Source organism: Stomoxys calcitrans, chromosome 5 (genome assembly GCF_963082655.1).
Source record: "Stomoxys calcitrans chromosome 5, idStoCalc2.1, whole genome shotgun sequence".
Taxonomy (NCBI): domain Eukaryota; kingdom Metazoa; phylum Arthropoda; class Insecta; order Diptera; family Muscidae; genus Stomoxys; species Stomoxys calcitrans.
The window spans coordinates 86,555,848-86,700,026 of NC_081556.1; the positions used below are offsets into that span (position 1 = coordinate 86,555,848).

At 38.1% G+C, this 144,179-nt stretch overlaps 6 protein-coding genes and 1 long non-coding RNA gene across 16 annotated transcripts; 2 read left to right on the forward strand and 5 right to left on the reverse strand.

The window, feature by feature from the left end:
- Positions 1-5,629: 5,629 nt before the first annotated feature.
- On the reverse strand, positions 5,630-11,166 carry LOC106085275 (vang-like protein 2-B). The gene is made up of 2 exons (XM_013249450.2): positions 9,999-11,166; positions 5,630-7,009 (listed from the first exon to the last, which is right to left on the reverse strand). Exons 1-2 carry the CDS (start codon positions 10,731-10,733, stop codon positions 6,029-6,031), a joined length of 1,716 nt encoding a protein of 571 aa, XP_013104904.1. The 5' UTR covers positions 10,734-11,166; the 3' UTR covers positions 5,630-6,028.
- Positions 11,167-28,224: 17,058 nt separating this feature from the next.
- Positions 28,225-66,568, reverse strand: LOC106085267 (E3 SUMO-protein ligase PIAS2). Of its 9 annotated transcripts, none has more exons than XR_009398270.1 (10): positions 66,044-66,566; positions 55,352-55,527; positions 54,759-55,284; positions 54,456-54,696; positions 54,143-54,377; positions 53,915-54,081; positions 51,090-51,190; positions 50,871-51,024; positions 34,270-34,665; positions 28,544-28,562 (listed from the first exon to the last, which is right to left on the reverse strand). XR_009398270.1 is itself a non-coding variant. In XM_013249434.2 (10 exons), the coding sequence occupies exons 2-10, from the start codon at positions 66,266-66,268 to the stop codon at positions 40,332-40,334; spliced, it is 2,115 nt and encodes a 704-aa protein (XP_013104888.2). In that variant the 5' UTR covers positions 66,269-66,356; positions 66,484-66,499; the 3' UTR covers positions 40,253-40,331. The 9 variants fall into 9 exon arrangements, 8 of the variants coding, with proteins under 8 accessions (XP_013104891.2, XP_013104894.2, XP_013104895.2 ...); XM_013249434.2 differs by lacking the exons at positions 28,544-28,562; positions 34,270-34,665 and adding an exon at positions 40,253-40,621 and having other exon boundaries at positions 66,044-66,356; positions 66,484-66,499; XM_013249437.2 differs by lacking the exon at positions 34,270-34,665 and having other exon boundaries at positions 28,225-28,562; positions 66,044-66,567.
- Positions 66,569-71,029: 4,461 nt separating this feature from the next.
- Positions 71,030-93,868, reverse strand: LOC106085273 (phosphorylated adapter RNA export protein). The gene is made up of 6 exons (XM_013249449.2): positions 93,746-93,868; positions 87,815-87,889; positions 86,945-87,734; positions 86,794-86,885; positions 71,496-71,772; positions 71,030-71,425 (listed from the first exon to the last, which is right to left on the reverse strand). Exons 2-6 carry the CDS (start codon positions 87,866-87,868, stop codon positions 71,229-71,231), a joined length of 1,410 nt encoding a protein of 469 aa, XP_013104903.2. The 5' UTR covers positions 87,869-87,889; positions 93,746-93,868; the 3' UTR covers positions 71,030-71,228.
- LOC106085274 (uncharacterized) lies at positions 79,445-80,162 on the forward strand. Its single transcript, XR_001220916.2, has 2 exons — positions 79,445-79,594; positions 79,653-80,162. It is a non-coding gene; the product is annotated as an uncharacterized LOC106085274 (long non-coding RNA).
- LOC131997689 (uncharacterized) lies at positions 88,045-93,513 on the reverse strand. Its single transcript, XM_059368968.1, has 2 exons — positions 93,173-93,513; positions 88,045-88,133 (listed from the first exon to the last, which is right to left on the reverse strand). Exons 1-2 carry the CDS (start codon positions 93,471-93,473, stop codon positions 88,129-88,131), a joined length of 306 nt encoding a protein of 101 aa, XP_059224951.1. The 5' UTR covers positions 93,474-93,513; the 3' UTR covers positions 88,045-88,128.
- A 1,823-nt stretch (positions 93,869-95,691) lies between the features above and the next one.
- LOC106085268 (uncharacterized) lies at positions 95,692-105,739 on the forward strand. The gene is made up of 3 exons (XM_013249442.2): positions 95,692-97,151; positions 104,844-104,980; positions 105,038-105,739. Exons 1-3 carry the CDS (start codon positions 96,048-96,050, stop codon positions 105,072-105,074), a joined length of 1,278 nt encoding a protein of 425 aa, XP_013104896.2. The 5' UTR covers positions 95,692-96,047; the 3' UTR covers positions 105,075-105,739.
- A 117-nt stretch (positions 105,740-105,856) lies between these two features.
- Positions 105,857-109,624, reverse strand: LOC106085269 (SH3 domain-containing protein Dlish). Of its 2 annotated transcripts, none has more exons than XM_059370105.1 (3): positions 109,434-109,624; positions 108,031-108,980; positions 105,857-106,218 (listed from the first exon to the last, which is right to left on the reverse strand). In XM_059370105.1, exons 2-3 carry the CDS (start codon positions 108,835-108,837, stop codon positions 106,054-106,056), a joined length of 972 nt encoding a protein of 323 aa, XP_059226088.1. In that variant the 5' UTR covers positions 108,838-108,980; positions 109,434-109,624; the 3' UTR covers positions 105,857-106,053. The 2 variants fall into 2 exon arrangements, with proteins under 2 accessions (XP_059226088.1, XP_013104897.2); XM_013249443.2 differs by lacking the exon at positions 109,434-109,624 and adding an exon at positions 109,258-109,414.
- Between the last annotated feature and the right edge of the window lie 34,555 nt (positions 109,625-144,179).

The window sequence follows — 144,179 nt, forward strand, 5'->3', positions numbered from 1 at the left end:
AATCCCAACCGATCTACACTAATAAAAAGTATTTGTGCAAAATTTCAAGCGTCTAGCTTTACTCCTTCGAAAGTTAGCGTGCTTTCGACAGACAGACGGACGGACGGATATGGCTTGATGACATGACGATCAAGAAAATATATACTTTATGTGGTCTCAGACGCATATTTCGAGGTGTTACAAACAGAATGACGAAATTAGTATACCCCCATCCTATGGTGGAGGGTATAAAAACTATGCCAGTATGAATGCGCTGAAGAGAGCCATAGTATCGGCAGTTTACATTCGCGCAGTTTGCAACTCGTTTTATGAAAGACTCAGAGCAATGGTAACGTTAAAATGTGGCCATATCGAGCAAAAGTGAATGGATTCTGAAATTTAGATTTCTTCCACACATTTTTGTCATTTGAACCATAAACAAAATATTTACACACAAAAAATGTGATGGTTTGAATTGGGAACACTTGGTGTCAGCCCTGTATATTCGCAGAGATTTTATGAGGAATTTGACTCAATGTTTTGCATACAAAATGGGAACAAAACAATTTACATCCTTTTTTACTTTAAAACTTAAGTACATTGGTGTTATCGCTATTTATTTTTCTTATGAGCTAAATAATGTACATAATAAACTTATGTATTTTTTTAATATTTTTTCTTCATATAAAATTTATTTATACAGTCTCCAGTGTTGTTATTTGTCTTGTTATTTAACAAAGATTTGAGTATTATTTTGTAATTTGTTATATTAAATTGTTAATTCGACTTGTGTTTGTAAGGTAATTTGCAATTTCAAAAAGTTATTAGGAGGGTCAGTTAAATATTTATATATATATATTATTTAATTTAAAAGATAAATAAAATAGTTTCGACTTAAAATAGATGTTATGTTTGTGATGATACATGGTATAAATTAGTTTTGTATCTTTAATAATGATAGGATGATTTTTCTAGTTATTTGTGATTATTATTGTGTCATTTAAGGAATCTTATGTTTATATCAAGCTTTTGTATAAATTGAGATTTTTTACCAGACTATAGTTTTGATATATATGTATTTTCAAGTGAGTATGGAAAGGTTTCATAAGTCATTTATTGGCAAGGTAAGTAAAGTCGTGCTAGTTATATGATCAATCGCAGTAAAGGAAGGAGTGGGGGATCAAACAATGTAACTACATAAGAATCAAATGATGTAAATAAATTCGTTTATAATTTTGAAGTCCTAGGAGAAGCACAAGAAATTGTCATGAAAATTAAATATGTTTGTTCATTTACTGTTAAGGTCGCTGTTGATGAAGAAATATTTTATTGCTGTTGCTTTTTTACATATCTTACGTGCCGCAAATATAAATTAACAAAGAAATTAATTCTTTTTTTGCTTTATAAGCATTTGTTGTTAAACTTCAAATACGATTTCTTCAAACTTCTATAAGCCTAAAACTGTGAATATGTTAATTTGTATGTCTTAACAAAGAGAAGCGAATGGCTAAAAAATTCATGAACCGGACCCAGTATAACTATGAGCACCACAAGGTTTTGAATGCGAGCTCCGATTTGTGTGGAGTTCATCGTTATCATGTAAAGCTCAGGAATTCAATTAAAAAAACAAGTAAAAAAGTTCGGCCGGGCCTAACTTTGGATACCCACCACCTCCGGTATATATGTAAACCAACTTCCATCAAAATTGCATACCTTATGTCCCATAGCAGTCATATCGAAATATGTTCCAATTTGGCCTAAATACTAATAAGTACAAGTCATTGTTTAATTGTGTGTAACAAAGTATTAGTCTTTTATAAGCTATATCTAAAAATAAACCGATCTGAACCATATACGACACGGATGTCAAAAAGCCTAACATAAATCACTGTGTAAAATTTCATTGAAATCGGATTATAAATGCGCCAAGACTTTATATCGAGATATCGGTCTACATGGCAGCTTTATCCAAATCTGGGCCGATCTGGGTCAAATTGAAGAAGTACGACGAAGAGCCTAACACAACTCACTGTCTAACACAACTCACTGTCAGCGACATCGGACAATAAATGTGCTTTTTATGATTCCAAAACCTAAAACCGAGAGATCGGTCTATATGGCAGCTGTATGCAAATCTGGACCGTTCTTTGCCTTATTGGAGAAGTATGTTAAGGGGCTTATTTTAACTCACTGTCTTAAATTTCGCCGACATCGGACAATAAATGCGCTTTTTATAGGCCCAAAACCTTTAATCGAGAGATCGGTCTATATTGCAGCAATATCCAAATCTGGACCGATCTAGGCCAAATTGGCCTAATTTCCAACAAAACCGGATAATAAATGAGGCTTTTATGGGCCTAAAACCCAAAATCGGAGGATCGGTCTATATGGCAGCTATATCCAAATCTCGATCGATCTGAACCAAATTGACGAAGGATGTCAAAGGGCCTAACACAACTCACTGTCCACAATTTCAGCAAAATGGGACAATAAATGTGGCTTTTATGGGCCTTAGACCGGTAATCGGAGGATCGGTCTATATGGCAGCTATATCCAAATCTGGACCGATCTAGGCCAAATTGACGAAAGATGTCGAAGGGCCTAACACAACTCACTGTCCCAAATTTCAGCAAAATTGGATAATAAATGTGGCTTTTATAAGCCTAAGACCCTAAATCGGCCAATCGGTCTATATGGGGGCTATATCAAGATATAGTCCGATATAGCCCATCTTCGAACTTAACCTACTTATAAACAAAAAAAGAATCTGTGCAACTTAATATCTCTATTTTTAAAGACTGTAGCGTGATTTCAACAGCCAGGCGGACGGACATGTCTAGATCGTCTTAGATTTTTGCGCTGATCAAGAATATATATATTTTATAGGGTCGGAAATGGATATTTCGATGTATTGCAAACGGAATGACAAAATGAATATACCCCCATCCTTCGGTCGTGGGTATAATAATCTGTATGAGATGAGCGAAAACTTAGTACTTGAAAATTTAAGGTCACTTTAATCCTGGTCCAGATGGAATTCCATCGAACTTTTTAAAGCATTGCGCTCTCGAAATTTCATATCCCCTTTGTACACTTTTCAACAGTTCATTAAAGCATGGACATCTGCCGGAATTGTGGAAGCAATCTTATATAAGACCGTTATTTAAAGCCGAAAATCGCAGTGAGGTTTCCAATTACAGGGGCATTTCAATTTTGAATGCTATTCCGAAGCTATTAGAGAAAAAATTTTGACTGACACTGTTTCACATCAAGTCTCTTCTATATTGTCTCTCTACCAACATGGGTTCCGGAAATCGAAATCGACTATAAAAAATATTTTAGAATTTACTTGTTTGGTTTAGAGCGCACAAAAAGCCGATTACTGGCTTAGGTGTATGTCCATAGTGGCATGGGGCGGATTATTATCTGCACCCTCTTTTCCACCTTACCTAAGCTAACCTACTTGTTTGGTCAACGATGGTTTTAAGGAACGCTACCAAACGGATACTATCTATACCGTATATATAAACCATTTGATAAAGTCAACCACAATCTTCTGTTAAAAAAAATAGACCTTATTGGTTTCAGTCCCTCATTACTAAAGTGGGTCAGATCATATCTGACTGGATGTACTCAAAGAATTAAATTTGGTACTGCAATTTCCAAATCAATTGTTGTCTCTTCAGGTGTTTCACAGGGTAGTCATCTTGGCCCTGTGCTCTTTTGTTTGTTCATAAACGATCTCCCTTTTACTTTAAAGCACTCGAATATTTTGATGTATACATCAAAGATCTTCAGATCGACGAGAGACTCTGAGGAACAGTGTTAGCCGGTGGTTTCTGTTGCCGAGAAATTTGAAAATTTAACTGTCGTTTCGTGAGGAGGATACAAAGAAAGTTCCCAGATTAAGCGTGTGGACAAAACGACGGAACAGCAAAGCAGACACGAAAAACAACCACTTTTGTTAGACGAATATAGCACTGATGAGAATGTGGACGGCGAGCGTGTCTCAATATGTCTTGACCCCGAGCCGCTTGAGTATTCTCGTTACCAAGCCGAATACAATTTGTGTGCCGACAACGACATATACATCGACAGAAATACATTATTATGGACCACAGGCTGTCACCAATGCACAGCAGCATGCAACCACCAGTGTGGGTGTACAAAGACGCGCCACTTTTTTCCAATAATAACGCTGGCGGAGGAGAGGTGGTCCTTGACCAGAAATGATCTTAAATCGATCCCGGTATGTAAACCAAAAAGCTGTGGGGATCTTCTGTTTTACCTCTCCTTATTTTTTTTTCGCAAAAAGACTATTGATATGAAAGATAAACAAACTTTGAAGAAATGTTTGTTTCAAAAGAAATTTGTTACAGCAAGTCAGGCACTGATCCGACTATATTTGAGAAGAATCTATTTGACCATTAATTAATTTAGTGAAAAACGTAATGTTTATCATGGTTCTGCGACTTTTTAATGTAGGATGCTTTATAAGATTTAATCGGTACTCATGATAAGGTAATGAACTTCTGTCCCACCCATTTCGACGGAGACAAAATAATAGAAATTGTTTTTGAACCGATTCTATCAAATCAGAATGAATATTGTAGTACGGTTCCCATACCACTGAACCGTACTCGAGTAAAAAATAATTAGTACAGAGTGTGTCCGAGAAACTTACTTATTTGAAAAAACTGCCGAGCAGTGAATTGGGCGAAAGTGGGGGAGTACCCATGTATGTTTCTCCCTCCAGTCCGTTGCCATCATGCTCTGGTCTAGGGAACAGCGGACCTTCGCCATCGAGAGCTTCTTTTCTAGCGGTCGCTCACTTGTTGCTATGCAAGGTGCCTTCCGCGAATGCGCAGTTACCGTGATCACGATCGAGGAATTTTTTCTTCCAAGCGTCGAAGAAATGAACGTTAAAATCGTTTGGTTTCAGCAAGATGGAGCCACACCACGAGATTCAATGAATTTGTTGCGACATTTCCCCGACCGTCTCATCTCTCTCAGAGGCGATATCCAATGGCCGATACGCTCTCCAGATTTGAGTCCGTGCGATTTCTTTTCATGCGGTTATTTGCAATCCCTGATTTAAGTCGATTGACCACGGACTATAGCACACCTCAAGAACAAAATTCGCGACGCCGTTGCCAATATCCCAACTGATATGTTGCAAAGAGTGGACACGAATTTCAAAAATCGACCTATTCTGTCTATGCGCTATGGAGGTCGCCATTTACCCGATGTCATTTTCAAGACTGCATGGAAAAAAAATGTGGTAGTCTATTCTCAAATAAAAAAAAAGAAAAATTAAAACAACAACAGAAGTTTCTCTGGCGCACTCTGTATTATTAAAAATCTATAAGTTGCAGACTGATTTGTTTTCCATTATTTTTCATAAGCGAACAACTTTTTCATGACAACCAATTGTGTACTCCAAAGTGCTAACTCTAAAAAGACCTTGCAAACTATTTTAATGTTTGCATGTTTAAGTACAATTGTGTACACTATACACATGTATATAAAATAATTCGAAGCTAGTTTTTATAAAATAGGTAGATTTTTTTTTGTAAAAAATGAGATACATTAAATATTAGAATACTATGTGTAATAAAAGGAGGGCAAGGACCAGCCGCAAAAATAAAAATAAAAATAAAGTAATACTATTGGAGGGAAATGCAAAAAGCATGATTGTGGCTTAAATGTTTTCCTTAGAGAAAATGAGTATTTTTCTACAGTTTTGATATGTGATTGAAAAGGAATTGAGTGAGTATTGGTTTTGTAAATGAAATGATTATGTTTTAGGAGATTACAACATGTCCACATGTTCATACACTGGGATTTTTTTTCTAGCTTTTGTTTTGAGCATATTAACGTTTTTGTTAAGTCTAAAAATGCCATCTAAAATAACTGACCTTAGCTTATGATTTCCAATAACATATTCAGCGTGTTCCTTTTTGATGTTCTATACGAACACATGCAAATAGGATGACTGAGTAACGTTACTGTGCGTTGGCGTTAAGGTAGGTGTCTGGGATTGCTGTTGTCATACCGATGTTTCTGAATTGAGTTTCAGTACAAACTTATTGCTCTTTGGATCGACTACCTCTTCGGCTATATTGAAATGAGGCAACTTGTGTATGGACACCATGAGAGATACATCAGTTTGTATCAGTTGAAATGTTACATCCCCTGCAACGGGGCGTGAAACTAGTTCATCACATATTAGCGACCACGACTGCACCCATCGTCGTTCTTTTTCACTTTGTAAAACCGGAGCTTCAGTAAGATATGGCTCCAGAAAGGCCCTTGGTGATAGGTCATGCTTCAAGCAGTGCGCTAAGTGTTTTAAAATACTTTCGAAAGTATGTCGCGGTTGTTGGCGTGTAACTCTTAAATACTTCTGCAAAGCTCTAGCCATTGAAGGGAAAACGGCCTGGGCTGCCTCATGTGGATCTAAGGGGACGGCTGGTGCGGGTTCATTGTGTATGCGTTTCACGTGCGTGAATGCCTCCTCGGCTGCTGTTATTAGGCGAGCCCTCCGCTTCTTTACTCTTCTTTCGTACTCATGTTCCTCATAGAAACGTTCATTATGAGATGAATCTCTTCGCCGTGCATTTGCAGCTAGTACTGCGCGGCTTTGGCTTTGCTGCTGAGAATTGTTAACACCGTCCACTTCATAGTATTTAAAACTGGTTGTTATTTTATTCCTCTGCGACTTCGATATGGGAATGCGTTCCAAATAAGGATTGTATATTGGGAAGTCAACGTAGTAACGTTGAAGGACCCAAACCGCTGCTCGCTGTATACTCAGTTGTCCCAGCGTATACGATCTTGAAACGCCATCGGGTGAGCGTATTATTTTAATATAATACATTGGCTGATTGTGACGTAGTTCCAAAAGAATCACAGCGATATAGTGAATAAAAAGCAATGTGTCAACCAAATTTGTGGCATAAGCAACTAGTGATTTGTAATCAACGGCATCTCCCCCGGTCTCCACAACAATTTTGGCGCCATTTGTAACCTAAAAAATAGGATTTAATCAAATTAAGTTGATTAAAAAATTATTTGAATAAAAGGGTACATTTATATTCAAAATAAAACTAATTAAACATAAGTTATTCTTTTAACACCTCATAGATATAAAGGAAGAAGTTTACAGCATGTAGCATTAAAATGGTTAAATATTCCTAGACTATCTATAAAGAAAATTAACTAAACGTATTCGATATGCATGATCGATCGTAATAAAGAAGCACCAATAATAATAAAACCTGGAAGAGCATTAGTAACATTAACCTTTTGTTTTATGTGTTTTTAAGAATGCTATTGCCACTAAAGTCCTTGCAGAACAAAACAAGGTATCGAAAATCCACATAAATGTGGAGAGAACGATTCAAAAATCGATTATAATAGTAATGTATGAACATTACAGTTTGGCGAATTTGTAGGACAATCCCATGTCAGCCGGTTGTACGCACCGGTTTGACCCGATGGAGTCCTACATCGACAAGGACTGCCACCTCAGTATACAACACACTGCAACAACAAATATGTGCAAATATATAGGGGGCAGAAATGGAGTGCTACCGATTCAAAGGACAACATTTCTGTTTACAATAAACTTTTTTTTTGTCCTGTACGGGATAACAATGGGCGCCGTTATCATGAGAAGCTCATCTAAGAGCTACTGGCGCGTCCACAGGTTTGCTGATGGGTGATTGATCCGTAGGAAGACGGAGAGCTGCAACTGCAGTGGCGAACAATCGGCGATATCGAGTGGAGAATCACATTCGGAGGTCGGGTGCACCAGTTATTTTTTGAATACTGAGTGCTTTTTATACTAGGTAAATAATCAATGCCCATCACGTTCCACTGGCGATTAGTCCTATGGATCGGATCAACGTTGCTTTTCTATTGGAGCTTGTAAATATGTGGTTACATAAATAACAATATAAATATGTTAGGTTAGGTTGAAGCGAGGGTGTAGATATTAACCCGCCCCATGATACTATGGAGATACACCGACGAATAAGAACATTTTTAGTTCAATCCCATGGCAGCCGGTTGTACGTACCGGATTGACCCGATGGAATCCTCCATCGGCAAGGGCTGCCGTCTCGGTGTAAAACACACTGCTACAACAACAACAACAACAACAACATTTTAAGTTGGGAATTCCGTGATACTTACAAAATCCTTAATTGTTTTCCATACCACTCCCCTAAGTTTGTTCATGTCTGGTATTGCGTCCCCACCTAAACACCGGTGTCTTTTAGCCACGAAAGCCGGGCAAGGACATACGAAATGCTCCAACGTCTCATCATCTTCTCCACATGTTCTTCATGCATCTTCTCCACATATGCCATCACTTGCCGCACCGATTTTGCATTAGTTGCCCTATGTGTCCCAATAGCTTTACTGACCTCCTTTTTACTTCCTTTCAGTAAAATAGCCTCGTCCTCTCACGATCTGGGTCGCTTCATAGGACTTTCGCCGTTCTACCGACTGTTTCGCTATTGTTGTAGCCACATATTTGTGGAGGTGGCGATCCTTGTCAAGCTCCTGTAGTTGAGCAAGCTTCCGGCTCAAAGGACCCATCGCCACGGGAACAGGGTGGCCATTGGCTATTTAAAGGCGCAAATAACTCGCCTTGTCATATCGAGCATCATAGGCAATACGTATTTGTGCAAGAATCGGTGCCACCCAGCCTCTCACTCTCCGCTCGATACCGCTGATTGTCCACGACTGCCGTTGCAGCTACTCCGTATGGAGCACTCCACTATCTGAAACCTGTGGACGCACCCGGAAGGACGCAGCTAAGCTTATTTTTTCACTCTTTCGCTGTTGCACAGTGTTACATGCGCGTTCGTCACCCACGCCCTTAAATCTGATTGCATTGACCCGAAAGTCTTCGGATTAACCAAGTTTATTGACAGTAGTTCTCTGTCCTTCACTGCCAAATCGTCTGCCCTCTCATTTCCCCTTACTCCGATATGACCCGGCACCCAAACGATGCGGATTGTGCCATCCTCAGAGAAGGCGTTAGTCTCCTTCTTACACTCCAAGACTGTTCGTGACCTTACCTTCTTATTGCTTTTATGACCATTTTACTGTCCGTAAAGATGTTCACACTCGACGTCTTCGCGTTAGTACCACACCACGCACTCCGTGATCGCCCGGAGCTCCACCTGCAGGACCTTATTATGGTCAGGTAGTAGAAAAAAAAAACAGATCTCAGTCCCTGGGTTCTCAATGTATAATCCCAGGCCCACTTTGTCCTCTAGCTTTGATCCATCCATGTATTGGGTTGCCCAAAAAGTAATTGCGGATTTTTCATATAGTCGGCGTTGACAAATTTTTTCACAGCTTGTGACTCTGTAATTGCATTCTTTCTCCTGTCAGTTATCAGCTGTTACTTTAGAAAATAAGTGTAAAAAAAGTATATTTGATTAAAGTTCTTTCTAAGTTTTATAAAAAATGCATTTACTTTCTTTTAAAAAATCCGCAATTACTTTTTGGGCAACCCAATATTATGATCTTCCATGGCAATACTAGGGTTTCGTCAATTCAAAACTGTGGCGAGGGTAGCAACAATATTAATATAAAGTGCCTATTTTTACCCTATTTTCTTGAAATGTATACGATCTTAAAACTTAACTTAGGCGCCAAGGTAGCCGAGTTGCTAGCGTGCTCAGATTGCCATTATGAGGTTCGTGGGTTCGATACCCCCAAGAGGTCTAGGTCTGTTGCTACTGTGGTTGTTGTTGTAGCAGTGTGTTGTACATTGAGGCGGCAGCTCTTGCCGATGAAAACTTTATCGGGTCAATCCGGTACGTACAACCGGGTGGCATGGGTACGTATCCCCTCACTAATACTGGCGATATTTGCCAAAAGGATTCATAAAATTTAATTAGGAGTACAAGGTACATATTTGTTGTATATATAATGAATGAATGAAAGGGATATTTAAACTTTTGACATTGAAAAGGTTTGCGTAGAAATTTACTTACCTGTACAATATAGAAAAGCCAGTAGGCAAACGTGCTCAACGTCACCAGCAGTAGTACTACAGCCCGGTACAAGAAAATGCGAGGCATGGTTGCAGCCGATCTACGCATAAAAAGAGCCCACAAACCAATAGCAAGCAGGAGCAAACGAACAGAAATCGAAATTAAGAGTCCCTTGCACTCGCTCCCACACGCTAGCAATTGAGTACGCACGGTTTGAGCTAATTCTGGATGATCAAAAGCCGAAGGAAAAAATCCCATATGCGGCATTACCACCATGGCTACTGGTGAGAAAAAGGCACCAAATCCCAGCAAAAAGGAAAATATCGACTCCAAATACCGACGGCACTTAAAACCAAATCCAGTTTCGTTCATCTCACGATGCCAAGCATTGTTTATATCCTCCATTGATATGCTCTGTTCGGATGTGTTGCCAGTTACGGCTGTTGTGTTTTCGCCCCAATTATCATCCTGAGGCAATATTTGGACTTCAATGATTTCCTGGCCATCCCGACCCTCCTCTCCAGTCATATTCACTGTCGTCTGATATGGGTTTAAATCACTGCTTCGATTACTTTTGGATTTAGAGTGCGAATTACTGCGATGGGAATGTCTTGTACGGTCTCGATGATAACCATTATTCACAGATCCCCCACCATTTCCACCACCGTTGTTGTTATGATTTCTGGAGCGTCTGGAACGCCCACTTTGTTCGGACTTGACGGATTCGTTTTCCATGGCCAGTTTAAGAAATAAATATCTCTTTCCACAAGCCAACACCAAACACACCCAATTTGACACCTGTAACAATTCCCGTAACAAGCTTGTAGCACTTTTTTCGTTGGGAAGGGTAAACGACGTATCTAAATGGAAATTCTTTCACACACACAAAAGCATTCACATAGCTAGCCACTCAACACTGCAGGTAATAAAATGGAACCACAGCAGTTTGTTGTCTGCTCGATTTTTCTTGTTTTCTTGTATTTGTGGAAAACAAGGGAGGACTTTTTATGAAAGGGGGGTGCGGTCGTTTATGTAGTTTCCATTTTTCTTTTTTTCATTGAATACACTCTTTTTTGCCATTTTTGTTTCAATTCACTCGATTACAAGTTGCTCATATTTGCATAATTTAAACAATTCATAAATTTTTATAAACAAAAAATTGGCAAACTAATATATATTTATCTTGTATGTGGATGTCTATGGTATAGAGTAGGGATCTAAAAGTCGATTTTACATTCATTCGATTGTTTATTAATATTGTCGAAGTCGATTTTCAGTGATACAAAAATCAATTTTTTCTCAAATTAAGTGCGGTATGCAACTCTGGCGAAATTTTCGTTGCCATAAGAAATGCATTGGCATATCCGGTTTAAAGAGCATTGTAAACGGGGTTCTAGACAAAATTGTAGCTACCCGAAATTTTGCTTACAGGTACGCAACTCAAATGAAATTTTCTTTGCATAACAGAGTGATATAATATACATTGGTGAATTTTTTGTTGCAATAATGAATGAATATGTTTGTTTAAATAGCTCCATGCAACAAGAAATAAAGTTATTTGCAAGTAAAAACGATTAATTACAGCACATATGTACTTTACTAAGTACGTTTATATAGTCCACTAAATCCGGATTTATGACCTTTTCCAGATGTAAGTTCTAAATTCTGTGTTTTTTTGCAGGTTTTACCATACAAAAATAAATAAATAAAAAATAAAAATTTTCCTGGATTCATTTTTAATCCAAAATAAATTCGAATTCATGGCTGATCAATCGATAAAAGTACCAAAATATGCAACAGTTTTCAAGACTTGTGTATGAATGTGTTGCCATTTACATGTAAAAATTCATATGGCACCAACCAATTTATCAGCTGTTTACGTACATGTTAACATACAAATGTGAGTGTGTGGACCACACTCAAATTCATATACAGCGGTCAAAAAAAGTATTCATCATTAGCAAAATTGATAATAAATTCACTTATTTTGGGTAATTGAAGAAAATTTAAAGTAAACAAATAATGCAGTTTTATGCAATAGTTTATTTTTCGTAATATGTTTTAAAATAAATTCAAAAAATAAATTTAATTAGCGCAAAAAATGCAATTTTTATATAATAACACCAAAAACAGAACAAAAAAAGTATTCATCATTGATGTGCTATCATCAAAGTCAAATTCAAATATTATTTGGGAATCCCCCTTTTCTGTTTTATTTAGTAAAGGAGGCTTTGCCCTTGACAGCAAATATTTAATTTCATTGAAAATATAGTTTTTGTCAAAATGGGTCGTAAGCAAAACGAGGTTTCTGATGAGGTAAAAGTTTTGATAATAAAACACCACAGGAATGGTTTAACTCAAAAAACTATCAGTGAAATATTAAATAGACCACGATCTACTATACAATCCATCATCAGAAAGTGGACAGAAACGAAAACTGTTGACAATAAACCAAGATCTGGTCGACCAAAAGCACTTTCAGTTGGAGATGTGCGTTGGCTAGTGCGGCAAGTTCAGAAAACTCCGAGGACAAATGCGACCATTCTTCGTAAAAACACTATGGAATATTTAGGGAAGGAAGTTACTACACAAACAATTCGAAATACACTCAAAAGGCATAGTTACAGAGGAAGAACTGCACGTAAGAAGCCCTTTATAAATAAAATAAACCGAGTGAAAAGGCTAAACTTCGCAAAAATGTATGTAAAACAGCCCGAATCATTTTGGAAAACAGTAATTTTTGCAGACGAGAGCAAGTTTAATCTTTTTGGGTGCGATGGAAAGGTCATAGTGTACAGAAAACCAAATACAGAGCTTGAAGAACGAAACACAGTTGCTACTGTAAAACATGGTGGAGGTGGTTTAATGGTTTGGGGGTGTATGGCGGCTTCAGGAGCGGGAAATCTTGAAATTATTAATGGAGGAATGGATCATAAGTATTACATTGACATTTTAAAGAGGAATTTAAAAGATAGTGCTGTAAAACTTGGGCTTGGTAAGAACTTTCAATATTATCAAGATAATGACCCCAAACATTCTGCTTTAAATACCAAGATGTGGATGCTGTATAACTGCCCCAAAGTCATTAAAACTCCTCCTCAAAGTCCCGACTTGAACCCAATTGAACATCTTTGGGAACATCTCGAACGCAAATTGAGAACGCGCAATTTTTCGAGCAAGAGTCAAATGCAACAGGTGATAATGGAGGAATGGACTAATATAGACCAAAATATAACCGCTAAATTAGTCCAATCGATGTCAAACCGTTTAAAAGAAGTTATAAGACGCGGTGGTCGAATAACAAAGTATTAATTTTTTTAAATTATGTTATTTATTTTTTTGTTTTTTTGCAATGATGAATACTTTTTTTGTTTAATTTTTTGTGTTCAGCTGTAAAATGGCCCTTTTTGTTCCAATAAATACTATTTTTTCTTTAAAAACAATGAAATTGTGTACATATATATCACACAAGCACTACTGCATCATTAGTTTAATATGTTTTTATTCCAATTGTCTTTTGTAGACTTATTAAAAAAAAAAACATTGAATGATGAATACTTTTTTTGACCGCTGTATGTTGTTGCAATTTCAACCAAAATCCACTCCTCCGAAATTAATAAATAATGAAACACAAAACTATTTAAAAGAAACGAATTCTGTTTTCATTTGTAAAAATAATAGTATTTTTGTTAGTATAAGTTAAATAAACAAAACTTTCCAAATGCCTTTGCCAGTATCTTCCACATGTATAAAAATAATGTTGTTGTAATAACAAGACCATAGTGCACTCAATATTTTGTTGTTGGGCAACTGCCACTACCTGTAAATGTAAATGAAAGAAATAGAATACCAACCCTTAAATATGAAAAAGAGGAAAAAAAACGCAGTTTTATGCGAATAAATTGGTATTGATAACACTTTTCCTGCATAATTGTGCACATTTTAATTACATTTTTGATGCTTTTCAATTAAAATAATTTCATGCGATGAGAACAACTGCTTTTTCGAAACATCTGAGGTTTTTAATTGTAATTATTAAATTTTGAAATTGAATTAAATAAAATTGTTACAATAAAAAACCCGCTTACCACATTATATCCTGCACACAATAAAAATGCTGTAAAAAACAATAATGCTGTCAATTATAAAGGGTGATTTTTTTGAGGTTAGGATTTTCATGCATTAGTATTTGACAGATCACGTGGGATTTCAGACATGGTGTCAAAGAGAAAGATGCTCAGTATGCTTTGACATTTCATCATGAATAGACTTACTAACGAGCAACGCTTGCAAATCATTGAATTTTATTACCAAAATCAGTGTTCGGTTCGAAATGTGTTCATTCACCGTAACGTTGCGTCCAACAGCATCTTTGAAAAAATACGGTCCAATGATTCCACCAGCGTACAAACCACACCAAACAGTGCATTTTTCGGGATGCATGGGCAGTTCTTGAACGCCTTCTGGTTGCTCTTCACTCCAAATGCGGCAATTTTGCTTATTTACGTAGCCATTCAACCAGAAATGAGCCTCATCGCTGAACAAAATTTATCAAAATTTGAACACATTTCGAACCGAACACTGATTTTGGTAATAAAATTCAATGATTTGCAAGCGTTGCTCGTTAGTAAGTCTATTCATGATGAAATGTCAAAGCATACTGAGCATCTTTCTCTTTGACACCATGTCTGAAATCCCACGTGATCTGTCAAATACTAATGCATGAAAATCCTAACCTCAATAAAATCACCCTTTAGTTCAAAAATGCGAACTCTCCAAATCAATTCAAACTGTGCAAACGGGCTCCTGTTACTTTGTGGAATGTATATGGGCAAAATTTGTAATTTGCAAACGGGTTTGGGATATTTGCTCAAATCAAGTGAATTTGGTACTCTATTCGGCTTTAAGCCTATAACTGACTTCGACTTTTCACACGAACAAATGTCAAAACGCATTATAAAAAAATCGTGACGATGAAAATGCGAACACATTTCGTAGATGTGGTACTGAGTTCTATAAGCAAAATAGAAGCCACATCCAGCATTAATTACGCTTTAAATTAATTGCAAATGTAATTATGTGCTCAAAAGTGGGCACCAATCAACTCGGCTTCAATTCTGTTCTCTTTGATGTGTGTTGTTGTTTGACTTTTGTTTTGTTTTTCGTTTGATATAGACCGTAACAACAACCACATATCCGGGATTACAATATAGCAGCACGCAGCAGCATCAATACGCCTATGCATAATTACACGCTCTTTAGTATTTTTGCTTAACATTCCAAATGCCTGCATGTGCAACGATCAAACCGTTGCTTGGCAATCCAATAAATATATATTCAATGACTCCCAACATCAAACATGCTGGAACTAAGTTTGATTGGACATGCATGCATTCGTCACATAAGTTGGTTTATTTCATGTACCATATAATAAGTAAATATGTACGATATATACATTTGCTATTAGATTTAAAATTTTTGAATTTTTGTTTTATTTAAAATCTCTATCTTCTTTTTGGACCTCCAAGCGATCAACAACGATAAGTACATTGGCTTATAAATTGTGTAACCTTTTTTCCAAATTTTGCTGTCTGAATTCTGTTCTATCCATTTTGTTTGGAAAGAAGAAGTCACTTTGTCTTTTTTTTGTACTGTGCATAGGCAAAAGGGAAAATTATCTCAACACCTCTATTTTATAACATCAAAAATTGTTGATTTGTGACGATTTTTCACCTTAGTTAAGTTTACATCACTAACAAATTTGTAATATATTGGGTTGCCCAAAAAGTAATTGCGGATTTTTCATATAGTTGGCGTTGACAAATTTTTTCACAGCTTGTGACTCTGTAATTGCATTCTTTCTTCTGGCAGTTATCAGCTGTTACTTTTAGCTTGCTTTAGAAAAAAAGTGTAAAAAAAGTATATTTGATTAAAGTTCATTCTAAGTTTTATTAAAAATGCATTTACTTTCTTTTAAAAAATCCGTAATTACTTTTTGGGCAACCCAATAGAAACAATTGAACATTTTCAACCCAAATAATTTCATTTCCTTTTGATTTTACTCATTTCATTTATTTACTAATAAAAACAATAAAAGTGCAAATTTTGCCCATGAACATTCCACTAAGAAACAGGGGCAAACTTTTCACATATCGATGACTGCAGTCCGATTCAAGTTTAAGCTCAATGATAAGGGGCCTCCATTTTATAGCCGAGTCGGAAGAGAGAGAAGTTGTACATGGCATAGTACCTCACAAATGTTGCCAGCATTAGGAGGGGAAAACCATCGTTGAAAATTTTTATTGATAGTCTCGCCAGGATTCGAACCCAGGCGTTCAGTGTGGCCTCCGAAGAACAGCAACTAAAAAAAATTAAATTTTTTAGCAGCTGGCATTGGCAACTTCAGTACAAAGTTGCCATCCGGAATGTAAATTTGTCCACTGACAACACAATTGCACTAAGGTTGCCATCCATTATCGACCCATTAGTTGTTTCTATTCTGGGTTAGATCTTCTTCCATTTCTTCTAGGGCGAACACAAAGAATCTAAGTGAATCCGAATGAAGAGGCAACCGATTTAGTTACTCTAGCCAGCTTCAATACATATTTCCAGTTTGATTTTAGGGTTTTTTGGTATACACGAGTAAAAAATTTTATATCGTAAGATCCAAATACATCGGACATCATATAAAATTGGATCCGAAAAATGGTTACATATAATTGGATCTAATTATATCAAATTAGATATAATTTGATACAATCTGATACAATTTTATCTCAAATTTGTCCCAGATACAATCTGGTCCATTTTGATATAATTATATCAAGTTAGACGTCTATTATATAAAAATGAATTTGTACTGCTTTGTTTGTTTGTTAATTTGTTTGTGTGTTCCGTATATACTCAAAAACGGCTGAACCGATTTTCATGAAATTCTCACAGATGGTAGAGTTTGAGCCCCCGGTGAAAATAGGGTACTACATTTTTTGATATCCGATATACGCGAAATTTTGTATGCCACCTTATGGTACCCCAAAAACACGAAATTGGTAAACAATTTTGGGGTCAAATAACCTGGGGGGATGCCCCATCCCAGAATCCACCCGAACGGACATGTTTAACTATTGGAACGATATGGGAATCAAATGAAAGGTATTTTAGAGTAGAGTACGAATTTGGTATATAAAATTCACTCTTAATTTTCGGGGGTCCCCCACCTCCCAAAAAAGTCCCAAGAGGGACTCACCGCTTTAGGAAATATGGGCATCAAATGACAGGTATTTAAGAGTAGAGTACGAATTTGGTATACAAATTTCACCCTAAGTGTCGGGGGCCCCCAACCCCCAAAAACACCACCCAACAGGACACTTGAACCGCTTTGAACAGTATGGTTATCAAATAAACGGTATTTTAAAGTAGAATACAAATCTGACACAAAATTTATTTCTTGGTATCTGAGAGCCTTCCCCAAGTCCCAAAACCTCCCAGCAGGACAAATTTACCGATTGGGACAATATGGATATCAAATGAAAGCTATTTAAAGGTAGAGTCCAATGTTGGTTAAAAAAATTTATTCCGTGGTGTCTGAGGCGCCTTCCCACCCCCCAAAGCCCCTCAACAGGACATATTTACCGATTGGGACAATATGCGTATCAAAAGAAAGATATTTGGATCGCGACAACAAAAGACTCAAATAAATTGTATTTTGTTTTTTAGCGTCGGGACACCGAACCTCACCTCCCAATAAATGCAACGCCAAACTGTCATGTAGGATGACCGAGAATATATTGAACTCAAATGAAAGGACGTGTCAGAGGGCAATCCCCACATCCTATCCTGCCGAAAAAAGGAATTAAAAACAATATATGAATAATATGAAATAATATATGAAGACCGATCAGGATAGAATAGGACAGAAATAAAAGGTCTTTGGTAGTAGAGTTCACTTTTTACCCTCAAATTGGATTGGACATAGGAGGACAGGGATCTTCAAAATGATTGACTTTATAGGGATCAAACAAAAAAGGTGCTCTAGCACTATACTGATAATTCTAAAGGGCCGCCTCTAAACTCCCTTCAAACCTCCCTTGCCTACTGCGACTATATATAAGAGGTATTTGATAGTAGAAAAGAATTTGATATCCAATTTTGAGGCCAAACGTTTGGGGGTCGCGTCACCCCATAAACTCCCCCTGAACCAATGGCAATTGAGGCTCAAATTAAAGAAATTTGAGCACGATGCTGATATTTTTCCAACGATAAGTAAATGGGTGGCTGCCCTAAACTGCATACCCCTCAAACTGGACATATTTGAGGATTATGGCAAAAAGGGGCTCGAATCTGTATCTGTTTCATGGCCAAGGGACGCCTCACCTCATAAACTCCCCCTAGACCAATTATAGCAATATGTGGCTCCAATGTGGTTTTTGGGAGTGGAGTATGAATCTGATATCCACTTTCGGGACAAAAAGTATGGCTGCTCCAATCCACCCTCAAATCCAAAAGAATGAAGCCGATCTAACATCCAAACTCTAATGGGTGAACTCTCCTCTTATCCTATTTTCAAAAATTCCAGATCTCGGAGATGATAGGGGCGATTTAAGCGAAATTTAGTTTGTTTATAATAACTTAAATACAGAAATTTGTACCCTTATTAAGGGTGGGATATCTAGGGGGCCACCCCACCTCCAAAGCCAAATGGTATTTAAACCAATAATGACAATATGGAACTCAACTGAAAGGTATTTGAGACCATAGCATTAATCTGATATATGGGGATCCACATCACCCCAAAAAACACACCCATACCGGACTATCTACCGACCATAGCAATATAAGGCTATAATGAAAGGTTTGGGAGAAGAGCCCCAATATAATATCCACATTGGCGCGAAATATCTGAAAGACCGTGCCAGCACCCTCAAACAAGACTTATTTCCTGACGTGACCGTATAGGGCTCAGATAAAATAAGAGAGTGAAAGAAGGCGCAGCGGAGCGGGCCCTGTCCAGCCAGTAATTTTATATAAATGGATCTTAAATTATGGAATCGGCTTTTTATACATCAAAACTGTGTACAAAGTATAACAAACAGAACCATAATTTTAAGGGAAAAGTGTATATTCGGACGAATGAATGCAAAAATAAGCCTACAAAAAAAGAAGAAAATATGCTAAAACAAGCGGGAACTTAAGCAAATAACGACGTTTCTATATTAGAAACTAAAATAAACTGATTAAAACATTACTTTACTTTACTTTAATTGGCTATGACAGAATATTTGTTCCACTTGCCAAACGTAGAATAGCGTTCCAAACGCCTCGATCTTCTGCGCTCCCTTTTTATGATCCTCTTTTTTAACACTTGCCAAAATTTTTCAACAATTGTATGCAAAAGTTGAAAAACTAAGGTTTAGACCAAATAAGAAGATACGACACGAGTAATTAGAATTGTTATACATTTTTACTACATATAATTATATGAAAAAATAACATATATTTGGAATCGAACAAAGGGTATAAATTCATTTTATGTAACATATATTAAACACTTTGGCATACATATTAGAATAAAATTTTCAGTTGTATACTTATTTAGAAAATATTGGCTACATACTAAAACATAAATGTTAGTAATTAAATATAAATTCCATTGATAAAAAAAAGAAAGGACATGGACGTATTAAAAAATTTAATTATTTTTATAACTATTTTAGACACAAACAAGTAAAAGCGTGTTAAGTTCTTTTCCAGGCATCTCTTCTTAGACAAAAAAGGATAAAAGAAAAGATTTGCTCTGCTATTAGAGCGATATCAAGATATGGTCCGGTTTGGACCACAATTAAATTATATGTTGGAGACCTTTGTAAAATGTCAGCCAATTCGAATAAGAATTGCGCTCTTTGGGTGTTCAAGAAGTAAAATAGAGAGATCGATTTATATGGGAGCTGTATCAGGCTATAGACCTATTCAGATCATAATAAACACGTATGTTGATGGTCATTAGAGGACCCGTTGTACAAAATTTCAGGCAAATCAGATAAGAATTGCGTCCTCTAGTGACTCAAGAAGTCAAGATTCAAGATAAGTTTATATGGCAACTATATCAGGTTATTGACCGATTTGAACCATATTTGGCACAGCTGTTGAAAGTCATAATAAAATACGTCATGCAAAATTGCATTCCAATCGGATAAGAATTGCGCCCTCTAGAGGCTCAAGAAGTCAAGACCCAAGATCGGTTTATATGACAGCTATATCAGGATATGGACCGATTTGAACCATATTTGGCATATTTGGCTGTTGAAAGTCATAATAAAATACGTCATGCAAAATTTCATTCCAATCGGATAAGAATTGCGCCCTCTAGAGGCTTAAGAAGTGAAGACCTAAGATCGTTTATGTGGCAGCTATATCAAAATATGGACCGATATGGCCCATTTACAGTCCCAACCGTCCTACACTAATAAGAAGTATTTGTGCAAAATTTCAAGCGGCTAGCTTTACTCCTGCGAAAGTTAGCGTGCTTTCGACAAAAAGATGGACGGACGGACAGACAGACGGACATAGCTAGATCGACATAAAATGTCACAACGACCAAGAATATATATACTTTGTGGGGTCTCAGACAAATATTTCGAGTAGTTACAAACATAATGACAAATTTAGTATACCCCCCTCTTATGGTGGAGGGTATAAAAATGGAGGTTTAATAACTACCTAATAATTTTGGTAGACACTATCCAGGAAAAATTACTATTTACTATGATGATAGTTTTTGTAAAAAAGCTTGTTGGCATTTTGCATCAAATATTCAAAATTGAATTATTCGACAAAAATACATCTTGTTGTACTTCTATGTAAGATACATACATACAGCAGACCCACATGAATGAACTTCAAATAGAGTAGAACCAAGCATTTAATTTCAAGAATGCCTACGCATTAAGTATTTAAAAATGAAATAAAAACTTTGCTTAAAACATTAAACTTTAAACAAAATTGTTGTAGCTATGAAATAGTACCTATAAATGCATCTCTTTAATATTTAAAAATATACCGTTCGATATGTAAAATAGAAATTTCTTTGGTAATGCGATTTTAGTGAAATAAATCCGAGTTATTTTTTTAAATTTTTAGTGAAATTTTCCTTTGCAGTTGTTGATGTAAAATATAGATTTTTGTGTGGATTTGATTCTTGTAATGTTGTCTTCGTAATTTTTGTTATTACTTCATTATTAATAGCGCCTGTGACATATAAATTCTTGAACGGTGCTTGAAAATGATTTGCTGTGATTTTTGATGCTGATGACCCTTGAAATATAGAATATTGTAGGCATATATGTATGTGAAGTTTTTATATCGACAATTTTAATTGGCATTTGGTATTTAAAATTCGAAATTTTGTTTTGTTTTAGATGTAATTATAAAAAATTTATTTTATTAAATTCTAAAAATGTAAAATTTTATGAGAAAAGTGCTTTTTCACCAGTAGTGGTCATTGTATTCCAATACTCGACATGACAGTTCCCTATAGTCGGCATATACCGCCCAATTCTGAAAACTCCCTGGGAATAAACTTCCAGGGAATTAATTTCTCCCTCGAATAAAATCCTCCTATTCTGATTGAATAGGGAGAGGAAATTTTTGGGAGAGGGAATTTCGAATTCTCGAAAACAGTTGTTTTGCTTCAGCTGTTTTATTTTGGCTAAATATTTTACTATTATTTTTGGAAAAAGAACATAAAATGGAAAAATAAGCAAAAAGAAGTTATAAAGGTTGATAAAAAAGTTTACAAACATGTTTACTGTTGCTTTTGTAATTTTTGTTTTAATTTTTGTATTTTAATAGTGCACAATTATGGCCTACAGCTTGTCACCATATTTATGTGTTGTGATAACAACTTTCCGTCTTCATCCAACAATCATTGGCTAAATTAGATGCTTCCAGAGTGATCTGGTAGACAGATTAATTGTGGCGCGTTGTCCCTGGTTGCATGCGGGGCACACATCCTGCATGTTGGTGTTTTTCCTTGCCAAAAGGAGTTAAGGTGGCTGAATCGTATGAATGCTGTGGTGGTCTGCCTGATACGTCGTTTTATCTAAAGGCCTACTTTTATGGAACTAGAACTTGAAGATCTAATCGACATTTCCGGGCGGCGGCCGCTTTTATTGGTGGTTGGGACGGCTGCTGGACATAGTGCTGCCGGAAAGCGACTTATGGATTTATTCTTACTCCTGTGGAGTAAATGCTGCCAAATGTTGCGCCAAGTATCTTTGAATTATTGCCCACTAACATTCCATTAAGGAACAGGCACATCATTGAGTGCCGTCCGATTCTACTTTAAGCTCAATGATAAGGGACCTCCTTTAAGTATCCGACTCGGAAACTTGGTGCCAATGCAAATGAAAAACTTAAGAAAATCTTCTATGGTGTGTACATGACATATTTAAACCGAGAGAACCTAACAAAATTTGTACTTGTTTTTGATGAAAAAGTGAAAAATAATTTCCATATATTTTAAATAGTTCGTAAGTAATAAGAAGTAGTACCTTTTATTTATAAAAACATAAAATTCCCAATTTTTTTCCTAACTCCTTTTTATTTGTTTGGGGGAACTTTCCCAAGTTTTATCGCCTCATTCTCCCTTTTATATCGATTCAGAATAGCTACTTTTTTCCTTGGGAGAGATTTCCCTTTTTCGAAGTTTATTTAAAATAAGGGAAAGGGGATTAGGGAAAAAACTCCCAGTAAATTGTTATTCAGAATAGGAGAAAAGGGAGTATGGAATAAACTCCCAGGGAATTGTTATTCAGAATAGGGCTGATAATAGTATTTTAGGAAAGAAAATAATAATTATTAAAGAAAATTATTGAAGTACTTATTTTAAAACACAAGTTTTACATTATTAACTTACGTACTTAACCCAAAAAAAAAAACAAGTAAAAAGGCATTAAGTTCGGCCGGGCCGAACTTTGGATACCCACCACCTCGGGTATATATATATATACCCCCTTTCGTCACAATCCAGTGAAAATTGGATAACTTATGCACAGAAATTTATGGGCTTCAGACCCTTTATCGGCAGATCCGACTATATGGCAGCTTTATTTAAATATAGTCCGATCTGAACCATATTTGGGTCCGATATTGGGAGGCCTAAAGCTACTCACTGTTTCAAATTTCAGCGAAATCGGTTAAAAAATAAAGCTTTTATGGACTTTAGACCCTTTATCGGCAGATCCGTCTATATGGCAGCTATATCTAAATATGGTCCGATCTGAACCATATTTGAGTCCGATATTGGGAGGCCTAAAGCTACTCACTGTTTCAAATTTCAGTGAAATCGGTTAAAAAATAAAGCTTTAATGAGCTTCAGACCCTTTATCGGCAAATCGGTTTATATGGCAGCTATATCTAAATATGGTCCGATTTGGCTAGTTGAAGAACTTAACCGGCGTGCATCAAAAAGACGTATCTGTGCCAAATTTCAGCTCAATATCTCCATTTGAAGGCTGTGGAGTGATTACAACAGACGGACGGACAGACACACGGGCATCGTTAAAACGTCTTAGAATTTTACGACGATCCGAAATATATATACTTTGTAGATTCGGAAATTGATATTTCGATGTGTTGCAAACGGAATCAATAATGAATATACCCCCTATCCTACGGTGGCGGGTATAAAAAAAACGAAAAACAAGTCATAAGCTCTAGCGGGACAAAGATTGAATATCCACAACCATAGGTATATTTCTTGTCCGAAGATCTGTCTATATAGCAGCTATATTAAACTGAGATCCGATATGGACCTAACCATTAATCGGTTATACAGAGGCTAGATATAGATGTAGTCCGAAAATGGAACTCTTTTATCGAACTAAACCTGACTATAGATGAGAAAGTAAGCTACACTTATTTTCAGCTTCTTGTCCGAAGATATGTCTATATAGCAGCTATATTAAACTGAGATCCGATATGGACCTATTTGAAAAGAATGGAAAAAGGTCAATACTATCCAATTTTTCAAATATCAAAAAAATCGTTTGAAAAATATATCATATGGGGTCAAGAAGTTCAGTCGAGAGATCGATCTATATAAAAGTTATATGTAAATATTATCCTTGTCCGAAGATATGTCTATATAGCAGCTATATTAAACTGAGATCCGATATGGACCTATTTGAAAAGAATGGAAAAAGGTCAATACTATCCAATTTTTCAAATATCAAAAAAATCGTTTGAAAAATATATCATATGGGGTCAAGAAGTTCAGTCGAGAGATCGATCTATATAAAAGTTATATGTAAATATTATCCGATCTGGATAATATACGGTGCAGATGTAGAGAGTATTATACCCACATTAGCCTTTTATAAGCTCAAAACATTAAATCGGGAGATTGGTGTATATGGAAGCTTTATCAGATAATAATCAAATCTAGACCATTTTCGAATGAAGGGAGATCTAATATGTATAACACATTGTTGCAAATTTCGAACAAATTGGTTTAAAATATTCGTTTTAAGAGATGAAAACGCTAAATCGGGTGATCAGTTATACAGAGGCTAGATATAGATGTATTCCGAAAATGGGACTCTTTTATCGAACTAAACATGACTATAGATGAGAAAGTAAGCTATAATAATTTTCAGCTAAATTTCTTAATTTAAAAGTATTATAATAAAAGCGAAATTCTGACGTAATCTATAAACTCAGCTCAAATATTTTTGATTACCAGGAGAGCCGAGAATATTATTGACCATTTCTTTAAATTAAGTTTTACATATTCTTAATGATTTGAGTTAAAAAAAAAAAACAAAAGTGCCGACTACTAGTACATGCCAAACTTAGGAGAACTTACCCTATAAACGATTTGAAAAAAAAAAAAAAATAAAAGCTATTCAGACAGATCATATCAATGGTTGGTCCAAATGAACGATCTTTTTATAAAACCATACTTAGGATCAGGGCAGTGGAGTTTAGCTCTCGATTCCGACACCGGGTCGAAATATTAAGCCGGAATCGGGGCAAGAGTGCTAACTCCGAACAAAACTTCGACTCCGGCTCTATAGTCCGATTTCGACTCCGGCATCAAAAACCCGACTCCGTAGTCCTGATTAGGATGCTGTTACAGGACATGTGCTTTACGTTTCCTTATGTACGTTAAATATAGACATGTATCTACATGTACATATGTTCAATGAAATAAGAGCTCGCTTTTATTGCATAATTATTACAAAATCCATTTTACATATTAATTTTTTCGGATGTATCACACAATCCCCCTTATTCCGGTTGGCGATGGCGTAATCGAAGGTCGAAATTTTAACGAAATGGTATTATGGTTGTAGAAGACGAAAATTCGTTTACATTTTTGGTATAACGTAAGTCGAATTCGACTGTCAAATTTGACGAAAACGATCACAATATGTTAGGTTAGGTAAGAGTGGCAGTTCTTTACAGACTCACTTAAGACAATTTTAGGTCCATTGTGATACCACAGTAGCGACTGACCAAGGCTTCTGGCGGGAATCGAAACCACGACCCCTGCACTGGTAATCCAATGACGCTACCAACTCAGCTACTGGGGCGCCCATCACAATATGTTAATTTCATTTTAAACTACATCGCGTCTGTTTTTTTTACCATAGTATTTTTCTGTTGTTAAACTATCAAAGGTGAATAAGTTACAGTATACCACGAAATGTGAAATTAGCCTTTGACTACGACTGCTGTCGATTAGCCTTCGACAGAGTTGCCACACTTGAAAAGTTCAACTGAGAGCTACTTGGAACGTCCAGTTTGCGGATAGTGGATTGCTCCGTAGGTAAAGGGAGTAACTGCAACTACTGTCGCGGACAATCAGCTATATTAGGTGGAGTCTCAATGAGAGGCCGGGGGCTCCGGCTCTAGCATAATAACTAAGTTCCTGTTCATCCTTGTGAGGGTAAGCTTCTTACATATCAACGAGTGCTGTCTGATTTAAGCTAAAGCTCAACGCAAGGGACCTCCATTATATCGCCGATTTCGAAAGGCGTGCCGCAAGACTACACATCTTTAAGGAGCAGTTTTACATGGCATAGTACCTCACACCGTAGCCCAGAGGTTAGCATGTCCGCCTACGACGCTGAACGCCTGGGTTCGAATTCTGGCAGGAACATTAAACAATTTTTCAGCGGTGGTTATCCCCTCCTAATGCTGGCGACATTTATGAGGTACTTTGCCATGTAAAAACTTCTCCCCAAAGAGGTGTCGCTCTGCGGCACGCCGTTCGGACTCCGCTATAAAAAGGAGGCCCCTTATAATTGAACTTAAAATTTAATCGGACAGCACTCAATAATTTGTGGGAAGTTTGTCCCAGTTCCTTAATGGAATGTTCATGGGCAAGTTTGCAGTACCTCACAGATGTCGCCAGCATTAGGAAGGAAGGGACAGCTGAACATTATTTTCTGATGTTCTCGCCAGGATTAGAGCCCAGGCTTGCCTCTGCGCTACGATGGTGTGTTATTAGGGCTTTTAAATCAGTGCGAAGTGGGAGAGCCGGCGTCAGAGTACGTAATGTATCTTAAAGGTTACATTCAGTGTCAGCTCGTTTATTCTTGATCAATTTTGTAAAAAAATTAACATTGCCGATGGTATCGATAGGAAAAATATCTATCTATATTCAGACAAAAAATAAAATATCGATAATGCCATCGATATTTTACCATCTCTACTTAATACCCGACTCCGACCCGGTGTCAAACTCCGCAGCCCTGCTTTAAATAACCAATGGTCGTCACGTTCTAGCGGCGATCAGTTTTATGGACCGGAACGACCTTTGCTCACCTATAGGTGCTGGACGGGGATAGCTACCTTCACATGCGAATATGTGATAACAACAACTGTGGAAGAAGTTCCGAATGTCACATTAGCAATCGGCAAACATTATCGGTATACCAAGTCCTAGTTCCTCAGACTAGGTTAACATTAGGTGTATTTTTTGAGGTCAGACAACTGCTGTATAGAGAAAGACACGCGGTTAAAGCCCTTAACCTTTTCCAATAACTCTCGTGCAGGTGTATAAACAAAATTTGTCTCTTTCGTCCTACCAAAAATTGTGGATGTAAAGTTCAAATGCAAACATTTGCGCATTCAGTAAATGGAACACTCCATTTTCTCGAGGAGACAGGTGCTATCATGGGTAACCTGAATCTGCTAAAAAGCAGAACTTCCGTTTTAGAACCCTTTTGCTCGACTACTTCATCGTCGTACGTAGAGATTCCTAATGTATGTCTCTCGACATTAGTTAGTATATGCGTCTAATATATAAGAGATATAAGAGACAATAATAATCTTGTAGTGGCAAGGCGGATTTAAAAAGGTGGTCTCACGCGAACAGCTGTTAACAGCCGGCCAGGTTTGACGGTATTAAGATGTCAGGTTTTTGTTTGCATTCTATTTGTTTTCATCTTCTTTCTCTCATATTCTCTGCTCATGTACACACACGATTGTGTGTGTTGGCAAAACGTCGACCAGCTTAATGGCAAGATGGCGGATTGCACCATATGATTTGTGGCTGTTGTACCCTTAACTGTTTCGCCAAGTTCTAGTGAGGAGTTTCTTTTTTAAAATCGGATAAAATTTGAGTCATATATGAAAAATGTTATCTTTATGTAAATGTTCTCCGAATGTCCGCATTACGGCCTGTATTCCATAAACCAACCAAACCGTTGTTACTGGTGGATGCATCGGTAAGTCTTGTATGGCATGTGGATGGCTTCACCCCAAATGTGTCAGCAGTAGTATTGCTTGATGCTTAGAGGTTACGAAAGGGCCACTTAGGTCATGAAGATCTGCTTCTAAGATATATATGTATATACACATTTGTTTTCCCATGTTTAAACCTTGTTCTTGTTGTAGCAGTGTGCTGTACACTGAGGCGGCAGCCCTTGACGATGAAGGACTCCATCGGGTCGTCAATCCGGTACGTACAACCGGCTGCCATGGGGATTAAACCTTGAAATGTTCTTCCTTATTAAGTAGGCGAGATCACATAAAGACATTCCAAACAATAAGGAGTTTTCAATATCGTAACATTTTTTTTAATATATACAAACTTTGGCACAGGTATTTTCATACCACTATTGATAGTCAGGTTGGGGATTTACTTAGGATTAAATTTAAATAAAAAAATATAAACAATATATATTTTTGTATGCATATGTCAAATTCATGCCACACATAACATATCTATCCATTAACTTGTAAAAATAAATTCTAAAACTAGAAACGAGTTAACTATGGAACAACTGGAAAGTTATAGAATTATATGGCCCAGAGGCATTGAACTAGTGGCAACGAGAAGTGTATGGTGTGTCAATTTTGAAACTTTTCTCTTTCGATGTTTTATGGTGGGTGCCGTTGTTTAATGTTTGTACTACATAAGCTCCAAGCACTTACCACTCCTTGTCAGTGCTTATACAACCCCGCAACGTTTTCAATTTCTTTTTAAATTACCTATTGTGACTTGTACAGGACTTGAGGGAGGCGATGGAGAGTCTAATGAAATTATTTCGTTTTCTGCAAATATATTAGATAAAGATTAGAATGGAATTAATACATCTCGTTGAAAATAATAATAAATATCATACACATTTTCGGATGTGTGTGTTTCGGACTATGCGAAAGAAACCATTTCGTTACCTTAATCAATCTCATTGTTTTATACTTGGGCCGATTTAATCTCAAAACTTTTGCTAGTTTTATGCAGCAAATGTAAATAAAACAACACTTTTTTGCATTTTTAATATTTTCTTTAAAATATGTGATTATATTAACGGTTATGTTTTCAATTTTTGTCGTTATGCACTCGCTGCTATAAAAAACATGAAGCCATAAACTGCTTTTTTTTATTTTAAGTTGTGTGTTGGAAAATTGTAGCTTGGGTGATAGTCATATCTTATAACTCACATTTGTTTTGTGAGTTTACAATAAAGTACATTATCTTTACTTTTACTTTTTATTTCTATGTACATATTATTAGGTTATTTTGTGTTTAACTACTACATTGTTGTATAGTTACAGTAATTTTAATAACCTAGTCTTATATCGTAACTATTTAGCCTTCTTTCATATTTTTTTTTTGATAACTTTTTAATAAATTTTTGCAGACATTTGTTTTTTACAGTAGATGTTGCCTTATTTTATTTTTTTTCCTTAATATTCAGGATTTTTATTCCTATCCATAAAAAAGGTGCCAAAGTGATTTGCTTACCTTTTCTTAAAAATTAGAAGAAAAAAATGAAAAGTATTACAAAAGAAAAAACAAATACACATTAAATTAAATCAATATGACCAAGTCTAGAAAAATTAAAAATTAAGATAATGAAATGATTTCTTTACCAAGAAAACTTTACTACATTACTAAATTTGTTTCTATTTACACACTAATTAAGAAAAAAACTAAATTACTTAATATGTAGGTAATGTTGCCAAAAGGAAAAACAAAAATACATTTAAAAACCAAATTTAGACATAAAAATGTTTTGTAAGTGATTTTCAATATAGAATAATGACAATAAAATTTTGACTGTAAGCCTCCCCATCATAAATGGCTGATCAGCCCACACACACACATATAGTCCTTTGTGGGAGCTAAGATGCAAGCTTCTCTCATAGAGATTAGTTGCAAATATCGTCTACGCACTCTCGGAAGAATAGTCTTCAAAAGCAGCCAAAAATTGCAAATTTTGCCCATGAACATTCCACTAAGGAATAGGGGCAAACTTCTCACATATCAATGAGTGCAGTCCGATTCAAGTTTAAGCTCAATGATAAGAGGCCGCAGTGCGACACCTCTTTGGAGATAAGTTTTACATGGCATAGTTGCCAGCATTAGGAGGGGAAAAACACCGCTGAAAAATTGTTTTGATGGTCTCCTAAGGATTCGAACCCAGGCGTTCAGTGTCATAGGCGGACGTGTTAACCTCTGCGCTACGGTGGCCTCCAAAAACCGGCAACACAGAAGTTTTTGTTTAGCCCATCACGATTTGCCGTGAACGAAGTTACAAATATCATCCGCAGCGCCAAATCGCCCAAGGCGTTGGGCCCATACCGGAAGTCGAGTACATGACACCGATTCTCAAACTGTCTCTGAGCACTCTCATAGTTCGACATGGGTAGAGTAATCTCGCTACTAAAGCCTGGAAAGGCTCCGAGTAAAGGAGAGAGTCTTACAGACCGATCTTCCTTCTCTTACCAGTAGCCAAGAAGCTTAAGGGACTTCTTCTTCTGAACCTAGTTGGAGAATTGCCTTTTAGCCCTTTAGCTCCAGCACGGATTTCGTAGATGCATAGCACTACGACTGCTTCGAATGCCATCATTACACATATTAAGCTTGGTTTAAACCAGGTCAGGCTATAAGATAGGCATGTCCTTGTGGCTCTGGACCTCTCCAAAGCCCTCGGTCATTAATACCACGCTTTTTGAGGACATCGCTAAAACTTTGGATTACGAATTACCTGTGCTGTCGCCTGTCATTTGTGGAATTTAGAGATAACAATCGAAACCCATAGTGTGAAACAGGGGGTAAGTCAAGGCGGGGTGATATCTTAGGCACTGTTAAACCCCTACCTCTCCTCTATTCCACACCCTCCACACAGCATCGAGATCGTATCCTATGTAGAGCTGGCAAAATATCTATGGCACTATTGATATTTTATTTTTTGACAGAATATCGATTGATATTTTTCCGATGGATACTATCGCAAAAGTTATTTTTTTTTTTGCAAAATTTAACAAAAATAAGCAATACGACACTGAATGTATCCTTTACGATACATTGCGCCTATAAAGGGCACAATTTTCATCCAATTGGGCTAACATTTTAAACAATGATTTCCCTCTTGACTTCTAACTGACTTTATTAGCCTTGGTTTTATTTGGTCTGTGCATTGATATTTTAGTCCTATGTAAATCGATCGCCTGATTTTTACTTCTCATATTCGTTTGAAATATAGGTGAAGGGAAATTATCGATAGTATCGATACTATCGAAATTTATTATTAAAAGTATCGAAAATATCGAATGTTGCGATTATCGATAGTTTGTCAGCTCTAATACTATACCCACGATTGTATGATCATGGCTTCGGGTAACCTCGGTGATGATATCTGCGGTAGGTGGAACTTCTACCTTGCATCCCTTCAATCCTATAGGAGCCGGTTGTACGTACCGGATTGATACGATGGAGTCCTTCATTGGCAAGGGCTGTAGCTTCAATGTATAACACAATGCTACAACAAACACAACTACATTGCTGATATTGCCTTTTATTTTGCTGAAGACATACTCCACCAAATCTTCAGCCATACTGTTCACTCCATCTAATTTTAATGTGACAGTCGACGCTGTAAGAATTTCGACCAGCTATAAAAGGGAGGTCCCTTTCATTCAGCTTAAAATAAAATCGGACTCCATTCATTGATATGTGAGAAGTTTGCCCCAGTTCCTTAATGCAATTTTCATGGGCAAATTTGCAACTATCCCAAAATATTTGGTGTCACATTTGACAGCCTTTATAGTCTTCCTCACATGTCACTGCAATTTTTGACAAGGTCAGGAGTAAAATCAAGGTCCTCAAGTTGCTTGCCGGCAGCTTTTGGCATGCTGACAAATAAATCTTGTTGACTACCCGATTGCTATCCTCTCAGTAAAGATATGTACCTGATTCAGAGTTTGGTCAACGCTAGAAACCTTATGATACATCTTGTGCAACTGTGGTAACTGTTGTTTTCTTGGTCACCACTATTGGCTTGTTGGAGTAGGTACCCAAAAATGTGATTGGAAATTTTGTTCAATTCCTCTGCCATTTCGAAGCAATTCATGATAAGACAAAATTGTAAAGACCTTTAAATGACATTTTGGGATCCGAAGCCTTAAAAGTAGTAACATATAACTCAATTAAAGTTAAGGCAAAAAATTCTTTAAGAGTATAAAAAGTTTAATACAGGTTTACCATATCAGACAATGACTAAATTTGGATGCATAATAAACATATAAATTCATATGCAAAGTTTTGAATAAATTTTTCTAAACGAAAAATGTTTGAAAGTTTGCAGTAACTAAACAATAAGCTACATCCACAACATACATTGTTCTACATCATCGGCTTATATTTTGTTTCAATATAAGCTCATCGGCAGATTTGTATTATCTCCGTCAGCCGATTTCATTTAATCAAGAAATATTTGATCTATTTTTATTAAGTTAACTAGCTGGACAGGGACCGCTCCGCTGCGCCTTCTTTTACTTTATATGGAACAAAATTATCCTTTGAATATTTATTTTCGACAATTAAGGAGCTTTTAGTGAAATACCATGCTACGAAAATAGTATATGTACATATATCGCTTGACTAATAGTATAACAATATAAATGCCTTATCTGAATCCCATATGATCTTTATTGGTCTATGAATTCGCTTGGAGGGTTAAGCGTCATTTACGTTTGGGTGTTAGTTATACTCCATTCGTAAGTCTTTATTTCAGCCCGATATTGTTATGATGTCTGATTTAGGGGTGTTTTCGGGATTAAGGTGGTACATTAGACACTTGATCTTGAAAAAAATATCAGCATCTTGCTATTCTCTCAAATACGATTTATTTAAGACCCATATTGCCATTGGTTTAAGGGGAGTTTATGGGATGAAGCGTTCTCGAACAATGTGTACTCTTTGGAGGTGTTTTGGGAAAAGGGCGCTGCCCCAAATACATGGTCCCACATTCGGATATAAGATTCGCATTCTGCTCCCAAATACCTTTATTTGAGCCACATATTGCGATGGTCAGTAAATAATTGCTGTTTGTGAGGAGTTGTGGTGGAGTGGTAGACCCCCTGAAAATTGGTCCCGAAAGTGGGTATCAATTTCATACTCTGGTTGTTTTGGGTAGTGGGGTGGTCCTCCAAACACTTATCCCTGAAAACATATCAGCATCGTGCTCTACTCTCAAATATCATTTATTTGAACCCCATATTCCCATTGGCCTCAAAATTGGCTATCAATTTCGTTTTCGCGAAATGCTAAATACCTATCATTTAACCCCTTTTTGCAAAATTCAGCAAATATTTTCGGTTTGGGGTATGGGCCCTATAAACTATCAATATCGAGATCCACTCCCTTTAAGACCCAAATTGTCATGGTGAGCAAATACGTCCTATTTTTGGGGTTGTTATGGGGGTGGGAGTCCCTTAGGCAGTTGGTATGTTGGCATGTTGATATCAGATTCTTGGTCTTCTCCCAAATACCTTTCATTTGAGCTCAATTTTTCCATAATCGGCAAACATGATCGGTTTTGGGAGATGGGACGGTCGTTTAGTGACTTGGACCTCAAAATATCAGATTCGTGTTCTACTGTAAAATACCTCTTATAACAGCCCCTTTATTGGAATGGTTAGCAAATACGTCCTATATGGGTGTTGTTATGGGGGTGGGGTGGTCCCATAGACGCTTTTTCCCGAGTATTAAATCAAACTCGTGCTTTACTTCCAAAGACCTTTAATTTGAGCCCCATATTGTTATGGTCGTAAATTTGTTCTCTTTGGGGGGTGTTTTTGGTCAAAATATATATTTGGTGGATTTTGGGGTGGGGCGGCCCCCTTGATTACAGCATCCGAAAATTGGATACATTTTTGGGGTACTATAAGAGGGCACGCAAAATTTCGCTTAAATCGCATCTCCCATGACCGAGATCTGCCGTTTCTGAAAATTAGGGTAAAGGGGAGGGTCCACACACACACACATTACATTCGTCCAGAATAGGGCTAAGTGTTTGGAGGGAATCTAGGCTCGGAAAGAGGTGATCACATGCTTCTCCTCGCAGCATTGACATGTAAGGTTTACCCGGTGTCCAGCGAGACGTCACAGACCAGATCATGCAATGACCAGTCAGGACTGGGGCTCAAATTAAAGGGGTTTGGAAGTGAAGCACGAATTTGATATCTATATTTGAGTAGAAATGTCTGAGGTGCCATCCCTCCCCTAATGGGAACATTACCCTAAGGAAGAACATTACCACCAGGAACCAAGAAGGGGCAAATTCTCACACATCAATAAGTGCTTTCCGATTCAAGTCTAAACTCAATGATAAGGGACCTTTTTTTAAATGACCATGCCTCGCAAATATCGCATTCAGGGCGAAGTGTCCCCACCCTTAACAGATATTAGAGAGTTAAAGAAGCAGAGCGGGACACGGCTATCCCTTTATAAAATAAATTCCAAGTTCTTTACCTCATATTTATATAAAACGCTTCCTTCAGCCAATGGTTCTATCCTCGTGAACTGGAGTGTAAAATTTCATTACTTTTTTATAAGAGTTACGAGATAAAAGAAAATAAATTAACTTATTTATTTTGGCACTTTGTTTTATAATCTCAAGGAAATTTTTTGAAATAAAAGGAAAAGTAGAACCAATTTTAAAAATTATTGATATGCTGCTAAGACAATGTACAGACAATTTGGAATTGAATTTTTGTTTTCCTCGGCTTCTGCAAAAATTTAGCTTTTTATGACTGTGTATGTGTGTGTCTATATACACAACATAAAACTAAGTAAAATTATTTCGTAAAAACTAATATTATGTCCGCTTTTATGTGTATGTATGTATACCTTAAGTTTAAAGTTTCTCTGTAAAAAAAAGAAGAATAAATAAGAAATCTTATGTAATCCTAAAACTAGTTATGTCTTAAAAATTGAAGATTTCCATAGATTTTGGTGGTTGTTATGTATGTGTAGTCTCTATTCGAATTTAATATATTGTAGGAAAATAAGAGTAACCATGCTAACTTCAATAAACTGAAACAAAATAAAAATATTTTCGATTAATAAACGATCATAAAAAAGTTGTCTAGCGAATGTATAATTAAATAATTGAAACGAATATAGGTGGAGGAGTGTTATCTACATATAAAAGAGTGAAAATTGAAATCAAACATATACTCATGTACTTTAAATTAAAAAAAATCTTTTTAATATTTAACTTTGGAACTGATTATATACATTTTATTTAATTTTAAGAAATGCGCATAAATTTCAAGGAATCGTGTTCCAAGAATATTTGGTCAGGCTGAGCTATGTTTATCAAACCCCACACCACTGAGTGCAACTAACACACTTTTAATCAAATAGCTGAACTACAGAGTAGCTGACACAAAGTGTTACCGACTCAAACGAACGACCGCTTTGTATGCGGGAAAATATTTTTTATAGATTCAAATGAATCTAAATTTCAGAATCCAGTAACCGTCTCATAGCAATAGTGAAGGCGATCATGAGATGGGCAGAAATCAAAATTTGCAAGCTGCACGTATGTAATCCGACGTCCGATTTTTGTACTTTGACGCCAGTCTCGATGATGACGGTTGTAGAGTGGCCGTTGGTAGGCTCAAATTCTCGTACGTGTGCTCGGCTAAGTAAAAAGATCATTTTGGGAGTTTACGTATTGCTCAAATGGGAAATTTTTATACCCTCCACCATAGGATGGGGGCATACTAATTTTTTCATTCTGTTTGTAACACCTCGAAATATGCGCCTAAGACCCCATAAAGCATATATATTCTTGATCGTCATGTCATTTTAAGTGGATCTAGCCATGTCCGTCCGTCTGTCTGTCGAAAGCACGATAACTTCCGAAGGAGTAACGCTTGAAATTTTGCACAAATTCTTTTTATTAGTGTAGGTCGGTTGGGATTGTAAATGGCCAAATCGGTCCATGTTCTAATATAGCTGCAATATAAACCGATCTTGGGTCTTGCCTTCTTAACCCTCTAGAGCCCACAATTCTCGTCCGATTTGACTGAAATTTTGAACGTGGTGTTTAGGCATCACTTCCAAAAACTATAGTTTAAATAAACCGATCTGGGGTCTTGACTTCTTGAGCCCCTAGAGGGCGCAATTCTCGTCCGACTTGACTGAAATTTTGCATAAAGTGTTTTGGTATCCAACAGCTGTGCTTAACTTCTTCAACTTTTAGGGGGCGCAATTTTTATCCGATTTGGCTGTAATTTTGCACATGATGTCTTGGTATCACTTCCAACAACTGTGCTAAGTATGTTTCAAATCGGGTTATAAACTGGTATAGCTGCCACATAAACCGATCTGGGATCTTAACTTCTTGAGCCTCTAGAGGGCGCAATTCTTATCCGATTTTGATGCAATTTTGCACGAGGTGTTTTGTTAAGGCTTCAAATAACTGTGCTAAGTATGACATTAAAACCGATCTGGGATCTTGACTTCTTGAGCCTCTAGGGGGCGCAATTATTATCCGATTTGGCTGAAATTTTGTACAACGGCTTCTCCCATGACCTTCAACATACGTGCCCAATATGGCTTGATACGGCTTCCATATAAACCAACCTCCCGATTTTGCTTCTTGAGCCCCTACAAGGCACAATTTTTATCCGAATGAACTGAAATATTATACAATGAATTCTTCAATGTTCAGCATTCATTCATTTATGGTCCGAATCGGACTATAACTTTATTTAGCTCTAATAGCATAACAGTTCTTGTTCATTATTCATTGTTTGCCTATAAACCGAGATACCCGCAAAGAACTCGACATATGCGATCCATGGTGGAGGTTATATAAGATTCGGCCCGGATGAACTTAGCACGCTCTAACTTATTTTTTCCTCACGTCTAACTTGTTTTTGCTTTAGTTTAAGATCGTGTGCCTTTTGGAACTTGTAAGGTTTAGTTTTTAAGATCGTGTGCCTTTTGGAACTTGTAAGGTTTTACCTTGAGCTCGTTTTTCAAGATATATCCTTAAACGGCATATTTTCAGATCTTTCGCCATTTGATCGTTACAACGGCATGGATTTCGTTGAATTCGAGCCTTCACTCGCCGACCAATTCTGGGTCACCATCATGGCGTTTAGCTACGCTACCAGTATCATTATAACGATTGATGGTGCGATATGCAACCATTTTGTTCACTTTGAGGTGCTTGAGTTCGGCTTTAATAGGCGGTCGTGATTTTCCTGCCAATTATAACTCAATCACACTACTACGCTTGAACTCTATGAAATAAATATCATGTATTGGGTTGCCCAAAAAGTAATTGCGGATTTTTCATATAGTCGGCGTTGACAAATTTTTTCACAGCTTGTGACTCTGTAATTGCATTCTTTCTTCTGTCAGTTATCAGCTCTTACTTTTAGCTTGCTTTAAAAAAAGTGTAAAAAAAGTATATTTGATTAAAGTTCATTCTAAGTTTTATTAAAAATGGATTTACTTTCTTTTAAAAAATCCGCAATTACTTTTTGGCCAACCCAATAACTGTCATTTCTAGTTTGCAAGATATACCAGTGCGAACTTGGTAGCGCTACGTGTCAGCTGCCCATACAACTACATACTACTGTTTATCTAATAAATTGCATTATCATTTGACAATTTTGCATTACGGATGGCAACTTCTAACTTAAGTTGACAATGGTAGTTGTCATGCAGGACATTTTTTTTGACAGCCGAATTTTTTTTGGTTGTTATAAGGCTTTTATAAGTAAAATGAAGAGGAAGTAATGTTTTGTTCATTTGTTTCCACATTCCGCTTGGGGTTGTGTCATCATCATTAAAAAATGCAAATTCGGCCATGAACGTTCCATTAAGGAACAGCGGAGATACTTCTCTCATAGCAATATTCAATACAAGTTGTAGCTCAATGATAAGGGACCTCCTTTTTATTGCCGAGTCCATATGGCTTCTCGGACTCTTAGAAGACCATTAAGTAGAGAAGTTTACATGGCTGATTACCTAAGGTAAACACAAGTGTCGCCACAACTTGGAGGGGATATCCACCGCTGAAAAAATTTTCTTATGTTCTTGCCGAGATTTGAACCGAGGCGTTCAACGTTAATGGTGGACTTGCTTAACTATAAGCTACAGTGGGCCCTCATTATCGTTAAAGTTACTACAAATTCATTACATTTCGTAATGCTAATTGAAAAAATCGAGGCAAACCTAGTGGGGAAAGGCATCAAAGAGAAAAGCTGATTATTTAAAAGCAAAGATAGAAAGAAACTGGTGCAAAGCAAAAGTAACATTAACATCACAGGTTGTGGGCCAATGAGTATAGATGGCAGCACACTTATTACAAAATAACTTGGCGGTAAACTCAGTCGATATTACAAATGGCAAAACAAACTGAACATTATTCCATAAAGAAATATAAAAAAACATAATCTAGACTTATTAGAGGTCTACTGCTTTGCTGTCATTGGTTAGAACAAACGTCTCAGTCATTGTGTCCGTCATGACAGGTCACTGTCTAATCGGAAAACATGCTGACAGACTGAAGGTTGCCCGTAACGGCTTTGGCAGAAGTTATGAGGACGTCGAAGAAGAAGAGACTATAGAACACCTGTGTGGAGTTCCACTTTATGTTATCATTTCTTTGAGAACCTGTCTGATTAGGCAGATGTGAACATTCGCAAGTTGTTGGGGTTTTTAAAGCGATCTGGATATTTCAACGCAGGAACTAGAAGGCATTTCCTTCCTTCTTCTCTTCCTGTGGTATTACAATGGACGAAAACGTCTAAGTGAGTCTGATGGCAGACTGCCACTTAAACCTAAAACGATTCGTATTTACCGGCCATGGCAATATGGGGCTCAAATTAAAGGAATTTGGAAGTGCAGCACGAATTTGATATCCATATTTGAGTCGAAATGTCTGAGGTGCCGTCCCTCCCCTAATGAGAACATTACCCTAAGGAAGAACATTACCACCAGGAACCGAAAAGTGGCAAATTCTCACACATCAATGAGTGCTTTCCGATTCAAGTTTAAACTCAATGATAAGGGACCTTTTATTATAGCCGATTTCGAACGGCGTCCGCAGTGCGACCTTTTTGGGGAAAATAAATGACCATGCATGGCATTGTACATCGCAAATGTCGCCAACATTAGGATGGGATAAACACCACTTGCCCGATGTTCTCGCCAGGATTCGAACGCGTTCAGCGTCATTGGCTATAATGACACGAATGCGATATTCGTGTTCAGGGCGAAGTGTCCTCACCCTAAAAAGATATTAGAGAGTTAAAGAAGGTGCAGCGGAGCGGGCCCGTTTCGGCTAGTAAGATATATAAAAGAGCTACATTTTGAACCAAACCTTCCTTGTTCAGGGCTCAAACCCCAAATGCGATTTTTAAATGAATAAAAAATAGACAGGAGGCAACATCAAATCAGGATGTGATTCTTAGTTGATTCTTTAGGAACAGTTATTTTACCATCATAAGTGGACCTCTACGGAAATTGTGTATGGAAAGCACTACGCTAGTATGTTAGATCAATATACTCTAATTATGCTACTTGTTACAATTCCATGTTACACTAACAAGTACTATTTTACCAAAAGCTAAAAACTCATAAATTTAACACAAATATGATACAACAACAACAAACGCATAGATCGACATGTTAAGACTTTTTAAAGACATCATGAATTGCAAATACATATATCTAGGAATAATTACAATTTCGGTCCTATCGAGAAAGAAAAACAAAAAGTTATTACATTAAAATTGTCTGGAGCAATTTTAATGTAATAACTTAATAACTGAACATACACTTCATGTATGCAATATATAAGAGAATATATCAAACCGTTAGACCCCACTTGAATGTCAGAAAAAAGAAAAACATTTTTATAAAAACTTTTTGGCCTGTATTTATACATATACACATATGTATGTATGTTTGTAAGTTTGCAAATGGTTTATTTTACATATCTGAAATGTCCGCGCAAGAGGTATTATTATTAGCAATTTGAGTCGATGATGTGACAATGCCACCACCGTGTGCCAAACGTTGAACCGCTGAACCCAAGGACGGCGATGAGGCAGCAGAAGAAGTTGTTGCTTTCATTGAGGAGTTATTGTTTTGACGTAAATCCATGAGAATTTGGTCCTGTGTCAAATCGCCACCTTCTTATAAAATTAAAAACGATATTGTTACGGCAGCAATATTTATAATACAAGGAAAAGGAAACAATCCGTAGGCACAAAAGGGCAGCAAAAAATTTTACAAAGAGATGAAAAACGGAGAAAGAGAATATTGGAGCAAATATAAAATATTGGTAATGTTTTAAGAACAATTTTTCTTTAATTTTTTTTTTTATTACATAAACATCAACATTTTTAGTTACAGTTACAAAATCCTAGAAAAAATATTAAAAAATAATCACATCAAACAATGATTTAAACAAAATATAGAGAAAAAAATTGAATGTTTAAATGAAAGGTACAACAATAAAATAGGAGGGGGCGAGAACAACGCAATACAATTCATTTGATCTATGATTTTTTTGGAACACGACTAATGGTTATTTCGTTAACTTGTATGTTGCCATTAAGATTTTTCGAATTCGAACAGTTGTTGTTGAGATTATTGGTCTTATTATTGATCATAACCTCAATACGATTCAATATTGTACCATAACGAATAAGGGGATCATCGTCATTATCTTTACGTCCTCGTTTCTCAACAGTAATACGTAAAGCATGCAATTGGTCAGTGGTATTTGCTGAAGTGGTAGCAGCAGTATTGGCGGAAATTGACATAAATTCTTTGCGTGATGTTGCAACTAAATGAAGGAAAGAAAAAGTTACTGTACAAATATTCGTATAATTTATAAACATAAAAATATTTACTACGTTATGAATGCATGTCTTTTCTTTCTTCAATTTTGAAACCATTGAATGTTGACATTTACGGGTCGATTATGGATGGCAACTTTCGTTATTGAAGTTGCCAATGCCAGTTGCTAAAAATTGGAGTTTTGGGCAACCATATTTTTGTAGTTGCTCTATGAGCGTGAAAAGTTTATGAAGCAAAGTTAAAAATTAAACTTGTGCCAAATAAAATAAACCTTTACATCATAGGTTGTGGGCCATTAAACTAGACGGCATTGTAAATTGCATATTGGAACTTAACTTGCATACAAAATCCAGTTGGCGAGCTTTTTGGTTTTTATGAAGAAATGTTGGATTTGGAGCAGTTATAGAAAATCATTGAAAAGGAAGCAAACTGTAGAACTATTTTTTTTATTTCTTAATGTTCGAAGTATCATTTTTGTTGTTGTTCAACAGTATTTTAAATTAAAAATTGAATGCTCATATTTCACAACTTTTAGCCGTTTTTTCTCGCTGATGGACTGCTAAAACACTTATCGGCATGCATCAATTGGCAAAAGTTGCCCTACATAACATACATTTTTATTTTGGTTGCGTTGTCAGAAGACTCAGCACAACTGAACGGTAGTTGCTATCCTTAATCGACCAATAAGACACAAATAATTAGTACATTTTCTATCAGGTGTGTTCTGGGTTTCACTTTTACTTTTTTTAGTTACGAAATCTTATGATAGACATTTATTATTTTTGGACACTTCATTCGTGTAATAATTTTTCAAGAGGCGAAAGGGAAAGTGAATTCAAGAACACAACCGAATATGATATGTTGATTTCCCCTAAGGCAAATACCAGGTTTTGTCAGTACAAACTTAGTGACTTCTTTAAAGATAACTCAATTTGACGCATATTAAATGTTTAAACATTTTCCATGAAGAAACTCAACTCAACTTTCTCAGGTTGATGCAAATATTATTAACATTTCGAACATTCGTATATGAACTTGACTTCTCTTGTCTGCTTACCCTTATAGACAATTTACTAACACCACGCGAATAAAGTGAAAAAAAATCATACCTTATGGTGAAAAACAATTCGGATAAATTTCCCAACTCGTAAAGAAATGAGAGTTCTTCCACGGGAAGGAGATAAACGAAACAACTCTTTTTGTGGACCACGTCTCCATGACAAGTTTGGCTACACTAAAGACATGGCGTTCTACGTGATTAAGGCTCTCTTTTTCGAGATTGAAAAGACAAGGTTCGACACTACAGTCTAACAACGGGAGAGCTGAAAACGACACAAGAAGCCCGTTGACTGGGGGACTAATGATTGAGGTCATCTAGATACCCCTCCACTGGAGTGGGATGGCAACACACGTTCCGATGAATATAGTCAGCAATGGCAAGATCCATATTGCTTTAATATAGGAGCCATGGACGATTTGAAACAAAGTTACTGGACTGAACCATGGCAACTATCAATTATAATAAAACGGGAGGCCACCGTAGTGCCGAGGTTAGCAAGTCCGATTATGGACGCCGTGGTTCGAATCCTGGCGAAAACATATGAAGAATTTTTTCAGCGGTGGTTATCCTCTCTCAGGAAATTGAACTTCAAATCCAACATTTTGGAAAAGACAACTCTTGCCCTATACAACTGCAAGAGAGCCATTGGCAAAAGTTGGGGATTTAGAACGCGTGTTATGCATTGGGTATATACTGCAGTTGTCAGACCTTTTATGCTATATGGTGTTGTGGTCTAGTGGACGGCGCTTTAAAAATCCACCTACTGCTAAATACTTAACCGGATCCAAAGAATGGCTTGTTTGTGCATCACAGCCGCACTAAGGACGATACCATCTGATGCACTGAATTTTATGCTAGATCTTTTGCCTCTGGATATTGTGGCTGCCGTGAGGTTAAGGGAGCTTTCTCATTGGTCATGTGGCGGCTACGGACACTGTGTTATCCTTGATACAATATCCGATGTTCCAAGCAGTGTGGATTACACCCTGAGCCGCTTTTTGATAAAAATTACTGTACCACTATTGCTGATAGAACCGATTGGAACTACGATATCCCTGGTAACAGAAGTTATATAGACTTCTATACGGATGGTTCCAAAGTAAACGACCAGGTGGGCTCTGGCGTGTACTCTAAAGATCTAGAGCTGGTCATATCGAAGAGGTTACCCAACCACTACAGTGTGTATCAAGCAGAGATCCTTGCAATTAAGGAAGTGGTGGAATGGCTAACATATAGTTTCATCACGACGATTGGCATAAATATCTTTTCATACAACTAAGATAACTAAAGCGGACGAGCTTATGAGACTAGGAACTACCTTACATACTCCAGGGGCACGGGAATCTGTGGGTATTCCTCTAGCTAGGTTTTCAGGACCAGGCCCGAAGGGCAACGAATGATATATGGTCACAAAGAAGGGGCAGTGAGCATCCCAAAACTATGTGGCCTCATCTAGACTTGAAGAGAAGAGATAACAGATCACTGTCTAATCGGAAAACATGCTGATAGACTGAAGGTTGCCAGCAACGACTTTTGCAGAAGCTGTAGGGACATCGAGAAAGAGGAGACTATAGAACACCTTCTGTGTGTGTCCCGCAATAGCAGTAAAAAAAGAGTTCCACTTTAGGTTCTCATTTCTTTGAGAACCTGTCTGATCAGCTCTAACCAGAACATTCGCAAGGGCTTTTTAAAGCGATGTGGATGGTTCAACGGTAGGAACAAGGACGAATTTTCCTTCTTCTGTTCCTGTGGTATCACAATGGACGAAAACGTCTAAGTGAGTCTGATGGCAGACTGCCACTTAAACCTAACCCATCCTCTCCAAATGCTGGCGACATTTGTGAGCTACTATGCCACTTGAAAAAATGGTATGGCCCCATGTAAAAACTTCTCCCCAAAAAGGTGTCGCACTGCGGCACGCCGTTTGGACTCGGCTATAAAAAGAAGACCCCTTATCATTGAACTTAAACTGTTGGCGTATCCCCCGATGGTAGATGTTATAAAAACGAAAGGTGCAAAAATGCGAAGAAAAATGGTGAACGAAGGATATTTCTGGGTTTGTTTGTAAAAAAAAGCAAGTAACATTAAAAGAAACGAGCGCACAACGAAGCGATTACAGGCTTAAGGCGGAGTAACATACTATAAGCATGCATTAAAAATGGAACTCTGCAAACAAATCCCACAAAAGCGACGTGCAAAAGTTAAAGAATTTTCAACTTTGACGATTGAACTCGAGACATTGTGTGTTAATTTTTTTTTAAATTTTGCACTTCGCTTTTGTTGGATTTGTTTGCAGAGTTGCATTGGTAATGCCTTATTAATGCGCGCACATAGTAAGTAACTTCATCTTTAGGTGTATGTTAATAGTGGCATGCGGCGGATTAGAATTGGCACCCTCTTTTCAAGCTAAAGCCTGGTACTGACTTCGACATTTCGATCGGACAACTGTCAAAACGCATTAAAAAATGGTGACAAGAAAAATGTGAACACATTCCGTAGAAGTGGTACTGCAAAATAGAAGTGATACTTCGCACAGTGGGACAGAATCGAAAAAAAAATATATAAATAGAGATATCTTAATGAATCTATCAGAATTTTGCAAATAAAAGTGTATTTAAAAACTCAAAAATATATATTGCCCGAATTTTTGACAAAATCCCCAAAATACACATTTCGGACAAAGATGATTTCAAAATTGGCTGTGAAGGCTAAAAATATTATTTGGTGCAAATCATTTTTTGTGTGTGTTTTGGGGAGATATGAATTGAAAAAGAAAGCATAACCCAAAGGGGAGATTTGGGCTTTGCATTTTTCCCCCAATTTTTTAATAGAAAATATCCTATTTAAAGTATATATTGCACCCGTTAAGTTGGCATATCTCGTTTAAACTTCTCTAAAAACACAACCTCTTCACAAAACACAAAGAAAACGTTAATGTATAATACCAATAAACACTACTCTCTCTTTCCCTCCCTCCAACCCTTAACTTTCCTAATTGCCAACGCAATGCACTGCATATATAGGGGACATCCCATGTGTGTTGGTTACGTGAAAAAAAAAAATAAAGACTAATCAATAAAAATACTTTTTTGGACCAAAAATGCAAATCGTTCCGCTTTTTCACATTTTTTACTTCCAAACTGTATAACTTATGGGATGTTGACGCATACTGTAGCAATGTCATTGTAAATTAGGGGACCAATCCAAATCATGCATCAAAATGAAGATCGAACCACAAATGTCTTCGTAGATCGAAAAATAAGAAGCCAATCCCAGCCAATATTTAAAAAAAAAATTAATATCCCCGAAATTAGTGGGTAATTGTATACCTCATGCGGACTTTTCTGTAGGTATTTTTGAGCATTATCCAGCAAAACAATAATTTTGGAAATCGGACCACAAATGAAGATTTGGCAGCCCGAAGAATTTTTCGATATCCCGAGGTGACCAAATTTAGGGCCAAATAATGGCGCCCGGACCATCTAAGGCCACATGATCTCAAAAGCACCTTAGCTCTAACCAGAAATGGTCTGTAGGTCGGTTTTTAAGGTTTTCGACTGTCAAAAAGTTGTAAACGTCATATACTTGTATAAAACGTATAAAAGGTAGTAAACGTCATAAATCTCGAAATTGCTCCACTTCTTGTTTAGATTCGATCATTGCTATAGCATTCGATGTTGCTATAGCATCTATACAAATTTGTCAAAATAATAAATTAGATAAAGTTTTTATTTTGAATCTACTTATAATCAGCGCTCTACCTTCCGGAGCAGTTTACCAACTTAAGATATTCACAAATGCCGCAAGTATGTATTTAACCCTTAACAGAATGAGCGCTCTGAGGAGCATCGCGTTGAAAAATGTAACTCTGCAAACAAATGTTAAAAAAGCAACTCGTAAAAATTATATGATTTTTAACTTTGACGACCAAAAACCACTACTTCAAGTGTGGCAACATCGAATAATGCTCGGTTTCAAGCGTCAAAGTTGAAAATTTTTAACTTTTCCGCGTTGCTTTTATAGAATTTGAGTGCAGAGTCGCATTTTTGCATAGCAACGCTCAAAACCAAAGCTCAACGCGCTCATTCTGTTTCGGCCTTTTGTGAGGGAGAATAACAGCAAAGAAAAGGGTGTTGATGTTCTCGTCGGGATAGGAAGTCAGACGTTATAGTAGCATGTTCTAACCTATGCACCAGTGTTGCCATCTTCATAAATTCACAAAAGTTTAAACTAATTGTACGATTTCTTGTTATTTGAAGTTTTTTTTTGGCTAGGTTTATGAAGATTTTTGACGTATGTATTATACGTCGGAAATGTATGTCATATACGTCGGAGTTTCCGACAGACCACCCTGGCTCTAACCATTTGAAATTTCAAAGACATATGTCTATCCGTTCTCAAATGGCATATTTTTTTAGATTTTTTTTTTTCGTTTCTATCCCCTGTGCGTCGCTGCGTAATTGCGCGTGAACTGGTTCACAAAAACTCTGTTTCAATGTAGTTGCTATTTTTGTGTCGTTGTATAATTTTTTTTGTGTTATGTCGTCCAATACAATGCGGCATATTTCGCAATCAATTAATAGACAATTTTCTTGAATAAAGTGAATAAAGTCAGTACTAGGCTTAAACGAGCAAAAAAGGTTGGACTACACGAATACTTGAAGCTTTAAAGTGAAGTTAAACAAATAGATATGGAATGGTGAGCTGAAATCTAAACTACTGTCTTCTTTTTTGTTTCGTTTACAGACTCAAACTTAATTGACGCTATTAAAAAAGTAATTAATGTAATGAAACTTGAATTAAATTCATAATATATGTATTTAGTATTAACTGAAACATAAATTGATACAAAACAATGTCCATTTACAGAAAAGTGAACGGAGGAATATACACTACACCTTAAAAATGTTGAAAAAGGCTAATTGCTTTTATTTATTTAGTCAATTAAGTATGCGGTTTTGGCTTCATTGGGGCTAAAAATGCTATCCCTCCATAAATTTGTTTAGAAAAATAAAACAACAGTATAATTTTTTGTTAGTTTCCAATTTTTTAAATACATATATTTTTAATTCATAAAGTTTTCATTACAAAAATTAACTTCAGTCGCTATCAAATATATCCATTTTTTTAAACTGGAAATGTAAATAATTTTTATTCATTTGGTTGGGCTTTTTCATATCATTGTTAATAACATCAAAAATAAAATTAACAGCTATATTCACTGTGGTCATGGTCTATGTAAACTGTATTTTCGTTATGTTCCAACTTTCTATTAAGCTTCTCATTTCTAATTGCCTGCGGTCTTGTCATTGGATCATCTAGCGGAACATTGGCCAACTGATTTACATCACTCGGCATGATGTCTGGCGATGTATGAACTACAAATTCAAATACGGAACGCAGAATGTTTTTGATTAGTCCGGCAACACCAGTGACGAACCACATGCTAATAAATGGTAATGCAGCCAATAAAAAGCGAGCCAAAAAGAAACCATCATAACGAATCCATTTCGAGAGTTTCGAAGCGTGAATATCCAAAAAATTTTGATTTGCCACAAGAATGTATTGAGACGAAAAATGACAGAAGAAGTTAAGCAACTTTAATCCGGGTAACCATATGTGACGTACGCCAACATCAGTGGCATACAAAATTAGGGCCAGTTCAGCAATAAAAACCAAAAGCCGTTGAGGTCTTTGCAACTTTCGTGGCCACAGCGGTCGCATTTTTGAGAGTACACATAATATGGAGAAAACAAAAAGGCTTGAAGCGGAATTAGGGACAAGCATAGGCGATTTCGAATAAGCCAATGCAATAAAACTAATACGATACAGATGAATTATCAATCCAAGGCTAAGAATGACGAATGATTCAATTGCTCGTTCAAAAGTAAGGTCGCGAAATGTTGCAAACATTTTGGAGATTTTGTACAAAGGCGTTAGTTTTTGGAAAAAACAAGAAATTTTTATAAAGAAATCTGATATTTACAGTTCTTGCGAGAATACGCCCTGAATAAAATTAAAGTCAGAAAAAAAAACAAAATTTTGTTTTTTCAAAAAAAAAAAAAAAAAAAAACGGCCCCCTATGCTTTAATATCTTTTTTAGTATAGCATATAGAGAAATATTTTTTTTTTTGATGTCCTCTATAAACGTATTGTATTTTTGTTGTTGTTGTAGCAGTGTGTTGTACGCTAAGACCGCAGCCCTTGCCGATGAAGGACTGTCATGACATTTGGATTTGTTTGAAACTTGTTGACAAATTTCTAATTTAACTATTTTTCATTATTAATTTATCGAACATAATCAATTCGGACCACCTGTTTGAAAGACGGACTTCTCACCTTTCAACCGTTGCAGTTTTATAGCCAAAAAACTGTAAAAACTCATCAAAATTTTGCGTTGCCATATGGCAACACCAGGGCGATACGAGTTAAATTAAGGCCGGTACTCAGTTCTAGCGAAATTATCGTTTCAATCGGAAGTACATTGCTTGGGTTGTTTTATTTACCATTTAACGGATTTGCTATGGATTATGGATAAATTAAACGCTCTTCCCACCAAACGCTTTGTACTTTAATGTTGGCAGCACTGCCACACATCCGAAAAAATCAAATATCAACAAAACAAACAAAAATAAGTAATTTTAATTTTTAATGTTTTCCGGAGTTTAAAACTAATATTTTATTAAAGTCCTAAGCAAATTGCCATTCCAGAACGTTTAATCGTTGAATAAATATGTTGCGTTCTTCCTCTTTTAGTTTTGTCATTCAAATTGGAATGATGAAACCTTATGTTTTAATAAACGGCGATAAAATTAGCCGTTTAACTAATCGGGGATAGCATTTCTCCCCATACAAACTAAGCGCGAAAATCAGCTTATTGGCTAAATAAAACACCCCTGGTATATGCAAATTTGCCCATGAACACTCCATTAAGAAACGGTTTGCCCCTACATTGAAGCGAAGTTTTCGGTTTGCTTTGTAATACAGCTTCATTGGAGAAAAACTAATGCCTTGATAACTTTTTTTGCACTATGTAATGTATTTTTTTGCACATAACGCTTTATATATAATAAATACAACAAATAGATTAATCAAACGAATGTATAGTATTTGTCACCATATGTTTGCTAGTGAAAATTTCGCTAGAGCTGCGTACCGTCCTTAACAAATTCTTTGGTTTGGGATTTACAAAACTAGGTAATGTTAGCTAAAGGTAATATATAATATACTTTGCTTCCAACTATTTGACATAACGAACCGAACAGTCAAAAAGTAGCTCAGCAAATTTTAAAACGAGTAGAATGTAGTAAATTCCCTTCCTAATTTTGTTTGCGTGCAATTACACCAACCATGTTCAAGCCACGTATGACTTTCGGTATCATAACGGGTCACATAGGACTACAGGCGGCGCACTTATGCAGAGTAGGTGCGTCAAAAGATATCACGGCAAGGACTAACTATGAGTAAACACAGGTTGGAACTTTGACTTACGATCGATGTGGAATTACACCAACGTAAGCCACGTATGGCTTTCGGTATCATAATGGGTCACATAGGACTACGGGCGCACTTATGCAGAATAGGTGCGTCAAAAGATATTACGGCAAGGACTAACACACAGATTGGAACTTTGATCTACGATCAGTGTAGTATTTTCGTTCTCATGAGAAGCTCAGCTGAGAGCTACCGGACACGTCCACAGGTTGTGCGTAGTTCCATACTACGCTCATTTATACAGCGAAGCTGCAACTACAGTCGCGAATAATCAGCGGTATCAAATGGAAGTCCCAGTCAGGGGACCTGCTATTGCTTAAATGATACTCGAAGTGGCCTATGATACTCGAAGTGGCCTATGATACTCGAAGTGGCGCTATAAAATAACCAACGACCATCATGTTTCCGCGACTATCGGTCCCATGGACCGACACACAATTGCCCACCTATGGAAACTCGACAAGGATCGAATGCAAAACTGGCATGCAGGAAAAATGATGAGACGTTGGAACATTTCCTATGTCAATGGCTTGCTTTCGAAGCTAACAAACTGTGGCAGTTGGTTGCGGATACAGACTTGAAGCAACTTATGGTCATAGAATGGAAAATGATTAAGGATTTGGCGAACATTACTCGATTCCTGATATAGAACTCTTCGGGGAAACTGGCCTCTGTGTATATTCATAATGACATGGGCGGATTATAATCCGCACCGTCTTTTCAATTTAACCTAACCTGCCCAATCCATAAGTTTATGGAAGTAACTTAATTCAATTTACATAATGCCATAGTGACTTAGGCAAATTTATTGTGAGGAAAGTTCAGAATCCCACAAACGTTATGTTGACTTGCAGAAATGATTTGGAAAAATCAATTAGCAAAAACAAAGCGATTTATAAGTGGAAATCCTTAATACCTTATATTTACAGTGGGATAACGCAATTCATGATGTACATAGTTAACGGGGTGATTCTGCATTATTTAACGTGTCTTTTGAATGGGTTAGGGGCTTCTAACAAATAAAAGCCTGTTGTTGTGGTAGCAGTTTGCACCTCAAAACCTATAAAAGTTGCACCAACAGATTACTGATTTATCCAAGGGATTAAAAATCTATATAGGCATTAGAAAAACTTTCCAAGTTACAATTTGTATTAACCAAATTGAGGCCCGCCAGGCCCAAAAACAACCAGAAGTCAAGAAAAAAAATCGTTTGTCGCTTGCGTTGTGCGGCGCAAATGCATACCCAAAACATTTGGAAAAAGAAAAACAAAAAGAATTCAAAACATTTGTACAATTGATCAGAAAATAAGCCTATGAAACAGTAAAAGTAAATTAAAACTACATAGAGGATATAAAACTAGATTTGTTCAAGAGCTAAATTAGGAAAACAGCAAATCAAAGTATGTGTAAAAATACATTCCTAGACCGAGAATGAAGGATAAGACTAAATTATGTTTTTAATAAAAGTGTCGTTTTTAGATATAAGTTTGTTGTGTGTGTATATGTGTAACATAGTCCATCGTATGTTGTTTTTCTTTTTTTTTTGTCAATACGAGACATAGAATGTGTGTTGTATATCTTTTGTTCCTTAACTTTTCTCTCTTACAAGATAATTTGTTTACTGTTTTAGGTAGTTTTTTATGTTGTGAATTTATTTAGTACGAAAATGAGTCCAACGTACCATTTTTTGGTGGCATATATATGCCTCTTTGATTACCACCGCCATTACCATTCATCGTCGACGTTGCACCTGGTTGTTGTGCATTTTGCTTGGCAATCGGGCGACGCTTGGCCAATGGTAAATCATCGTCTGAGTCACTAAGGGTTAGATCAACCTAAAACGTGTATATAGACGGTGTCGTTAAGAATTTCCCACAAATGTTGGTAACTATAAACTTACGGTCTCACTATTTGTAGTTGAAGAAGGTTGCTCAGTTGCAGTTATTGTGACAGAAGCAGGAGCCGCCTTCACTGGTTTAACATCCTCTGTGGTGATTAATTCTACAAAAGAATTCATTGAATTAATAAAATTATTAATTAATTGTTATTGTATATTAGAAGTAATTATATTGAATTTATAACTTGCTATATCGTACAACGTCAATTATTTGCGGCTTATTAAAGTCAACTCAGTAAAATACGGTAGACATTAAGTGTGTTGGCGTTGTCGCCGCGTATGATGATGAGAACGTGGAATTTCGCAGTTAGGGAAATTCCCCTGCACTCATAGAGTAATAATTAAGAAAGCTCTACGTCTACCTTTAAAGCTATATGGTGCTGTGGTCTGAAAGACGGCGGTCCAAAAGCCAGCTACCGTTCAATACACAATACACCGGATCCAAATGATAGCTTAATTGTGCATCAAAGTCGCATCGAGGACCATTATAGAATGCATTGCATTTAATGCTGCAGATAATGCCTCAGGACATTGTTGCTGGACAAATCGTTATGAGAATAAGGGAGCTTTATTTTTGCTCACGCAGCAGTTACGGGCAATAAATTATTCTTGATACAATACAAGATATTGCAGGTAGTATGGATTGTCTGAGCAGCTATTTGATAAAAAGTACTATACCGTTATAGCTAGTAGAGTCGATTGGAGCTCTAGTATCTCTGGCAATAAAAGGTTGTTGTTGTTGTTGTGGCCACATTTTCACGGGGAGGTGGCGACCCTCGTAAAGCTCCTGTGTGTGAGCAAGATCGTTCCGGTCTAAAGGATCGATCGCCATTAGAACAAGGTGGCCATTGTTTATTTAAATGCGCCAATAACTCGCCCTGTCATATCAACCCAGTAGCTTGCAGCTAAGATTCTCGTGCTAACAATGAACACCACACAGAGCTTCAATCAGCAGTATCGAGAGGAGATTCTCAGTGAAAGATCGGGTGGCACCGGCTTTTGCTCAGTGCCTATGATGTTCGATATAATGCAGCCTTCAAATAACCCATGACCACCCAGTTCTCGCGTCGATCGGTTGTTTGGACCGGAACAATCTTGCTCACCTAAAGGAGGATCGCCACCTCCACATGAAAATGTGGCTACAACAACAACAATAACAGATATCCACCGCCCAGAAGCCTCAAGGTGGTTCTTCATGATATAGAGCGAGAGTTTCCGCTGTGCAAGGGAGAACCTCTAGATCAAGCGTGACTGGACGATAGATGTGTGTCGTGAGTTGTTGTCACGCATGAATTGTCACGTGATTCGTGAATGATGTGGCTACAACAACATAGTTTGTACCAAGCAATAAAATAAGTGGTGCTCTTGACTAGCATAGATCTCTCAATAAGATGTCGCACATCTCTCAATGAAATTCATAAGTTTTGCATTTCGTGTCATAGGAGATATGCCGGGGAATTGTAGAGGAGCTACCTTACGAATTCGAAGACACGTAAGCTAATTATTTCAAATAAGCTCAAGGGACGACAAATGCCCAAGATTTGGGCGCTGTGAACGCTTTAAGATTATCTATATGCTAAAAAGTAACCTCGAAGAAGTTCAAGTCAGGAATTTTGTGCTTCTTACAAAATCCTTAATTGTTCTACGTCCTGTGTAGCCGCGATATCCAGGCAATAACATGTTTCAACGTCTCAGCATCTTCCCTACATGCTATCATTTTCCGCACCGCAGAATATGTCGTATTGCTTTTGTCCCGTAATTCCATTAAGGACAAAGGAAAACTTCTGACCGATTCAAATCTAAGCTCAATTATAAGGGAACTCGTTTTTATGCCCGAGTCCGGACGGCGTGACGCAGTGGTATGGTACCTCACAAATGTCGCCAGCATTAAAAGGGGATCAGAACCATTGAATTTTTTCTGTAATAATACCGAAAATTATACTGCTCTACTTCTTACTCTCGTTCAGTAATAGACTCTTCTTCACCTTTTTTGGATAACGCAATAGGATTTTCGCCGTCCTACCGACCTTTTCATATATCCACAATGCCGCAAGGCATATGCGATCGTCGCCCTCGCCCTTAACTCAGATACTACCAAGTACAGCTAAATTCTCAATTTTAAACGATTTTTAATCGATATTAAAAGAGGCAAAGCACATACTGTATCAATGCCCGATATTATTGAATATCGATACTATTATACACGATATGACAAGGCGAACTATTGGCGGCGATCGGTTCTATGGACCACAAGAAGCTTGCTCACCTAGAGTTTGACGATGATCGTTACCTTCGCATAATATTCGGTATCAAGTGGAGAGTCTCAGAGACACGCCGGCGACACTGGTTCTTGTCTAATTACTGAGTGCCTATGGCACTCCATATGATAAGTTGGATTATTGGCGACTTTAAATAACCAAATGCCATCACGTTTCCGCTCACTTATAGGAGCTTGACAAGCATTGCTATCTCTATATAAAAATATGTTGCTGAAAAACGGAATAATATTTTTCTCGGAATAGTTCTATCGAACTCTTACTGACTTAACTAGTACTTGTGAATCAACAAACTTTCGTCTAACTGATGGAAGATCGACCACAACAGAGCAAGCATTACGGACCTTATTGCCTCCGAATAAAGTGATACTCGCCCAATGTAATGAAAGTATCCCCAACCTCATCTAATTGTAAATTGGTAGTATCTTCAAGGGAGAGAGAGAGATACATCAAGACCTTAAGGTACAACAACAGCCAAAACAACGTTGAAAATCGCAAAACCGTTAACATGGAACTGTATTTTCAATTTACATTTTTTTTTTGAATAGTTACCTATATCATCCGAAATAACTTCAACTTTTTCCACGGGTTTAGTCGGGGTGTCCAAGACTTGTCCTTCATTTCGTAGACTATGAGTACTCCACGAACCATCTTTGTGTAGTTGTATTTCAGTATCGTCTGGTTTAAGGAGATTTGACGCCAACACTTCTTGGAAGTAGCTGAAACATTAATGAACATAAGTGCAAATTACGTACAAGAGGCAGGCAGGCATCTAATTACCCATCAATAACAAGATTATCATAAACAGCAGGTTTATCGCACACTGGACAATTCCATGTGGGTTTGCGTTCATTCATTTGCAGGTAGAGACTTGCATCGAAACATTGCAAATGTGAGCATGTTGAAGCACGACATGGTATGGACATCTTCATTTTACCCAAAGGACAATTCAAAGAGACCTTCAGCATTGTGGTGGCAATTTCACAATCAGCATCTTCAGTCAGTTTCTCTTTGACTGAATGAATCGATCAAAAAGGTCATAAATTAATTAAAATGGTAAAATTTACAGAATCGTCTTCGTTGTGAAACTTACTTAAACCTCTGGTATAATCCGCAGGTTTAACGCCTTTCTGTTTCATTCTTTGCAACAACTGGGCCGAAGTCAACTTTTTAACTAAATATACAGCAATGCAGTAGCCTCGTGTGTAGTCGGGACACCACTGTACCGTTATCGTATTGGTGACTGTGGGTGAAAGTTTAACATTTGATGTAACATTAACTGGCCTGGGTGGTCGCTTAGGTTCCACATTTGGACGATTAGTTGGAATGACATTCTGCAATAACATCACCATTTTCATATTAGGGATCCATTTTGAAGTCTACTCTCCCTACTTACCGGCAGTTGACACAGTTTGTTATTGACCTTAACACTAACACTCGGTGGAAAACAGTCCTCTTGATCACAGGATGTTTCTAGCAAACAAAATCTCAATTGCACTTGTATGGCGTGTTCGATTTTCGAGCTGTTGCGTATGTCACGATTCGATGCGATATCTGTAGCTTGTGTTGGCGTCAGTGTGAAATAAAATGGAACTTCTTGTATGCGTTGGGCATTGCGTGGTACCAGCGAGGATGGTTTAATCAAAGTGCCCAGAACATCATAAAATGCAAGCTTTTTTAAACGTACATCCGGGTGTATAGGCATCTGTGTGGGTATGGCGTGCATAAATGGCACCACATTGTTGCCCTGTGGGACACCAGGTTGCATACCAGCTACGTTTGCTGGATTTAATATTTGTTGTGCACCGCCCACAGGAGCGCCGGAAGCTGCAGCAATCATACCTGCATGTGTTTGCATGTGCATTGGTGTATGCATTCTTTTAGGGTCTGGAGGGCCAAACTGATTGGACTGCTGTTCAACTCTGGAAATTCAAATAAAAATAAAGTAAGTCTTTCTTAGAAAAATATACATATAAAAATTATACTTACATAGATTGTGTATAGACTTCGCGAATTTTTGGAGCTACTAAATCGAACTTGGTGCGCAGCAAAGCTATTATACTTCTTTGGTAATCTACTTTTCGTCCCGCAAAGGAAATATTCAAATATGATAGTATCTTTTGTAGTTCAACCACACGAAGAAGACTTAGCATCTCCTCACATTCCTGAAAATAAACAAAATACGAAAAATATTTAATATATATATACAAACATACGTAATTGTATTGTTGCCTCGGTGTATAGTACGAGTTGTCAACGTTAAAGAATTAAAGAATTTTTTTAAGTATGGTTGCAAAAATGCGCTTTTTACAGCACATCTCAGATTTTGCTGAAACAAATCTGAAATCCGTTTTTTTGGGATAGAGGCCGATGGTAGAGTTTAGACCCCTGGTAAAAATAGTGTACTTCATTTTGTGATATCCGAGAGGGGGGCGGAGCCACTCCCACAATTTTCAAAAAACGAGAAATTTTTTATGCGCCCTTATGGTAAAAAACTTTGGGTTCAATTAACCGTGGGGAACGCCCTACCCCATAACCCACCTAATGAACATGTTTACCGATTGGGTCAATATGGGTATCAAATGAAAGGTATTAAAGCGTAGAGTACGAACTAGATATAACAAATTGACCCTAAAAAACGAAACTAATTGGAAGTATATAACGAAACTTATATAAAAATTTGGAGTCTATTCCCATGTGGTTCGCCCCAACCCAAAAACACCCCTAAACGGACATGTAGGCCGGTCGGGACAGTATTGGATTCAAACGAAATGTACTTGAGAGCAAAACACGAAACTATATATATTCCCAGGTGGTACGCCCACTACAAAATTATGCCCTTTTTAAAGAAATTGGAAATATGTTGACATTTTTAATATAGAAGTAATAAAGTACAATTACAACATACTAATACCCATATGCCCATGGCAGCCAGTTGTACGTACCGGATTGACCCGATGGAGGTCTTCATCGGCAAGGGCTGCTGCCCGTATTCACAAAACTTTATGCAGCTTTAATGCATTAAGTTTTGTGAATATGGAGATAAATAAATAGGTTGGGTTGAAAATAGGATGCAGATATTAATCCGCCCCACGCCACTATGGACATACACCTAAGCCAGTAATCGGCCCTATAAAGAACCTCTAAAAAGAAAATATTAAGTTAGGAATTCCATGCTACTTACAAAATCCTTAATTGTTTTCAATACCACTCCCCTAAGTTGGTTCATGTCTGATATTGTGTCTCCACCTAAGTACCGGTATCTGTTGTACGCGAAAGCCGGGCAATGACAAAGGAAATGCTCCAACGTCTCATCATCATCCCCGCATGCCCTACACATGCTATCACTTGCCGCACGGACTTTACATAAGTGAGCACGTAGTCCTATGTGTCCCGTTATGATACCTGACCTCCTTTTTGCTTCCTTTCAGTAATAGCCTCATCTTCTCACGATCTGCATCCCCCATAGGATTTTCGCCGTCCTACCGACCGTTTCGCTTTTCCACAATGTTGCATGCGCATTCGTCGCCCACTCCCTTAACTCGGACTGCGTCGACCCGAAAGACTTCGGTTTAACCAAGTTTATTGACGGCAGTCCTCTGGCCTTCACCGCCAAATCGTCTGCCCTTTCATTTCCCCTTACTCCGTTATGGCCCGGCACCCAAACGATGCGGATTTTTCCATCCTCGGAGAAGGCGTTAATCTCCTTCTTACACTGCAAGACTGTTCGTGACCTAACCGTTCTGGTTGTAATTGCCCTTATGACAATTTTACTCTCGGTAAAGATGTTCACACTCGACGTCCTCGCGTTAGCACCACACTACCTCACGCATTCCGTGATCGCCCGGATCTCCGCCTGCAGGACCGTATTATGGTCAGGCAGTCAGTTCTCAATGTAGACCCCCTCTAGCTTTGATCCATCAGTGTAACATGATCTTCCAGATGGCAATACTAGGGTTCCGTCAATCCAAGACTGTGCCGATGGCAGCAGTACCTCGCACTCGACTTCAATGTTCATCTCAGGTAACCGATCGGAAACCTCTTCCCTTCCTTCCAGGTTAAATCGTCGCCTCGATTATATCGCGATGGTATGAGCTGCTCCTATCCTCAACCCATTGTCCCATCGCCTTAAGTCCCATAGCCTCAGTGGCTGCCTCACACTTAATCTGTATGTCAATGGGTCGGATAGATGAATAAATAACAATGAATCAAAAAAAAAATGGACATCACACCGAACAGAACAATATTGGACTCAAACGAAAGATATTTGAGAGTATAATACATAACTTATACAAAAATTTGGGACCAGAGTGTTTGCTTAAACCAAAAATTATGCCCCAAAAGGTCCAATATGGGAATTTAATGAAAGGTATTTGGAAATTAAATACGAAAATAAATTATTTTCAAATTTGAACCATGCCAAAAGGGTGCTGCGAGCACTTATGGGTGTAGCGAAGTACATCGGGATCCCATAAAATAAACAATTTTAATTTTATTTTCATTTCAAACCCATATTGCCTAGGTTAGGGGGTTCATTATTTCATGAACCTTTGGGACCTTCTCCGTTAAAATTTTTAGACATTTTCGGCATATTTGTAATCTACTCGGACTCTAAGGGGTCTCAAACGCTCTTCAGATTCGTTCTTTTGGAGTCATCCCACATCTACATACCAAATTTCAGCGTAATCGGTGTTGTTCCCTAAAGTGATTTTGACAACAACATTAACAACAATTATAATATTTTTTCCTCGTATTGTTTTAACAAGTTGACAAATGGTGTTACCACCTCACGGCAAACCAATTGACTTGCACTGGAAACTTTTTTTGCGTTTTATTCTTGTCCTCCACGGCTTGTCTATCCAGTACTAAAACAAAACACAGCAAATATGAAAAGCAAACGAAAGGTTTTAACGAGTAGATTACAAATATGCAAAAAAAAATGTCTAAAATTTGGATCTGTGAAGGACCTATGGGGCCTTGGAAATGTTGAACGCCCTAACCAAGGCAAATTGGGTATGGAATAAAAATAAAATAACATAACAAATTTTGATTTTACCCTAAAATATCTTTTGTGCGAGTCCCATATTGTCCTGTTCGGTGTAGATGTCCAATTGGGGCACAATTTTTGGTGGGGCGAACCACCCGGGAATAGAATTACAACCACCAACAACCAAAAACTTCAAGTCACATTTGACGACCTTTTCAAGGTATTCGATTATGCCATTGTATCCATTCCCTGTCAATGTAACCACAGCCCCATATTACTGGTATCCCTTGGCAGCCGGTTATACGTACCGGATTGACCCGATGGATTCCTTCATTGGGCAAGGTCTGCCGCCTCAGCGTACAACACACTGAATGCAACAAATGTCAAAATTTTAAAAAGGCCTTACATTAGCGGTTGAATGATTTCTGAACGGCATTCCTGCGTATGCAGGAAATGCATTTTTAACAGATGTTTGCCCGTGTGTACACAATCCACCCAGTCCCAAAAATTATGACAACTTTTAAAGTAGTTGCAAGAGCAGTACCTATTGATAGTTCGTAATGCCAATTGGTCTAAACAGCGTTCATTAATAAAAAGAATTACCCGCCGGACTTTTATCAACAAAAGAAAGCCAATTGGATAGGCTTCAGAGAAGACACTCTTCCCAGAACGGGATGACTGTGAGCATCACACAGGTTAGAACTCTGAGCTCCGATCTGTGTCGTGTTCATCATGATTACGAGGCCAGTTATTGGCGCCTTTAAATAACCAAATGCCATAGGGTTCCTACGGCGATCGGTCCTATGAACCCCAACAAGATTGCTGCGTGAGCTTGACCAGAATCTCTACCTCCACCGACGAGGCTACAACAACAATAATCATGTACTACAGCTGGGAAAGGATTGGCATAAGGGAACATCGAACAGACCGATTTTTTTCTCTAGCCAGGAACTAAGACGAATAAGACCGCCCCAGCGAACGACCTTCCTCCTTAATAGAAGCTTCCCAAAGCTCTCTACTCCCACTTGCAAGCATGTGGCTAAAAAAAACAACAAAGCATTACTCCTCTCGATCTTTGTTGGAAATTTTCAAGTGCTGAGTAAAGAACGTATTTCGCATGGATACGTCGTGCCAGTCCTCGGGGATAAGGTACAAAAAGGCATGAGTAGTAGGCTATCGCCCGCCAAGATGGCTCACTCTAGACAGGCCTGAAACGTTGAATAGTCAATTATTTTTGTGGTTGAGTGGAGATCCGACCGGATCAGTGAGAAACCGACCGGCAAGGCTCTTGCTTAAATACTGAGTGCCTATGATGCTCGATAAGACAAAGCGAAATATTGGCGCATTTAACTAACAAATGGCTAGAACGGTTCTATGGACCGGAAAGAGCTTACCACCTCCACATACAAATTCGGTTACAACAACAACAACAACAACATTTGGCAGTATTTGCAAATTCTCCGCTCATGCTGCTAAAAAGTCGAGTTAAAACAAAGTCATCGAAACGCTTACCGATAGCACTTGTGGAATATACTACACACACATTAGCGACTCCTATGTATACTCGCCAGTTGAGCGACGCGCAGTGGACTAAGTTCCATACCTCCCAGAATGCTGCAGACGAACTGCGACAGACTGTAACGCCAGTTCTCATGTGAGAGAGCTCCCAAGGATCGCTAACTATACATGCAAGCATGTGACTACAACGACCATGTTAACAGGCAACCACCACCTGGAAACTTCTGGTTGGATTTTCATGTCCGAAACAAGAGATCCAGATAATATTGGACATGTTTAATTACAACTAAAATTCTAACGAGAGAATGCTGGTCTTTGGCACTATTTTTCGCCTATAGCATCAGATTAAGTTATCCCTCACACGGTTCGACTAGGTTATAAGCTCCTTGGGGCAAGATTTTCCAATTCCTATTTACTAAGACCTTTTAAAGAAAATCATTGATCAAAATTCAAAGACACAAGTCAGCTGTAAAGGAGTATTTCATGGTCTTCATAACTTAGCTATGACCAGAGAATTACGGTTAGCAGGATAACTACCGACAATGTTGGAGACATTTGTATATTCATTTAGGATATATTTTTAAAAGAATGCTTTACAAGAGTGATGACACCACACTTTGATTTTAAAGAAATTTTCTTTTACCCCTTTCGAATTTTTATAGAACATGCAATGTCCAGCAATATATCAATAAATCATATAGGCATATACACAAACAAACATACGTATTAATGTATGTCGCATAGAAGTTTACAACTATGGGCATAAGTTTGGTGTAGATTTTTAAGACAAATATCATATTTGAACCCAGCAAATGAGTAAAAGTATCCTCAGCAGCATGTTGAATCAATTCGAACAATGTTGATAAGTTTCTCGGTCTCTGGATACACTGCAAAAGTAGAGTTTTGAAGGCAAATATGAAGTGGAAAATGCTGCTGAGTAAAAAAAAAACATATGCACTCACGCATACGAACGTAAGGAAATGTGTATATAGACAAACACACATCCATAACTTATCACGCATACACTCACAACAAACAAACACAGACACGCAATCAAATTTAAGCACATATACACAACAACAACAACAATACACCATAGTGCACCAACACAATGAAGCCCTAACACTAACACCAACTTGCAATAACTAATACAGATGTAAGTCACATATACATATACTCGCCAGTACACAGGCACACACCGTCGAGCCTTTAAGCACACACACAAACACACTGGGTCAAAACAAAAGAAAAAAAAAAACGAAAAAATTTGACGACTGATGATACAAAATATAAGTTGGCAACCTAACTGGGAAAATTGAAATAAAAATTGTCAAGTTTTCACTCATATTTTTACTATGGCCACTTGATTGAAGAAGGAGTACCTTAACAATTATTTAACATTTTCGCAAATGTTGTATTTCATTATGTTGCTTTTGCTGATTTTCTATGAAACCCTTTTCACTTTTCGCCTAGATTTGCAAAATACTTTTAGCTTCCATCGATCAGAACATTTTTAATTGATATGTTTTTCTTTGGCAAACACAATATGAACTTTTCTAAATACTTGTAATAACTATTTTTCTTTCTTTTGAATTTTTTCTTCACTTGAAATGTGTTTCTTCTACAGAGAAAATAAAATAATTCTGTCCACAAGAATATGATGGCGGCGAGTGGTAATTTCTTTGATGTGTAAATTTCCCACTATTTACGGTGAGGAAACATTTGTGTATGAGTAGTGAACACAACCACACAGTTACCGGCGACAGGGGTGTATATATGAAAGTCGGTTGGCAATTACTGCAAAGCGTATCGTTGGCGCCAAAACAGCTGATACCTTATGGGCAGTTATCTTTTAAATACTATTGGTAAAGATCCAAAGACCCATGCTATAAGATACGGCATTTGCAAAAGTCGATTAGGGATAATTTTGAACGCATAGATGGAATTGTATTTGTTGGGATTGGGCCATTATCACGTTCTATAAAAAATACATGTATACTATATACTATATATTTATTTAAGGGTTCACTTGTTCAAAACTACACATTAAAAATCCAATTTCAAGAAAATCGGTTAAAAGAGTGGGCCAGTTTTGACCAACGTCTTGCAACTAAAATATACCTGAAAGATAGGGCCTTTTTACTAACGACATCTGGCATCCAAAAAGTCGCATACTTGATGGAACAGCAGTTTTATGAAAGGCAACTGTTTAATTCAATTTAATAGCAAATGATCGCAAAGGCTGTTCTTACTGTTCCACAAATTTTTACTGGAAAAGTATGCGAGCAAACATATTGTATATCTTTGCTATTGGCGCAAACTAAAATCTGACATCCACACGCAATTAATCGAAGCAAAGGGAATTATTGAATTTTCGATCAATGGTAGTATACAGCCAGGTCAAGTCACTACCCCAGCTGAAAAAATTTTCCACCTTCATTGTTGTAGTCAATTTCCACTAGAACTCAATATGAGCTGTCACTTTCTGTATTAATAAGACTTGTCTTATGCACGTTAAATACCAACAGATAGCGCTCTAATCGGCATGTATTCTCATATGTGTCTACATTGTAAGTTCGATGAAGCAAAAGCTCTTTTTTAAAAAAAAAATTCGAACGTACGACACGATGTTTGCAACTTTCAGAGTTGCTATTTTGCTACAAGACATCTGATCGTGTAAAAGCAGCTTAAGTGAACCCTGGATACACCGAAAGACGGCACCGTTATACCATATAACGATTAAAAATGACGACTAAAAATTACAGAAATTAAACAAAAGCAAAAAAGTTGAGAAACTTGTTGCCAGTTTGTCGATTTTGAATTTAGCTTTAGTGTAATTGAAGAGTTTGCTTTAACGGGAATTCGAACAACAAAAAAACGTATTGCGATGTGTAGAAATAGATTCGTAAAAGACAAATCTGTAGCTTTGCTTTAAACGTCTTTAAATGGCGATTTCCATCCAAAAATGGGTAAAGGTCGAGTGATAAACGGAGATATATGTTAAAATAAGGTATTTGAGATGAATTTGCAAATAGCAAAACTTTGGCTATTTGTTTGGTGTTTATTGCTGTCACGAGAAGCTTAGCTGCGAGCTACCGGGCGGGTCCATAGGTTGCGCATTATGGGATTTTTCAAGTAGCTGCAACGGCTGTCGCGGACAATCTTTAGTTGGTTTTTCCACATTATAAAATTTAGATGAATCCCTAAAAGAAACTGGTGATGATGAGAGAAAATTATTTTAAAGATGCAAAAAGAGGGAACATTTTTGTATTAAATTTCTAAAAGAATCGAGAGAAGCAACTTTTCTATCCAGTACGTCACTAATGTCCAATCCACGGGTTCCGTATTGTTCGAACCATGCACTTGGTGCCAATGTATAAATCATACAAATTAGCAAAAAAATAAACTTTCACACTACACTGGCATTGGTTTATGCCAGAACTAACCTCGAAGTTTCCTCTACGAAAAGGACATCGCATAGGTTACTAAGAATTGCATTTCATACAATAATGTAAGGGATCCTGCATTTAGGATCTAGGTAGAAAGTGAGTATAGTTCGAGAAATTACTGTAGATGTCGCAATAAGGCCAAAAGAGTTATAAGGGAATTCAAGAGTTTGGCATCTAAGGACATATTTAAAAAAAGGCAACTAAGGAAATTAAAGGAATTAGAGACGATTAATACGATATAGGCGCAGTATACATTGAACAGTTCAATTAGTTGTTTTGCCTAAACAATTGAGCCGTCATTAAATTGCCACGAATGTACCTTGTGATGTGCATGACGGTTTTTATTTTTCTATGTTAATAGTACAGGTGCAACTGAAACTTTTAGGCTGGGACTATGGTTGCTTTTCGCGAAATTTCTTCTTGATTACTTTGAAGCTAGAAAAATTGCTGATTCATTTGAAAATTTCCTATAATATATGATAAACTTTTAATAAAAGTATTATGCTATCATTGAGAGTTCTGTAGTTTTTTAAGAAAGTAATCATGTAAGGTGATTAACGTCTTCTCTGAGAATGGAAAAACCCGCATCGTTTGGGTGCCGGGCCATAACGATGTAAGGGGAAATGAAAGGACAGACGATTTGGCGGTGAAGGCCAGAGGACTGCCGTCAATAAATTTGATTAACCCGAAGCTTTTCGGGACGACGCAGTCCGAGTTAAGAGAGTGGGCGACGAATGGGCATGCAACATTGTGGAACAGCGAAACGGTCAGATCGTGAGAAGACGAGTCTATTACTGAAAGGAAGCAAGCAGGAGGTCAGTATAGCTATTGGTATCATAACGGGACACATAGGACTACGAGCTCACTTATGTAATATCGGTGCGGCAAGTGATTGCATGTGTAGGGCATGCGGGGAAGATGATGAGACGTTGGAGCATTTCCTTTGTCATTGCCCGGCTTTTGCGTCTAACAGATACCTGCACCAGTCATAAACCAACTTTGGGGATTGGCATTGAAAACAATTAAGAATTTTGTAAGTAGCACGGAATTTCTAACTTCAAATTTTCTTTTTAGAGTTTAGTTCATAGTTTTTAGAGCGCACAACAAGCCGATTACTGGCTTAGGTGTATGTCCATAGTGGCATGGGCCGATTGATATATGCACCATATTTTCAATAATAATTGCACCTCCCAGAAGCACAAAATGTAAAACCGGGAGATCGGTTTATATGGCAGCTATATTAGGTTATATGCCAATATAGACCATACTTGGAAAAGTTGTTGGAAGTCATACCAAACGACATATGCAAAAGTTAAACCATATTGCGCCCTCTAGAAGCCCAAGAAATCTAATCGGGAGATCGGTTTATATGGCGGTTATATCACGATGCAAAATTTCAGCCAAATCGGACAAGAATTGCGGCCTCTGGAAGCTCAAGAAGTCAAGACCCAAGATCGGTTTTTATGGCAGCTATATCAAAACATGGACCGATACTAATAAGTATTTGTGAAAAATTACAATCGGCTAGCTTTACTCCTTCGAAAGTTAGCGTGTTTTCGGCAGACTGACGGACGGAAACACGGGCGGACATGGCTAGATCGACTTAAAATGACATGACGATAAGAATATATATACTTTATAGTTTATTTATAAATAAATTTATTCGTATAAGAACTTTGCGGAATTTTTTTCATAATACGAAAAGTACACTATCACGTTTATTAATTATATCTGAAATGTATTAAGAAACAAACAACAGAAAAATACTCTAAAACAATTGTAAATACTTGTCTTTATTTCTTTCATTAAAGTAAATTCCCAATAATTAACGTCGTTTAGTTGAAAAATTTCTACTTTTTAAAGAAAACAGCTGATTTTAATGATGCCCATTATCGTTAAAAGTGGCTACTGAATACCAAAATCGTCATATTTTCGGCTATCGTTTTTTAACTAACTAAACTCAAATTTTCGTTGAAACAGTTTAGAGAATTCCACTGCTGAACTTAATAACCACCTTAAAGCTGCTATCAGACGATACGTATTTGTCATACGACTTCTTCTGATACATATGAAATATTTTATGTTAAAACCGGGTGTTGGAAAAACATGTAACTATTATTGATAAATCGAGCTCTATTTTCATCGAAAAAAAATTGCTGACACATGTGAATAAAAAACGTGCAGTACATATGACAAATCCTTGCCGATTAGAGAGCGATCTATTTGTATCTGACACACATAGTGAAAGTGATGTAGACTATACATCACTATAATACACCCACACAACCACAATCTCGTTGACAAATAGTGCACTTCGCGAGAAAAAAAATTGTACTCAGCTGTTTACGGTACGCTACCTGGTAATTATGTCATGATACCAACGTGATATGTGTAGCAAAATATCCATCCCAATAAGCGTAGCCATAACATCACATTACGTTGAAGTGCGAATAACTAAGCTCTTAAGTTTGATTAAATTAATAAGTTACCACTATTATGAACACCGCCATCGTAAATAAGTGTTTTTTTAAATACTGGGATATTTAATAAAAAAAAAAGCAAAATTAAACAAAACCCATGCCCATTTATACCCAAAAATGCATTTTTTTAAATTAGGGCAAACGGAATTTAAAATTTTGGTTAAGCAGTAAACAAGGCAACAAATTCCGCAAAAATGAGATGCGTGGGGCCAGAAAAACAGTAATTGTTGGCTAACCTAAGACCTACCTTAAGGCGAGATGGATCAACGAAACTAGATACGGACGCCGACTGTGTTTGAGTATTACTTCGCTTCTGTGTATTGCTGGAGTTAATTTGGTATTGTTGTTGAGATGAAGGCGCTGGATTATTTGACGGCGTGGACGAGGATACCACTCCGGAACGCGAACTGCTCGTGGCGCTGCCCGAGAGTACGGCGTTTTCTGCATGGGTTTGAGAACGCGTCTTACGCATTACAAATACTTTATGCGTAAACTATGTAACTTCAATACACGACACACGCACACAATATGCAATATTAGTTCTGGGTAAATTAGTATCCCTGTTTGCAAAAAAATTTTGTTTTCTAAATAAAATCATTAAATTATATCTACCAAAGATAAAAACAATCCAAAATAAAAACACTAGCACAATCAATAAGTCCAATTTTTTGGTATCGGTTCGCGCACTTTTGACACATTCAAGCGGTGGAAAATTTTCTATGTCGCTGAATCAAGGATACGAATGCTTTGCTTTGCGAAACAGCTGTCAATGGAGATATTAACTAAGAGGGCTGCCACATTTTCGCCCATGCCACATTTTCCCCGTATTGTAGGTGGTGTTCATATGGTATATGGTTTAATTGAAAGTGATGCCATACCTCTGATTAAAGAGTTTTAAAAATAATACACTCAAAGAAAATCTACTGAAAAAGGTTGTATGATATTTTTAGTTGTTAAAAACAATCAATTGTGTTTGCAATTTTTATATGGAGTTTGACAGTTGCTCACGTGAAAAGCCGAATAGTGTATCAATCCTTATACGTTTATTTTTATATGGAGTTTTACATATTTTTGCACGAAAGAAGAAACATAAGAGAAACAAGGAAAGGAAGGAAAACCAGCGCACAAGATAAAATCGAACGATTTTTTTAGAAGAGTTTTCGTTTTTGACTGTATTTATTATTAACTATATTTATTATTATAGTATTAATCAATATCTTGAAATTCAGTATTGTTACTCAGTCTTTTTTATATTATTGTATTATATTTAATAGGCCTTGTTTGGCTTTGTAGTACTGAACGGAAACAATAAAGAAATAAAAAATAAATAAAATATTTTTGAAGTCTGTTGAAATAATGTAAGAAAAGCTTACTTACTTACTTACTTTAATTGGCTATGACAGAACATTTGTTCCACTAGCCGAACGTGGAATAGCATTCCAAGCTCCAAGCTTTGTCCGTTTTTGTTTAACCCCCATATATACCGATCAGCCGATTTCAGGTCTTGCGCCCATTTTATTCACAGTTATTATACGATTTCGCTGAAATTTGGTATGATTGGTAGGCTGTTGTGGTAGGCTTCTCGACATCCTCGTTCAATAAGGCACAGATCGGTTAAGGTCTCGGGCGCATTTACTATCCGAACTTGTTGAAATTTGGAACAGAATATTATGCCCTTCGACATCCTTCTTTAGATTGGCCCAGATCGGTCTAGAGTTGAATATAGCTGTCATATAAACCGATCTCTCGCTTTAAGATCTTGGGTCCATAAAAGGCGTATATACTGTCCGAATTTGCTGAAATTTAGAACAGTAAGTTATGTTATGCCCTTCGACATCCTTCTTTATTTTGACCCAGATAGATCCAGGTTTGGATATAGCTGCCATATAAACCGGGCTCTCGTTTTATAGACTTGGGTCCATAAAAGGCGCATTTACTATCCAATTTTGATGTAATAAGGGACAGTAAGTTATGTTAGACCACTCGACATCCTTGTTTAGTTTGGTCCAGATCTGTCCATCCCCCGATTTAAGCTTTTAGGCCCGTAAATTGTGAATTTATTACCCGATTTCGCGAAGATTTAGCTTAATCGGTTCTGTTCGCCCCTTCGACATCTTCGACATTCGTGTTCCATATGGCTCAGATCAGTCAATATTTAGATACAGCTGTCATATAGATCGATCTCCCGATTTAAGGTCTTGGACCTATAAAATGCGCAATTATTGAACAATTTCGCTGCCGCATACAAATACCGATCTCCCGATTTAACTTCTTACGCCCATAAAACGTGAATTGTTTAACCGATGTATTTGGTACAATTAGTTGTGTTATACCCTTTAATAGCCTTCCTGAATGAGGGGGTGATTGGACCATACTTTCATATATGTACGATTATGGTTAAATTATAGACCAAACTGGAGATGTTTGACAGCGAAAGAAAACACGAAACGCGCGTGAGCTGTTTAAAACAGTGTTCTTAAAAAGATTATAGCTAAAAAAACGTCCTTTATAAATCCGAGGTGGTGGATATCCATTGTTTGGTTCTCCTTGTTTTGCCTTTCTATTGTAATCTACTCCTTCGTACCTTTCATTTGACACCCATACTGACTAGGTTGGAGCACCTACCTCCAAGAGAGGGATCCAAGGGGGTTCAGAGGATTTGCTTCAAAAACGGACTTCAGATTCGTGTATCTGGGGTCAAACCACTTCTGCATACCAAATTTCAGTGAAGGAAACCAGGCGAACGAGAGAGAAACTCTCATATGTTTGAGCTTGGTTCAATCGGCCACTTCACCATCGGCAAGGGAATAGCTTTGAGCACCACACGGGCTGGAACATTGAGGTCCGATCTGTGGGGTGTTCATTGCTATCACGAGAAGCTTAGCTGCGAGCTACCGGGCGCGTCCACAGGTTGCAGATAGTGAAATGCTCCATACGGAGTAGCTGCAACTGCAGTCGCGGACAATCAGCGGTATCGAGTGGAGAGTCTCAGTGAGAGGTCGGGTGGCACCGGCTCTCGCACAAATACTGAGTGCCTATGAAAAAAAATCGTCGTAACTTAGTGTCGTTTATGTGTATTCGTTAAGAATGCAGAACTAAGCCAAGGATAGCGAGGGGCCAGGGGCGGCTGTTGTGCGTTCAATGGCTTCAATCGGAAAACAAGGCTATGTGGCAGCTGTATACAAATATGGTCAAATCTGGTCTATACTCAAAAGTTGAGGCGTACATGCATCTCGCTGTAACGGCGAAAATGGGAAGTAAAAGACCATTTCTGGGCTCAAACACTTAAATCGATAGATGCAAAAATGCAAATTTGCCCATGAAAATTCCATTAAAGAACAATTTTATGCTTAATGATAAGGGTCTCCTTTTAAAAAACCCAGTTTGAACGGCGTACCGCAGAGCGGCACCTCTTTGGAAAGTAGTTTTTACATGGCAAAGTACCTCACAAATCTCGCCAGCATTAGGAGGGGATAACCACCGCTGAAAAATGATCCTGCCAGGAAGATCGCTTTTTCCAAACTCGGCACGATTGTTTATTGAAATCGGAGCAAAAAAAAAAAGACTTGAACGCAAGATTTCTTTTCGGGAGATCGGTATAAAGGGTGCTACAGCAAGATATATACGCCATCTTTGAACTTCAGGCTGTAGAGTGATTTCAACCAATATAGAGACGGACATGTCTAGATCCTATATGAATAACGACGATCTAGTACTTTGCAGCCTTGACAATTAAAAGCGTGCTAAGTTCGGTCGGGCCGAATCCATGGATACCGCTAAAACTTTACCCTTATTAACTGAGTTTGTATTTGAATTATTTTGGTCTCCAGAAGTCAAATCGAGAAATCGGTACTTAGGGGGCCGTTATCACCCTATAAGATAGGATTTTGGGCCAAATTTCAGTCAAATCAGGTGAAAATTTAGGCTTCTATGGGCTGAAGAAGGGGATCGGTTTATATGGGGGCTATATCTGTTTAAAGACCGATTTGGATCATACTTGGCATGGATGTTAGAAGTCATAACTGAAGTCTTTGATCTACATTTCAGCCAAATCGGATGAAAACTGAGGCTTCTAAGGGCTAAAGAAGTCAGATCCGGGGATCGGCTTATATGGGGGCTATATTTGTTTATAGACTGATTGGGATCATACCGGACATGAATGTTGGAAGTCATAACACATGTCTTTGATCCAAATTTCAGCAAAATCGGTTGAAAGAAATCAAATTCGGGGATCGGTTTATTTCGGATCATATTGGCATGGATGTTGGAAGTCATAACCCAAGTCTTTGTTTAAAATTTTAGCCAAATCGGAAGATAATTGAGGCTTCTATGGGCTCAAGAAGTCAAATCGGAAGTTGGGTTTATATGGGAGCTATATTTAAATCTAAACCGATATGCCCCATTTGGAATCTCCAGCCACCTACATCAGAAAGAAGTATCTGTGCAAAATTTCATGCTGCTGGCTTTACGCGTTCGACTGCTATCGTGATTTCGACAGACGGATGGACGGACATGGCTAGTTCTACTCAGGATGTCGAAGCGATCCAGAATATATACACTTTATGGGGTCTCAGATAAATATTTGGAGGAAAAAAATTTATAGTTTGATGTGTTTCAAATGAAATGCCAAATGGCCAACTATTCGGCTTGTAGAACATTTGGTCGGGTTTGGTAAGATTTTTCCTAAATTTTGGTAGGAAATAATTTTCTTGAGTGGCAACATTGGTTGTGAGCTACCTAAAGGCGGACATAATGCCCCATGACAAAGATGACACAAAACCCAAAAGATGGGGCGCTGCGTAGGAAGTCTAGAGAGAGTGCATTCCGTATGACATACGGTCCAGAGGGACATCGTTACCATTCAAGTACATCGAACCTCCGACTACATCTGGACATCCAATGAAGTGCATTGCAGCCAGTAGCTTGAGCATCTTAGAACTATTACCTTCTGCCGTCTCTCTATTCCCAATAAGCTTGCTACGTCTCGAGCCTGCCGTAAGAAACACGGATATTTTCGGCCGCAAAAAACAACCACCGAAATACGTTTTATATGAAGCCATCGTGGCGCGTTTGACAGCATTCCGTTTTTCCCTTAGTAACATTTGTAAGGTTTGGCCACATTTGTGGGGTCTTCAGCCACGTATAACTTCTGTACAAGAGAGAATTCTGCTTGCTGTTACCTAATGGCATGCTCGAGGTCAAATGTGCGATTTTTTATAAGAATTCCTATGTGTATTTTGCATTCCTTTTTATTTATAAAATTCAATTATCGTTAATGATTCGTTTTTTGCAATAACAATATTTTTGTTACAAATATTCAGTTTTTCGTAAATATTCCATCTACGCACTCTCGTGCATTTCAAAAAAAAAAAAAAAAAAGACGAGTGCTGTACACTGTTAAAATTGCCTAAATATGTGTCTATTTTTCTCTTTTAGAAAAAGTCCATGTCTCCACAATTAACATCCAGAAAATCATCTTCATATGTTTGCAACTCTTTAGCCACTGCTGCATGTGATGTCGAAGGCTTTTCTGTAAGATCCACTGTGTCATTGCTTACAAGATTTATGGGTAGTGATTTGTATTCGGGACTTTTCTCAGAGGCTTCTGGCGAAGGTGGAGGATTTGATACTGCAATTAGCGATGAGACAATTTTGTTTATTTGGCTATGAGAAACTTTTGTTATGTCGCAAATACTTACAATTGCCCTTTTCTTGCTCTTTCAACAATTCTTCGCCCATCAACATGAGATCTTTGCGCGTTGCAAGTGAGTTCAACTCTGCTCCTTGTTCGCTAAGGCGTTTTTTTAGTTCTTCTACTTTTCGCTCTCGCATTATTGTTTTAATGTCTTTATTTTTCTTATTGGCCTTGAAACGATCTTCAGAGAATATCGCCTTTTGATCTTCGGCACTTATGGTGTCATTGTGTTTTATAAGAAAAAGAAATACACCTCCAGGCGTACGACGTCTTTGACCATTCTGAAAATAGGAATATTGAGCTTAGTTTTTTAAATATTTTACGGGAAATTATTTTTTCAATTCAATTCATTTATTAATTAATGAATCTGGCCCTGCATTCGACTTTACATTGGTAGAAGTATTAGTTGAAAGAGTATTACAATGTGTATATAAGCAATAATAGTAATTACAGGAGGCCATCGTAGCGCAGAGGTTAGCATGTCCGCCTATGACGCTTAACGCCTGGGTTCGAATCCTGGCGAGACCATCAGAAAAAATTTTCAGCGGTGGTTTTCCTCTCCTAATGCTGGCAACATTTGTGATGTACTATGCCATGTAAAACTTCTCTCCAAAGAGGTGTCGCTCTGTGGCACGCCGTTCGGACTCGGCTATAAAAAAGAGGCGCCTTATCATTGACATTAAACTTGAATCGGACTGCACTCATTGATATGTGAGAAGTTTGCCCCTGTTCCTTAGTGGGCGAAATTTGTAGTGGTTACCATAGACGTAACGTAAAATTCTATGACATCAGGATAAGAACTTTCGGTGATTACAAGAATTTGCTCAATCCCATTTCAGCCGGTTGTATGTACCGGATTTACCCGATGAAGATCTTAACAAAATAAATTTTAAAATTTTAAGGAATGATCGAATTGGAAATAGATGTGGTGGCGTCGCGCTCCATGTATCATCTTCCTTGAAAACTTAGTTTGTGTCATCGATTTTTGAGTGGTAAATGTGAGACTTTTTTTGTTCGTGTTTACTTAGACTCCTTCTGCGTTTTGGTTGGGGTTTGTTTATTACCGCATGGAGACTTTGAAGCATTTGAAGAGCACGTTGCGGACATTTGTGCCCGATTCGGTCGCATCATTATCATCGGTGAATTCGGTGAATTACTATTCGCAGAATTTATTCAAATTTTAAAGAGATTCTTAGGTTAGGGTTAGGTTGAAAAGATGGTGCAAATATTAATCCGCCCCATGCCACTATGGACATACACCTAAGCCAGTAATCAGCTTGTTGTGCGCTCCAAAAAGTAACTTAGAAAAAGAAAATTTTAAATTAGGAATTACATGGTGCTTGCAAAATCCTTAACTGTTTTCCATGCCACGCCCCAAGTTGGTTCATGTCTGGTTTTTTGTGTCCCCACCTAAGTACCGGTGGATATTAGCTGCTAAAGCCGGGCAATGACATCTTCCCCACATGCCCTACACATGCTATCACTTGCCGCACCGATTTTACATAAGTGAGCTCGTAGTCCTATGTGTCCCGTTATGATACCAATAGTTATACTGACCTCCTTCTTGCTTACTATCTGTAATAGCCTCATCTTCTCACGATCTGGATCCCCCATCCGAAAATCCTATGGGAGGATCCAGATCGTGGGAAGATGAGGCTATTACAGATAGTAAGCAAGAAGGAGGTCAGTATAGCTATTGGTATCATAACGGGACACATAGGACTACGAGCTCACTTATGTAAAATCGGTGCGGCAAGTGATAGCATGTGTAGGGCATGTGGGGAAGATGTCATTGCCCGGCTTTAGCAGCTAATATACACCGGTACTTAGGTGGGGACGCAAAAAACTAGACATGAACCAGCTTGGGGTCGTGGCATGGAAAACAGTAAAGGATTTTACAAGCACCATGGAATTCCTTTCTTTTTCTAAGTTACTTTTTAGAGCGCACAACAAGCCGATTACTGGCTTAGGTGTATGTCCATAGTGACATGGGGCGGATTAATATCTGCACCCTCTTTTCAACCTAACCCTAACCTAAGAATCTCTTTAAAATTTGAATAAATTCGGCGAATAGTAAGATCGTAATTGATATCACCGATGATAATGATACGACCGAATCGGGCACAAATGTTCGCAACGTGCTCTTCAAATGTTTCAACATCTCCATGCGGAAAATAAACAACCCCTACCACAACGCTGAAGGAGTCTGAGTAAACACGAGCAAACAAGGCCTCACATTTACCACTGTCAGAAATCGATGACACAAACTGAGCTTTCAAGGATGATGATACTTAGAGCGCGACGCCAATGCAATCATTCTTTACCATTTTAAATCCAGGAATATGAAATATCTCCATAAATCCAAAAAGTACACTACGCACATTTTTCCTACAATGTGAAAAGGTTGTGAGTATATGTTAGATTGCCTATGATGAAATTATACGAAGACAATCAGTTTATTCTATTGGGTTGCCCAAAAAGTAATTGCTTATTTTTTAAAAGAAAGTAAATGCATTTTTAATAAGACTTAGAATGAACTTTAATCAAATATACTTTTTTTCTAAAGCAAGCTAAAAGTAACAGCTGATAACTGACAGAAGAAAGAATGCAATTACAGAGTCACAAGCTGTGAAAAAATTTGTCAACGCCGACTATATGAAAAATCCGCAATTACTTTTTGGGCAACCCAATATGTTCTGCAAAATGTCGAACAAGATTATTTATTTATATATTTATTTATTAGAAATTATTTTACAAATAAATTTAGAAAATGCAAAGGACACACGCAGTGTAACTAGACCATATTGCGAAAAGTATGTAGCATCAAATTTGATCAGTGCGAATGTTATGCTTTTTAATGCTAGAAATAATATCCATTAAATTTTCGTTCAGCGAGAAGTCAAGTGAAAGTGGTAGTGGTTCGTTGATTTTTGATAGCGGGCATTCCATCAGCAAGTGAAGAATATTTAAATCAAGGTGACAGTTTACACATGTTGGTGCCAAGAACCCACTTTAGTTACATTGAGTATTGAAGAGCGCTTTACCGACTCTTGTACCCGCTGAAGTTCTCGTGTTATTGAGGCCTTTTGATATCAGGATTGTGTTGGTTCAGAAAACATCCAGAATCTTCCCAAGATCTCTGGATAAAGTCCTCTAAGTGCTCCTTAAAGGGATTTAATATTATGGAATGGGAGCATGGTACTTCGGTATGCAGTGGCATCTTTGCCGCTTCTTTGGCGGCAGAGTCTATAAATTCATTCACAGGTTTTCCAGAATGTGGGAGAGCCCATAGGATCAGGATCTTCTTGCTATATTTATTACCAAGAGTATAGCTGTAGAGTCCCCTTTTATTACACAGCAAAGCTCTAGCAGTACTAAGGCTATCTGCGCAAATAATTGTTCTCTTATGCGTCATCTCGGCATACGAACTAGCGTATATTGTTGCTGAAACTTCCGCGGTAAATACACCAGCAAAGGGCGGTAAAAGACCTTCTTTTAAATTTCAAAATTAGTTGTGCTAATTTGATGTGCAACGGCATATACGGTTGATCCGGAAGCATCCGTCGATATATAAGATGATATCTGAAGCAAAATCTCTAATCCGATCCTCCGTTAAGATCTTAAAAGTTGAGTGAGAGGTATGCGTTTTACTGTATCTAGCTATGCTTAAGTCGACAGTAATATATGAACTTTGGTTGAATTCTCCAGATTTGTGAGGAAGCATAACTTTATATTCTTTTAGCTATCCCAATATCCTGCCTGTAGATGATTCTAAAACGAGCCAGAAAAGACGGCATTTTTTTCGCATTGCCTATTTCTTTGTTGTTGTGCTTTATTTTGTACGTTTTTTTTTTTCTTATGGCCTCCTCTTTGGGACGTAATTATTACGATTCATTGGATCCGGATCGGTATCGGAAAAAACCCAACAACAACAACCGAGTAAATTTGAAAAGTACTTACGATTTCCCGGGATTCAACTGTAAGAGCCAAAATAGTTTCTCCTAAAACCAACAACCAAAGTATTTAATCGTTAAAAGTTTAATGATTTAGGATTAGTTATTCTGAATGACGGGAATACTTTTTACCACAGTTGATGTCTCTATGTCAAGCTGTGATTCGGCTCCAAGCTTGTCTTGGGCAACACAGAAATTATCATAATTTATTGCACCAGTAGATCTTAATCGTGACCATAACTGCGCTGAACTGTATGCACCATTAAAAACACGTTCACCATAAGACCTTTTGGCCCGTCGTAAGGTAGCTCGTGCAATATTTCGGAGCCGTCTATAAGCAATTCTATTCTGTACAGTATTATTTCTTAGACAACATCCGAACGTATCAGCAAAGATTTACCAACAGGCTTCGGCTGTACCATAACAGGGACATGTCTTTCAAAAAATGCAAGTAAAACACTAAAATCAGTTTCACGAATATTCATAAACAAATTATCTACATTAATAGCTTCATAATTACGAAAACTTGTGCAAAACATATCGCCACAAGTTCTGAATTTGCATTGAACTAGTATATTGTTGGTGACATAAGTCTCTAACCAAAATTCCGTTACACCAATAATATGCGAAAAGTAACTAATTGAAGAAAGAAAAAAAAAAACAAAACTTATTTACACCCATTATTGAAACAACTGGCTGTCTTAAAACTAATTAAGAAAACGTAGCTAAATTCAGTAAAATTTGACTGGGGCAAGGCCTCAGGCGTGGATGACATCCCAGCTGAAATGTTAAAAGCGAACAGCGATAACATAGCGCCCCTTGTTTCAGGATATTTGGAATACAGAGACGATTCACTCAGAATGAAAAGAATCAATTATAGTCAAAATCCTTAAAAAGGGACACCTCTGCAACTGCAAAAGCTGGTGGGGAATAGCGCTCCTATCTGCTGTAAGCAAGGTCTTCAATAAAATCATCCCAAATCGCATTTTCAGTTCCCTCAATCAACTTTTAAGGAAACAATAGGCTAGATAAATCAATCGTGTATCGATAATTTAAATATGGGGTTGCCCAAAAAGTAATTGCGGATTTTTTAAAAGAAAGTAAATGCATTTTTAATAAAACTTAGAATGAACTTTAATCAAATATAATTTTTTTACACTTTTTTTCTAAAGCAAGCTAAAAGTAACAGCTGATAACTGACAGAAGAAAGAATGCAATTACAGAGTCACAAGCTGTTAAAAAATTTATCAACGCCGACTATATGAAAAATCCGCAGTTACCCAATATATTGGGTTGCCCAAAAAGTAAAAAAAGTTTCCCACCAAATATAGCAAACGTCGTCAACTTAATAATCTGGGAAGCGTTCTATCGACAAATGGAGGAGCTGAACAGGATATCCTTAGCCAGATCCAGAAGGCGCGTGTAGCATTTGCCAAGCTTCAAAACATATGGCGTGCGAACAACATAAGCATTACAACTATTGTAAATGCCGAATATTTGAAGAATATGTGAAGTCAGTGCTAGTTTATGGTTCAGAAACATGGCTAGTTTCAGCAAAGATGAAAGAAAAAATACAAAGCTTTATAAATCGCTGCCTCCAAAATATTCTCCAAATATGGTGGCCCAGAACCATATCTAATGGGGAACTATGGAGAGTACTCAACAGCGGAATATAAACACCGAGATCAAGATGAGTTAATATGGCTGGATCGGACATACCTTTCGTAAGCCCTACGATGACCCCCCCCCCCCCCCCCCCCCTCCATGCTGCAATAGTCTGGAACCCACAAGGGGTACGACGACGTGGATCCGACAAGGAATAGCTTTAACACCATATAGACTGGAACATTGAGGTCCGATCTGTGTGGTGTTCATTGCACAGCTTAGCTGCGAGCTACCGGGCGCGTCCACATGTTGCAGATAGTAGTGAAACTGCAGTCGCGGACAATCAGCGGTATCGAGTGGAGAGTCTCCAAATTCTGAGTGCCTATGATACTCGATATGACAAGGCGGATTATTGGCGCCTTTAAATAACCAATGGCCTCCCGATCGGTCCTTTGCATCGGAACGAGCTTGTTCATCTACAGGAGCTTGACAAGGATCGCCACCTCCACATGGAAATGTGGCTAAAACAACAACAACGACGGCATGGAAGACCACAAGCGACATGGCGCCGAACTGTCTTTAGTGAAACCGGCAAATCGATTAACGAATTAAGACTAATAATTGGAAATATTTTGTAGAAACTTTGATTTCCTAATTTGGAGTATGAAATAAATATTAATAAAGTAGTGCAGCCTGCCGCATACCCGACCAACCAAACCATATAAATAACTTATTATTAATTACGAAAATTATATATGTCCATCTCCTACAGTATTACCAATACAGTTTGGTGGAGATGTACCATGAGCTAAATCTGCAAGTTAATTAACTTTGCAAAATTGCCTTGAACCATTAGCTTTGACGATGTTAGCAGCAGAAACTGATGATATTAACCTGTAACTTTTCATGTAACCTACTCTGACTTCTTTATGAAGCATATCATATTTTTCCAACTCACGGTTAATTATCTTCTTAAATGGCGATCAACTATTATCAATTTCTCGCTTTATGAAACCGCTAATGATTTAATCAAGTCGAAAGAAGCATCCGTGAGCTTACAATATTTTTCCCGATGATACCATCTCATTGCAAATGCAACATTTTACGCTTCTTGATTTGGTTATGTTTTTCTCACATGCCGGACAGATTAACGTTTCATTATTTTTTGGTGCCACTTATTCAGTGTTCAGAGTGAGAAAGCAAGCAACAAAACGAAATGGTTAAACAAACAGAATAATGTAATAATCGTTTATATTTGTGCGAAAACAAATGATGATGAAGTTTTCTAGTTACTGGAAGTCGGTGGCTACGTATTGAAATACCGAAAATGAAGATTTAAAATAAATTCGGGAATATAGCAAGTGGCAAACATTTATCAATCTTTCATGACAGTGAAAAGCATAGTAAAATTAGTGTGGCCTTTTTAAGGTTTTTAAGTGCTTGGCAACTGACAACGAACATTCCAATGCTGTGAGGAGAATAGCCTACTTAGGGGAAAAATACCTATCTGTACTAAGTTGTAGCTCGAGAGATACATTTTTAATATCGGTATAGGTATAACAACATGCAGATGGACAGACATTACTAGATCATTTGCAAATTTTATGGCGATTATGAATGTAATACTTTTGTACGATATGTAATGAATATTGCGATTTATTGCAAACAGAATGAATGATGCAGGCCACTATTGTCAGTGGTTAACTTATGCGGTTATGAGACTAAAGAACTGGATTCAAAGCCTGCCGAGAATTTCTATTTAAGTGGTGTCAACCTGTTTCACGCTATTCAGATTCAGCAATAAGAAGGAGGTCTCTTAACAATGAGCCAAAACTTTAATCGGAAATACCTTAAATCTGATTAATTGAAATCTATTCTATTCTGTTCCAAATTTTATTTTTTGTAAATTCTGAAACATGGCTTGAACCAGTTATTTCCTGTAAAGCTGTTAGTACTCTGGGCGACAAATTTTACAGAAATGATCGCGATAATATGCGAGGTGGTTGAGTAGGAGTTTATGTTTCAAATTCCATCAAACATAAGGTAGTTTTTCGAGCTATTGCTTTGGGCAAATGCGAATCTCTCTTTCTTGAGTTGTGTTCTGGTACTAGGAACCTGTTTGGAGTAGTTTATTTACCTTGCATCTTTGAGGAACTGTACCTCAACTTGCTTTTGAATTATTACAAAGTCATTGCTATTGGCTATTTTAATTGTGATTTGTTCAATGCATCAAAATCTACCTTGTTTCGATCTTTATGTTTGTAAGAAGTGTTCCACTCCAGGTCGAAGCTACTCTGCATGTAAGATAAATTTTCTTATCAAGTAGGCTTTTGTTTTCAATTTATTTGTACGAGTATGTACAGAAAAAATTTTTTCATTTCAAAGAAGACTTCAGACTGTTTATATCGTTGATCAAAAGGCAAGATATTTTTTTGTGTCAAATAATTTTTGGAGTTTCTCGAAGAAATTTATTTTTTGAATTGGCAATTTCGCTGTGACTCGGACTGCGTATAATAAATTGGAAGCTATTATATATTTCTGGGAAGTAAATATATTGGACATATTATTATTTTAAAATTTAGAGACAAGTTTTCCGTTTTCAGGAATTGGGAGCGTTTATCTCTAAGTCCTCCCAAGGATTTTTTATTTAAAGTTTTTTCCACGAGAGAGAAATAGCATCTCCATAACACCACCAGTCTGACCTTTGGCGGTTTTAGGCGCACCATTGCGAATGATTGTTGCCGTAAATTTTATTGTTGACCAACACGTATACGCCGCAAAAGGATAATCAACCATTCCAAGCTCTTGTCAAGATTATGAAATAAATAGAGCAATATAAAGAAAATTTTGACATACATATATATTGTAAATTCTTGACGTTTCTTAAGAGGATCCAAAACAAAAGGACAATATTATCAGAAGGGCATCATGGTTACCTTCTCCATCAATTGCTAGGATATTAAGAATAACCGCAATATATACACTAGTCTACAATTTGTTTCACCAAATACTTATTTTGTCAAGAGTGAATATTTTACTTTGATTTTGTTAAGCACCAGAATCCAGCAAAAACAACAGGCCTGCGGTCAACAATGGACATAATGTTCTGATAAGTCGGAAGAGTGTTTTTTTTTTGTTTGGTTTAAATATTCACTCATTATTTTTACACTACAGTACACTATTTATTTACTCATTAATGGCTTTCTTATATAATAATGTTTTCCCTTACTCCGGTTTCATTTTAATTACACCTTAAAAATAATAGTTTCTTTCCTATCACTTCTATTTCTTCCCGTATCAAAGTCGGTCTCCGTTATGTAGGGTTTAGCTACCTAAGATTTGATTTAGTATCGTGCAGGATGTATTTTCCCTAGTCCAAGATCACCACCCCAAACCCCTGAGCACGGCCGGTAGATAAAGGTAGCACTGGGTCTGGGAAATACACTTCTAAGTTCGGCCGTTAAATGTTCTAGACTTGCTTTGCCTAATCACGTTCAGTGTCCATCAATTTCTCACTATACACAGATTCTTTGTTCGTTTGATTTTATTTCATGTGAGGAATTAATAGAGTTTCGCGAATATGAAAACTTTTACTAGGACGGTTTATTACAATGCCGAACCTTTGATAACACGCCAAAACCCCTTAGAATCCAAATTGCCGAAACGCTTTGAATAATGCATACACATTTCCTTACATATAACGGATTAAGCCTTATTTCTGTATTTACAAAATATTCTTCAATTCCCTGGAGTATTGTCCTGACGGAAATACTTAAATGATAAGCCTCTAAGGGATTGAGTATCTAAAATCTTCCTGCATTTCATCCAACCGTCACCAAAGGTACGAAATCTTCGCCTAAGCTAGACAATACCTTCGACAGTTCTTCCTTCTTCTATAGATCTGACGCCAACGATTTAAGTAAGCGTATTGATTTGCTCTTTGATACCCTATTCTCGTTTGTAGCTGTTAGACGAAGATTTTGTACATTTGATGACGATTGGATGAAATGCAGGAAGAGTTTAGATACTCAATCCCTTAGAGGATTATCATTTAAGTCTTTCTGTCAGCACAATACTCCAGAGAATTGAAGAATATTTTGTTAATACAAAAATACGTCCAAATCCGTTATACGTAAGGAAATGTGTATGCATTATTCAAAGCATTTCGGCAATTCGGATCCAAGGGGTTTTGGCGTGTTATCAAAGTTTCGAGTTGCTTAAGTGATAGCATAATGGATTATGATGGTGATGTTAACACAATTAATAGTTTTTTTGCTACGAGTGTTTAATCTGACAGAGACTCAGAAACTGATATCCATTCATTCCTTGGCTTAGAAGAGGCGTTTTTCTTTTAGCTGCGTTAATGTTGACGATGTTGCGGTGGCATTAGGAGAAATGAAGGCAAAGTCGGTTGGTGTTGATGGTATCTCTATCAAATATTTAAAACTTTTGTTTCCGTATACTTCCGACTTAATTCTCCATTTATTTAATACTATTTTAATATTGGGTTGCCCAAAAAATAATTGCGGATTTTTTAAAAGAAAGTAAATGCATTTTTAATAAAACTTAGAATTAACTTTAATCAAATATACTTTTTTTACACTTTTTTTCTAAAGCAAGGTAAAAGTAACAGCTGATAACTGACAGAAGAAAGAATGCAATTACAGACTATATGAAAAATCCGCAATTACTTTTTGGGCAACCCAATAACTTCAGAGTTTCCAACCAAATGAAAAACTGTGCGTGTGGTGCCAATACCTAAATCAAGTGTTAATCGTAGACCAGAGAAATTAAAAACAATCTCAATTCTTCTAGTTCTTTCTAAGGTTTTTGAACACATTTTTAAAAAGTAGGTAATGATGAGTACCAGACGAGGGATCTTAGATTCCCAATATACCTTTCGCTCAAGTCGCAGTACCACTTCTATTGTATGTTGTTACATCTTACTTACTCCATTAGATGATATTAATACAATGGTAAAGTTTGTAATATATAGGTAAAGTTAGTGATCTTCTATCTCTTGACTTGAAGCTTAGAAACAACCTTGGTTTTTCCAGATCTGCCTGCAAACTTGTAATGTCGTACATGTGTGGTAGGACTCAATTTGTTGAGTTGAAGGGAATAAATCTGGAATTATTTTGTGGTTTTCCACAGGATTTGGTTTTATGGCCCCTACTTTTTATACTTTACATTATTGATTTTTCAGAATTTTTCAATTCAATTAAATTTATTAATCAAAATTCGCCATTCCGGGGTTTACATTGATGGATATAAAATATTCCAAGAATAAACAACAAAATAAATTATCCGATATATGTGAATAATACAAAAATTAAAACTAAAATAAAAGCTCGTCTCAAAAGAAAAACAAACAAAAAAAAAGTTAAATTTAATGATCTCGCCCTAACAGGCAAAAAACTTGAAAAAATTAAATAAATAAATTGACAATTTAGTGAGATTAAATAATATATGTAAAAAGGAATAAAGATAGTAACCTAACGCACATTTGGTTGTTTTAAACTTTGTGAATGCTGGATGCGTGAGATTGCAACAGTGATGGAATTTAAGTTGATCAATCCCATTTCCATGGATTGATTAGCCAGTTTCTCTTTAAAATATTTTTTAGATCATTTGGCAAAGCATTCTATAATCTCACCGAACATATAGCAAAGGATCTCTCAAATATAATATGATTTCAATGAGTATTTGTGAATTTCGAGTTGAACTCAAAAATCGAAAGTAAGGGCGAAGATAAATCGGTTCCACATGCTTTAATGCATTATGGAAGAAGCACAACCATCGAATATTTAAAAAGTATTCAAAAGAACATCCATGAAACTGATGAGAAAAGTATTCATAATCCCATCTACACCGACGACCGTAGATAAATAAAGGATACCGTGGAATCACTTTTGCAGTTTTTGAAGATTAGTTCTGTTTGACCTCGGCACCGTATAGTAAGTGAGGCATAAGCAATGAATGAGCCAATGTATATTCAATTTGGGTTGGTTAAATAACATTTAGACTGTATAGCTTTTAAAGGATTAGGTTCAAACCCTAAAGAAGCTATGCAATCTGTTGAAGCGACAACTTTATTCTGGACAATAATATTTTGAGGCGAATAAAAACGGCGAGATCCATTGATTACAATACATTTGGTCCTGCCAATGTTAATTAGGAGGTTATTGGAACGAGCCCACTGACATATTCGACCAATATCATCATCAACTCCATGGTAACTGGTTGAACGTACCGGACTGCCCCGATGAATTCCTTCATCGTCAAGGGCTGCCTCCTTGTACAACACACTGCTACAACAATATTTCGCTGCAAGAAATCTGAAGATATTCGCCACCAAATCTTCAGCCACACTGTTCACTACAAATACGCGTGAGGTGAATTCTGAGCTGACTGTGATGGTCGATGGAGAATTGATTCCGACCATCAAGTGTCCCAAAATACTTGGCGTCACATTTGACAGCTCCTACACTTTCTCCCCACATGCCACAGCAATCTGCAATAAAGTCAAAAGTAGAAACAAGGTCCTCAAGTCACTCGCTGGCAGCACTTGGGGTGCAGACAAAGAAACCTTGTTGACCACGTACAAAGCAATTGGCCGGTCTGTGGTAAGTTATGCAGCGCCAGTGTGGTCACGTCAGCTTTGTGACACGCAGTGGAATAATATTCAGATCTGTCAGAATGCCGCCCTCCGAACTGCGACGGGCTGCCTCCTTAGTTCTCATGTGGACCACCTCCACCAGGAGACAAAGATCCTACCAGTGCGAAGACATAACTACATGCTGTCTAAGCAATACCTTTTGGGCTGTTATCGCAGAAATCATCCAAATCATCATCTTGTGGATAGATACCCACCGCCCAGAAGCCTTAAGGTAGATCTACATGATCTAGAGCGTGAGGTCCAGCGCTACAAGAGAGAACCTCTAGATCAAGCGGCATATCAAGCGGGTCTGAACAACATTCATGCAGACACGGTAGCAGACGCGTTAACTGGCTACCGGGTGAATGTAGTCCTTGGAGAACGACCGCCACCCATTGCACCCGAAGAAAACGACCTCCCCCGGCAAACCAGAGTGATTCTGGCTCAATTACGTTCCGGCAGATGCAGCCGCCTCAATTCCCACAGAGCTAGGATTGATGCCGATGTGCAAGATGTATGTCCCGACTGTAACCAGGGACCGCACGATACACGTCACCTGTTTAACTGCCCGGCCAGACCCACTCAACTCAGACCCAGATCCCTGTGGACGCACCCCATCTTAGTCGCGGAGTTCCTGGGTCTTGACACTCAACAGAATAAAGCAGACGAAAGATAGTACACAATAAACTGCTACAACAACAACAACAACAACCAATATCATCATCAAGATTTGAGATGCATCTCTCCACGCTACCAAAGTCTAAAGTACTCAGTAACTGAAAATCATCATCATCGTCTAACGTCATTAGAATATAACATACCAAAAATAGGGCCGAGAACAGAACCTTGTGGGACCCCAGTAGAAATAGAATTCACATTCGAAGATTATTTTTGACAGACTACATACTGAGAACGATTCCTACGACCAAGCCAGTGTAGTCACAGATGGTTAATTTACAAATATGTACTTTGCGACTCTTTCAAAATGCGTTAAGTGCAAAGATTAGAAATAAACGAAGAATATTAAGAGAAGAGATATTTTGAGAATACTGTGAATGGGCAATGAAAGTGATTTAGCAATTTTTTAATCGATTGTGGTAATTTTTTTTTTTTTTTGCTTTTAAAGATAAAATTATTACAAAACATGTTTTAACTTTTATATTAGCTGCTGTTTGTTAATTTAATTTCGTTTTAAATAATTTTTAAGTTCACTCATTTCCTGTTTCTTCTATCTTGAGATAACACTTACGAAAGAAACAAAAGAAAACTTCAGACTTGAAATCCATTTTTTGGAAGAGTGTAACACCTTTCTTTTTGCGGATGATATATATGTGCTTTTTAGAGCTGATTGTGATTCTGACAATCGTTTGGAATCCGAAGTGAACACTTGTCTCAGTAGGGTCTTAAGGTGGTCTTTTGACAAGGATTTGAATTTTTGTATTCATATTGACATTTTTCATTCTCGGCTTTAAGGTATTCTGCGAAGATTGTACTCTACGATTATGGGTGAAAACCAGACTTACTCACGCATTTTTAATGTCACAGGTTCTCTACAGATTGGAAGTAGTGTCAGGAACTTTTAACTACAATCTTCAGAAATAGAAGCGGATTATGAATAAGGTGTTTAGATTTGTGTATAATATCGTTCGTGTTCGCGATCATATTTTGAGGTTCGTAAAAGTCTTCCTTTTACCGCTATATTGATCTACATAATAGTTAATTTTTCTACAAGTTTGTTAAAAGTGGAATGATATGTAGACATTTTAATTTTTCTCGCTCAAGTAGAAGTACTTATTCTTGTTGCTCTGTATATTCAGAAATATATTTGAGAGATCTTATTGCCTGCTGAGCTACGAATCTTTTTACGACCTAATAATGTTTTTCTTCAGATTCCACTTACCTATTTCTTGGATTTCTTTTTTTACTGCAATGCTAACTGGGTAAGGACTTGTATAACTTTTTAATTTGTAATTGAGTGCATGGTTAAGGCTGGGTAACCAATTGAATTTTCGTATATGAATTGTATTATGTATAAATTTTGTTTTTCTATTTGGGAATGTATTCTTAGTAATGGGTTTTTTGCCACGAAAGCTTTTGTTTTATAAGTAAATAAAATAAAAATAAATAGAATATAGAATATAGAATATAGTGTCAAATATAGAACAAGGGAAACACAGTGTTTCAAGAGCAATGTGTGGTTTGATATATTTGCCAGCCTGTATCAGCGAGAGTTTTCCTTAACTTGCTATTCTGGCCTTCTGTAATAGTCCAGAACGACAAAGTAAAGGCTCTATCACACTACATGTTCTTGTCTTATGGCATGTTACTTTTAATGTATCATTGGTATTTTATTATGTGTGTCAAAATTGCCAATTTACATACGATTAATCGTTTTTGCTATCACACTTGTATGCTATTTTTGTATGACATAACCTAGAAATATGAGCAAAAGCTGATTTTTTATGGCTACAAATTGTTAAAGTTGTGAAAACAAATTAATTTGGGGTTGCTTTCAAACAACTTAAAACAAAAACAACAGATTTCTTTATGTTTTTGTCAGCAGGAATTGAGCATCGCTCTAATCAAAAAAAAAAAAAAATAACAGTGCTATTTTGAAAAGTGATTTTCATGTGCCATTTTTATTTGAATCACACTATTTATGAAACTTTAACAATTGGAGCTAGATGAGGATCGCCACCTCGAAATAAAGACATGGGGCTACAACAACAACAAGAACATGTAGTATGATGGCACCTTAAAAAAAATTAATGCAGGAGAGCAATGTTCCACCAATTGTAAAAAAATGCTCGACCGGTTCTTGCTCATTCCCGTCCCTGAATTACGGGGCCACAGAGTCTTGGACACCCGCATCCTCTAACACCACTTTTTTGTTACAATTAATACATGCCAGCATTAATTAAATGCTATCTCATCGACAACTTCATTTTCCATCACCCACCAATGTCCTGGGACCCTGCACAGCCGCAGGTACTCATTTCGTAACCCATATTTCGTAACTTGTCATTCCTGCTGTTTTGTTTTGTTCCTTGATATGTGATGTTGTTTTACGCCGCAGATTCGCTTACCTTTATGGTCATTCCTCCATCTGCTTCAATGCGTTGCGTTTCCTTGAATACCTTCAAAGGTATTTCCGTTCCAAGAACTTCTACTATTCTCACTGAAATATATGCCGAATTATAGCGCTTTAGTGTCATAGATTTCTTTTAAAATTCTTACCTAGCAAATCATCCTTTCCCTCATGTAATTTTAATGCTATTTCTTTAGCTACTTCCACGCCATCTCTGTCACCGATTTCTTCAAGATCTTCAATATGACGGGGTTCATATGAATTTGTATCTGATCCACTGTTGGTAGATGAATAACGGCGGTAATTGCGTCTTTTACCCAGCCGTTCGTGTACAGAGTTTTTTGATGAAGACGAAGAACGGCTATGGTATTCTCCACGACTTGATGGTCGTTGACGTTTGTTTTGCGGTTGTTGCTGATCACTATCGGAGATATCATCTCCGGACAGTCGCCGCTTTAAGCTGTTCTCGCCATTAAGGCGATAATGTAAAGAGAAATCATAATTCTCGACATTTCGGTCATTGAAACCGTTCTGTGTGACATCACAGCCGCGCATATTTTCGGTCAGAGCATCTTCCTGTAAGGCGGCTGTCCAAATATCGTATCTTTTGAAACGTGCCCTTTTTTGTTCACTGCTATCATTTGTGGGGCTGATACGAACCATAACTGTGCGCTTGACACGCTTCTTTTGTTGCTTTTTCTTTTCCTTATAATCTTTTGCCAAGCAGGTGTCCGATGAGTCTTCTGATGAAGAACTCGACACATCACTCTGACACTCATCATCATCGTCAATGTCATTTGTTTTGGCATTAACATTTGGTGTTTCGACAAAGTCATCTTCCATTTTGCTTGAAGTTCGCACGTATTGAACGGGTATTGGTGTAGTTATTTGGACTGGCCTTTGAAGTGGAGTGTAAACGTCGTCCGATGCATCCGAAAGCTAAGGTATAAAATATAAATTAAAAAAATTCCATAGGGCGTTGCACCTTGCACTTGTATCTGAAGATAAATGCATCTCACCTCTCCTTCTTCTAAATCGTCGTCATGCACGGCCAATACCTCGGAATCCATCATAGTAAGTGTTGATGGTATATACTACTTATTTTTTTTTTTTTTTGGACTTTCAGAAAGAATGGCGGAGACAAGTCTCACATATGCCAGGTTATATCCAGGAGCAGCCGTCCACACTGCCAAACTTAAACGATATCACAAAGTGATGTAGGTGCTAGATCCTCCAAAAAGCTCGTATTAATTCCAATTATATGCTCCTTTTTCGTCAAGAAGTGTTGAAAGTGGTTGAGTCTATCGTCAAGATTGTTGTACGTCGAGGGTGCTTATGCTATTAATCGAGAAGATGCAATAGAAAAAAATTAGCATCTAAATATCACATTCGCCCAAGAGGGCATATATCACAGATCCATCAAACTACTGCAAGTAAAGTGGTAAGGTGAGTGTACAATGAGATGGTGGTATGGACAAAAAAAGCATCAAATAAAGAAGCGAAACATGTAACAGCATACATGAAGCGATCAGATTCATTCATCAAACATCAATTTTGGCTTCTTGGATGAAGCACAATAAACATTTATATTCAGGTACTTGTTTACACTCAAGCAGGTCCTTGAGATTGGTATATTTACTAAAAATACTAAAACGAGATCGCAGTGAGCGATATTTAGGGCACTCAAAAATCATGTGCCCCACAGATTCCCGACAGCCACATTTGTCACAAAAGCATGACAAACCGGGGTTAAATCTATGCAAATAGGTTTTATCATAGGTGTGTCCTGTAAACATTCTATTAAGTATCTTTTTCTCCGCAGGTTCCAAGTCAGCCCCTAGGAACCAGGGACGGGAGGGAATATCAGGAAACAGCTCAAAGAACTTTCTGCCTTTTTCAGTAGATTTCAAACGATAGTCACGATTCCAAATATCATATATCTCATCCTTTATACGCCTTAACCCTTCCTCGAGGGTGTAATCAAAATTAACAGGGGCACCAAAATCTGCTGCATACTTAGCCAGCCAGTCAGCAGTCTCATTGATTTTAATACCAACGTGGGCAGGTGTCCATACAATATGGCATTTGTTGATATTAGAGAAATTCAGCTTCCGAAAAATTCCAGCAACAAGGTGATTCTTCGTACGAGGGGCACTCAGCAGTTTGCAGGCATTTAGACTATCCGTAAAGACAACAAATTCACAGCAGCCATCCTCCACCGCAATCTCAACTGCCTTAAACAGCGCTATTAACTCAGAGAAGAGGCTTGACGTCTTCCCCTGAATTCTAAACAGGAACCGCTGATCCCGCGTGGCATTAAAAACGGCGCATCCAGCACTCCCAGCTTTCACCGATGCATCCGTGGCAAACACAACAAAACCATCATCTTTATACTCCGCTATCTCTTTGCAATACATTTTCTGAAAAATCTCTTTAGCAACATTGGCTCTGTCTCCACAAACAATCGAAGACCGCACCGTCAGACTGACAGGCCTGCACTCTTCCTCTACAACGGAAATCACATCAAAAATCTCATGAAACATGTGATAAACATGACTATAGCTGGAGCGTACATACGGGTTTTCCGCAACCATTGCATATAAATCTGGGTTCATAGATTTCACTCTTAATAACTCCCTAGCCGTCAGCCACAAACTGCGCTCCGCGGCAGGCATCTCATTTGCAAGGGCATAGATAACATGAATTGGCGTAGAGGGCGTCACTCCCAAACATCTTCTCAGAGTGGCATTTTGAGTTGTCATAATCTTCTTATTTATACTCATCGGAGTATGGGCTGCAGTAGCCCTCGCATACTCCAGCTTCGATCTTATCAGAGAACGATATAGATTAAGAGCTACGGCCGGATCCAGACCTCCCTTAACAGGTGTCAGAAATTTAAAAACATTTTTTCTTGACTCAACTTCCTTGGCAATTCGCGTGTAGTGGTCTTTAACGGATAACGATGCAGTTATCGTCCTTCCTAGATACTTAAGGGTCTTGACTTGTTGAATCACAGCTCCATTAACAGACAGGCTCACCTTCTTCCTGCTGCCCTTCGCCAGGTACATAATCTGGGATTTATCCGCCTGAAAGGAAAGATTTAATTCTTTGCATAGATCATAAAAGGCTTGCACCTTCGTCTGAAGCTTCTTCTCCGCTTCATTAAAGTCTTTATCAAACACCATTATCAAGAAATCATCCGCATACTGGTAAACCAAGCTAGACCGATCTTCTATTTCGTGTAGGTTCTTCGTGTAAACATTAAATAGCAGCGGGGATAAACAGCTCCCTTGCGGCAGACCATCGACAACAGTGGTTGTGCTTTTGCCAAGACACAAAATCCTATTTGACAAAAAATTGCGTATCCACGCTATATAATGCATCTCCAAACCACAACCAACCAAAATCTTGCTCAGTACCTCAATCTTGACACAGTTATAAGCATTAGCGATGTCTAGGGCCACAATCATAACTTTAAAACCATTCGCCTTAAGAACCGCAGTACGGTGCAATAAATCATTAACACAGGATGAGGTAGACCTCCCACTCCTGTATGCAAAGCATCGCTCAGGCAAGAAACCCATAGCCTCCAGAAAGCAAGCAACCTTATCCTTAACCATAAGATTAATCATTTTCAGGAAGACAGCTATTAAAGAGATTGGTCTGAAATTCCTATAATCCTTCAAATCTTTGCCCGGCTTAGGCACCGGCACAATCTTGATCCTTCTCCAGCCATCTCTGATTAGATTATTCGCAAAGCAATTATTAAGGGCAGTAAACAGCACGCTCTTAGAGATATCCGGAAGTGCTTTGATCATGTCATACGTAATGCCGTCACAGCCACCAGCCGACGCCTTTCTTTTGCCATTCAGCACTCTCTCAAAATCCTCATATTCAAACTTTACAGCCCTAGGGCACACCAGATCCATTACAGCTACATCATCATCACACGGCACTTGTTCCTTGAGAAATTTCAAATATGCCTCATTATTTTCAGCATTCCACGAGCTGGTAGCACCGATCTTGCGCCTCCCAACCACATTTTTAACGAAATTCCAAGCCTGTTTCGTTCCCGGGTCAGCATTCAGACCAGCCAGGTTAGCCTTAAAACTTTCTCTCTTTGCATTTGATACTGCCAACTTCCACTCTTTCCTAGCAGTGCTCGCCGCTTCAATATTCTCCAGCGTAGGATATCTTTGACATTTCTTAAAGGCAGCTTTTTGAGATCTAAATAAGACATCCAAGTTCTTCTGCCACCAGAACTTGGGAACCCTGTTATCTTTAATCTTGAAAGTAGCACTATTTATTTCATTCAAAAAGGACTTTTCAATCTCATCCATATCAGGCCCAAAAGAAGTTCGACTTAAGGCGTCCGCCAGCAAATTCTTCGCTACAAACTTGCCATAGGAAATCCTATCCGACTTGATTGTAATCTCAATAGGAAAGTGATGGCTTCCACCAATTAAAAAGGATAAAGTGCTCCATTCCATCTCCGACGCACCATTAGCAAAACAAAGGTCTAAAACAGTACCATTATCATCAGCCAAGGATCTCTTGTAGGTATGTGCACCATTATTAAAGCAAATAAAGCCAGCATTGTCAGTTAGCTGCTGCAGGATCCGACCTTTAGGCATGGTGACACTGTCACCCCAAGCCAGGCATCTCGCATTAAAGTCACCAAGCAATACAACATCATTCAAAGTCTCCAGGTAGTTCAAAAGAGTCGACATCTCAAGCTCGAAAGCAGGAACCGATATAGACGGAGGACAATAAACAGCACAAAAGACAAAGTTCTTCTTCAAGTTCAGAGTTTTGACAATCACAATATCCAAGTCAGTAACAAAGTCTAAAGTTTTAAAACTAATATATTTTCTTAGGCCAATGGCCACGCCTCCGTAGCCATCACCACGTTTCTTTTCCGCCAGGTTAAAGTTAAAAATTTTATTATTCTTGTTAACGTCATCATGAGAAAAAGTCTCACATAAGCAGCAAATATCAAAACCATCCTTGTTTAGCAAATATTCTAATGTAGCTTTGTTCTTCTTCAGCGATTGCACATTATACTGTAATATTTTGATTGTCATTGTTACTGGCCGTAGAAATCAACTGAACATCATTACTAATTCCAACTTTATTAACACGCTCTGAAAAATGCCTGACAGCCACCAGGCCCGCATCACTGCCCACTTGCGTAAAATGATCCCGCATAAATTTCAGCAGCTCTTGCATGATCTTCTCCAGCTCACTCACCCTGCTGTAGCCAGGGTACTGGTATACTGGCTGAGAGGGAGACACCTCATCAAACATTCTCGGATGTATCTGCGCGCCCTGCGCCACAACCACCTCCTTACGCGCATTAGAAACCTTCTTCGCAACCGCATTATACGCCCACGGCGTCAAAATCCTGTTAGACTCTCTGACTCTATCTCTAACATTTCTTCCTCCCCCTTGCATCTGCGGGAAATCCTCATTGTCCATCAGCTCCTCAAATCTATTAGTTCTTACTTGTCCAAACGAATCCAAAACCTCCGACCTCGACATCTTGTTCTCAGCCATCAACTTGTTGATCCTTGTCTCTTTCTGCCAAACTTGGCACACATCTCTGTTAGACGCCAGATGGCCAGTCTTCCTACAGAGCACACACCTGATGATCTCACAGTCTCCTCCGCATTGATCGCCCTCTACGCCACATTTCAGACATCTTCTGCTGGACTTACAGCCCATCTCCAAATGCCCAAGCCTTCCACACTTCCTGCATTGCCTTACACTCGGATAGAACGTATGCACCATTGTCCTCGTATAATTCACCTTCACATCTCTTGGGAGTGCACCCCCGCTAAAACCAACCTTCACCGACCCAGTAGGAATCATCCTTGTTCTATCATCCAAATCTCTTCTAGTGAACCTCTGTACAGACATCAATTTAAGAGGGGAATCCTCTATTGCTAAGCATCTTCTTACATCAGCAGCAATTTCGTCCTCAGTAATCGACAGAGGTACATCCCTGAGCACACCAAAAGTTTCCACAAAATTACGTGGAATGAACGCCTTCAAATTCCTCTCAGCCAATCTCTTGTTACTAACAAACTTGTTGGCTGCCACCGCAGTAAAGAACTTTATCTTATACATTGTACGCCCCACATCCTTAATCTCATCAATGCCATCACTAGCAGAAATAATATCTTTAATTTTCTCGTACAGATATAAACCATTTCTTCTTCTCGTATTTCTAATTTCATCAGACTTTGATGTATCGACAAGGACAGCAAAGTCACCAACATGCCCCTCATTATAAGTAATTATCACATTCTCCTCTGTTCTTCTTCTCTTATTCTGCATATCATCTTCCCCCTCCCGTCCTCTAGATACCCCGTTACCTGTTTTAGCGGCATCCTTCCTTCTACTTCCAGTCGCAGCACTCACACCAGCACACATCTCACCACTCATACCACTAGCAACATTGCTTTCCAATATCTTGTCGCAGCTCGCACCAACACTTCCAATACTCCCAACGGTACATTCAATAGCAGCACCCTCAGCAATCATTTCACTTGCACACGCTTCATCCATATTTTCCTCAAGCATTCTCCTATTGACATCATACAATTTCTCCTTAGTCTTAATCAACTTGAAATTATCAGACACCACATGCGCCAAAATGAGCGGCTTAGCCGCCATGGCGCTTTCTTTCTTCTTCACTCCCAACGACAGCTTCCTGGATTCACACCACTCCAGCAGAAGCCTCCACCAACAGCCACACCACAGACCAAATTCCTCCAAAAGCCACTCAGCACCACACGCTTAGCAAAATCACGCTTCCAGAACAAAAGATACCAGCACGAAAAAGTACAAACGTGTGTGTATGTAAGTGTGTATATGTGGTTGAAACAGTAATATTCGCAAAGACCAAAGAAAACGATGTACACTCACTGACAGCCAAATACGTAATGCTACTTAAATATAGCCGCAAAAGATATAATCACTGTGTGGTGTTTAAATTTTTTATTTTAAATTATTATTGGCAAAATACAATCTCCCCAGTCCTTATTCTCTGTCACTACTAGTGTTGGCAACTATTAATTTATTGACACTGCCAAACATATGTTTTTAGCGTACTGTGTAGGGATTGCAGACCATAGTAAAAATGTTTAATAGGGCGTTCATACGTACAAATTTCATAATTCTGTGCATGATGGGATGCACTTTTAAGGTGGAGTTACATACCTCGCGCAACACTTATGGGTGCATCTCGGAAAAAATGTAAGTAGGTTGGTTTGTATTGTGTGAGTTACGCAGGCTACTCTCTGATGTTGTGTACGTTATGAAAACTCGTTGTCAGAAAGCGTACTCTGTGGGAAAAATTTAACTCTGCTGTTTGCTGCCTTTCCGTTATATCATGCCCACATGATACATTAGGAGATAGCGTTATTAGTACAACCACAAAATCTACCCCCAACGAAATTACCTTAAGTGGCAAATGCCGTAATTTAAAATATTAAAGTGGTTTTAGAAATAAACTTTTTTTTACAACTTATCTTCTTCAAAGGGGTTTTATATATGTATTTTCATCCTTATAACACTGTTTTGTTGCTTATGTGTGGAATATCGGATCAAATAGAATATATCTCAAATCCCAGCTACGTTATCAAGCCTTTAAATTTACACGAAAATCAAGACAAAAATAAAAAAATTGTATTCAGCTGTTCGCATAAGTCCATCCAGTGCGACACCAACATTTTTTGCTTGCACAAAATGTTCTTGTTGTTTGCATGTGCTGCTGCGCAACTAAGATGCACTTATAAGGTGAGGACATACCAACAGCTGAGTACAATTTTTTTTATTTTTGTTTTGATTTTGCAGTAAATCTAGCTGATTGATAACACAGCTGAGATTTTTTTCTTAAATATTAATAAGAAGTTCTATTTGATCCGATGAATTTAATGAAGAAAATACAAATATAAAACACATTTGAAGAAGATAAGCTTTAAAACAAAGTTTATTTCTAAAACCACTTTGACATTTTAATATATGGCATTTGCCATATAGTAGTTTCGTTGGGGTTAGTTTTTTGATGTTGTGCAAATGACGCTACCTCTTATTGTACCATGCTTTGCATTCTTTTGGACTATTTGTCTTCAAAATCGATTATTCAACTTTTTAATCAAAGAAAGTCGACTCGACTCATTTTTCTTTCCTATGCTGACTCTTACGAAAGAAACAAAAGAAAACGTCAGATATCGTTGAAAGTCAACTTTGGGCAGTGTTGTCAGATTAGGGGAAAGTTTACCCAAACAGGGGATTTTTTTTCATGATTGGGAAAAATTTGTCTCATTTTTTGGGGAACGGTGATTTTGATGGGGACAAAAGTAAAAAATTAAGATTTTCTAGGAGAAATTTCATCAGCATAGCGTCATAATTAATTTTCTTGGGTATACCCTTGTTTTTGTTGATGTATCAGTGTGTTGTACACAGAGACGGCAGCCCTTGCTGATGAAGGACTTCATCGGGTCAATGCGATATGTATTACAACCGACTGCCATGGGATTGAAGTAGTAAAGAGTTTATACTTGGATTGGTTGTGATTTAACATAAATCATATTCACCATCCCTGGTGATTGCTGTAGAAAGTATCCTTCGAGATGAGAAGTTTTTAATGAATATAGACATAGGCTATATATGAACATTGACATAGGCTTTAGTAAATCGTACTTAAGCTAGAAACTGCAATTTCCAAATGGGCTAAAATGATCCAATGTGGGCATAAAACTGTGGGCATACAACTTTCATGAAAAAAACTTTAATCAGTATATTTTTCGTTGTGGGTGAAATAATTTACTTGGGGATTTTTGGGGAAATTTAATTGGAATTTTGGGGATCTGTTCAAAAAAAAAATCTGGCAACAGCGACATTGGGATCCCTACTTTAAGATCCCCAAACTTTTTTATTTCGTTGTTCGTTTTTTTTTTTTCATTTCCAAAACTTTTCCAAAAATTTTACTTTTTTCCATTTGGAGCATGTCTAGTTTATTGTAATGCATCATTTGGCGTAACGTATCAATTGCCGAAATGTTAGTGTGAAAGCAAGGAAATTTCGCTGTATTTTGCTGACCTGCACTGTGATGCCGTCATCATCATTATCACAACAAATTTTGCAAATTCTCGCTCGCAGCTACGCCACTAATTGTAACCCTGACAATAAATAAATACGCAAAAGGGAAGGGCCTTGCAACTTGGTTTTGCGGATATACCACCAATGTCTTTGCGCGCCATTAAAAAGCGCGATAATCAATTGCCCTCACCTGTTGTAGGAAGTGCAGCAAATTCACGGACGAGCCTCTTTCGCAAACTGAGCAAAGCAGCAAAGGGAAATCAGCAACAGCTGCAGCAGACGGCGTTGGTCTCCAGCGGCAACGGGTCAAAAAAACATTGTGGGCTATCCTTGCAGACGAGCCTCAGACAACAGCATAAGTTGCTGGGTCGTTTGACAAGCTCTAACCCTGAATTCGGAGAACAGACTGATACACTGAGACGTTTGGAAGCTGCTCGCTTGGTTCGGACCAAATCGGAAAGTGATGTCAATAAACTATTAAGCTGTCAGAATCAGTCGAAACAAGGTGCTTTACTAAATGCAAAATCAGAGATTTGTCTCAAAACCATTTCCACACATCACTATCAAGCAACAACTGCCAGTAACAACAACAATTGTTTAATAATTTCTCAAAAACACCCATCACAATCATCTGCAAACATGTTAAGTGGTGCACGATCACATCGCGATTTAACCCAATCATCCTATGTTGCAACAATGAATAATGTCGATGGAGGAGCCCACTGCCCCGGTGGCAGTGGTCCTTCTCGTCGACGCATGAGTGAAGGAAATTATATTAGAACACAACGTACAAACTCAATGTCTACAAGTGAGATGACATCATCATCCATAGGTGCCGGATCTCTAGGTGGTCATACAGTCGCTCCTGTCGATCCCAACAGCATATTACGCATTCCCATTATTGGTTATGAGGTAATGGAGGAAAGGGCTCGCTTCACGGTCTACAAATTACGCGTTGAAAATCCAAATACCAATGATTGTTGGCTGGTCATGCGTCGCTACACCGATTTCGTTCGTCTCAATACGAAATTGAAGCAATCCTTTCCACATTTGGTGTTAAACTTACCGCGTAAAAAGATTTTTGGTGACAATTTCAATTCGGTGTTTCTCGATAATCGCATACAAGGATTGCAAATGTTTGTCAATTCGATAATGAGTAAAGAGGAATTGAGAAAGTGCCAGCTGGTACGAGAGTTTTTCTGCTTGGATGAACCACCATCGTATTCCGAATCCATGGAAGAATGTAGGGTAAGTACATGATGAGGGGGTGAATTATGCTAGTTGTTCGCATACGAGGTAATGAGAAGTTATATTGGGAATTGTGAGACAAAACTTCCTTTTCAATTGCCAGCATAGCCATATGATGTCCCACATCGGTTCATCTTTCCGGAGCAATCGCACTGCAGTTATAGAAATGGAACTATTTCATAATTTATAAAATTTAGCTGAAATTTAAGCCGAAGAGTTGCAATCATATTGAACGAAATCATGCTCAATAACTAATCATGGCACTAATCACTACTCACGAGACGCTCATGGCTCAAAAAACACTTAAAAATCACGATACCCCCGGCACGGGATAGCTGTGAGCACCTCACAGGCTGGAACATTGAGGTCCGATCGGTGTGGTGTTCATTGCTGTCACGAAAAGCTTAGCTGCGAACTACCGGGCGCATCCACGGGTTACAGATAGTGGAATGTTCCATACGGGGAAGCTGCAACGGCGGTTGCCTTGTATCGAGCATCATAGACACTAAGTATGTAAACATGAGCCGATGACACCCGGCCTCTCACTGTGACTCTCCACTCGATACTGCTGATTGTCTGCGATTGCAGTCGCAGCTACTCCGTATGAAGCTTTCTACTATCCGCAACTTGTGGACGAGCAAGTAAAAACATGCTGGGCTGAATCTTATATACCCTCCAACATGGATGGCGTCTGTCAAATTTTTTGCATGACTTTCAAATATATATGAGCTATATCAAGTTATTAACCAATATGAACTGCACTTGTCATGGTTGTTAGAAGTCATAGAAAAACACTATCTCCGAAATTTCAGGCAAATCGAGTAATAATTGCGCCCTCCAGAGGCTCAAAAAGTCAAATTGGGAGATCGGTTTACATGGCAGCTATATCAGGTTATCAAGAATGGCAATCCCATGGCAGCCGGTTGTACGTATCGGATTGACCCGATGGAATCATTCTTCGACAAGGGCTGCCGCCTCGGTGTACAATACACTGCTATCGGTTTATATGGCGTCAGGTTATGAACTGATTCAGACCATACTTGGTGCAGTTGTTGAAAGTCATACCAAAACGATGTGTGCGCCAAATAGAAGCTCAAGAAGTCTAATCGAGAGATCGGTTTTTATGGCTGCTATATCAGGTTATAAGCCGATTTGAACCGTACTCAGCACAATTGTTGCAAGTGATACTAAAACACCACGTGCAAAATTTCACCCAAATGGGGTGAGAATTGCGCCCTATAGAAGTCTAATCGGGAGATCGGTTTATATAGCAGCTTTATCAGGTTATGGGCCGATTTTAACCATACTTAGCACAATTGTTGGAAGTGATACTAAAACACCACTTGCAAAATCACATTCAGCCATGCCAGATGCCATGCCAGGTTCAAAAAGTCAACCCTAAATCGATTTATAGGCCAACTATATCAAAACATGGGTCAATTTGGCCCATTTACAATCCCAACCGACCTACACCAATCCCGGCACGGGATAGCTGTGTGCACCACACAAGCTGGAACTTTGAGGTCCGATCTCTGTGGTGTTCTTTGCTGCCACGAGAAGCTTAGCTGCGAGCTTACCGGGCGCGTCCCGGACGGATAGACCGCGGACATGGCTAGATCGACTTAAAATGTCAATCATGAAAATATATACTTTATGGTATCTTAGACGCATATTTCGCAGTATTACAAACGGAAAGCCGAAATTAGTATACCCCATCCTTTGGTGGATGGTATAAAAATCGTATATTTTTATACCCTACACCACCACTGTGGTTCCAACGCTAAGAAGGAGAAGAGCTAGACCCATTGATAAGCATATCAATCAAATCAGAACCACTTTCTGATTCGATTTAGCCATGTCCGAATTCTTGTATTCAAGGTACAGGTCGTAAACAGGCAGATTGTTTTGTAACTGATCTTAACGTATCTGTAAGATTTCATCAAAATCGGTTTAGATTTGGATACAGCTCCCATATATATGTTTCGCCGATTTGCAATTTAATGGCTGTAGTAACTACAATTTTCATCCGATCTTCACAAAATTTGGCACGGATTGTTTTGTTACTAATCCTAACATATCTGCAAGATTTCATCAGAATCGGTTCGCCCGATTTGCAGTTTAATGACCGTAGTAACAAAAATTTTCAAACGATCTGTTGGTTCAGATTTAGATATAGCTCTCATATACATATATCTATTGCTCGAATTTAAAATTGTAGGGTAGGTATAGGGTATTATATAGTCGGCTTCGCCCGACTTTTGCCTTTCTTTACTGGTTCTATAATAGCACTTTTCCCCATTGCTTATCAAAGATGGTAGTGTAATTTGCATAAAACAACGAATCACTAAATCTACACTCAAGGAAGTTGAAAACAATCTCAGGCGATATAATTTTTTACTCTAATTAGTTTCTCGGTACGGGAGAAAACGTGCCATATGGCGATATATGCCCATGAGTGATTAAATAGGAACTAAAAAAAGTTTAAAATTCGATTATCAACGTCATTAATAACAAGTAGGTTAGGTTGAAAAGAGGGTGCAGGTATTAATCCGCCCCATGCCACTATGGACATACACCTAAGCTAGTAATCGGTTTGTTGCGGACTCTAAAAAGTATAAAGTAACTTCTTGCAAGAAAATTTTAAGTTAGGAATTCCGTGCTACTTACAAAATCCTTAATTGTTTTCAATACCACTCCCCTAAGTTGGTTCATGTCTGATATTGTGTCGCCACCTAAGTACCGGTATCTATTGAACGCGAAAGCCGGGCAATGACAAAGGAAATGCTCCAACGTCTCATCATCTTCCTCGCATGCCCTACACACGCTATCACTTGCCGCATCGATTTTACATGAGTGAGCTTGTACTCCTATGTGTCCCATTATGATACCAATAGCTATACCGAACTCCTTCTTGCTTCCTGTCAGTAATAGGCTCGTCTTCTCACGATCTGGATCCCCCCCAATGGATTTTCGCCGTCCTATCGACCGTTTCGCTGTTCCACAATGTTGCATGCGCATTCGTCGCCCACTCCCTTAACTCGGACTGCGTCGAAAGGAAAGGCTTCGGGTTAACCAAATTTAATAACAAGTAAAAAGGCGTTAAGTTCGGACGGTCCGAACTTTGAAAACCCACCATCTCGGGTATATATGTAAACCACCTTTCATCCAAATCCGGTGAAAAATGCATACCTTATGCCCCATAGCAGCTATTTCGAAATATGTTACGATTTGGACCAAATACTAATAAGTACAAGTCATTGTTCAATTGTGTATAACAAAATATTGGTCTTTTTAGTAGCTATATCTAAAAATAAACCGACTTGAACCATATACGACACGAATGTCGAAAAGCCTAACCCTCGGATTATACATGCGCTTTTTTTTTGGCCCGAGGCTAAATTTCGGCGACATCGGACAATAAATGCGCCTTTTATGGGCCCAAAACCTTAAATCGAGATTTTGGTCTATATGACAGCTATATTCAAATCTGTACCGATCTAGACCAAATTGAAGAAAGATGTCGAAGGGCCTAACACAACTCACTGTCTCAAATTTCGGCGACATCGGACAATAAATGCGCCTTTTATGGACCTAAAACCTTAAATCGAGAGATCGGTCTATATGGCAGCTATATCCAAATCTGGACCGATCTGGGTCAAATTGTAGAAGGATGTCGAAGGGCCTAACACAACTCATTGTCTCAAATTTCGGCGACATCAGACAATAAATTCGCATTTTATGGGCCCAAAACCTTAAATCGAGAGATCGGTCTATATGGCAGCTATATCCAAATCTAGACCAATCTGTGTCATATTGCAGAAGTATGTCGAGGGACTTATTTTAACTCGCTGTCTAAAATGTTGGCAACATCAGACTATAAATGCGCCTTTTAAGGGCCCAAAACCCTAAACCGAGAGACCGGTCTATATGGCAGCTATATCCAAATTTGGACCTATCTTGGCCAAATTGAAGAAAGATGTCGTAGGGCCTAACACAACTCACTGTCCCTAATTTCAGCAAAATCGGATAATTAATGTGGTTTTTATGGGCCTAAGACCCTAAATCGGGGGATCGGTCTATATGGCAGCTTTATCCAAATCTGGACCGATCTGTGCCATATTGCAGAAGTATGTAGAGGGGCTTAATTTATCTCACTGTCCCAAATTTCAGCAAAATCGTATAATAAATGTGGCTTTTATGGGCCTAACACCCTAAATCGGAGATCGGTCTATATGATGGCTATATTAAGATATAGTCCGATATAGCTCGAACTTAACCTGTTTATGGACAAAAAAAAAAGACGGACGGACATGGCTAGATCGTCTTAGATTTTTACGCTGATCAAGAATATTTACTTTATAGGGTTGGAAATGAATATTTCGAGTGTCGCAAACGGAATGACAAAATAAATATGCCCCCATCCTTCGGCGGTGGGTATAAAAATAAATAATTTTCTTTGTCCAATGTTTTTTTTATCTATTAGAGTGAAGCTTATTTCTCTTTCTAATTTCTTTCTTTTTATATAGAGATATATAGTCGAAGATTTTATTTGCAATGATTCTCCCTGACTGGGATTCGAACAGCCAACCTTACGATTGTGAGGCGTTCTGTGCTACTCGCCTTTCTTCATTTCAGAAGGCTAAGTAAACATACATTATCTTGTGTGGGGGTTTTTGAGTTAGCGTCCAAAACAACAACAAATCCATTTTAAAATTTATAACAATAACAGTTGATTATGAGAAACTAATTAGCGAAACATGAATGATAGAATTCCGATAGTTATGTTTTTTTTTGTTGTTTTAAATCATGAAATCTCTACAAACTATCATTCAAAAGAATCTAAAAAGTGCCAATTCTGGGAGAGAGTGAGAAAGTCACTTCCAAATGTGTGGAGGGCATGGGCACGTTAACAACAATGGACAACAGTATGCATGAATTTGCCCACCACTGTATAGTCTACATAAACAAATTCCTTCTCGAAATGTGTCGTGGCAATTGTGACTCATTTGGGTCTAAAGTCTTAATCCCTAGATTCAGACTTTGCACCCATTTCAATCGGCAGGCACACTCCATCAAGTATTAACGGCTGAATTACATTGGAACATGATAAACAAAATTCTCATTCTTATGCGAAGCGATCGTGCTGTGCTGCCTTTTGAGTATTAGACACATGCATTTAAACTTTCCCTCCAAACATTTGGAAGTGACTTTCTCACTCCCTCCCAGAATTGGCACTTTTTAGATCCTTTTGAATGATAGTTTGTAGAGATTTCATGATTTAAAATAACAAAATACATTACTATCGGAATTCTGTCATTCATCTTTCGCTAAATAGTTTCTCATAAACAACTGTTATTGTTTCAAATTTAAAAATAGATTTTTTGTTGTTGTTTTGAACGCGCTAACTCAAAAAACCCCCGCACAAGAGAATGTATGTTTACTTAGCCTTCTGTAATGAAGAAAGGCGCATAGGACAGAGGGAAAGCATACGCCTCACAATCGTAAGGTTGGCTGTTCAAATCCCTTACTTTACTTTAATTGGCTATGACAGAATATTTGTTCCACTAGCCGAACGTAGAATAGCGTTCCAAGCGCCTCGATCTTCTGCGCTCATTCTAAAATCTCTGACACCAAGTTTCGAGGTGTCTCTCACCACTTGATCTTTCCATCGGGCTATTGGTCTTCCCGGTTTGCGTGTACCACCGTGTTTGCCTTCAAAAGACTTCTTTGCTGTAGCTTCTTCATCCATTCTGACAACATGACCTAGCCAACGCAGCCGTTGTATTTTGATGCGTGTAACTATGCTATCGTCGTCATACAGCTCATGGTTCATACGTCGCCTATATTCTCCATTAACGCAAACTGGTCCATATATTTTACGAAGAATCTTTCTCTCAAATACTCCAAGCACTGCCTCATCAACTTTCGTAAGTACCCATGCTTTAGAACCATATAACAGCACGGGTAGTATTAGTGTCTTGTATAGTGTTATCTCTGTCTGTCGAGAGCTACCTCTCTTGTTTCTAAACTGCTTACTTACTCCAAAGTAGCATCTGTTTGCCAGTATTATTCTTCGCATAATCTCAAAACTGGTGTCATTCGTTTCGGTCACGGCGTCTTATTTCCATTTACTGCCAGACCCATTTTCACTGACTCTCTTTCGATTCTTTCAAAGCCCGTAATTTCTACTTCCGGTGACCAGCCTATGATGTCGATGTCGTCGGCATAGGCGAATAGCATGTGTTCTTTTGTGATTAGTGTGCCATATCTATTCACATCTGCATCTCGTATAATCTTCTTCAACAGGATATTAAAGAGATTACACGATAGACTATCTCCTTGTCTGAAATCTCGTTTGGTATTAAATGGTTCGGAGAGATTCTTTTCTATTCTTACTGAGGAACGCGTAGCAGCAAGTGTCATCCTGCAGAGTCTTATTAATTTTGCAGGTATACCAAACTCAGACATGGCTTGAAATACCTTTGAACGTAAAGGAGTATCGAAGGCGGCTTTGTAGTCAACAAAGAGGTGGTAGGTGTTGATTTGTTCTTCTAGCGTCTTTTCCAGGATTTGGCGCAGTGTGAATAACTGGTCTAGGGGTGATTTACCAGGTCTAAAGCCGCATCGATAGGGCCCAATTATCTCATTGACATTAGGTTTTAATCTTTCACACAGTACGCTCGAGAGTATCTTGTATGCGATGGGGAGGAGACTTATTCCTCTGTAGTTGGCACATTCCGTCTTGTCTCCTTTCTTGTGTACGGGACATAGTATGCTGAGGTTCCAATCATCGGGATTGCGCAGATAAGCTGATGCATACGCCTTATCAGCATGTCGCCTTCTGTCTTAAATAGTTCAGCGTGTAACCCGTCGGCTCCTGCTGCCTTGTTGTTCTTTAGTCGGGTCACTGCTACTTGGACCTCATTCTGTCTAGGAGGTAAACATTCTATACCATCATCAGGGATTGGTTCTGCGGTATCCTCTTCGCCGCCAACGTCGAACACTAGCAGTTAGGTAAAATGTTCTTTCTATATCCTCAGCATGTTATCTGTGTCAGTTACCAGATTTCCTTCTTTATCTCTGCAGGAGGATGCGTCTGCACCAAAGCCATCGGTTTGAATGTATGTTTACTTAGCCTTCTGTAATGAAGAAAGGCGCATAGCACAGGGGGAAAGCATACGCCTCACAATCGTAAGGTTGGCTGTTCAAATGCCAGTCAGGGAAAATTTTTGCAAATTAAATCTTCGACTATTAATCTCGATATGAAAGACATAAATTAGAAAGAGAAATATAAATAAGGCTCACTATAACTGGTGAAAAAAAAACATTTGGCAAAAAAATATTTATTTTTATTAATGACATTGATAATCGAATTTTAACCTTTTTTTAGTCCCTATGGTCGTATATCGCCAAGTGGCACGTTTTCTCCCTTACCAAAACACTAATTAGTGTAGAAAAATGATATCGCCTGAGATTGTTTTCAACTTCCTTGAGTGCAGTTTTAGTGACTCGCACGATAGAAAATGTTTGCAGGGTTATTGTTCACAAAAACACTTGAACAAACATTAACGCCCCCTAACGTATAGAACAAGTAAAAAATATCTATTAACAATAAAACTCAGTGCATTATATACCTGTTTATCATATTTGAAGATAAATTATTTATAAATGAAATTTTTATTTTAATTACAGGCAATATTTGAGGCTCAAGAGGAAACCATTGCTCATTTAAAAATGCAAATAAATAACAAAAATGACTTGATATTGCAACTACAACAGAAACTGCGTGATGTGCTGCAGGAGACAGAACAGTTGAAGGATATGCTCAAGTAAGTGCGCTCTCTTATAAGTGTCAAAAAAAAAATAATCTTTCTTCTCACTTGCAGATCTGTCAATATAAATACCACAAATGGAAATGCCTAAGAAATAGGTTAAGCTCTTTCCAAAAAAATACAAAACGCAAAACACACATGTAAACATTACAAACACACACACAGTAAAAGAAGATGATGCTATTAATAATAGTTGATCTTTCTTCTCCAATGGGAAAAAAGGTCATAGTTAAAGGAATGGTGTCTACACACAAGAAATAGAAAATATTTTTATAATACGCAAACAAATACATATTAAATGAGTGAAATTCTGCGATATTATGTTGAGCATAATGCATATAGTAGGCGAAGTAGCAGCAAGCACACAAACCCTCAAACACAGCAATTATTAAAACTTATACACAAAAAAAAAAAACAACACCAATATACATATTAGTTTTGAATATACATTTTAGTTTACTCTATTACTAAGTTAGGTGATATTACTCTCTCACAAGCATGTGCATACTATAAAATGGGAAACTATAGTATTTGAATGATATCCTTTGATTGCTCGAAAATGTCCACCAAACATTCTTTCTATTGTATGGAATGTGTTTTTTTTATTATATTTAATTTTTTTTTTTTGTATTTAAACATTATATGATTTCTAACACTTGTAATCTGTAATACAACTAAGACTAATTTTAAAACTGTAGTTTATAAATAGTTAATGTAAAAAATAGGTTGAAAACAAAAAACAAAAAGCAAAAAGAAGTGACCTTACAATTGAAAAATAAACATACATATGTATTCTTTTTCGAAAGACTTTACCAAGAAACTTGTACACACTTTATATAGGCTAAAGTTTACACGTAAACAAAATCAATAAAAATTTAATAAAGTCTATGGAAAAATATGGAAAACAAAGTTTTGAGTATTCATGTCAATCCAGGATTCACTAATCAGTGAATCCTGATGGCAATCAGTCATCAAATGAAAGTTTCAAAGTAAAACAAATTAGAGTTGAGGGCTTTAATAGCTTAATCTTAAACCATTCTTATCATAACTTATATATTTTTAATTTCCTTTTAAAGGCTTGTCATTGCCGGCGGTCTTGCATAGGCTTTTGGTATGAAACCATATTTTCTGGTTTTGGGTGCATAGGACCATAACCATCCATCAACGGTTTGATTGTTTAAATCTGCATATATCCAATCACCTCTACGTACGCTTAAATCATCTGGTGCTTGAGCCTATGAGGAAAGGGAAACAAATTAATAATGTTTTTAAAATTTAATCATTTTAACAAAAAAAAAAAAAAAAAAAAAAAAGCAATCTCTGACTCAAAACAAGTGATAATGGCGAAGCTGACTATACAACACCATGCACCACTCAGTGTACCGACCACTTCTTTTACCAAGTATTGAACGATAGTTGTATTATAACAGCTATAAACAAATTTGATTCGATTTTTAGACGCGTGTTCTTCAACCTAACTGTATTATTGTTCGTTTAGTTTCGGTCTCAGGAATATTGAAGTCTTCTTAAGATAATAGCAAAGGTGCAGGGCACCGTGCCGGTTAAGATGTCTGGGGGTGACCATCAGCGACTTTTTCACTATTCGGAAGACTAGGATGGGGAAAGATCCTAATATTGAAACATTAGGCAGTGCAGTGACAGGAGACTCTAGAACCAGGAGCCGACAATGAGACCATTACCGTCTCCCAAGAATTCCATTTACTGTAGGATCAATGATTGAGGTCATCCAGATAAACCTGCATCGGAGCAAGACGTCTAAACATGCCCTGATGGAGGCAGTCATCAAGGGCAAGATTCATATCGTCTTAATTTAGGAGCCACGGACGACCCGGATCAAAGTTACTAGACTGAACCATATGAACTATCAATTATTCTATGCTAGCACGGTAAATCGGCCGAGAACCTGCGTTTTTTTTTGTCATGAAAATTTAAATTATATATTTTCATCAGAGTTGTCAATTTCGGATGCAGCAATGCCTAGACAGGGAGACGGTGGAGCATACCTGGCATAACTTTATCTGCCTTTCGCCTCTTCGTCACTTACGTCGGAGCTGCAACAACTGGTGAGGAAGTCACAACAGCCACGAAATGAGGTGCTAATAGGGTGCGATATGAACTCTCACCACATTTCTTGGTGTTGTACCAACATTTACAAGCGGGGCCAAGCCCCGGCAGAATTCTTGAATACCTACGGCCTAGATGCGGTAAATAGCTATCGGATGAAAGTAGTCCTTGGAGAACGACCGCCTCCCATTGCACCTGAAGAAATTGACCTCCCCCTGCAAACCAGTGTAGTTCTGGCTCAATTACGTTCCGGCAGATGCAGCCGCCTCAACTTCTATAGATCAAGGATTGATGCCGACGTGCAAGATATATGTCCCAATTGTAACTAGGGACCGCACGATACACGTCACGTGTTTAACTGCCCAGCCAGACCCACTCGACTTAGACCCAGATGCCTGTGGATGCACCCCATCTTAGTCGTAGAGTTGCAGGGTCTTGACACTCAACAGAATCAAGCAGACGAAAGATAGAACACAACAAAATGCTACAACAACAACCTCACAAATATTACTAGTCTTAGGAAGGCGTAACCACCGCAGCCGATTGTACGTACCGGATTGGCCCGATGGAGTTCTTCATCTTCAAGGGCTACCGCCTCAATGTAACACACGCTGCTACAACAACAGCCACCGCAAAAAAAGTTTTTCGTATGTTCTCGCCAGGATTTGAATCCAGATGTATGGCGTCATAGGCGGGCATGCTAACCTCTGCGCCAAGACGATAAGAAGTATGGCTATTAATTTTTACTGGTGTTGAGATGCACTCATTCGAATCATGACGTAATTTCGACTGATAGACAAACAAACATTCAAGATCGACTTAAAATATTGGGTCTTAGGCCAAATTTCGAGCTGTTACAAACGGAATTACGATGTAAGTACACCCCTATTCTATGGCTGAGGGTATAACAACACAGTTCTTAATTTCTAAAATCTAAAAATTTTCTTATTCAGCTTTCTTACCTTATAGTCATATAGCATTACCAATTCAGTGCCATAACGTACATCATCAGCAGGAATCTGAGCTGAATTTTGACTATTCTGTGGTTGTTGTATGGAGTTCTCCATTGTGCCATTACCATTATTGGCCATCGTCACTGGTTGACTCAATGAATTTAGGTTTCCTTGTGAGGCACCAGTACCCGCAGCTACTACCTGTCCATTGGATTTGTTCAGATTATTTTCGATTAACTTTTGTTGAGTCTGTAAAACACTATCGGCCGGATATATAAAAGCCGAGGGGACAAAACCTTCTTGACCATCGCTGCGCACAATCCAAAACCAATCGACATCGTCACGATTTAAAAGAGTAACAAATTCTCCCCTTTCTACGGACAAATCGTTTTCGTCACGTGCAATAAATGTGTAGAGCACTATGTAGCGTCCATTGGGCTCTTTGTGAAAGGGAGTGCACTCAGACTCCATTGACAAAGGTGATGTTAGCTCGGCCACCGCATTCTTCAATGCCGCTTGGGCATTGCTGACTTCTTCGATTAGATCCAATTTGTTTCCCTCGTTAGGGGCTAGTAAGGGTATAGTTTCTCCATGTTCTCCTGCATCTCCACGTGGAAGTTTCTTCTTAATAGCCATATCCGCCAATTGGGTATTATAGGGGGCACAATAGGAGTAGGGTATAAAACCTTCTTGGCGCGAGTCTTCTCCAATAACATAGACCCAATCATTTTCTCTATACAAGATATTGACGATTTGGCCGCGTTTGACCTCCAGCTCATCATCGACACATGGTGTAAAGTCATGCAGAACTACCATTTTGGAATCAGGACTGAGTCCATGTTCTTTTTCAATGCCCACACGTACAAGTGTTTCGATGCTAGACGAACCGGTAATGCGGCCTAAACCAACGGTGACGCCTCCGGGTAAAGGTAAGTCACGTTCTATATTGGCACTGGTGGCTGCGCAAAAGGGAAACAAGGAAATAGGGATTAAAAAAGCAGTTAGTATGCAGATGCATATCAATCATATTGATAGGTTTGTGTCTTAAAGTCTTTGGCAAAGCAACGTTTGCTTCTTAAGTCTTTTGTTGATCCTTTGCTTCGACAATTTTTAGAAGATTTTTAACCGTATTAACAACAAATCAAATATGTTTTTTTAAACAGTTTCATAAGGATTAAGAAGAAACTATCCCTATTGGTATATAGTGTGAGCAACAATGTTTGCATGCAAGTATACCTTTTTTCTTATCGCGTCTCATTCGAACTGGACATAGAAAAGCCATTTTGATGCTGCTGTAGTTTTGTTAATGATACGAGAAATTAAGTTTTTAATTTTGATTTATAACTATAATTTGTTTTTTTTCGATTTTTTGGTTTCCCTGAATATACTGTTTTGTTTTCTATACCATTTACCTAAGATTGATGATCAAGGCGCCCTCTGCCCATAGGCATTTATATTACCAATTAACATCTTGGCTGTCAGTTAAAAGTGTGTAGATCACATAAATCCGCAGCATCAATGCTTTTAGTGTTGTTTTCAAGCAATAGATGGCGTGCTTAAAGAAAAATGTTTATAACAGTGGTGAGCAAATACATACATACTATTCCAAATTTTTGTGTATATGCTTAGCAACATATGCCCATCCAGTGCATGTTCTTGGGAGGCCTGTTTTCAGGCCTGTCGGAGGACTGTTTAGGACATTGCACCTCCTTACCATACTACATAGGGTGATCCAGATATTCAGGCCTTATTCAGGCTGGTACTATACTCCATTTCACCGTTGAAAATCCATGTTTTCGCGATGCCTTTTTTGAAACACTACAAAAATATCGTTGATAAAATAACAGTTTTATAATATTAGTTTATCAAGAGTAATGAAAAAAACCTTTTTTATTAAAATTTTATCAAAAGTAATGAAGGAATAAAATCTGGAAGTTTTTTTTTGCTTTAAAAGCTATTTTCTAAAAAAAGTAACCGGCGAAAAATATCGTGAGTTTCATTTCTTCATTATTTATTAATTTCGAAGGATTGGGTTCTGGCTGAAATTACAGCACATGCATAAGATCCACGCCATCCAGGCCACCGTAGCGCAGAGGTAGCATGTCCGCCTATGACGCTAAAAGCTCGGGTCCTGGCGAGACAATCAGAAAAAATTTTCAGCGGTGGTTTTCCCCTCCTAATGCTGGCAACATTTGTGAGGTACTATGTCATTTAAAATTTCTCTCCAAGGAGGTGTCGCACTGCGGCACGCCGTTCAGAATCGGCTATAAAAAGGAGGACCCTTATCATTGAGCTTAAACTTGAATCGAACTGCACTCATTGATATGTGAGAAGTTTGCCCCTGTTCCTTAGTGGAATGTTCATGGGCAAAATTTGCATTTGCATAAGATCCACGCACTCACATTTGTGTGTACACATGCACAGAAGCAGCTGATAAATTGGTTGGTGTCATATTAATTTTTATATGAAAATGACAACATTTGGCCAAAGAAACCCAAAAAAATGTGGTAGCCTTGTGCCATGCGGAATTAGCATATTTTCTGCGGCGGTCATAAATAGAAAAGTAATAAAAAGCCGATTTTGTCGAAAACGAGATGGATTTTCAATTCATGAGGGGGTTGCAACCTCCATGACGGTCTCGCATGGGGGGATGAACAGCTTCTCCTGGAGCTATGGAATGGTCAGAAGGCGGGAGGCAAGGGGAACGCTTCAAATGGGTGTGTTCTAGATGAATCTCTGGAATCTCGTGATAAACAAAGTTATATTGCATCTCAATGGGGATGCCATGCTGGTACTGGTACGAGGCAAAATCTTGTTAATAATCAGTGCGGTAATGCAACTGTTATTTCTAGTTTTTACACATATACCAGTGTGATCTTGGTAACACTTCGTGTCAGTTCTCCTGTATGGTTCGATCAAAACCTTTTTCGGATTTTAAGCTCTCGTCAGATGATTTTATAAAGGAAAAACAGATGATCGAGCCATTAAATCCGGATTTAAAGAGCAGTGCTTAATGATAGTGCATGGCTGAGCAGCAGTTAACAGCCGGCCAGATTTGACGTTATTAAGATGTCAGATTTTTATTCACATTCTTTTTGTTGTTGTTTTCTGCGTCGCATATTCTCTGCGCACACGGTTGAATTAAGAAGGTTGGCTCACTTGCCCAGCTGATGGAATTGTCCAACTCCAAAGTTCCCACCAAGGCGGATTTTTAAAGGTGGTCTCACGCGAACAGCTATTAACAACCGCCCAGGTTTGACGGTATTAAGATGACAGATTTTTGTTTGCATTCTCTTTGTTGTTCTTTCTCGTATATTCTCTGCTCATGAACGCACACGTATATACACACGCACACAAATTTCTTTTGTGTGTTGGCAAAACGTCTATCAGCTTGATGGCAAGATGGCGGATTGTACCATATGATTTGTGGTTGTTGTACAAATGAGACCACCTTCAATTGTTTCGGCATAAGTTTCCACTAGAACGTCAAATGCTTAATTTGGATTTTAAATTTTTTTCACATTTTGTTACTTTTTTTTACATTATAATTGTTTTAATTTATAATTTACACGTTTTTAATCATAAATATTTTAAGTGTCCGGAAATTTGACAGCCTAATAGGAATTTAAGCCACCATCCCCACGTATCGTCGATTTCGTTGTTGTTGGGCAAATGAGCCAAAATCAACAATGTGTACGCATACTTTCTGCACATGTACAAAAAATTCTTTGTGTGTGTGGGAAAAACGTCGATCAGCTTGATGACAAGATGGCAATTTGACGATATATGGTCTTGTTTGTACAACAAACACAAACCATTTGGTGCAATGCATCATTTTGTCATCTATCTGATCGATGTTTTGCCAACACACACAAAGAATTTTGTTTGGGTGTGTGTATACGTGTGCGTATATGAGCAGAGAATATGCGAGAAAGAAGATAACAAAAAAGAGAATGCAAACATAAATCTGAGAAAGAAGATAACAACAAAGAGAATGCAAACATAAATCTGACATCTTAATACTGTCAAACCTGGCCGGCTGTTAACAGCTGCTCGCTTAAGATCACCTTATTAAATCCACCTTGGCCGCCTACTTACTATAAGCGTTTATTAAAATTTACGGTGTCATCATTCAATTTGAATGACAAAACTACAACAATAAGAACGCTAAATATACATTCAATGATTACACGTTCTGGAATTCAAAAATTTCTTAGGAATTCAATAAAATCACATTTATGAACTCCGCGAAACATTTATTTAAAACTAAAATTACTAATTTTGTGTGTTATGTTGATATATAATTATTTCAGATGTGGTATCAGTGCTGCCAACGTTAAAACCTAGTACTGACTTCGACTTTTCACACGAACAACTGTCAAAACGCACTATAAAAAATTTGTGACGAGGATAATGTGAACACATTCCGTATAAGAGGTATAGAGTTCTTTGAACAAAATAGTAGAGACATGTCGCTGCATCAGGATAAATTTCGCACAGTTCTAATTGCAATTGTAATTAAATGCTCACGAAATGGACCGAATCAACTCTGCTTCAGTACTGTTGTGAGTTGTTGTTTGACTTTTTTGTGTTCTGATAAAGAAAAGAGCCCTTCGGATTCACTGAATGAAGTCAGTGAACACTATCTGTCAACGAGTTTTGGTTGTGTGTGTATTATAGTTAAGAATCATAACACACACAACAACGAAAAATGGCGCGAACTTGTAACCTACACAAAATCAGAGTTGCACTAATCACTGATTTTGACAGATAGTGCACTCAATATTTTGTTGTTGGGCAACTGCCACTACCTGTAATGAATATATCTTGAGTACTAGGCTTAAAGTAGTTTAAACTGCTCTTTAAATCCGGATTTAATTGCTCGATCATCTGTTTTCCCTTTATGAAAGCAGCTGACGAGAGCTGGATTTAATGAGCAGTGTAAACGGATGTGTGTTTTCAACCGTGGAAAACGAATATAGTACCTTAAGTTAGCGAATCTGATAGACGGGTATATATTGGTTTGCCCAAAAAGTAATTGCGGATTTTTCATATAATCGGCGTTGACAAATTTTTTCACAGCTTGTGACTCTGTAATTGCATTCTTTCTTCTGTCAGTTATCAGCTGTTACTTTTAGCTTGCTTTAGAAAAAAAGTGTAAAAAGGTATATTTGATTAAAGTTCATTCTAAGTTTTATTAAAAATGCATTTACTTTCTTTTAAAAAATCCGCAATTACTTTTTGGGCAACCCAATATATAAATAAAACACAGCAACTGAGTGAACATGTCTATCGTTTTAACAAGTGGTTCCATAACTATGCATGTATCTTCCTATCTCTCCATCTCAAATGATTCCCTCTTCACATTTACGAACAGACTAATCAAAACAAAACAAAATGTGCAGTACCATATCTACTACTGCAGTAAATAAAATTGTCAATCGTTGATAAGAGGTGAACAAAAAATTGCCGTGAATTGAATTATGTGCTTATATTTTCAAATATCTTAAGTTAATGGAAATTACATAGTCAAAAAGTGTCAATAAAGAGAAATAGTTGCTGTTATTTTACAAAAAAAATATTGGTAATGGAAAATAGCTGGTGGCATTCCTAACCCGTTTCGCATTGTATGCATGATTACACATAGACGACCGTGTTAATTTTTCACGATTTCAATTATTACGCACATTGTGTTTAAAAAATCTAAAGTGTGTGAGAAGTTGACAAATTTGATTTAAATCGGTGGATTGTCATTAGTTTTGCCTTGAAAAAAAATATCGACTTAGACTTAATTGCCATATAACCAAGAAAAGAGAATAGTGCATTTGTGCATATATATGCGGCAGGCAACACGTTTCGTAAGACTGCCTAATTGTAAAGTGAAATCAAGTAGTGTTGACATGAAAGTTAATTGAACAGATTTGTACTACGTCCCACAAAGTCCATTGAACTTTGTAGGCCTTTACGTGCAAGGTAAGTGCATTTTTTTCGTGGCACCACAATTTTCATTAGCATTTTACCAATGCGTTGGGCTGTCAAATGATATCACTATTTGTTGTTTTTTTCTCTTCAATTTATTTTTCTCTCTCCCTCGTGCTCTGCACCACACCACTTGACACACAAACATATAAGTCGGCACACTGACCAACCTCAAACTACATGTGAATAAAACCAATGTTGTTAATGTTGCGGGGTATTTGGAACATTTAACGCTTTTTGTTCAATTCACTTTTTGCTTTAAGATAGAAATAGGGTAGGTGTATTTGACAGTTCTATAGTGTAAAAAAAAGTAAAATAAAATCTGTCTGATAAGCTTACTTAAAGTTTTGTGAATATGGGCATTGATTGATAAATATCCTGTTTTTATGAATGGACGATTAAATTTTAAGGGTCGATGTTGATTTTGGATTTGATTTTGTTCAAATTGTCTTAAATTGAGACATATTAAAAAAACGGTCCATAGGTAGGTAGTAATATTCAGTGCAATTTATTTAACAACAGTTTTGCAAGCTTACACTGAAAAAAAAAATTAAAATCGAAATTATTTGATCCAATAAACATTTTAATTGAAACTGCTTCAATTACGAAAATGTTAACATCAATAACATTTTTAGAGAATGGCGATTGAAAAAAAATAAAATAAAACAACCAAGAGCGTGCTAAGCTCGGCCGGGCCGAATTTTATATACCCTCCACCATCGATCGCATCTGTCGAGTTCTTTGCGCACTATTTCTTTTTACGCAAACAAAGAATAATGAATATCAAGTTATAGTCCGATTCGGGGCTCAAGAAGCAAAATCGGGAGATCGATTTATATGGGAGCTGTATTAAGCTAAAGATCGTTTCTGACTATATTGCACACCTATGTTGAAGGCCATGGGAGAAGCCGTTGTACAAAATTTGTGCCAATTCGGATGAGAGGCTCAAGAAGTCAAGATCCCTGATCGGTTTATATGGCAACTATATCAGGTTATGGAGCGATTTAAACCATAGTTTGCACAAATATTGGAAGTAATACCAAAACACCACGTCCAAAATTACAACCAAATCGGATAAGAATTGCGCATTCTAAAAGCTCAAGAAGTCAAGACCGAAGATCGGTTTATATGGCAGCTTTATCAGGTTATGAACCGATTTGAACCATACGTGGCACAGTTGTTGGAAGTGATATTACTACGTGCAAAATTTCAGTCAAATAGGATGAGAATTGCGCCCTCTAGAGGCTCGAGAACTCAAGACCCAAGATCGGTTTATATGGCAGCTATATCAAAACATGAACCGATTTGCCCCATTTACAATACCAACCGACCTACACTAATAAACAGTATTTGTGCAAAATGTCAAGCGGCTAGCTTTACTCCTTCAAAAGTTAGTGTGGTTTCGACAGACAGACGGACGGACGGCTAGTTCGACTTAAAATGTCACGACGATCAAAAATATATATACTTAATGGGGCCTTAGACGCATATTTCGTGGTGTTACAAACAGAATGACGAAATTAGTATACCCCCATCCTAGGGCGGAGGGTATACTAATGATTGAACAATTTAAAAGTTCCATTTCGTTTTTTAATTGATCCAATTAAAAAAATGATTGAAATTGCCTAAATTTCGAAATAATTTTTCAATTAAAAAAATTTTAAAAATTATTTAAAATCATTAAATATAGACTAATGCTATAACCAATGTTTCGTGAAACCGCGCTGTATAGGGTGCATACCCGATTTCATTGCAACTTGGTACACATATGTTCAATCGCAAACAGCGTCGCCAAAAAATTTTTTCCAACCAAAATTCTACTAAAAGTCTACCAAACTCCCTTTCAGCCGAGAGAAATTGTAAAATAAATCGAAAAACACGCAATCTTTTTATGGCATATATTATATATTCAGCAATATATAATATACATAAAACATGTAAAAGCCCTGCCGGACCGAACATTTCGCCAAAATCCGGTGAAATATGTACCAGTTATTAACCCGTAGTAGCTATATGGAAATATAATCTATTCTGGACCAAACACGCCTCAATTCACTGGTCCAGGTTCCTGTGACATCGGGCAATAAATGAGTCTTATATGTGTTCAGAACCTTCAATCGGGAGATCGATAAATACGGCAGCTATATCCAAATATAGTTTTCTCTATGCAATATTCGGGGAGGATGTGTAGGGTTTTCACATAGATCACTGTACCAAATTTCAGCAAAATCGGGTAATAAATGGCCCAGTTTTGGGAGAAATACCTTCGATCGGTCTATATTGGTTATAAACTCAAAAATTATCCGATCTAAACTATATATATTCGGATTTCAAAGAGCAAAACACAACTCACTGCGTCCAATTTAAGCAAAATCGAGCAATAAATTAGATTTGTATGGGCCTGATGCCTTTAATCTGGGGTTCGATCTATACACAGAAAAAATAACTTTTACAAAAGACCAACTACTAAATTTATATGTGAGACTTCGTCATTGAATCAAAGACATTATTGGTTGAAGTACGTAAGTAAGTCTCTACAAGAGACTTGGCAGACAAAATTATTGAAATTTTGTGGACTTTTAACAATTTCTTTAGTTGAGGTAGTTGTTAAAATAGGCGTACTACCATGTAGCGCACAAAACTCCCATGCCATTCATGACTTGCAAACACAGGTTCGAGACCTCCGGTCGGTCAAACAAATTTTATTTTTTTTCATTAAATTTATTTTGGAAAATTCGGCAAAAAAAATATGAATTTCGTATTCAGAAATATTCGTTAAGCGGATTTTAGCTTTTTATAAATTTAATTAATTGAGACACTTATTACTGTGCAGCAGTACCTATTGAGTTATTTCATCATTAAGAAAGTGAGGTCCGTAGGCTAGTGGATGCGTGCAAGACTACCAAATATGAGTTCAATCCTCCGCTGCACCAAAATTATTAAAATTTGTTTTTAAGTGTAATAGTAGAGAGAGAGAGAGAGAGAGAGAGAGAGAGAATGACAGAGAAAACCCCGAGAGCAGTAGTAAAACGAACGAGACAAAGCAGCGCGAGCCGAACAAAGAAAATAAAAACACCACCAGCCGAAGCAAAGCACATGCGGCGGGCTGGTAGATGATTTTTATACCCACCGTCGAAGGACGGGGGTATATTCATTTTGTCATTCCGTTTGCAACACATCGAAATATCCATTTCCGAACCAATAAAGTATATATAATGTTGATCGTCGTAAAAATCTAAGACGATCTAGCCATGTCCGTCCGTCTGTCTGTTGAAATCACGCTACAGTCTTTAAAAATAGAGATATTGAGCTGAATTTGCAATTTGAGACTGTGATTTGTGTTGGGGCCTTCGACATCCTTTCACAATTTGGCCTCGATCGGTCCAGATTTGGATATAATTGCCACATAGACTGATCTCTCGATTTAAGGTTTTGGGCCCATAGAAGGCACATTTAGGACAGTGAGTTGTATTAGGGCCATCCTTCCAGAATTTGTCCCTGATCGGTCCAGATTTGGATATAGCTTCCATATAGACCGATCTTTCGATTTACGGTCTCGGGCCCATAAAAGGCGCATTTATTGTCCGATGTCGCGGAAATTTGGGGCAGTGAGCTGTTATAAGGCTTTCGACATCCTTTTCCAATTTGGTCCAGATCGGTCCAGATTTTAATATAGCTTTTATATAGACTGATCTCTCGATTTAAGGTCTTGGGCCCATAAAAAGCGCATTTATTGTCCGATGTCGCCGAAATTTGGGACAGTGACATTCTTCCTCAATTTGGCTTAGATCATTCCAAATTTGCATATAGCTGCTATATAGACCGACCTCTTGATTTAAGGTTGTGGCCAATAAAAGATGCATTTATTGTTCAATGTCGAGATATTGCAATTTTTGGAAACAATGTCGGTTGTCAGACGAAAAGCTTATATAATAGGGCGAAAGCCAATTTGAGAGATGGGTTTATATAGGAGCTATATCAGATTAAGGGCCGATTCAGACTATATATGTTTCAGTTTAATCGAATAAGAATTGCGCCCAGTAGGTGCTCAATGAGTACAATCGGGAAATCGGTTTATATAGGAGCTATATTAGGTTATAGACAGATAATTGGCACAAATGTTGAACGTCGTACGAGAAGCCGCTAAGCAAAATTTCAGTCTAATCGAATGAGAATTGCGCCCTCTAGGGGCTCAATAAGTACACTGAAAGAAAAAAGTCAGCTGAAAATAGCAAACGTTATCTCCCTACTGTTAGTAGTTAATGTTGCTGCTAATACGAGGGTTGCCTTTTATATTTCGGGATTGAACAATCCTTGTGTTGCAATCTGCCAACTGACAGCTCTATCGTAAAGCTTGACATTTTTGAGCTTAAACGTACTTAGAACGTTTTGACATACGAGCGCTAATTGTGTTGTTAACAGCAACTTAAAAGATTCATCTCATCCAAAACATTTAATTAAATCGTGAACATTTTCGTGGGATTATTTTTTACAACTTTCGAAGCGGATTAACTCAGCAACAGTGCATCGATGAGCTTAATTAAATTTTTGTCGAAGAAGTTCCATCAAGGACCAGTGTTTATCGATGGTATGGTGAATTCAACCGAGTTCGTCCTAAGTGGCCTATTGTGAGATTGAGACAACCTCATGAATTAGTGGGACCAGCATATATTCAATATTGCATAAGCATTTGACCGTCAAAAAAATTTGTCACCAGCTCAAAAAAAGGCTCATGTCGATTGGTTGAAAGAAATGCTCCAAAAATACGTTCGCGGTGCTTCGAAAAACGTCTGTGACATCGTGACAGGTGATGAATGTGGGATTTACGCGTATGACGACCGTATGGGCCAAATCTAATAAAAGTTTCTCGCGCACGAAACACTTCCAAGCAAATAATCGCCTGTTTTTTGGAAAAACTGGACGTGTCGCAATCGTACCACTAGAACAACTTAGAACAGTCAAGTCTAAGTGGTACAAAACCATTTGTTTGCCAGTTTTCTTCGAAGAAATCAAAAAAACCAACCACCGATGACGGATCACTCTTCACCACGAAAATGCGAGCTCTCACACATCGGCTCGAACAACTGAATTTTTGAGCACTCAAAACATCCATTTGATGAGTCATTCGCCGTATAGTCCTGACTTGGGCAGAGAATGACTTCTTTTTATTCCCGTACGTAAAAAATAAAATGAGAGGCAAACGTTTTTCAACACCTGAAGAATCGGTTGATGCATTCAGAATGCATGTTTTGGAGATACCTCAACAGAGTGGCAAAAGTGCTTCGACAATTGGTTCAAACGCATGCACAAAGTATAGATCTTAATGGGGAATATATTGAGAAACAATAACGCGATTTTCGATGATTAATATTTGTTTTTGTTCTCTGATCCCGCAATATAAAATGCAACTTTTGTGCCCATTCAATAAAAATTATACTTTCGCTTTCTTTTGGTCTTAAAATCTTATTGAGATTTCATTGCAGGATATTGTCCGGCTTTAGACCATTGTTTAAAGACATTTAAAAACATTAAAAAGCCAGCAAAAGTGTGTTGTTGCTAGAAGCATTTGACTGGCTATCCGTATCGCAATTTCATTTTCGACCAAGAAAAATCATCAGCGGTCTGTATGGCAGCTATATCCAAATATGATCCGATCTGAACCATATTTGAGTCGAATGTCGGGAGTCTTAAAACAACTTACTGTTCCAAATTTCAGCGAAATAGGATAATAAATCCAGATCTGCAGATCGGTCTATATGGCAGCCATATCTATTGGGTTGCCCAAAAAGTAATTGCGGATTTTTCATATAGTCTGCATTGACAAATTTTTCACAGCTTGTGACTCTGTAATTGCATTCTTTCTTCCGTCAGTTATCAGCAGTTACTTTTAGCTTGCTTTAGAAAAAAAGTGTAAAAAAAGTATATTTGATTAAAGTTCATTCTAAGTTTTATTAAAAATGCATTTACTTTCCTTTAAAAAAATCCGCAATTACTTTTTGGGCAACCCAATAAATATAGTACGATCTGAACCATATTTAAGTTGAATATCGGGAAACATAAAAAACTCACTGTTTTAAATTTTAGTCAAATCGGAAAATAAATAAAGCTTTTATGGTCTTCAGACCCTTAACCGGTAAATTGGTCTAAATGGCAGCTCTAAATATAGCCCCTGGAAGACACAAAATTTTTGTCCGATTTGGCTGAAATTTTGCATGCAGTATTCTGTTTTATCTTTCAACAACTGTGTCAAGTATAGTTCAAATCGGTCTGTGATCTGGTATAGCTCCCATATAAACCGATCTCCCGATTTGCCTTCTTGAGCCCCTGGGAGCCACAATTTTCATCCGATTTGGCCTTAATTTTGCACATGGTTTTCTCTTATGACCTTCAACTGCTGTGTTAAGTGCGGTCTAAATCGGTCTATAACCCGGTATAGCTACCATATAAAGCGATCTTCCGAATTGACTTCTTGAGCCCCTAGAAGCCACAATTTTCATCCGATTTGGCTTACATTTTGCACAGAGTGTTCTCTTATGACTTTTAACAACTGTGCTAAGTAAGGTCCAAATCGGTCTATAATCGAAATAGCTCCCTTATAAACCGTTCTCTCTATTATCCTTGTTCGATTCCTAGAAGCTTTAATTATGCTGGTTTGACAGAAGTTTGGTATGTAGAATAAAATTAGCGCAATCAACTAAATTTAGTTGGTATAAATTTTAAGCAGAATCCATGGAGGTGGGTTCCCTAGCTTCACTCCGCCCGAACTTAACACGCTTTTACTTGTTTTTATTTACCACATTTTGTTGATTTAGGTCACTTTCAAATAAATCGACTTGACTTAACAAATCTGGCTACTTATGGTAGTATGTATGCGTGCTCACGATTTTTCTTAAAGGCCCCCCTCACCACACATGCCATACAACTAACCAATTGCAGTGCTTTGTTTTAATTTTTTTTTTTATATTTATTTGTAACTTTTCTAAGCATTCGTTGCTTGCCTTGGCATTTTTTGAGGCAATTTCAGGTCATTAAACTCCGAACCAAATGCAGTCAAACTTTGCGTCATGCAGCAGACACTGGGCCATACAGATGCGTCGTTTTCGACAGGTTTTTTTCCACCACTACAGAAGACAAGACTGCGAGCAATGTGTGGGGCATTTCCAAAACTTGGATCACAAAACAAGTAAATTACAAAAGAAAATCTATTAAAGCTTTATGAGTTTAGTTGTAATTTATAGGTCTTTTTGGCTCCGCTGTGAATTGGACGCCTCTGAGACTGCATGCCTGTGTGTGTACGTGCGTGTTTCTGCCAGGCTCTTTAAATGGCTTATACGAGTATACGTATTTGTGCATTTTGAGGCTACTAATTGGAAAATGGCAAAAGCTTGCAAAAGTTTGAAAAGTGAAACAAAAACGGCAGCAAATGACTAACATGTGTCCACATATAAATCAAACGGCGCAACGTCAAAATAATTTCATGTCTCAGAAAAAATTAACATTTCATTGGCAAATAATAATGACCTGTCCCATGAGCGTAAATATGGTTCTAGACGAACGCCATTTAAAAGGCAATGAATAAATTTTAGCCTTTCAAAAAAATCGAAAAAGGTGAAGGTTACAATGGGCTTATTGTCACACAATAGAAAGAAGGAAAGCAAGACGCCGACAATTATTTTGTCATTGAAGTCCTGGAAAAAAATATAAAAAGGCAAAAAAGTGGAAGCTCTTTGGAAACTCTTGATCCATTACTCTGAGAAGTTTAAAATGTTCTAAAAATTTTTTGTAGTAGATTTTTCCATCTGTTCCATTGGTTTCTTAGTTCTCAGAACAAATTGTTTGTAGTTTTCAGTCACAGACATACTGCTGAAGAGACAGCTTTAACAAGTAAAAGTGTGCTGAGTTCGGCCGGGCCAAATCTTATATACTCTACACCATGGATCTCATTTGTCGAGTTCTTTGTCCGGTATCTCTTTTTAGGCAAACATATGATAAAAGGAAATAATTGCTATGATATTGGAGTTATAATATAAAGTTATCGTCCGAGTCGGACCGTAATTGAACCGAATGTTGGGGACCATAATAGAAGTCGTGTAAAGAAAGTTGTGTAAAATTTCAGCCAATTCGAATAAAAATTACGCTCTTTAGAGGCTCAAGAAGTAAAATAGCGAGATCGGTTTATGTGGGAGCTGTATCAGGCTATAGACCGATTCAGACCATGATTGACACGTATATTGAAGGTCATGAGAGAAGTCGTTGTACAAAATTTCAGCCAAATCGGATAATAATTGCGACCTTTAGAGGCTCAAGTAGTCAAGATCCCAGATTGGTTTATATGGCAGCTATATCAAGTTATGGACCAATTAAAACCATATTTGGCAAAGTTGTTGGAAGTCACAACAAAACACTTCTTGCAAAATTACAGCCAAATCGAGTAAGAAATGCGCCCTCTAGTGGCTCAAGAAGTCAAGCTTCAAGATCGGTTTATATGACAGCTATATTAGGTTATGAACCGATTTAAATAATACTTAGCATAGTTTTTGGAAGTTATAACAAACACTTCATGTAAAATTTCAGCCAACTCCGATGAGAATTGCGCCCTCTAGAGACTGAAGAAGTCAAGACCCCAGGCCGGTTTATATGACAGCTATATCAGATTTTGGACATTTTTGAACCACACTTAACAAAGTTGTTGGAAATCATAACAAAACACCTCATGAAAAATTTCAGCCAAATCGGAAAAGAAGGGCGCCCTATAGAAGCTCAACAAGTCAAGATCCAAGATCGGTTTATATGGCAGCTATATTAAAACATGGACCGATATAGCCCTTTTATAATCCCAACCGACGTACACTAATAAGAAGTATTCTTGCAAAATTTCATGCGGCTAGCTTTACTCCTTCGAAAGTTAGCGTGCTTTCGACAGACAAACGGACGGACAATGCTAGATCGGCAATTATGGGGTCTCAGAGGAATCTTTCGAGGAGTTACAAACAGAATGATGAAATTAGTATACCCCCATCCTAGGGTGGAGGGCAAAACAATGTATCCGACAATATAACGTTTTTATACCCACCACCATAGAAAAGACAGTTTACTCATTTAATCATTCCGTTTGCAACACATCGCTATATTCTTTCCCACCCTATAAAGTAAATATACATCTGATCGTCGCAAAATTCTAAGACGATTTAACAATGTCCCTGTGACTGTCCTTCCGTCTGTGTGTCCCTCAGTTGTAAGCACACTACAGTCTTTAAGAATTGAGATATTGTGTTGATATATTGATTGTTGGATAAAGCTGCCATATAGACCGGGTCTTAAGCCCATAAAAGCCGCATTTACTACCCGGTTTCGCTGAAATTTAGAACTGTGAGTTGGACAAGATCCCCTGATATCGGAAACGACTATAGTCTAGGCGTAAATTCATTTAAGACAAAAGTAATTCTTTTCAGCAGAAAATACAGTGGGATCTTGGGAGGAGAGAACGATCCATTTGGTAAAAGCGCAAAGTACCTGGAATTTTTTCTGGACAGAAAATTGAACTTTATATCTAACATTTTGGAAAGGCCATGAAAGGCAACTTTTGCCCTATACACCTGCAAGAGAGCCATTGGCAAAAGTTGGGGACTTAAATCGAGTGTCATGCACTGGGTATATACTGCAGTTGTCAAACCTATTATGCCATGTAGTGTTGTGGCCTGGTGGACGGCGTTTGAAAAGTCCACCTACTCAGCCGGAGCGAAAGGATGGCTTGTTAGTGCATCACTGCTGCACTGAGGACGTCACCATCTGATGAACTGAGTTAAATGTTACACCTTATGCCTCTGGACATAATGGCTAGACAAATTGCTGCAACCACTGCTGGGGGCTAAGGGAGCTTTTTGAATTTGAAAACCGCCCACGATTGTTGCAGATCTCTTAACGAGATGGATAACTAGCTCAAAATTCACCAGTTCTGGGTGAGGGCCACAGAGATATCCCAGGGAATTTTAGAGTAAACGAGTTTGCGAAACTAAAAACTACCTAACACATTCCAGGGGAACTGGAAGTTATGGGTATATAAGCTAAGTCTTCAGGATTGCGCCCGAGGGGCAATGAATGATAGATGGTCACAAAGGGGAGTTGCGAAGATTCAAAAATGATGTGGCCTAATATAGACTTGGAGGCCAACGCAGCGCAGAGGTTAGCAGTTCCGCCTATGATGCCGAACGCCTGGGTTCAAATCCCGGCGTGAAGATCAACAAAATTTTTCAGCGGTGGTTATTCCCTTACTAATGATGGCTCATTTGCAAGGCAACCTGCCTTGTTAAAACTTCTCTACCAAGTGGTGTCGCTATGCGGCACGCCGTTCGGATTCGGCACAAAAAAGGAGGCCCCTTATCAATGAGCTTCAACTTTAATCGGACTGCACTCGCTGATATAAGAGAAGTATCCCCTGTTCCTTAATGAAATGTTCATGGCAAATTTAGTAGTACTCTAGCCTTGAAGAGGTCTAACGTTTTGCTGTCGCTGGCTGGGACAGACGTCTCAGTTATTGTGTCCGTCATGACAGGTCACCGTCTGATTGAAAAACATGTTGACATGCGAGAGAGACTATAGAACATCTGCTGTGTGTGAGTACCGCACTGGCAGTCAGAAGGAGTTCCACTTTAGTTTCTCATTTCTTTGAGAACCTGTCTGATTTAGCGGATGGGTACGTCCGCAAGTTGTTTGGTTTTTATAGCGTTCTGGATTTTTCAACGGCAGGAACTATAATGCATCTTCCTTCTCCTGTGCCTGTGGTATCACAATGGACGAAAACGTCTAAGTGAGGTAGACCGCAATTTAAATCTAACCTAACCTAAGTATATAACGGATGATTTTTTCGCAATTATCTTTTTGGCAACACTGGTTGAAACAGCTTACGCACGTTTCGTGTTTTGTTCCACTATCAAACATCTTCAGTTTGGTCTATAATTTAACCATGAATGTTATAAACGAAAAACGCTTGCAAATTATTGAATTTTATTATCAAAATGCGTTCTCTGTTAAGAAAGTTAAAGAAAGCTCAAATTGTGTTCAGTGACGAAGTTCATTTTTGGCTCAATGGGTTACGTACCCAATAAGCAGAATTCTCGATTTTGAAGTGAAGATTAGCCAGAAGCCTTGGAAGAGCTACCAATGCATGCATCCACAAAAATTAACAGTTTGGTGTGGTTTATGGTCTGGTGCCATCATTGGACCGTACTTCTTCAAAGATGGTGCGAATCGTAACGTAACTGTGAATGGTGAGCGCTACCGTGAGATTATATTCAACTTTTTTTTGTCCAAAATGCAAGAGCTTGGCTTGCGTGACATTTGGTTTCAACAAGACAGTGCCACATGCCACACAGGACGCGTATGAAGAGACTTATTGAGAGGCGAGTTTGGTGAACATTTTATTTCACGTTCGGGTCAATTTGCCATCTAGATCGTGGGATTTAACGCCTTTAGACTATTTTTTGTGGGGCTATGCATATTGATGCATTGGAAGACAATATTGAAGCATTTATTCGTGAGATACCGGCCGTAATGTGGGAAAGAGTATGCCAAAATTGGACTAAGCAGATGGACCATTTAAGGCGCATTCACGGTCAAAATTTGCATGAAATAACGTTCAAACAGTAATTGATATGGACGATACCATCGATTCAACTAAAGATTTTATATGTTTTTCTGATTTGTATGTGTTTTTTTTTTGAAAAACTTTTCTATAGCTCTCAAAAAATCACCCTCTAGCAGCTTTCCCTTTAGTCAAAAAGCGGCTACGGGCACTGTGAGTTCTCTCATTGTCTACTCATTGTTTGAGACGCTTTTTGATATAAAGCACTGTCCCACTATATCTGTTAGAACCGATTGGCGATACAATACTCCGGCCATGTGGTCTTTGTGATGTATTCTGAAGAATTGGCCATATCGAGAAGGCTACACATCATTATGTGTAGTACCAAGCGAAGATCCTTGCAACTAATGAATTTTGGAAGGGCAAAGACAACCGTTCGCATATATATTTTCTCGTACAGCCAGTTAGTCAATTAATCTCCGATTTCAAATACCGCCCTCGAATGTCGAAAATCTCATCTCATCTACCGCTGGCTCAACGGTAGAAACAAAAAGTGTGTGTGTACCGCACTAGCAAGCCGGAAGGAGTTACGCTATCGATAGAGATGAACGATGGGTAAATACCCAAACGAAATTTACCCGGTAAATTGGGTGAATAACATTTTGTTGAATATCGTGCAGATCGAACCATGTTTGGATATAGCTGCGATATAGACCGATCTTCCGATATAGAGTATTAAGCTTATAAAAGGAGCATTTTTTATCCGATTTCGATGAGTTGTGGTAGATTACTACACCTATTTGTTGAATGTGGTCGGGTAATAAATGGATCTTTTATGGCTTTTATACCCTATATCAGGAGATCGGTCGGTCGGTCACTGTGCCAAATTTCATAAAAATCGGATAAAAATGACCAATTTATTGCCTGAAGATCTTAAGTCTGGAGATCATTCTACATAGCGGCTATATATAACTAAATTCCGATTTTATGAGATCAGAAGGTCAGGTTAATACACAGAGAATACGAAATCTTAAAAAATTGTTTGGAAAATGATTTCAATTACCAAATATTTTGAAATTAATAAATACCCAAAAAGGTAGTTATTAGCTATTAACCCAATAGATACCAAAGCATTGGGTATATGCCCGCTAGAAACCCGATCTCTAGCCATCGACTCTCAAATTCAGGTGTCAGCGTACTTCCACTTTGAAAGTAGTGAACAAAGAGACTGAAGATTTGGTAGCAGATGTCTTCAAATTTCTTGCAGCGAAGTCAGCGGTAAAATCGGTGAGATAGACGTTAAACTTATTCCATATCTCATTAAAGAAGGTCTGTAGTTTTCATTGTACAACCGTCCGCATATGATATGATCTCGATTCCGGGGGAAGTAAAATAAATGGTAGGTATAGGTTAAACCGTACTGTACTCAAACTTTGGGAACTCTCTTTTTTACCCCTACCATAAGAATAGGACATACTAATATCGTAATTCAGTTTTTAACTGCTCAAAATATTCCATAAATTAAATATGTATATTCTTGATCGTCATATTATTTTAAGTCGTTTGGATATAGCTCCCATATAAAACAAACTCTAGCTTTTACTTCTTGAGCCTTTAGAAAGCGTAATTCTTATCCGATTTTGCTGAAAAATTTCACGATGACTCATATGACTTCCAACAGATATAGTAAGTATGGTTCTTATCGGTTTAAAACCTGATATAGTTCCCCTATAAACCGATCTCCGGAATATACTTCTTGAGCTTCTAGAGGCGGCCTCTAATCCAATGATGGGTGATTTGCACGATGACTTTTTCTATGATCTCCAACAGATGTACCAAGTATGATTCTAATCGGTTTGAAACCTGATATAGCTCCCACATAAACCAACCTCTTTAGACTCTAGAGGGCGCAATTCTTATCTTAGCATATAAAAAATCCAAGGGGATTTCTTGTTATGACCTCCTATTATCATTTTTCTGCCTATAAAGAGAAAAATTCCAAAGAACTTGACATGCGATCCATGGTGTAGGGTATGAAAATTCGGCCTAGCCAAACTTTTTGTGGTGGGTATATTTACTTAAGCGTTTCGTTTGTAAAACCTCGAAATATTGATCTGCGGCCCATGAGATATATCTATTCTTTACGGTCGTGATATTCTAAGTCAATCTAGTAGTGTCCGTCTGTCTGTCTGTTGAAACCACGTTAGCGACACAGATATCCGCTTGAAATTTTTCACAGATATATATGTCGTTGAAGGTTGTAAAAGGGCAGTATCGGTTCAAATTTGGATATAGCTCCAATATAAACCAATCACCCCATTGGTTTATCTTGCGCCCTTGGAAATCGCCATTGTTGGCTGAAATTTTGAACGTAGTGTTTTGTTACAACTGCAATTAACCGTGCCAAGTACGATTTAAATCGGTCTATACTTTATAATCAGATCTCCCGATTTGAGATCATGAACCCTTAGAAGTCGGAATGGTTATCCGATTTGTTTTAAATTTCATACGTAGTACTTTGCAAAAAAATCCGGACTCTAGTCATAGAGAAATTTTTGCGTAAAGTACACATGTGCCCTTCAAGCAAGTTCATGTTTGTACATTTTCATTAGAATCCATGGTCGTGGTTTCTCAAAATTTGGCCCACCCGAACTTAGGACGTTTTTACTTGTTATCATAAATGTCGCACACTGTCAGTCGCCATATAGTCCATGCTGGACTTGCCAGATAACGATCTCCACATCAATAACATGGTTCAATGTGTCGAAAGCCTTCCGTATGAGGCCCTTCCTTTGTCACGGCCTTACCTGGTAATTCGGCTGGCTTTCGAACTACACTGAACTTGGTATCTTCAATGGAATGGTAAAAGACACATTATGTTTGCTTCTCATACGTATTAACTCATTGTTAATACAATAGTTTACATAACATTATTGGGCTATACATAAATGCACTATTTGCTGTTTTACATTTACCCACACCCGACAATATGGTCTTCATTCCAATGTGGTGCATTGAACGTCCTTGATTACGAATCTAATAGTCGCACACATTCATTGAATAGTTGGGTTTAATTTCATGAAACGATACAAAAGTTGTTGAACGATTACAATGCGTAATGAATGTTGTGCAATTAATCTATAAGGGGTACTCATTTTAAGTAGGAAGGGTATATCGTACATTTAAATGCTATTAACGTTGAATGGGTAGAGTACGTATTTGATCGTTATCATATTCGATCTAGCAATGAGGTTCTGTCCTTCTGTTCATCCTGTTGTTGTTGTGTTCTATCTTTCGTCTGCTTGATTCTTTTGAGTATCCAGATCCAGGAACTCTGCGACTAAAAAGTTGTGCCTGCAGAGGGATCTGGGTGTGGCTGGACAGTTAAACAGGTGACGTGTGTCGTGTGGTACCTGGTCACAATCAGAACATATATCCTGCACGTCGCATCAATCCTTACTCTGTAGCAGCTGAGGCGGCTGCATCTGCGCATCGTAATTGAGCCAGAACTAATCTGGCCGGGAGAGGTTAATTTCTTCAGGTGCAATAGGAGGCGGTCGTTCTTAAAGGACTATATTCACCCGGTAGCCATTTACCGCATCTGCTACAGGGTCTGCATGAATGTTGTCTAGACCCGCTTGATCTATAGGTTCTCTCTTGTAGCGCTGGCCCTCACATTCTAGGTCATGTAAATCTACCTTAAGGCTTCTAGGCGATGGATACCTATTCACAAGATAATGCAAATCATTGGTCTCTGCGATAACAGCCCAAAAAGTATTTCTTGGTGAGCATGTAGTTATGTCTTCGCACGGGTTTGATCCGTGTCTCCTGATGCAAGTGGTCCAAGTGAGAACTGAGGAGACAGCCCGTCGAAGTTCGAAGGATCAGTCACAGGTAGGTTGCCAAAAGTGACTGAGGTCCTGTCGTCCCGTGTACCTGTGTTGGAGAGTGACTTAGCAGTAGACCACATCTTGCCTAAACCAGTACCTATGTTACATGGCTACCAGTGTTCCAATCACAAATTATGTTAGCTTATGTTCGTAGACTGCCCTGTTAATTTCCAGATTCAGCTCGCTGATTCTGAGTTTGTGGGGTTCTGGTAATGGACCTCTGTTTGTTTCGGGCATTTCTAAAAGTGTCCAATGTGCCCCAGTCTTGGCGGAGGCTCAAGCTGGTTTTTATACCCAAGACGGGTAGCCTGCAATATAATGCTGCCAAGGATTATTGGCCGATAAGTCTTTCTTTGTTTTTCGTTAAGACAATGGAGAGGATTCCGAAGTTGCATATTAGAAACAAGTTGGTTGCATCATACTTCTACGGATGTCAGTATGCTTGCATCAGGGGAAGATCTTTGAGGAAGGCGTAAATAGAGGATGAGTGCTGAATTGGATAAAGAACATACTTCTAAATAGGACCATCACCCCGAGCAGAAGGCACACGGTAGTGGGTGTGACTGCCATGGTGGTGTCATTTTACCGCTCTTATGGATTATGGTGGTAGACCGTATTCTTCGGGAACTTTGAAAAAAGGGGTCGAGGTGTGCGCTTACGCGCATGACCTGGTTATTCTTGCAATGGGCAAATTTGTGTCTACGGTAACGAGAGTTGAGAGTCCGGCCTATCGATCTCTACATTAGGAAACAGGTTGTGAGAACATTATTTAGACAACTGCTGCAAGGTCTACTTAGGGGGCTTGCTTGAACCGTTGAGTGGAACGGGCGTTTTGTTATTTCACTCCGCAAGAATTTTCCTGCTACTCGTAATAGGTCATTATTTTTGGACGAAAAATGTAAGTCACTCAAGTTTATCTGCGATAGAGGTATCCATTAGGCGGTTGATGATCTGCTTCTGCTTCTGTTTCCAGTGGAGCGGCAGATCTAAAGCCCGGGAGTAGGCTTGGAATGGATTCCAAAAACTCAATAGCTGCGCTGGTGGTATCAGGCCGTAGCATGTTGTCTGCTGCTGAAACCTCGACTGGTGGAGCGGATGTTCCAGGCTCCACTAGCCGACAGACGACTTGTCAGCAGGGGCTTTTGACGAAGACACCTGGCTCGAGTCTTAAGGACAAGGCCGAACCTATTCTTTCTTCGCATGCCTATAATTTGCCTAGGCCATTGGCCTTCCCCGGCAAACCAACACGCTCTTTAAGAGGTTGGAATAATAGAAGACGCATCGCTCTCAGACAGGCTTGGTGCAACGATTTTAACACTCTCTCTAATAGGGAGAGAGACTCCCTGAATTGGGATCGGGAATTAGCTGCACATGCTACCCAGAAGATTACACGTCTAGATTCGGAAACTGCACAGCAGTCAGCCAAAAGGCTGCGGTCACCTGGAGGGCATCCCATGCCTAAAAGAAGTAGGGCGAACATCAGTAAGATTGGTCCAAGAACCTTTGCTAATGTCACTAGGGACAGTTTGGTGATTGCAGTTGTCGAAAAGTGAGAAGAACAGGGCTGCATACCTAGGAATAATTGGAGTGGGATAGTCAATGGACTGTTATCAGTATACTCCGATGTCCTTGCAGAATTTCCTGGGTCTCCTCCAGTTTGTGAACGATACAGACTCATTGCATTCGGGGATCAACGCTCAATTGAAATGTATCGCTGTACGCTAAAAAAGGTTGGTGAGATCTGGCCAGGTGCACCACTAGATTTAGTCAAGAAGGAAGATATTCCTTCTCGACCAATGGCGCATGCTTGGATACCAAGGATTCCCTCAGATTCGGAATCGTTACTTGGAAGACTAAGGGAATGTTATCCCAATCTTTCAACCATCGAATGGAAGATTGGATGAGGCTAATGGTGACCGAGACATGCAGTATACGTACCAAATTCCGCAGACCTCAACAGGTCTGAAGGGGATTTAACAAGTCAAGCAGACTTTCTTTTAGGGATTTTGGAATACTATCCACTGAAAATCAGACCACAAATGAAGATTTGGCAGCCCGAACGGTTTTTCGAAACAGCGAGTTAGCAAACTTTAAAAGCCCGCCAAAAGGCGTCAGGACATCCTAGGGCCTTGAATTTTGAACACAATCTCGTCAAAACCTCAGCTCTAACCATTTCAAACTTCAAAGAGATACCTATACCCGTTCTCACACGGCATATTTTTTACTAGTTTTTTCGATTTTCTACCACTGAGCGTTGGAAGGATTTCCAGGTGGATAATTTATAGTTGAAAGAATGTTGGTGGTTCAGGTGGCTATTATAGAAGAGTCGCAGAAAGGAAGTATTAGTTTCGCAGATATAACTTTTATGTCAGATGGATCGACGATGGAGAAAGGCACCGAATGTGGTGTTCACTGCCTCTGGCTCGGTATTGCCGTCTCTCTTCGCATGCGCAATGAGTGCAGCATTTTCCAAGCGGAGGTCTATGCAATGGCAAGGGCGGTCGAGATTATTTTGGCGATGCATACCGACCGAAGGAATATCTGTATATTCAGCGACAAGCAGGAGGTATTGAAGGTTATCACTGGTACGGGTTCAATATCCAATGTATTAGACCAATGTAAACATAGTCTACTGCGGCTACAAGGCTTGTCTCTGCGCTGGGTACCAGGTAATCCTATTCTACATAGCAGGAAACGAGAAAGCAGATACGCTAGCGAGGCAAGGGGCGAATCTGCCAATGGTGTCGGTTACAGACGTATATCCACCTCTCCCGATAATCTTCTATATGCTTGGTTAAATCGCTAGAGTGACGCGGTAGGCTGTGAGCAGACGAAAAGGCTTTATGATGAACTATTGAAATGTAATGTTTGCCAACTATTGTCTTTGGAGAAAACGCATGCATCCGAGCGTCATAATAGGAATCATTACAGGATACGACCAGATAAGTACATAATAAATCCGCATAGGCATCAGAAATGATCATATCCGTCGATGGCGTTCCGGAATATAGCTTTAGTTTTCTCTACCAATGTCCGGCATTATATCACAGTAGAAATAGGATACTTGGATCTTTTTTCTTTCAGGCACTAGAGGAGCTGAGAGTAGTAACTCCAGTCAAACTCATGAGCCTTAAGGCATATAAATGGCATGAGAAGGAGCCTTGATGGACCGTTTTAGTTAGATGGAATTCCATGTAAATTCTGCGGCGGAAGGTGTGAGAAATCACAACGGACCATCTAGGGCTTCAGCGGATATCAAGACGATTTTTTTATTATCATTCTCTCCAACCTAACCTAACTTACTGAATGAATTTAGCAAGTTTCTTGTTAACTCAAATAAAAAAAAAAAAAAAATAATCACCAAAAAATATTGATTTCGTCGCGAAAATCGAACATAGTACCAGACTTTAGTTGGGTTTGTATATAGTCAAACCTATTCTTTGGTTGGTTTGGTTGTTATTATGGATGCGAAGTTCCAGCATGTTGGAAATGTTAACATCCAAACTAAGAGCATAACTAACTTCTTATAATTCGCTATAAAACTATAAATCATAAATAAAGTATGAAAATTATGCAATTTAGCACTGTAATTTGAAATATTCAAACATGAGGACCCCTAAGTTTTGCGAGATTTTTCACCTTGAAGGACTGTGCACTTTGCCAATGTTATTTGCATAATTCAAATAGAATCATTTATTGTTCTTAATAGAAAACAAACTGTGAACTCAGGGTCGGTCATAGAGATTGGAAGCATTTCTAGCATTTATTGGGAAATTGTTTTCGCACAACTAAGGCCAATAAAGTAAAAAAACTGGGTCTATAATAACCAAGCATATCTTGTGGTTTTTAACATTGTAGCCAATAAACATAAACACCTATATATTCGGTCTTTTCTATTGAAAAAGTGACATTTATTATACCCTACACCACTTCTGTAGTAGAGGATATTATAATTAAGTGCATTTGTTTGAAACATCCTGATCGAAGTAGGATAGATCTAATTAAAAGTTCACTAATCTACTCAGAACCACTTTCTGATTGGATTTAGTTATGTTATCTTACAAATTCCAGGGTGTTATTTACCTTAGCCCCGCCTACAGACCTATAAGCCTTACGTCCATCGAACGTATTGTGGGTACCATGATAAAGAATAGAACATCCAGCGAACTGCTCAAATACAAACAGCATGTCTATGTCAAGGGAAGGTCATGCAGTGCAGTGACAGAAAACTAAATGTAGCCTTACGAACAGGGAGCCGACGATGAGACCATCACCCACTCCCGAGAAGCCAATTTCCTCAAGATTTGGAAGAATATGATAGGCAAAGATCCTAATATTGAAACATCAAGCATTGCAGTGACAGGAAACTCAATGCAGTCTAACAAACAGGGAGCCGACAATAAGAACATCACCCCTCCCAAGAAACCCATTTACTGGAGGACTAATGATTCAGGTCATTCAGATAATCCCACACCGCAGCGAAACGGCTACGCACGCTCTAATGGAGAAAATAACCAAACGCAAGGTTCATATTGCCTTAATTCAGGAGCCATGAACGAATCCGGAACAAAGTTTCTAGTCTGAAGTGGTCAAGTACCAATTATTCTATGCCAACATTGGACCGAGGACCTGCGTTATTTGCATACAAATTTAAATTTTATATTTTCCCCAGAGTTGTTCACGTTGGATGTAACAGTGCTGAGACAGGAAGACGGCATCACTTTACGTGCCTTTGGAATCTTTGACACCACCACCCACTTTGAAGCTGCAACGACAGGTGGGAAAGGCAAAACAGACAGAAATTGAGGTAGTAATAGTGTGTGATGCGAACTTTCACTACTTTTAGTGGAATAGTACCAATATTATTAAGTAAGGCTAAGCCCTGGCAGAAATCTTGAATACTAACGGCTTAATAACACTTAATATTGGTAACACCGAGAAAGACGAAGGTGAGCCAATTTGACACATAACATTTCCTCAATAGAAAGATTTCGAATCATGGATCTATGCGCATGAGCCCGAATCCAACGAAGACGAAGGTGAGCCAATTTGACACACAACATTTCCTCGATAGAAAGATTTCTAATCATGGATCTGTTCGCATGAGCCCATATCCAACGAAAATTGTTCGTAGAAGAAGCACTTCGAAGCAAATGGTCGCCCGTTTCTTCGGCAAAGCCGGTATATTCCGTTTGTTCCGCTTGAGCAACGTGGGAGGTTAATTCTGAGTGGAACATCACAATCTGATTGCCTGAAGTCTTGGTAGAAATTCGAAAAACGAATAAGAGAATGCGAATCATGGTTCACCATAACAGTGCTAGTTCTCACACATCGGCTCAAACCAGCGCCTTTTTAATTCGCTATACAACCCTGAATTGACACCCAATGACTTCTTTTCATTCCCGCACATTCATATACAAATCAGTGGTCATTCGTAGCCAGAAAGCTGTTGACGCGTTCAATAATCATGTTTGGCATGTGTCTCAATCAAAGTGGAAAAAATCCTTCGACAATTGTCATAAAACCTCTCACCTATGCCCATATTTATTCTTTTTTTGGTAAATATCTCCGTTTGCCTTCTTGTCAATATGTGGCTCAGGAAACTAAATCTAAATCCCTAAATCTTCCTCTGCCAACATTTATTCCATTTTGGGCTACCTACATGTGAATATGTGTCATGCATTGACTGCAATCACATCATTTGTCCCTTGCTTACTATTTTTATTTTATTTAATTTTGGTTTATTTTATTTTATTATTATAATTTAATTTATTTTATTTTAATTTATTTTATTTTATTTTATTATTAAAATTTAATTTATTTTATTTTATTTTAATTTATCTTATTTTATTTTATTTTGTTTTATTTTAATTTATTTTAATTTATTTTAATTTATTTTATTTTATTTTATTTTATTTTATTTTATTTTATTTTATTTTATTTTATTTTATTTTATTTTATTTTATTTTATTTTATTTTATTTTATTTTATTTTATTTTATTTTATTTTATTTTATTTTATTTTATTTTATTTTATTTTATTTTATTTTATTTTATTTTATTTTATTTTATTTTATTTTAGTTTATTTTATTTTATTTTATTTTATTTTATTTTATTTTATTTTATTTTATTTTATTTTATTTTATTTTATTTTATTTTATTTTAATTTTTTTTATTTTATTTTATTTTATTTCTACTGCTCTTCTTTTAAAACCCCATCATAAATTGTGCAGCCATTTTCAGCAAGCAACAGGTTTTTAGCAGTTATTCTGCTGCTACTGCTATAAAGCAGCAAAATAAAAATTAACAGTCAGCAGACCGTGTTTGGTATTATGCACACATTTTTCTATGAATGAATCGAACATATGATGTGTTTTTTTCCTACACTGGCAAGAAGATGATGTCCCACTCTAGACTCTTAGTTCTTTACGGACTCATCTCAATGGGAACATTCAAAAGTTATAAGGCTTTTAAAAGTGATCTGGCTGGTTAAACTGTAGGAATTAAAAGACATCTTATTTCTCCTGTCTCTGTTGTAGTATGATCTAAGTGAGTGATTACAGACTGCCAGTTCAATCTTACCTAAAAACTCATTTTCTTCATTGAATCTTAAACTACTACAATCCCAATAACCCAATTGACTTTTTGAGCATCGAAACGTTTATGGCGAGTAAACAAATATTTATTTAAAATATCCTCAACTATCCTCCAAGGCCATTATTGAGGTAATTTATTAATTTCTTGTTTTATGTTAATTTGAATGTTGTCAGTTAATACTATACACGAGTTTGTTTGTAAATTATACCATACTATTTTCATGTAGCACAAAATAGATAACTTGTGAGAGAAGTGACTTGTAATAATAGTAGGTTGTAGGTAGGTTATACACAAAAGAAAAGTGTGTCACAAGAAAAGTGTATTTGTATAGTCCATACATATACAAAAAGTTCTAAGCTATAATCACAAACGACCAATTCATATTCAAGAAATTGCGTCGCATTAAATGAATGTCCTTGCTTCAGTGAAATTGTGGTTAATTGCGTTGTTGCATCAGTTTCTGGTATTTGTGATGTTACTATTTCATTTTACTTTTGCTAAGCAGTTCTCAAGTGCCCGGCTCTTGTGGGAATAACACTTGGGAAAATTAAGCTGTTTTGAAATAGAATTTTATTGGAATGGGTAAAAATGAATAATTTGTATAGGAATGCCAAAAAATACTTCCTGTTCGTAAATAAGAAAGAAAGAAGTAAAAACTTACTAAGTTCGACATAGTTGAAGGGCAAACGTGTACTTTACGTACCAAATGTTTGCCATATCGGGTAAAATTGAAATTAAAGCTGTAGAAAACTAGTAGGGAGATGAGTTTATTTACTGGTTTATGGACCATACTTTCCGTGGCTGTTGAAAGTTGAAACAAAACATTCCGTACAAAATTTCAACCAAACCGCACAACAATTGAGGCTTCCAAGGTTTCAAGATTGAAATCGGGAAATCGGATTATTTGGGAGTTTTATTAGGTTATAGAACGATTTGGACCATACTCATCTAGACCGACTTGGACCATAGTTACCTATTGGATAACAATTTTGGTGTCTAGGGTTTGAAGAAGTTAAACCGGTTTATCCAATTTAATTAAGGAGCATATACATATATGAACGCCCGACTATAGATTGATGCTTAGTAAGCAGCACTAGACTAGGCACAAAACCTAAAACGATAACATCAGACAGTGCAGTGACAGGAAAGTCAATGCAGTCTAAAGAACAAGGAGCAGATGATGGGTTCATCACCTACTCAGAAAGATGAACCCAGTAAAAAGATGCTCATTTACTGGAGGACCAATGATTGAGGTAATCCAGATAAACCTCCACCGGAGCGAGACTGCTACACACGCAAGGGCAAGGTTCATATTGCCTTAATTCAGGAGCCATGAACGACCCGGAACAAAGTTTCTGGACTGAACCATATCAACTACCAATTATTTTATGCTAACACTGGTACTCGCCCGAGGGCCTGCGTTATTTGTCATAAAAAATTGAGTTATATATTTTCCCCAGAGTTGTCAACGTCGGATGCAACAGTGGTGAGATAGGGAGACGGCATACATAGGAGCATACTTTATCTGCCTTTCGACTCTCCGACACCTCCACCCACGTCGGAGCTGCAACGGCTGGTGAGGAAAGCAAAACAGACAGGAAACGAGGTACTAATAGGGTGCGATGCGAACTCTCATCACATTTCGTGGGGTAGTGCCAACACTAATAAGCAGGGCCAAGCCCTGGCAGAGTTCTTGAATACTAACGACCTAATAACACTTAATATTGGTAACACCGCTACCTTTGTTAATCGGATTAAGGAGGAGGTATTAGATGTGACAATATGTTTGGAAAATCTAATCGCTGAGGTTCAGGTTGCATGGTCTCCATGGATGTGACAATATGTTCGGAAAATCTAATCGATGAGGTTTAGGATTGCAGGGTCTCCATGGAACAATCTTTCTCTGATCATTGCTACATTAGGTTTAGAATAGCACGGCCAGCGCAAAATCCGATAAGCTTCCGGAATAAGTTGAAAACCAATTGGACAAAATTCGGAAGGCTACTCAGAAGAAGACTAGGGCAAGATAATTTAGATTGTCCAAGCATAGAAGACATTGACGAAAATGTCAACAGGATAACGACTGCACTAGTGGGGTCCTTCGAAGATAGTTTTCCTCTTCGGGAAAGGAAATCAGGCCTAGAAAAACCCTGGATGATCGGGTAGATTCGCAATATTGGGAATGAGGTCCGCAGACGTTTTAACAGATCACGATGTAAAAAAGCGGAAGTTTATTGGGATGTGTATTATACACGGCTCAAGGAATACAATAAGATTACCAGAGCGCCAAAACGTGCCTCCTGGAAGCTTTTCTGCGAACAGGTCGATAGCGTTAATGACGCCGCCAAGATAAAAAGTTTCTTTCAAAAACCCATGTCCAAACTGAAACTTTGGAAGACGACATGGGAGTGATGAAAACCCATTTTCCACAGGATACGAAGGGACTCATGGAGACATCGGAATCTTGGAATAATGACGTTGATCGAAGGTTTATAATAACGGAATTTATGGTGAAGGAATCCTTGTGGAGCTTTAAACCATTTAAGTCACCCGGACCTGATGGAATATTTCCGGCATTATTACCGAAAGAAGCAGACTATCTGGCGCCTCACTCTCACCTTCGACAGTGAACATCTTAATGGACAGTAAAATGGCCCTAAGAGCAATAACAAACAGGACGGTTAGGTCACGAACAGTCTTGCAGTAGAAGAAGGAGATTAACGCCTTCTCTGAAGATGGCAAAATCCGCATCGTTTGGTTGCCCGGGGAAAGCGGAGTAAGGGGAACGAAAGGTCAAACAATTTGGCAGTAAAGGCCAGAGGACTGCCGTCAAAAACTTGGTTAACCCGCAGCCTTTCGGGTCGACGCAGTCCGTTTTAAGGGCGTGGGCGACGATTGCGCTTTCAACATACGGCGAAAGTCCTATGGGGGGGATCCAGATGGTGAGAAGACGAGGCTATTACTGAAAGGAAGTAAGAAGGAGGTCAGTAAGCTATTGGTATCATAACGGGACATATAGGACTACGAGCTCACTTATGTAAAATCGGTGCGGCAAGTGATAGCATGTGTAGGGCATGCGGGGAAGATGATGAGACGTTGGAGCATTTCCTATGTCATTGCCCGGTTTTCGCGTCTAACAGATACCAACACTTAGGTGGAGACACTATACCAGACATGAACCAACTTAGGGGAGTGGTATTGAAACCCTTTTAAGGATTTTGTAAGTGGCACGGAGTTGCTAACTTAAAATATTCTTTTTAGAGGTTACTTTATAGTTTTTAGAGCGCACAACAAGCCGATTACTGGCTTAGGTGTATGTCCATAGTAACACTAGCCTAACCTACTTTTTTATACCCACTACCATACGATGGGGGTATACTAACCTAGTCATTCCGTTTGTAACACCTCAAAATATTGATCTAGGACCCCATAAGGTATATAAATTCTTGATCGTCTCGACATTCTGAGTCGGTCTTGCCATGTCCGTCCGTCTATGGAAATCACAATAGTTCTCGAACGTGTAAAGCAAGCCGTTTTAAATTTTACACAGATACTTAAAGGTAATACATCTCCCATATAAACCTTTTCCCCGATTTGACTTCTTGAGCCTCTGGAAGCCACAACTTGTATCCGATTGGGCTGAAATTTTGCATGGTATGTTTTGTTATGAGTTTTTTATAATTTTGCCAAGTATGGTCCAAATCGATCAAGAACCTGATATAGCTCCCATATAAACCAATATCCCGATTTGAATTCTTGAGACTCTGGAAGCCACAACTTTCATCCGATTGGGCTGAAATTATGCAAGTGTGTGTTTTGTTTTGACTTTTAACAAATGTGCCAAGTATGGTTCAAATCGATCAAGAACCTAATATAGCCCCCATATAAACCAATCTCCCGATTTGAATTCTTGAGCCCCTGGAAGATTAACTTTTCGTCTGATTTGGCTGAAATTTTGTACATAGTGTTCTGTTATGACTTCCAACAATTGTGCCAAGTACGGTCCAAATCGGTCAAGAACCTGATATAGCTGCCGGTCAAGAACTTTATATAGCTCCCATATAAACCGATCTACCGATTTTACTTCTTGAGCCTATGGAAGCCACAGTTCTTGTCCGATTTGGCTGAAATTTTGCACATAGTGTTCTGTAATGACTTCCAGCAACTGTGCCAAGTAAGGTCCAAATCGGTCAAGAACTTTATATAGCTCCCATATAAACCGATCTTCCGATTTGACTTCCTGAGCCCCTGGAAGCCTCAATTTTTGTCCGATTTGGTTTAAATTTTGCACAAAGTGTTCTATTTTGACTTCCAACAATTGTGCCAAGTACGGTTCAAATCGGTCAAGAACCTGATATAGCTGCCGTATAAACCGATCTCTTGATGTGACTTCTTGATCCCCCGGAAGATTAAATTTTCGTCTGATTTGGCTGAAATTTTCCACAAAGTGTTCTATTTTGACTTCCAACTACTGTGCCAATTACGGTTTTGATCTGTGTTTAACCTGATATAGCTCCCATATAAACCGATCTCCCGATTTGACTTCCTGAGCCCCTGGAAGTCGCAATTTTTGTGCGATTTTGCTGAAATTTTGCACATAGTGTTCTCTTTTGACTTCTAACAAGTGTGTCAAGTACGGTCCAAATTGGACTATAACCTGATATAGCTCCCATATAAACCGATCTGCCGATGTGACTTCTTGAGCCCTTGGAATCCGCAATTTTCATCCGATTTGGCTGAAATGTTGTACATATCGTTCTGTTATGACTCGAAACAACTGTGCTAAGTACGGTCAAGAACCTTATATAGCTTCCATATAAACCGATCTTCCGAATTGACTTCTTGAACCCTTAAAAGCCGCGATTTTTTTCTGATTTGGTGGAAATTTAGCATATAGTGTTCTGTTCTGTGATTCTCAACAACTGCGCCGAGTACGGTCCTATTCGGTCTTTAACTATATATAGCTTCCATATTTTAGCAGAATCTATGGTGGTGAATTCCCAAGATTCGGCCCGGCCGAACTAAGCACGCCTTTACGTGTTTTTATGCCTTATGACTTGCGTAGCCAATGCTAGAATAAAATCCGCCTTCTATGAATAGAACCTCCACTACGTCCCTTTGAGTCTACAGAATCTAAAAATAAATTCTTCTAGAACTGAAGTTATGGGCTTTGGCCGATGAGTTTTAATTTTAGACCACTACGCTACACTGTTACTCGATTTATAATACTTTAAATAGTACATTACATACTTTGTAATGGGATTATTAAAATGAAAAAGTAATGTATTTTATATTTATCATCCAAACTCAAAACATTTAGAAAGGGACTTTTTGTGCATGTCGCACAACCTATCTATAACAAAACCTAAGTATAAATATTTTATGGGTTGACCTCCAGCCAGATTTGATCCAATTTGCTTTAAAGCAATTATTATATTTGAGGATAATAGCATGGGTTATCGAATAAATGCCCATGCTTTAAAGGTATTTTAAGAAAATTTACACAAAACACAACATAATGAAATATACGTTTTGGTTTTGCGCAAAGTAGGGGGTGAGCAGAGTGGCCTTCATTAATCATCTCCCTAAGTAAAATGAGAGTGCAGATGGTGATAGTTGACAATTTAAGAGAAACCTAAGTAACAAAGAAATGTGATACGAAGAGGCAAAACAGACAGAGTGCACGATATGGGAAAAAGACACACTTCGGTACAAATAAACACTGGGTTTAGTGAATGGCGCCAATTTTTTTTTGCTTAGTTGTTGTTGTTCTTCCTTTCGATTTCTTGGCAAACGAAAGGTGTGCTGAGAGCATGCGTGTTTTTATTGATTCAACATATTTTAGTCTTTAGTCTCGTATGCAAGTGCTAATGTACGATCGGAGTGGGGAGGGGGGCGTGCTGAGAGATATACATTTTGACATGCATACATGTGTGTTCATTGCAGTGTGTGAGTACAATGAGTGGGGCATTACACACTGATGTCCTCCCCCACCTTTAGATACAAACAAACCAATGCCTCTTAAAGAGTTAAATAGTTGAGTGTGGGGGCAGTATGGCAGTACTTGTTGTTGATGTTGACGTTGAAGTTGTTTGCCTTAGACGTGTTTGTTCGGGCATTGGGTGATTTCAACATCGTAGGCATTGTAGGCATCGTAGCTTCTTTAATGATACGACTAAAAGGCAGTTGGGGTAGGATATGTGATGAGATTTAAGCAAATCTACGGCGTAGCATGTATTATGGCATGTACATGTGTGTGACAATATTCCCGATTGTATGCGTGTATGCGTGTATGCTCGAGTGTGTGAGTTGTTCCATCATTGTAACACAGAATGAAATATGCTTGTATCATAAATATTACATGTTGTACACATCCGTAAACACTCTCACGGTACAATGGCCAAATCGTCATTAGCCTCATCATTATCATCATCATCATTATCGTAGACAACCGCGTCGTTAACATCATCATGACGCTCATCATCCATCCTTGTCGTTACATTTGTTGAATGAAATATCCTTGCGTATATATTTACTACAAAGCGTTGTATGCTTTTAGAAGTTTTCATATGCTTATGTATGTGTCCCCGTAAGCATGTATGTGTGACGTATTCTTATGTATTTGTATAACGTGTCGTGCTTGCGGTTTTACAAGTGTCACTTAAAGTACAACTTTTTTTGAAAGCATAGCATATACATTGGGTAGCTGGGTATCGATGGCGACTTTAAAAATAACACCCATTGTATATAGAAAAGTTGGCTATTAAAGGAATGTGTGTGGTAAAGTTTTATTTTTAACGTTAAATTGTTTTTTTTTTTGTTTTTATTGAAGAAGCATTTAAATGACATCCAAAGTATTTGAATTCTTAGAATTACAGGGAATAGTTTGAGGGTTTGAGAAAAGCTTGGAATGAGATAAAGAGTTCAAGGTGGTTAAAGACGTCAATAAGAGGATTTGTAGTGCTATAGAAATATGGTAGAACGGATTTAGACTAAAGTTGTTAAAGTTTCTGTGCGTTAAAATATTATAAGAAATTGGGACTGAAAATTGCACATTTTTGTCCCCGTACACAAATAGCGTTGCGATCCGATTCGAGTTTTAGCTCTATCCTTTTTATAGGCGAATCCAACTAAGCCAAGTACCCTCTGTGGAGGCATTTGTAAATGCAAAAGTTATTTGGAAAAAAAAATCCCGAGAGGGAGTTGGGCGGGGAAGGGGTCAAGAGTGGGCGCATCTGGAGGGGGAACTCCCCAAGTTTGTTTCTCTCTCCAGTCAGTTGCCATTATGCTCTGGTCTAGGGAGCAGCGGCCCTTCGAGAGATTCTTTTCTAACGGTCGCTCACTTGTTGCTACACAATGTGCCTTCTGCGAACGCGAAGTTATCGTGAATGTAGCTCGTTACACGAGCATGATGGCTGTTTGTTTTTGGGGCTGCTGGCACGGGTTTCCGCCTGCAAGACCGTGTTGCGGTCAAGCAGCTGGAAACAGAACTTAGTCTCTAGTCCCTTTATGAAGACGCACGCCCTCGACTGTCGTAGATCTCTCAACGAGATGGCTGAACAGTTCAAAATTTCACCTATTCTGAGTGCCGGGCGTACCGCAGAACGACACCTCTTTGAGGAGAAGTTTTTAAATGGCAAGGTACCCCACGAATGTCGCCAGTATTACGAGGGGATAACCACCGCAGAAAAATTTTCTGATGTTTCTGCCAGGATACGAACCCAGGCGTTCAGCGTTATAGGCGGACATGCTAACCTCTGCGCTACGGTGGCCTCCAACGGCAACGAATGATAGATGGTCACAAAGAGAGGGCTGTGAGCATTCCAAAACTATGTGGCCTAATCTAGACTTGAGAAGGTCTACCGCTTTGCTGTCACTGGCTAGAACAGAAGTCGCAGTCATTGTGTCCGTCATGACAGGTCACTGTCTAATCGGACAGACTGAAGGATGCCAGCAACGACATTTGCAAAAGCTGTGAGGACATCGAAGAAGAAGAGACTACAGAACACCTTCTGTGTGTGTATCCCGCACTGGTAGTCAGAAGGAGTTCCACTTAGGTTCTCATTTCTTGAGAACTTGTCTGATTTAGCGGATGTGAACATTCGCAAGTT

Bases quoted from the DNA above. Each gene is read 5' to 3' on its own strand.
- LOC106085275 (XM_013249450.2), bottom strand. From the start codon at position 10,733: ATGGAAAACGAATCCGTCAAGTCCGAACAAAGTGGGCGTTCCAGACGC. The intron at 7,010-9,998 runs GTAAGTAAATTT...CCTATTTTTTAG, and splicing joins GGCTTTTCTATATTGTACAG to GTTACAAATGGCGCCAAAAT.
- LOC106085267 (XM_013249433.2), bottom strand. From the start codon at position 66,268: ATGCGTAAGACGCGTTCTCAAACCCATGCAGAAAACGCCGTACTCTCG. The intron at 54,697-54,758 runs GTAAGTAGGGAG...ATGTTATTGCAG, and splicing joins ACAAACTGTGTCAACTGCCG to AATGTCATTCCAACTAATCG. The intron at 54,378-54,455 runs GTAAGTTTCACA...CGATTCATTCAG, and splicing joins GGATTATACCAGAGGTTTAA to TCAAAGAGAAACTGACTGAA.
- LOC106085273 (XM_013249449.2), bottom strand. From the start codon at position 87,868: ATGATGGATTCCGAGGTATTGGCCGTGCATGACGACGATTTAGAAGAA. The intron at 86,886-86,944 runs GTAAGAATTTTA...CATATATTTCAG, and splicing joins GGGAAAGGATGATTTGCTAG to TGAGAATAGTAGAAGTTCTT. The intron at 71,773-86,793 runs GTAAGCGAATCT...TCCTATTTTCAG, and splicing joins ATGGAGGAATGACCATAAAG to AATGGTCAAAGACGTCGTAC.
- LOC131997689 (XM_059368968.1), bottom strand. From the start codon at position 93,473: ATGGCGGCTAAGCCGCTCATTTTGGCGCATGTGGTGTCTGATAATTTC.
- LOC106085268 (XM_013249442.2), top strand. From the start codon at position 96,048: ATGTCTTTGCGCGCCATTAAAAAGCGCGATAATCAATTGCCCTCACCT. The intron at 97,152-104,843 runs GTAAGTACATGA...TTTTAATTACAG, and splicing joins AATCCATGGAAGAATGTAGG to GCAATATTTGAGGCTCAAGA. The intron at 104,981-105,037 runs GTAAGTGCGCTC...TCTCACTTGCAG, and splicing joins CAGTTGAAGGATATGCTCAA to ATCTGTCAATATAAATACCA.
- LOC106085269 (XM_013249443.2), bottom strand. From the start codon at position 109,303: ATGGCTTTTCTATGTCCAGTTCGAATGAGACGCGATAAGAAAAAAG. The intron at 108,981-109,257 runs GTATACTTGCAT...CCTTTTGCGCAG, and splicing joins GAGACGCGATAAGAAAAAAG to CCACCAGTGCCAATATAGAA. The intron at 106,219-108,030 runs GTAAGAAAGCTG...CTTTCCTCATAG, and splicing joins TAATGCTATATGACTATAAG to GCTCAAGCACCAGATGATTT.